The 144,179-nt window shown below is 40.9% G+C and overlaps 1 protein-coding gene across 1 annotated transcript; it reads left to right on the forward strand.

Annotated features, from left to right (window-relative positions):
* The first annotated feature begins 3,704 nt into the window (after positions 1–3,704).
* LOC137291447 (maltase-glucoamylase-like) lies at positions 3,705–76,917 on the forward strand. The gene is made up of 111 exons (XM_067822795.1): positions 3,705–4,170; positions 11,712–11,860; positions 12,355–12,526; positions 13,060–13,159; positions 13,431–13,543; positions 13,985–14,110; positions 14,986–15,117; positions 15,813–15,950; positions 16,285–16,401; positions 17,138–17,264; positions 17,686–17,836; positions 18,248–18,381; positions 18,780–18,814; positions 19,410–19,526; positions 19,794–19,942; positions 20,407–20,491; positions 20,700–20,756; positions 21,299–21,429; positions 21,806–21,894; positions 22,268–22,317; positions 23,149–23,307; positions 23,609–23,664; positions 24,159–24,465; positions 24,878–25,026; positions 25,581–25,761; positions 26,579–26,675; positions 27,121–27,233; positions 27,712–27,837; positions 28,127–28,258; positions 28,635–28,775; positions 29,300–29,416; positions 29,711–29,837; positions 30,396–30,546; positions 31,025–31,158; positions 31,460–31,494; positions 31,684–31,800; positions 32,081–32,229; positions 32,561–32,645; positions 32,876–32,936; positions 33,417–33,543; positions 33,964–34,052; positions 34,724–34,773; positions 35,089–35,247; positions 35,645–35,700; positions 36,200–36,506; positions 36,926–37,074; positions 37,530–37,710; positions 38,509–38,605; positions 39,179–39,291; positions 39,731–39,856; positions 40,246–40,377; positions 40,767–40,907; positions 41,156–41,272; positions 41,618–41,744; positions 42,163–42,313; positions 42,775–42,908; positions 43,209–43,243; positions 43,424–43,540; positions 43,801–43,949; positions 44,316–44,400; positions 44,630–44,686; positions 45,161–45,291; positions 45,712–45,800; positions 46,472–46,521; positions 46,837–46,995; positions 47,393–47,448; positions 47,948–48,254; positions 48,521–48,669; positions 49,125–49,305; positions 50,104–50,200; positions 50,784–50,896; positions 51,358–51,483; positions 51,872–52,003; positions 52,391–52,531; positions 52,779–52,895; positions 53,204–53,330; positions 53,749–53,899; positions 54,369–54,502; positions 54,864–54,898; positions 55,099–55,215; positions 55,489–55,637; positions 55,997–56,081; positions 56,296–56,352; positions 57,070–57,200; positions 57,895–57,983; positions 58,459–58,508; positions 58,711–58,869; positions 59,184–59,239; positions 59,845–60,157; positions 60,595–60,743; positions 61,818–61,992; positions 62,788–62,884; positions 63,589–63,701; positions 64,226–64,351; positions 65,357–65,488; positions 66,628–66,765; positions 67,505–67,621; positions 67,782–67,908; positions 68,479–68,629; positions 69,449–69,582; positions 70,040–70,074; positions 70,874–70,990; positions 71,415–71,563; positions 72,131–72,215; positions 72,604–72,660; positions 72,995–73,125; positions 73,546–73,646; positions 74,388–74,437; positions 74,742–74,882; positions 75,006–75,068; positions 76,042–76,917. Exons 1-110 carry the CDS (start codon positions 3,739–3,741, stop codon positions 75,066–75,068), a joined length of 13,629 nt encoding a protein of 4,542 aa, XP_067678896.1. The 5' UTR covers positions 3,705–3,738; the 3' UTR covers positions 76,042–76,917.
* The last annotated feature ends 67,262 nt before the right edge of the window (positions 76,918–144,179 follow it).

Genomic DNA, 144,179 nt, shown 5'->3' on the forward strand with positions numbered 1-144,179 from the left:
AACCATACAACCCAGTGATCAACAGCATGAACATCGATCTACGCAAATGGGACATGATGACGTGTGTCAACCAACTGCGAGAGCCTGAACCCTCTGACCTCGTTAGTCGCCTCTACGACAAGCAACCTATTCTAACACGGATATTCACGGGTTGCCTTTCTCATTTAAGTTGATCGGTTTCAAAACAAATCAATACAGACTCAGTGGATGTCAGAGAAACAACAGATTAGCGTCAGTACAAGCTCTGGGATGTGTCTTCACATGGTGACTCCTCCCAGAGAGGGTCAACATAGGGTTATGTTGCAAGAATGGACCAAACTGAACTTGCGTGGTGCCGATGGCGCTGGATTGTGCTCTTATGAACAACAACTGAATTGTGTGGTAAAGACTGCATGTTGACCGCTGTGATATTGTGACTTTAGTTGACTACAACGGTAATCAGAATATATTTGCCACATCTTTGTCAGTGTTTCCCATCTTTGTTTTTCGGAATTTTCTATCCAAGATAAACAAGAAATGTGTTCATTATCTATTTCCCCTGTGGATTTGGATGCCGCGGTGTGTTAATACTCGTAACCCCGCACACTCATAAAATGTCATGCCATCGAATTCCAACTGCGAAGACCGATGCTCAAAATGTTCATCACTGGTGTGTCTGGTCCAGACTTGCCTTTTGACAGACCGCCGTTATACTTTTAGGGCGTCTTTTAGTGCGGCATTAAACAACAAACAAGTCATAAAGGAGCTTTATATGTGGAGACCCAGATTAGAAATATTCTTCAGGAAAACCTACGTGTCGTAAGAGGCGAATAAGGTGATCGGAGGGTCAGTCTCGCTGACTTGGTTGAGACGTGACCGTATCCCAGTTCCGTTGATTAGTGCCTCTGCTGTTGATCACTGGATTGTCAAGTCCAGTAGTCCTTATTTTCATGCCTCAGCTATATAGCTGGAGTATTGCTGAGTGCAGGATAAAACTAACCTCACTCACTCAAACACCTTGTTTCCGAATCAAAGCTACTGGATCAACATCATGGATATATTTAAAGTCAATTACTATATGGTCTAAATTTTAAGATTTCACATAGGTTACACAATCATTAATTGAAATCATTTAACTTTATCATTACTTTATTATTATGCTCCCTTGAACCCGCTGGCTGTTTAAGGTTTGAGATGGCAAGCACGTTTAAAATACAGTAGGCTTTATTCGCCAGAAATGCATTCATGTGAATCGTCACGCACCGTCTTTCTGAACACGGAAACACAGAACAAGCCCCACAGCCATGCAAGGTGTGTAAATCACTACAATGCTGGCAAACCTGATCGGTTACAACTGCATCGCTATGCCACACGTAGCTACAGGTTTGTCAGTACACGAATGGCAACATGACCTGCGTCGACATGCAGGCACTCCCGCGATCCCTGTCGGAGTGTATGTATTCTGTTCACAATACGTGACCTTTTAGTTAATCTTTAATGTGAATTATACTTAGGCGTAATAACAATAAAAGGATATTGAACTTGCTTACCACAAAGATGACTTGTAGACGTGGCCATGTTACGCTGGCGTTAAAGGCCACATATACGTCACATGAACTGTACATGTATTAGTTACCCGTGACAATCCGGGTTCGTATACATCTTCAGCAACCCATGCTTGTCGTAAAGGGCGACTCTGCAAATGTCATTGTACCCGATTGCGTTGATCAATGCTGATGTTGATACTCATGAAGATCCAGGGTAGAATAGGTCTCAGCAACCCATGCTTGCCACAAAAGGCGACTCTGCTTGTCGTAAGAGGTGATCGGGTGGTCAGGCTGTCTGACTTGGTTGACACATGTCATCGGTTCCCAATTGCACAGATCGATGCTCATGCTGTTGATCACTGTATTGTCTGGTCCAGACACGATTGCATAGCTGGAATATTGCTGAGTGCGGCGTAAAACTAAACTAACTCACTCATAGAGAGTTCGTCAACACAACACCCATCGTGTGTGTGTGTGTGCGCGCGCGCACGCACGCACGCCCGGATCACTCTGTGTGTGAGGATAGTTTCCTCCAAACTTAAATTTGTGGCATCAAATTTATTTTTCTGTTCGTTGTGCCATCGCCAAAGCGTCTTGTTAAGACATGCAACGAGTAAAGATGAAAATACATGTTGATTGTTTTATTCTTAGGATAGCTTTGCTTTTCAAAATGGTACTCCAACTATACTCCAGCTACACTAAACAGCGAAAGAAACGTAGGTTTCGAAAGAAATTATATCTCATAAAAGTAAGCGTTTATTTTTGTCTTCTATTTTAAAACTGGACCGAAAACAGTTACGTTTCTTTTGCTTTTAGTATATATGACGACGGTTTGTAAATGAATGAGCTTCGACCCGATGAACCAGGGACTGAACCAAGGAGCGAGTTAGTCTGCTGAGTGAGTGAGTTCAGTTTACACGGCTTTAAAAGATCTAGCAATATCGCGGCTGTAACACCAGCTATTTGCACAGTCTAGCCATGTGGGGAATCGAACCCAGGTCTTCGCCGTGACGAGGTGCGGTGGAATAGCCAAGTGGTTAACGCGTTCGCTCGTCAATCCAAAAACCCGGGTTCGATTCCCCATATTGGCAGAATGTATGAAGGCCCTGCCTGGTGTCCTCCGCCGTGGTATTGCTGTAACATTGCTAAAAGTGGCCTAAACTAAACTCACTCACCCACTTCGGCGTGATGAGCGAACGCATTAACTACTAAACTACTACGTTGCCCCAGAATCATCTGTCCCTGACCCTGACACTGACCCTTCCAACCATCACTTACGGCGTCTATTACAACTTTGATTCTTCACGATGCTATTGTCTGGCAGTTTACGACAGATGTTTAGGTGTGTTAACATCAACTGAGACGGACACGCGACAGATCCTGTTTATGATGCTTCTACAAACATCCGCCACTACTGTCTAATGCGTGGTTATTCTGGGAAGCCTTACGACAGCCCCCAATACGAGTACAGAGAGTACACCGCTCCGTTACCATGTGTCAAAAATATGTCAAGGTGAAGCGACATGGAGATATACAGTGGGTCTAGAGCAGCGTACACACTGTTTCGTTTCTTGTAATATTTATCACAAGGCAAACAACGACCGTAATGTGAGGGGACACATAAATATTTGTCTTATATCCGTTTACCCAGTCTACAGGAGTCAGCTGAGCCAACGCTTCTGTCCTTCAATTCAACCAAGTGTCTGGTTTCAACGGGGCCAATACCTGTTCTGTATTTTCACCTCAACGACCTTTAAGTGTTACCTTTGTGCAAAAAATGATTACAAAAAATACATAAGTTCTCTTAAGGAGATAAATCCGTGAACAAAGTTCGACTTTTTGGGGCGACCTTGTTTCAACAGAGACAGCTTGCACCGACGAGGGCACTACGCTTGAGCACCCCGGAAGGCACTCACAAGAGCAAGGCACATCTCTGGAACACCCGCAAGACCACAACGCCGGAGCACCCGTCAGAGCACCACACGGGCCGACCGATAAAGTACTACACTGTAGCACCTGCTGGGGGCGTCGCTTCACCGCTGGGACACTTCGTGTGATAAATCGGTTAGACACCCCTCTACCTCAGGACACCGAGAGATGGTCAGCGTTGTTCGGACATGGTAGCAAACATGTGACAGAATCGGATTTATTGTGAACGTGTATTCCTCTTGATTGAAAGTGACTTCACAAAAACATCATCCTTTAAGAAACCATGGCAAACCTCAGCAAAAAGCGTATTGTCATCATCCTATCTGTAATAGTGGTAGCTGTTGCAATTATAGCCCCCACGGCTTACTATCTCACCCGTCCATCGGACCCAGAGGATGAGGTTGTGACATTGGGGCCCCCAACAAATCCCGAGGCCCAGCGACTAGACTGTTACCCTGAGGCGGAAAGTGGCCTTGAGCAGGTTACGAAGGAGAGCTGTGAGGCTAGAAACTGTATTTTCGCCGGGTCGGGCCAGGTGGGACCCGAATGCTACTTCCCGATGAGTGGGTACGGGTATTCTGTGACGGGCACAGAGAACACTCCCTTAGGGTTCAAGGTGTTTCTGAAACAGAACGGGAAAGCCCCTTTCGGGGGTGACATTAATTCGGTTGTATTTGAAGTACAAATGAGAGATGACGATATTCTCAGGTTTACGGTAAGTAGCAAATTGGTGTTGAATGTATATGTGATTATACCGGTACATTATCATCATTTGTGACAAGTTATGAAATATATCCGATGTAAGAATTGGATATGAAAAAGCTGATTAAGTGCCGTTGTGCTTTAACTACATGTCTAGTCACGGTATGACTACGGGTGCAGTGGTGAAAGGGTTCGCTCGCCTGGCAGAAACCCGAGTTCGAGTCCCCAAAAGGGTACAATATGTTACACCAATTTTTGCCGTCCCCCGGTTTAATATAACTGGAATATTGCTAAAGTGTGCTAAAAGAATTTCATTCATAATATGTCTGAAAGAAAGCAGTCGCGACTTAATATTTAAAGTTTTGCTCCCAACTCTCGTGGACAGTTAACTATGCCAGGGCAACATCCACAAGCGACCCATGCATTCCAGGTCACCATACTAGCTAGGACTGTGGGTTCACTGTGTCGCCGAACACTTGCTTCCTTCGGATAACATTGCATACAATTTATCGTTGCGGGCACGGGGTCAGAAAAATCGATGCTCCAGAAAATACAAAAACATTAAAGGTTAAAATTGAAGAAATAAAATGAATGTCCTAAAGAAAACCAATCTCTAAAATGCTGCACATGAAACCTTATGATCCTACGTGTCATCCCTTTTAGTTTTATTACATGTCAATGTCATACGGTGCTCAGGGGATTCACAAAGAGCGACATCTTGAGGGACGTTAAAAACACACTCAAATTTCAATGTACTTCCATTTTCAAGATGACAGCGACGGCTATGAAGGTTAACCTCGGTTTCTGTCACACTTGTCAACCGCTGTTATATTGCTGAGTGCGGCATTAAACAACAAACAAACACGCCCAGGTGTGCGCTTTAGCTCCTCGTTGACTCTGTGCCAGATCATTTTATACATGACTGGGTTGAGGAGGGTACCTCCCACATGTGCCTGACACACCAATGAACTATCTGTACCCCTGCTTTAGGCATGCTTGCACATTTACATACCGCCACACTTAACACGGGCTGTTCTGGGTGTTCGAACCCCTGAACCCCTCCCTTGCCTTCGCCAACGTAAACAAAATCGTTAATCGTATTTAACAGGATATTGGAGAATCCATGCTTAGCTATGAGAACGCAGCGTCTCCTAAATGAGAAGCAAGTGATATATGTATCATGTGCATTATTGCACGCGCGCCTCGCTGTCATGAATGCGTGACGCATGGAAAGTATGCAGTCTGCAACCGACTTGCTACATCGTGCTGACGATTGCACGAGATGTTCATGGTGAAGAAGCGCTGGTTGATACTGAATAGAGTGGCGTTTCTCCAAATAGAAGCCGCTGAAAAGAAGAGGGTTTTCAAAGCAGACAAATATGTTACACAGCTCATCATACAAATAGTTGCGACGGGTCGATTTCAGCCAGACTGTTATTTACAACAAACAGCTCAGAGTACCGCAGTCTTGCTGGGACCCCAAATCACAGGCAGCGCTGTCACATTATGTTCGACTTTGATCTTTCAACGAGGTATAAAGGTATTTTCACCAAGGTACTCACAGTCACGTTCAGGGAGGAAGTCAATAGTGTTTTGAAATAACACTTTTGATCTGCTTTTGGATTCAGTTGAATAACAGGTTACATTTTGTCACATATAATCCAACCCTTGCGTAAAGAGGGCAATTCGTAACCTGAAAATCGCAGGTTACGAAAAGGGCCGAGTGGTGCCGACTCTGAGTGCTATGTTCTACCGTAAAAGGCAGAGTAGAACCAGAAGATCCATACTTGTTCAATTCTTCAAGAATACTTTTTGTTTTTTTTCTTTGTTTCTTTTTTCGTTTGCTTGTATGCTCTTTAAACTCCGCACTCAGCAGTATTCGAGTTACACGGCGGCGTTCTGTGAATAAAGGAATATGAACCAGACAATCCAGTGATCAACATGTAGTTGGGGTTTTTTTCCACTTAGAATATATTATTTACTCAAGAAAATGTTTACGCATTTGCGAAATTAAACTGGCTCTGGATAGACGACTTTGGCGTTAAAATGTGTAAATGGCTTTTAAAATACAAAATTACAGGCTTACTCGTAAAAATCAGCAGTCTGTTTATTATGACAAAATGTCATAGGCATCATCACCTGAACATAACGTTAGTTAAAAAATAAAAAAAATAAAGGCATTAAGAGAATGCTTTTTCATTCGTAACGCCTCGGAGCAAACCGAATGACGGTTACGGAAAGGCCGAGAGAAGATGAATACGCGTGCCACGAACTCCACTGACGATGTGACGTCACTGTCGTCTGCTTCCCAAAAGCAGTTTTTGTTTGTGAACAAAGACGAACGTTGTTGGAATTTGCTGATAACATTTAATTAGAAGCTGAATTGGTGTAAATATTTTTAAAATCATATCACTGTGTAGATCTTGAAGATGCTTGACTTTAGAAAAAAGAAACTATTTCAGTAGTAGCAACGTGTTATGAGAATATTGGTCCAGGACTATCATGGCCACAGTTGAGCACCATGGGAAGTTGCTAACATCCGATGAAGGTATGGATGTGTATGTTTAGTTTCAGATTGTTAGTTTCAGACACATTCTATTCGACATCATTGTGACTTTAAATGAAGGTACAAGTAATAACTGGGGCGGTGGGGTAACCTAGTGGTTAAAGCATTCGCTCATCGCGTTGACGATACGGGTTCGATTCCCCACATGGGTACCACGCTTGAAGACTATGTCTGGTGTCCTTCGCCGTGATATTGCTGGAATATCATCAAACTCACAAACTAAACTCACAATGTTTTGCACAGCGCCTAGTGCACTTAGACAACCTTATTACGATGTTACTTGTGGAGATTGCAGAATAATATATTGTGGTTGAAGTACATTTGGACAGCTTTCGTAATGGCTGTTTAGTAGTTTCGTAATTTCGTCAATATAACATTTTATAGCTTATCGATACAAGGCTAAAGGCTTCTGGCAATATGTCAGACCCACAGAGCTCCAGGTTCAAACTGATCTTCAACCCATGTTTGTTGAACAGTACGACTAACAGGATCAGGTGGTCAGGCGCTCTGACTTGGTTGATGCACGTCATGGTGTCCGCATTGTGTACATCGATGTTCATGAGATTAATAGGTGGATTATCTGATCGGATTTACCACCCGACCTCATATAGCTGGAATATTGCTGAGTGCGGCGTTAAAAGCAAACAGTCTGAGTATTTGATGCCTGCGACATTTCGCCAGACCGCCCATCCTCTTCTCGCACCTTGAACCATCCTGATGTATGACTAACTCGCATAGGCTTGACACAAGTGGTCGACATTAAACATTCAAAATACAGCATTGTATGGGAATCCATGGGTTGTTTTCTATTGGCCTACATTTCTATTCGCCTACATACTTCATGGTCTTTTGACCTCAGATTACACAATGACAAACAGATCTCACCCCTATGATCTGAAACAGGACTCTTCAATTTTAAAAAAGAAAGAGAGATATGCAGAGGTATAAAATGACTTTACTTACGGATATTAAAAGAGGTTTATGTCCTAATGGGAAGAAACATTTGAAAGACGATTTCCACAGAATGATTGGGATGTATGTATATATATGTGTGTGTGTGTGTGTGTAAAATGTCCAGTAGATGTACACAGAGTGTAAGTTTGAAGTATTTCCAGTAAAAGATTACTTACAATGCTTTAACAACTAATGCTTATTTACACAAGACTGGAATTAGAGGATCACCATTATGCACATTCACTACTAAAAGAAGAACGTTCATTCGCTAATGTTTCACATCTAAATAAATAATGAAATTTATATTGGATATACTTATCTTCCTACTCCACTAAATATTCTTATGACAACAGTCAGTCACGATCGCTATAGCCCTGGTCAGCTGGTTTCATTATACAGTAGAGGTGCGTTTTGTATCTGAACATAGTCAGCTTTGTTTTTGTAGGCGATTGGAGACGTAAGCGAATAGAGATATAAGCGATTAGAGTCTAAATGATGCAGCAGACCCGAGTATAAAGGAGATCTCCCACCTAATTTGGCGAGGGGTAGCCTAATGGTTGTAGCAGAAGACCGAGGTTCGATTCCTCACATAGGTTCAATGTGTGAAATCCATGCAGGTGTCCCCCACCGCAGAAATATTGCTAAAAGCGGCGTAAAACTGCCCTCAATCCAGCAAAGATCTTAGTCAGTCTTTTCAAATACTCCGTAAAAACGGCATTGTTTTCTTCAAGGTGATTAATCAAATAATCAGACAGGCGTGTTGCAATTTCAAGATTTATTAGCCTCAGTGCCTCCTGCAATGACGCATGTTAAAGCGAGTCTCGTGTTGAGATAGTAGAGGTGCAACATCGCTTTCAAGATTATTTCGCAACTGTAACGACGTGCATATATACCCGTACTTGAACCTACGTACCAGGATGAGGTTGGCCCATATATTTTAGGGTCAGATGATTAATGGTGAAAGTAACAGTCTGTCCACGCGTGATAGTTTGTCCTTAGTAACGCAGGATCGTTTTGAGTCTGGACCGCCCTACCCCGCAACATCGTCAAGAAACTAGTATACCATAGTTTTTTCCTGTCATCTGAAGAAACGTCACACCATAACAACCTATTAAGCTGAACCACAGTTTATATTTACTGCTGAATACGTATTTAAGAAACGCAATATAGTGTCTTCATCATTGATTGGTCATAACTGGCCAAGTCGTGAGGAGCCGCAATTCTTTATGCAGAGTTACTCCCCTTTAGCGTACCAGGACTCTATGATGGCAGCGCGGATCCAAAATGTTTCTAAAGTGATACCCGTACTCATCTCCTGTACCTCCAAAGCTATGAACCTGAAACGCCTCACAAAGTCAGTTGTACGTTGCTGCCGTTACATCCTGGAATACTGAATGGCGTCCATAAGCCAAACCAACTCATAGATGATGGTGTTTTGTATAAGATAAAATTGCTTAATAGCAAATATGTAGGGAACGTGAAAATGTACGTTATGACAGGTTCGGATCCGACAATCATCGTCATCTTCACTCCAGGGTGAGTGAGTGATTTTAGTTTTACGCCGCTTTCAGCAATACTCCAGTAATGTCAGGGCTGTGGACACCAGCAACGGACTTGATACATTGTACCTGTGAGGGGAATCGAGCCCGGGTCTTCGGCGTGACGAGCGAGTGGTCAGTAACTCCCAGGTTACCCCACAACTAGGATAACTATCACTCACGTACGAAACGCACAGCGTCAAAGAGAATCAAGCTGAAGTAATGTTATGATGGCAGCTGTTTTTTGGGGTTGTTTTGTTTGTAAATTCGGATTTCGTTCATCATGTTGTTGATAAAACGCCTGTCTGTAAAGCACGCTCTTGCGCAACTCGATCTGAAAGTCGAGTTATACGATACCAGCTTAAAAGACAGTACCGGTTTATACCCCGCCCGTCACGGGACATCTAGGGGATAAAACAGTTTCCGGAACCAGTATACTCTGTCTCACTATAGGGCAACCGTCTTAGCCTGGGACATGATCCAGTATACTCTGTCTCACTATAGGGCAACCGTCTTAGCCTAGGACATGATCCAGTATGCTCTGTCTCACTATAGGGCAACCGTGTTAGCCTAGGACATGATCCAGTATGCTCTGTCTCACGAGGGCAACTGTGTTAGCCTTGGACATGGTCTAGTATACTCTGTCTCACTATAGGGCAACCGTCTTAGCCTAGGACATGATCCAGTATAGTCTGCCTCACTATAGGGCAACCGTGTTAGCCTGGGGCATGATCCAGTATACAATGCCTCACTAGGGCAACCGTGTTAACTTGGGACATGATTCAGATATGTACAAGCGATCTATGGAATTTGAATATGATGATATGTGTATACCAAGTCAGCGAATCTAGCCATCTAGTCCCGTTAGTCGTCCTTAACGACAAGCATGGGTCGCTGGAGACCAGTTCTAACCTGGATCTTCACGGGTTGTATGCATGTGATCCAAATCGGCAAAAGAATCCTCCCGTTGTTTACTCGATATAACAGACGGTGGCCCTGTTGTCATTCATGCTATGTGATATTATTTATACAATTCCTAGTGTCCACAAAGGAGACGGGCTGTGATCTGAAACTCCCCCGACATGTGTACGTGCGCATACATTGCCTCGTTTATGGTGGAAGCCTATCGCGGGTGACATGTATCTCCTGGGTAGACAACACCTGGAAGACCGTTTCTGAATTTACGGTGAATGGATGTAACAGGAATACCACAATATCACCCTCAGTAGATATACGTATTGACCAAACTGCTGCTTCCTCGATGAGGTAGAAATTAACTATAAAAAAATTCAAATTAAAAGTAAACAGAAGAAATGAATCTTGACACTTGACACTTGATGATATACATACCCCGCATGTTGTCGTTGCCCAAAGTAACTGCTCACGAAAGACATCAGGGCATCCTTGCCCCAGTGTCTCAGTTTAAGCATACTGAACAACAAAAGAAACGCAACTCTATTTTTTTGTCAAGTTTTTAAACCGAACACATGAAAATGAGCGCTTACTTTAATGGAATTCTGTTCAGAATGCTGCACATCCTGCACTTGATTAGCGTCCTGTTTTCTCACAAGATCAAATTATCAAAACTACGGTAATGTAAAATGCATTGTAAAATATTCACCATGTACACAGAATATTAACTACCAATTATTGCAAGATGGTGGGGCGTCTCTATTTTCTGTCATGAGTTTGAGCGTTGTCTTGACACGTGTGGTACTCTGAGGCGATTTGGTGTCTTGACATGTGAGATTTTGTATTCAATCTGAGCAAGTGACTTTTACAGTGATAGATATTGGTATTTAGGGGAAACCATTAGTACGGATATCTTTAAGGAGCACAGACCATCCTGTCGTGTTGTGTAATGCAGTTCGCTGAGCAGAGTTATGTCCCTTACGTGTGCCAGTAATTTTTTATGATTAGTTCGACTCCCTTGTTCGCTGGATCATGTTTCCTGTATTGCCATTGCATTACCTGTTCTTTTGAGATCTCCTGAATGTTAAACGTCCAGGACCAGCCCCCTTTCATCCCGCATAGCGCTACATGCTCGAAATCCGCGGTGATTAAATCGGGCTGTCAGTTTCAGAGACTTTGCTTGGCTACAAGGGGTGGTGGGATGGCCTAGGTATTAAAGCGTTCCCTCGTCACGCCGAAGACCCGCCGTGATATGACCGGGATATTGCTAAATGCTTGGTGACTCCGTGTCAATTTGTCCCGATCCATCCTCAGTTACCCAGGATAATATTATTATGTTTGTTATCATATACTCTCTATACATATTCGCCACAACACTTCGAAATATACCACCGCGAATCCTGGAACATTACTTTTTGCGGCTTTCAGTAGCAAATACACAAAAGATCAAAATATCAAAACAAAGTGGAAACAGGAGCCCATCATTTCAATGGCATTCATTTCGTACCCAGTCATTATTATAGTCTGATATGACAAGATTTCATTGCCTACGGGTTATGTGTACGTGTATTTGGTATTTTTCAGATCGATGACCCGAATTCCTCCCGCTACAAGGTGCCCGTGGATCTCAACCTGCCGTCAACCAAGGCGGCAGACGCCAAGTACAACGTCGTCTTCACCAACCAGGACGCCTTCGCCTTTCAAGTCACCAGGAAGGCAACAGGCAAAGTCATGTGAGTCGGTGACCTTGGCATTGCCTCTCGACCAACGGCAATGATCTCATCGATTGCTTATCATTGTTGGGATGATTGCATGGTTTGGGGTTGACGCCAGCAAAATTCCACGTTTAGGTAACGAGGTTACCTCACCGACACAGCTTTTTGAAGAAGAAATGAATACATTCAGTGCAGTCAAATTTTGGAGTATCATCTTTATTAAAAATCGATTCTGTCAGATATACACTTAAAGAACATCTATCTCCTGTTCAGTTGGCTTCAATGGTTAAAGCGTTCGCTCGTCACACCGAAGACCCGGTTCCATTCTCCCATATGAGTACAATGTGTGAAACCCGTTTCTGGTTTCCCCCGCCGTTATACTGATATAACGACGTAAAACCATATTCACACACACACTTCTACAACGTTAGATCTGCAGCCTGACACTTTCTTTTTCCAAGAGCTTTGCTGTTATCATTGCCTGTATCTCTGTTGTATCTATTTTTATTCAGCTGGGACACAGGGGTTGGGGGACTGACGTTCTCGGACCAGTTTCTACAGATTGCCACTCGCCTCCCTTCGGACAAAGTGTATGGACTTGGCGAGAACCATCACAAGTCCTTCAAACATGACCTCACCAAAACATGGCCGATGTGGTCACGTGATCAGCCCCCTTGGCAGACGGTGAGTTTCTTCAAAAGGAACCATTTAGTCAGTGAAATTTTCACTCATAAGTCGCCTTCCATAATATTGTTTTCATTTTTTCTTAAATCCCGACAGATTTGTCTATTTCAGAGTACGTATATTTTCTTTTTTTATTGCATTTTATTGTTTGTAATGTTTGTATTCTATTGTATCTAGGTTTTTCATTGTTTTTATTTATTGTTCTTCATTAATAATGTTCTTTATTCTTTTGAGGTTGGGGTGGTGGTCTGGTCGCGTAGTTTATGTGTTGTCTGACTGTATGTTGTGTGCTGCCCTTCACCCTGCACTGTATCATACGTATTCCGGGTCTGTTAAGTATCGCGTGATCCCCATGGGGATGAGGCATCCGTTGATCAGAGGAACTCTCCAGCCCTTTATCATGTACAACTTGGGCGCATGTGTGCTCCATATAGCTGTCCTATAGATGATAATAATACTCATGTTATGTATCCATAACCAATGGTTTGTCGTATCTAATCCAAATGTACACTATCCGATTTCTCCACGTTTAGCCCCAGTCCAACCTGTACGGCGTCCACCCCTTCTACATATGCGTAGAAGACGACGACGGTAACTCCCATGGTGTCCTCTTACTCAACAGCAACGCTCAAGGTACGTCAACTGTGGAACACGTTTGTCTCGAGTCTTTCAACTCGAGTTTTTTCTCACGATATGCTAGATGCCCAGAAATAAATGTTTTGTTAAGAAGTACGTGGCATCTCTTTCAAGAGATAAAATGTTCTTCCTGAAGTTATGACCGATAAGGACTAATTGTAAAATTTGTCTGTACCTGTCTTTGAGACGCTTACCCTATGTAACAGCTCCTGGTATTCTAAAATGTACTTCAAATTCTATGATTAATATGGAAGCTTTATCTTCACAGATTATTCTTTCACTGACAAACCCAGCCTGATATATCGAACGACTGGCGGTATCCTTGACTTCTATGTATTCATGGGGAGTACGGCCAACAACGCTGTTCAGCAGTACACTCAGGTAAGGCTAAAGTGGGCAAATTGCTGACATTGTGTTAATGGCCTTAAGGCCCTGTGTGTTGAGTTACGTCCTTAGTAATGGCGAGTGAGTCTGATTTTACACGATAAATGCCAAATTTACAGCAGTATCACTACATACATAATAACCATGTCAGGTATCGAACCCAGGTCTTCGTCGTAAATCTTTAACCACTAAACTACCCCTACATTCCCTCCTTAATATGGAATTCTTTAATCTCCATGCACAAACCCCAACTAAGGTTCCAGAGAATATTTTGAAGCTAGGAAGCTGGTGTTACTTAAACCCATTTCGTAAAGCATTTTATCTCTATGTCAGTCTTCTTAATGGATGTGGTACATCTACATTTTGTGTGGTATTCAGTATATCTATACCTTATATTTGATAAATAGGAATATTCCAAACAGATTATTCTGTTTACAGGTGATCGGACGCCCCTTCATGCCCCCGTACTGGGCTCTGGGGTTCCAGCTGTCACGATATGGGTACAATAACATCGATAATCTCAGAAGGGCCGTGGAGAATACCAGGCGCTACGACATACCTCATGTAAGGTGCCACTTAATATCACCTGTGAATACCAGAAAATCTTGTATAGCTCTGCACTGGACATGAGATACCGTTACGTAAAGAGCTAAATAATGCCAAAAGGCCTTGGTATGGTATTACCTCACGCAAGTAATAGGCATAGGGATGTGTGAATGCCATATTTTTTTCAGCATATCCGAAATCGATAATACAAAAGTACTACGCATATATGTCGCAATGTTCTGCAACCATCTATTGCGCATCATTAATGCAATGAGACTTTGGATCAGCAAGTTAAGTAGAAGTCACAAAGGCGAGGAGCTTGACTTACTCCATCACATATACTATAGATCACCTATACTCATGCTAATGAAATGTGGTCCCACATGGTGTAAGATGGTTGAGTGTGTAAGCAGAAGAGTTATTATCAGTATTTAACGACTTGTCATTCGTTCAGGTGACCTCGTGTTTCATTATTTGATGACACTTGGGTACATTTGTTCACGCTTGGTTACGTGTGGTTACATTTGGTTACATTTGGTCACGCATGGTTACGTGGTTACATGTGGTCGGGTATGGTTACATGGTTACATTTGGTTACATATGGCTGCATTTGGTCACGTATGGTTACGTGGTTACATGTGGTCGCGTATGGTTACATGGTTACATTTGGTTACATATGGCTGCATTTGGTCACGCATGGTTACATGTGATTACATTTGGTCACGCATGGTTAATTGGTTACATTTGGTTACATGTGGTTGCATTTGATCACACATGGATACGTGTGGCTATATGTGGTCGAGTATGGTTACATGGTTACATTTGGTTACATGTGGTTGCGTGTGATCACGCATGGATACGTGTGGCTATATGTGGTCGAGTATGTTTTGTAGGACGTGCAGTACGTCGACATCGACCACATGGACGAGCAGAAAGACTTCACAGTCGACGACGTCAACTTCCCCGGTCTCAACGACTACTTCAACGAGCTTAGAAAGGAGGGCATGAAAACTATCATTATCTTGGTATGTGGTGTAGCGCCATGACTTACAATTACACAAAGCACGACGTCTGTAACGCACCATTTTTGTCCTGAGAATACCCCGCCAGTCATCATGGCTTGTCGTAACATTGATCAGATGGGTGTGCTAGGCGATCTAGGCCCACTTGCACAAAGCGATCTTAGTGCTACAATGATTGTAACTCCCATTCTCCAACATAGGCTTAAGATAGTCATAGTGCTAAAATCGCTTTGTGCAAGTGGACCCTGGTTGTCTGAGAACCAATGTTTTACCCCCACATTCCATTAGATTCTGGTCATTTTGATGAAGCTCCAATATTACTTGGAACTGGCAAGGTATTGCGGTAAGAACCTTTTGATATGGTGTCATCATACCAGTTAAAGTTTCATTTGAATGGTAAACCAGGGGTGTCTTAAGAATAGGCGTTTAATTTGGATGAACTGTATCAGTTAATGTGGTTTCTCCCAAAGTACCCCTGCTATGTTCCAGATGTGTTGATCCAGACACAGATGGGTAATAGTGCCGACCACGTTGAAAGAATTCCCTCATTACGATGTCGATAGTGCTAAAGAGACGTAAAACCATTCCCTTAATGCCCTTAATATTATTCAGTTCACTGATCTCAGCGCTGTGCAGGTTGATCCACGTTTGGTATCAACTATATACGTATATTTTGCTTCTCTGTCGCCCTTTGACAGGATCCCTGTTTAATCAGCAACGAGACCAACTATGAACCGTACGAGAGGATGAAGGCAGCCCGGGCTAACATCAAGTGGCCTTCGGATTACACAGCCCCGGATGACATGAAGGATGAAACTAACGCCGTGCTTGGATATGTATGTTGTTGTTGCTGCTGCTGATGATGATGATGATGATGACGACGACGATGATAATGATGATAAATGATGTTTAAAGATTACAAGAATATAATTTATAAGGATTATGATTATGAAACGGATATTGACAATATTACCGTAATGCATTATAGCAATGAAAATGTTCATATCAGTAACTAGTTTTCTGAAATATTTTGGAGTAAGAATTTCAGTTTTCGCTATACAAAGTTGTAAATGTAGCTATTATTTGTTAGAAACTTGCCTGACTGACACATTATTCATCATGCAGCGTACCCGTGTTAGCTTAGACACAAACATGCTGTAACATTTTCAGGTATGGCCAAAAGGCAAGGTTGTGTTTCCGGATTTCTTCAAGAATTTCACAAGAGAAATTTGGTCAGACCTTATTGTTACCCATCGTAGAAGACTCGTCTTTGATGGCCTCTGGATTGTAAGTCCATTAAACATCCATACACGTATGAATGTACTTGCCTGCGTACGTGTGAATATGTTGTGTATGTAGATGTGTGTCTCTGTGTATGTGTGTCTGTGTGTGTGTGTCTGTCGCTCTGTCTGTGTCAATGTGTGTGTGTGTCTGTCGCTCTGTGTCTCTGTGTGTGTCTGTCGCTCTGTCTGTGTCAATGTGTGTGTGTCTGTCGCTCTGTCTGTGTCAGTGTGTGTGTGTCTGTGTCTGTGTGTCGTTCTGTCTGTGTCAGTGTGTGTGTGTGTGTTTGTCTGTCGCTGTGTCTGTGTCAGTGTGTCTGTGTCTGTGTGTGTCTGTCGCTCTGTCTGTGTCAGTGTGTGTGTCTGTGTGTGTGTTCTTATGTGTTTGAAAACGAACACTGTTAGCTTAACATAGTTTGAACCGTACATCATAATCAAAAATATTGTCGACAAGGTTGTATTACTGCTGCTGTGAAAGAATTTGAATGGTTCATTATCCAGGAAACAAAATGGTCTGTCGTATTTGAGGTAGAATGTACCCCTCCTCGTTAACTGGTTTGTTACTTATATATTATCTTACACAGATCCGAAAAGGACTAAACAGACGCATCATGGTAAAGACCTTTGAACTGGCCTGCGAAATGAACTGATAACAAATTGAATATTAGACTTCTTGTTGATTATTTCCCTAATCCTTTATTGTCATATAGGCTTCAACTGAACTATCTTTGTATACTTTTCAGGATATGAACGAACCGGCCAACTTTGGGACGAACGAAGAGCGTCCTTTCAACTGGCCGGAAGACGCAAGACCCTACTGGAGCTTGAAATGTCCCCAAAACAAATATGAGGACCCACCATACAGAACACGTGAGATCATTTATAAATACGATTTGTCAAACATATGTAAAGTGATGGAGCTCACATGGAAATTCATTATTAAAGAGAAAATATCGGTGACGTTAAGAACGACTTCTACGTTCACGTGGCACGGGGCAGATCTGACTGACCCACATGACACCTTGCATCAGATAACGTAGTATTGCCTCCTGGAAATTCTCAACCAAAATGCAACCATTTTATTCAGAGGCTGTAAATCCGACACCCAGATGTAAAAACCTTTAATATAAACGTAGTAAAATGACATACAATTTTGCAATTGTTATGGACACCGATTTTGAGTGTAATGCTGTGGGAACACCCGGTGTTGAATCGAGGGGCGGGTGTCCGGGCAATGTTGCCAGCGATGGTGTACATCTGTCCGTCACATCATGTAACTGTCTCCACACAGGTGCTGCCTATGGCCATGACGGCAGCGGAAAGAAGGCCCGCTTATCTGACAAGACCACGTGCCTGTCTACTGTACAAGGAGAGTCGGACCAGTACAGGCACTACGATGTACACAGTCTGTATGGGTGGAGCCAGACCCAGCCTACTCTCAGGTAGGGGAAATAACTATATTCCTTCCAGGAACTTTATAACTTGAGCAATTAGAAGGCTTGTATCTGTCACAGTCGCAAATGAGAATACGATGCCATGTCCCAAACAAGCGAATCTGACCAACCGATTCCGTTAGTCGCCTCTTAAAACAATCATGAGCTGCTAAGATGAATCCTAACCAGGATCACCGTCTGAAGGACTGGTTTAATAACACTATCCTTGATGTCTTCAATGTATCGCAACACTCTCAAGCTAAAACCATTGAAGAAGGAACTTCAGACACTGAACCAATATGGGAAAATTGAACCCATATTTTCGAAATTGTGTACAAAGACTTTCACTGTTTGTTTAGCCACGTCGTTCCTATTTAACCGATAAAACACCACGTGGCTCAGTGTGAATGTTATGTCCAGGGCTCTACAGAAAGCTACAGGAAAGCGTGGAATCGTCATCTCCCGGTCAACCTTCCCGGGCAGCGGCAAAGACGCTGGACACTGGCTTGGGGATAACAAGAGCGATTGGGAAGACATGAGATTATCCATCATAGGTCGGTAAAATATATATATTCCTCAAAACACATTTTCCTGACAGCCAACAGCCATTAATGATTCTGATATTATAACGTTATGTAACAGCAGGGTGGCAGATAAATCCTGGGTTGACAAGGGTTAGTCTGAATCCAAAGCATTTAACATCGTTGAAATCAGTACGTGCGGATATGTCCAGCATCGATTGGGATACGATAACATGATTTAACAAATTGAGCGTGCTTGTATGTGTGGAACTTCTAACGCAGTTGTTATTACAACAATTTCATATCTACGACTGTGCAGTATTCTTTTCATCTCTGTGTGAAAAATGCAATGTTGACATATTTGACTCAAGAGGAAACATGTAGGTTACATTATCATTTATGCATACTAAAATATCCAATTCATTTTTCAGGTATTCTGGAGTTTAATTTGTTTGGAATACCCTACGTAAGTAAAATGTTTATATATTCAATACACACACATAAAAGTAAGCTTTACATTGAAATACAGCCAAATCTTTCCAATAAGTGAAATAAAGGCTATTTTCAAACTGATAAATAGAAATATTGCCGTCTAGATCTTAGTGGCATGAAATGTATTAAAACTTAAAATGCCATGTAATCTTCGATGAATTGTAGAGTGTGTGTCCCAGTGAATCAATTTTGTGTGTCCTAATACTTAATTCCGAGTTCCAAGATGGTTATTCTTATAAGAAGATATAAAGTAAACGGCACTGGGTTTCTTGATACAAAATAAGAGTTCAGCAACACTGTTTTTGAAACAGAAACTACATGAATTGTTATAGTTTTCATAAACAATGCATGAGACCGTCTTTTATTAGTTGTGACAATGCGCTTATTTGCTCCTAAGTCTCCATGGTACTCTTAGCGCTCAACTAATACACTTGTACATTGAGAATGAACTGATCGGTCACATAAAGTATAATGCTTTATGACAGCAACAGAACGTACTTCTAGTCCCAGATATATTGAAGTTACACACCGTTTCTCACTCAGTTCATTCACAAATACTATACTTACAGATCGGAGCTGATATCTGTGGCTTCTTTGACAACACTACGGCAGAGCTGTGTGGTCGTTGGATGCAGCTTGGGGCTTTCTATACATTCAGTCGCAACCACAATGGTCTTGGCTATATCGTAGGTGTCACATGGATACATACAACAATCGTAAATACATCAAAAAGTCTAGGGTGAACCTTTGCATAAATAGTAATGTACCTGGAGAGAACCTGCAGATAAATCGAGTATGGCGTTTCAAAAATGGTATTCCATACATTTACTGCAGCAACTAAGCTCTTTTTTATATGCCCATTTATTACAGTTCTCATCACTACACATTGTTGACTACGTTCACTTGTTTTGTCATGTGTTGAGGTTCTGTCAGTAATTGTATCTTTGTTTCAGGATCAAGATCCTGGTGCACTAGGAGATGAGGTTGCCCGTATATCTCGAGAAGCGATGAGAACACGCTACAGCCTGTTGCCCTACCTGTATCACCTGTTCCATCTTGCCCACACTATCGGGGAGCCGGTCATTAGGTCGCTGGCTTTGGAGTAAGTTGTATCCGTGCATCTGAAACTATCGAACGATGTTGAGTATATACTGATATGTCGCGTTTTATAATGTGGCCCTTGAAAACGTAGTTGTTGATATTTTAAACAGCTGCAACCAATAAATGTCTCCTTTGAAGATCAGATATACAATAAAAAAGTCATGTATTAGAATATGACTGTCGATGTTTATGGTGTGGAAATCATAAGTTCCTTTACATTCTGCTTTTCATTTTTAAGAAAGTATTGTGGAAAATATTCTTGAATCGACTGAGTGGGCGAGTGAGAAAGGTTTTACGTCGCTTTTTCGTCAGTATTTCAGCAATACCACGAGGGGAAACCAGAAATGAGCTTTGAAACTACTCCATAGGTCCATATATTTCCCGACTTTCATAGGATTTGTCTGTTGTTTTAGGGTTACTTTAAACAAACGTTTATGTTAATGTTTGCTTTGTTTGCTTTGTAAGGTTCCCCTATGAAAAGAATGTGTCCACCAACTTTGAACAGTTCCTATGGGGCGGTGGGCTACTTATATCGCCTATATTGTACGAGGTAATCTATTCCTTCTTAGTATGTAATGACTGCTGCTATGCATATGTAACCCCTGCACTACCACCCTAAAGGCACCTGCCATGTTCAGAAATGAGGTATCTGTCATGACTTATAAGTTGGGGTTTTCAAAAGAAATCTTTTATTCGGAACGATATCGATTTATAATAGTAATCATTGCTAAGAAAATACTCTCTTTTCTTTTTGACAGAATCAAACTGCACTGAAGATGTACTTCCCAGGGGGAAGATGGTACAACTTTTACACGGTCAGTATCTGTCTGAGGGAGATTACTGAGTCTTAAGCATCAAGAAGATATTATTCATCTACTATTATTCATCTATTATTCTACCAATAGATGATGTTATTAGAGGGGAAATATTACAGTTATTACACGGTTAATATCTGTTAGCCACAGAAGGAAGACGTTTCTGTTATTGTTATTTATATCTAGAATGGGATGAATGAAGACGCTGAAGGTTTTACTCTGTTTTCATCTGTAAATAGCAAAGGGGTGGTGTTGATGTTAATATTGGGCAAGAACCTATAAGCAGTACACGGAAGTGGTTTTCTCATAACTCGGTAATTACCTGAAAATGGAACCCGGAAATACTTTCCTTATTTTATATCTTTCAAGAGAGGACGTGCCACAGTTATTACTTTAGTAGTATCTTCAAACACCCGCAAGTCGATAACACAGTCGTGTGTAAGTTCAAGTTGTAAAACCATTACTTGTGTTGCACTCGGGAACACCAATAATTCTCTGCTGATAGTCATGTGCTGGTAAGGACTAGTACACGTTTGATTCAGTTGGAAGAGACAACTGGTACTGGACAGGAGCACGTGGAGATTGCGGTCAAGCCGGACACTCCGATACAGCTCCACATCCGTGGTGGCTATATCGTTATTACACAGGAACCTGGGAACAATACACAAAGCAGGTACAGATTCTATACAAAAACTAGCGTAACAATAGAGTGCCGTCAATACACGAGGAGTAACCATCATATTCATAGAATTCGGTCATGCTAATGCCATGCTATACGAAGTATAATCCTGTATCTCCAGAAAAAATGGAGAATCTGTGCATTGTAAGAGCGAAGAGAAGAACAAGTAATTCCACTCTCTTTTAAAAACCGTTTCCTGACGGTGTGGTGTCAAGGCGACTCACTAGTCAAGAGTAAGATAAATATTATTGTCACATTAGCATATTTCAGTCATATAGCCTTGTTAAGACAATGACCTTGTCAACACAGACGTTATATATTTAGTATGGAAGTCTGTGTTAATTGTGTTGTGACTTTCTCTACACCCAAGTCGCAAGAATCCGCTAACTCTGAAGATCGCACTCAGCCCAGTTTACACAGCGAAGGGATGGTTGTTCTGGGATGACGGTGAATCGATCGGTGAGTACCCGCAAACAGTCAGGTATAACACAGTGGTCACACTACATACGACCTGTCAGATATACGCTAGGGCACAATCATATGCATGAAACAACGGCAACATATGTGCCCAATATTCATATTCTATTCTACGAAAAAAAAAAACGAAAAAGGCGGTACCTTAGTACGGCATACAACAGATTCTTCAGAAACAAAATTAATGCTGCCGTGGATGACTCCATATATACAAGTACTTGCGATATTTCTTTTCTTGGACACAACAAGTTGACAGTAACTAATATTTCTTATATCTTTGCCTAAGATATCATTGTCCTAAAACACTGAACATCAGCTTGATTTGTATTAAGACAACCCGGTTCCACTCCTATTGCAGATACCTATGAGAATGGAAATTATTACAGTTCAACCTTTAACGCGGAAAATGTAAGTACGAAAAAAAAATGGACAACACAAAGTATGTATGTATGTTTCAGGTCCTGTGTAGTCTTTATTCCATTTATTTCTTTACCGTCTTTTCTTGTATTTCTCATCTTTATGTTGTACCTCCCTTCCTGTTTTGTTTTCTCTACTTCATGTCACAGTGAAACGAATTCAGTCGTATCGAAATCTTTGTAGGACAACATGGTCTACGTAATCATTGCTTAATGTGGCATAAGAGAATTATCGAATAATGCCTCCTGTAAGTCTGTTACCTGAGTACGACATATGCATTAACCATGTATCAGTGATACCAAATGTTGACTGTGCAGTGACACGATCATTCCTCTTCTATTCTGAATTAAGCGCCCATAAGAATGCACACATTGGCTGTGAATGTTTCCCATTTGGTTCATATATTACAACTAAAGAACATGATGATCATTTGTTGATCCATGTACAGTATGGTATTCAAAGTGATGATCATATATACGGTTCTATAGATAAATGCACAGTACATTGTATTTCGAGAGGCAGATTCGAGGTGAAAGACCAATACAGTTAGTACACTGTGTCGGTCATATATACCTCGGAGATCATAACAAACGTAACTTCAATGCTTTAACACAAAACATTGTTTCGTGTTTCCTAAACTCACAATCTCGGCTGTGTTACCTGCTTCCAGACATCAATAAAGTCAACGAAAGCATCGCTTAATGTAGTGTGAGAGACATATGGAATAATGGGAACCTGCTAACTGAGTGGGACATCCTAAACTCACAATCTAGGTTCAGTTGCCTGCTTCCAGACATCAATATTGACCTTTGATGTTAACAGAACGTACTGGACCTGACTATTGAACACAATTCGGACTCGGAGGTCAATGACCTCTACATAGACGACATCTTTGTCCTTGGTGTGAATATCGACGTCAACCACGTGAGACTAATATCAGAGAGCAGAGACCTCAACTTTACATTTGATGCAGTTAAAAAGGTAATAAAATAAAGGAATCAGGATTTGATGATACATGTTAAGGACATAAATACATACTAGGTTAAGTGAAGTAAAAGTGACGTTGGTACAGATGTGAGGTAAGGACGACTTCAGCTTTGCCCATCAAACTGTAATGGCGTAATACACCTTAAAAGTGAGACCTCAGCTTCACAGACACAACTTTGAGGGATACTGACATCTAATTCACATTTGGTGCAGATACAAATGGGTCACTCAAAGTTGTCCTCAAACAGGCTTGTACATTCATCGATTAATGCGTCATGACACTGCTATGTTTCAGATTCTCAGGATCTCGGATCACCTACCAGTGAATAAACCGTTCCAGATCACCTGGACGTGAGTATAAATTAACTGTCTAATGTTTTAAGGGTCATTAATTTCTTTCTTCAAGTAAAGAAAACAAAGTGGCAACGTTTCAGTTGCGTATAGAATCGTAATGTTGTTGTTGACCGCCAAACCCAGCAATATTTCAGGTATTTGGCGGTGGTATGTCTATAGCTGAGTCTGGACCCAGTAGTACTGTCATGTGATCAACAGCATCACCACCAATATACGCATCTGGGAAACGATGCGATGTGTCATACAATGACCGAGACAGGCTATCTCATGGGGGAGAAAGTGTAAAAGAAAAGAAGTGTCGGATGTTGACGTGCTTTGAACTTTCGAAAAATATGTTAATCTCAGTACAGTCGCTGGGGCGGGGTTTTAAAGTTAAATTCTCCATACCGTTTTTATGTCACATTTAGGTTTCTTCCAGTCTTGTTATGTGTTTTCGAAACCATCAGACCAAACTACAAACTTGTTAAAGTTGGCCTGTTCTTTACCCACAGTCAAGAAACAAGTGATCATTTCACCCGAATCGATTGCTATCCCGAGGCCTTGAGTTGGAAAATCAGCGTCACTAAAGAAGAATGCGAGAAACGAAACTGTGTCTTTGACAATTCTACAAATGCTCCTTTCCCAGCATGCTATTTCCGGCAAGAGAATTATGGGTATTCGGTCTCTGGACCAGTTGAGCAGACGACACTGGGTTTCCGGGTTCCTCTCACCAGACTGGGAGCCGGACCGTTTGGTAATGATGTCCAGAATATTACGTTCAATGTGGAAATGAGAGGAAATGATGTCCTTAGATTCACGGTAGGTCATGTGTTTCTATTTAAAGCTTATCTTTAGAAAGAGAGGTCTCTTTATATAGACTATTATTTTTTAAAAACTATCTAGGGTTAAGAACAGTTAACTCTTGCACGTTGTACAATATCTTTTGGGGTTGGGAAAAGTTAAACTTTAGTTTGTAAAAGCAACAATGTGATCGGACATGGTGGATAAACGATATCCCCCTTTCACATTTAAACAGTTCTTTTCAGCAATACCCCAGAACATGTCAGTATTTCGCCTCAAGAGCCATCCCACCTTACTCCCATCCCACCTTACTCCCACCCTGTAAAGTCTACAGTATACCACTCACCCACTCTCATCTCAGCGCCGTGTATATTCATACACATGAGATAAGGCATTGTCGGCATATATGTAACTTGTTGTCTTCTTTCAGTTCAATGATCCAGTCGAACAGCGTTTCACGGTTCCTCTCAACATGACCCTGTCTGACACCAAGGGAGATAACCCAACCTACGATTTGATCATAACCAATAACCACACATTCAGTTTCCAGATTGTGAGGAAAAGTACAGGCATGGTTATGTAAGTGTCGCCTAAAGGTGGGCGTGTGTCTGTGGGTCACTGGTATACTTTCTCATCCGGAATTTGCTTTAAGTAGACACCTTTTTAACTCAAATTATTCTATCGTTTTGATTGTTTGCTACGTGGCCTTTGGAAACGTGACATCAACACCTGTCACAGAGGTGATATAGTCTGTTCCTTAACTCAAAATATTCGGTCATTTTGATTGTTTTCTACGTAGCCCTTGGAGACGTTACATCAACACCTTGTCACAGAGGGCGTAAACCAGTGTCCCGTGTCACCTCTTTCATTCGGGAAACTCACGTGTACTTAATGTTTGTAAAATAAGTCTGTGAGAGAGAAACATTTGAAATGAAAGGAGTATGGGTAAACTATTGATGGTCTTCTTCCGTGAACTGACATTTCTTCCAGAAATGATAACAAACCAAAATATTATGCCCAGATGAGTCTTAATTCTTCTCACCAACGTGGTCAGCACTCAAATGGTAAACCTCAGAGACGCAGATGTGAAACAAGAATCGAATGTACAGTGTAGTTTATGTCTACATCAACAGTTGGGACACTGGTGTTGGAGGTTTGACGTTTGACGACCAGTTCCTCCAGATCTCCACCCGCCTCCCTTCTCCAAACGTGTACGGCTTAGGGGAGAACCTGCATGCATCCTTCAGACACAACAGCTGGTACAAGACTTGGCCCATGTTCTCCAGGGACCAGCCTACCGTGAACGCCTGGGGGGTAGGGACTCAATGCAACACTTCTAATTCATAGGTTCTTGTGACACTTATCTAGCTGTCTTGTCGTTCTTTTCAATTTTGTCTTACGACTACTGTCAAAGTTGAGTGTAGGGCAGACCCAATACTACACTTATTTATTTATATCTTAAAAGCGTCACTGTTTGGACCAGTTATAAAGCAAGAACGCGGTACTTGTTTTCTCTGTTTCTGTGTTAATTTTCTTCTGAAAGGTTGAAGGGACATGGCAACGAAACAACATTATTAAATGTGGCTGGGTCTTTTTCTGACCATAAGGAAACTTTGGAAACAGGCTTTACATCAATCACAGCTTGTTCTGTTGACATGTTAGAAACCAGGTTGAACAGTTTGTACTGTGAACACTGGAATGCAAGATAGTGGGACAACGCAGCTGAATGTTTTGACTTACATCTTCTTGCTATGGAGTAGGAAGCACATGAGGTGATAAATTCTTTAACATAAAAAAGTCTTTCTTGAAATAAGTAAGTAACAAAATGAACTCATTTATCAGAAGTGTTCAAAGACGTGATATTCATCCACGTTAATCAGATGTTTTTTTAGTCGTACTCAATAGCATCGCACTGATGTCAAGAAATTTAGTATTACAAGCTTATCGTATTGGTGTAGCGCATCCATGATGGTGTCAACTACATTGTAGCCTATTTCTTGTAATATTTTACAAATGTTTAGAAAATGAATTATGTTATATGTTGCTGTTCTGTGACGTTCGTTTGATTTGATTAAATGTATGGGTGATCTTGCCAGCTATTGCTGATGACATCACACTACTTTTGATCCAGACTTACAACAACCACTACGGCGTCCACCCCTACTACATGTGTGTGGAAGAAGACGGTAACTCTCATGGTGTTCTCCTCCTCAACAGCAATGCACAAGGTATGTCGATAATTACAGAAAGCCACCATATTGCTGAGTGCGTTAAACTAAACTCACTCCTCACTAAACGATGATGACGAGGTATGTACACTCACGAAGTCTTCATTTCCGGTAGCCCTGATCGCAGCTCGACCTTATTTGTTCATAATATGTGTTCTTGCCTATATCGCTTGTATTGTTGATGCCATATTCGTGAATGTCACCATGAGGGCATGTCCATCCGTTCTCACCCGGGTGATCCTCTATTCCTCGCGGGGTGATACAATATCTGCTTGGACTATACCAGTGTGTCTGACTCCAAAGATGTCAAACTCCGGCAAATCTAATAAGTTCTCTTCATGTAGAATCTGTTATAACCTTCCGAAAAAATATTTACAACAAATGGACCAGTGGACAAGACTGGAAAACTGATGATGGCCATCAATAATGAATGTTGTTGTTCCAGACTACACCTTCTCCCCCATGCCAATGTTGACCTACCGTACGACTGGCGGAATCCTGGACTTCTATGTGTTCCTTGGGCCCACCCCAGACCTGGTCACCAGTCAATATACAACGGTATACTCATCAAAACAATAACTTTTAGAGAGATATCCGAACTCTCTTTAGTCTTGTTCAAGTCTATCAATGAATCAATGCCATGCGTCATATTTTGTCAAAAAAGAAAAACAGGCAAGAGGAAGTTAATTGTGTGGGATCTGATACAGCTAATACTTTGAAAATCTGACTCAAAACTGACATACAGCTAATTTTAAGCCTGTCAAGCCTAAATATTTAAACGACAAATGCCTGACTCTCAGTACTGACCTTATTTTTTCACAAAGACATATAAATGATATTTGACAGGAACAATCTTAGACACGTAATAGTTTGCCACATTCAGTTCATTTTTATTTTTGATCATGGACCATGTAGTGCCAACAATCAGATGTAAAAAAATATTCGTTTTATTTTTGTAAATTATTTTAAGCATTATTTTTAAGAGAAAGAAACAAAACCATACCTTGTGTTCATTCACCTTCCTGTTACTGTATAGGCTATAGGACGGCCCTTCATTCCTCCGTACTGGGCGCTAGGGTTCCAACTTTCTCGCTACGGATACAACCACATTCAGAGCATGAAGGATGCTGTCCAACGAACTAGGGATGCTGGCATTCCACATGTAAGTGTTACTAGCAATGGATCTGAAAAGAAGCCGAATTTCAAAATCTTGTTAAATTGTCATTTGATGTTAAGTAAAGATATCGTGTTATTACCACAGGTAATGAATGGTTCAGGGCTGCTTTCATTTAACTGATTTAATTATACTTGCAGATCTTTCAGATATGATGACCTAATATGATGACGTATATGTGGCAAGGCAAGGCTCATCGTGAGTGGAGAATGAATGATCACATTCACCCATCTATTACTTTCTATACCCGTGTGAATGTGTGTTTTGTGTTTGCCAGGATGTGCAGTATGCTGACATTGACCACATGGACGAGAGGAAGGATTTCACTGTCGACAACGTCAACTTCCCCGGTCTCGGTGTATATTTCCAGGAACTGCAGAGAGATGGCATGAAGGCCATCATAATTCTGGTGAGGCATTCTCAGATAAAATACATAATATTTCCTTAATGAGAACTTGATGGTATGCTTTGAAGTTGTTAACGGACTATTATTGCCTATAGTTTCGTGATTAAAGTGTCACATGTTATTTCAAGTCGATCAGCATATTAAAAGCGTTTGATGTCATTAACAACGTGGGACGTCATCTTCACTTTTTACTACGCCATGTTGTGGTGAACGTCTCTAGAAAGTAGCAAAACAGAGGAACAATTGACCTGAACTATCACACCAGTATTCAGATACATGAGTTATGATGTGATAACAACCAAACATGTTGATACCCTTATATTTACTATTTTGGATAATAATAATGAAAATTAGCTAATCAGAAAATAAATTGTTCCAGGACCCTGCTTTGATTTCCAACGTGACTGGCTACGAACCTTACGAGCGCATGAAGGCAATCCGGGGCAATATCATGTGGCCTAACTCCTCGAGCTCCATCCCAACGGGGAGTCAGGATACTGATGGAGCGGTACTTGGATACGTGAGTCCTTCACTGTTTGTCCTAGAGTCACTGTCTAGATTGAAAACTAATAAACATAGCATATTCAATGATCATACTCAGAACATCTTACCAACTCTGTGAGGTATTGGCAGAATATCCTTCCTGTGTTTAGCACAGGTTAATGAACATATATCTTTCTCGGCATTTGTGCACGTGCTTCTCGAACACCTGGCTGTGCCTTTCTCTGAACTCCTCCCTCGTAATAGACACTGAACTGTGTCAATATTTTAATGATAGTTTGTTAAAGAACTTTTTTTATTATTAGGAAAAAATTCTGCAAACACCTCACAGAACTGGTATGATGTTTTCATTGTGATCAGCGTTTCATTGAGTATGTTATGCTTATTCGTTTTCGAGTTACATTGCAATTCATTGGTCCGCTTTTGAGCCAAACGGACTATATAAGGTTCCTATTTTGAAGTAAACAGTCCATCTGTTCGTCAGTTTGCTTCTCCTATTTCAAGTCCTTCTGTAGACGCCCGCTTAACTGTATTCATTCACAGGTGTGGCCGCAGGGCAAGACCGTGTTTCCAGACTTCTTCAAGTCACAGACTAACCGAGTGTGGAGAGAGCTGATAGTAAAGCACTACAACGAGGTGCCATTTGATGGACTGTGGATAGTAAGTAGAAGCACTGGTCGGCTTGGCGTCAGTATAATCTGTCTGAGTGTTTTTATAGTAGCAAACAAGCCCATAGAAATTAAAAAGTAGCCTCAGGGAGACCTGAGGAAACCTAGACTTGTTTAATTTAAGGTTTTAGCATTGCAGAGAGGGCTTGGTAGAGGGAAAATAATGTGATTCAGACTCTGTGAGGCAATATGAAGTTTGCAGTGAAACTTAACCAACTCGGTATTGCTTTAGTGTACACACTTTCATGTTACCGGTTACAACCCATTCTGCCCTCTTTGGTGACAGGACATGAACGAACCCGCTAACTTTGGCACAAACGAGGAGAAGCCCTTCAACTGGCCGGAGAAGGATCAACCGTATTGGAGTCTGAAGTGTACCAACAACAAATATGACGACCCTCCTTATGTTACACGTGAGATTCTGTTGGGTATTCGGTGGCATCAAGTTGTATCCACACACGTGTGAAAGTATCATGCTAAAGATACGTAAGGTTGTGTCAAGGCTGTGTCTTCAGCGGTGTTTCATTTCTATAGCATACAAAACATGTAATATTAAGCTGAAATAATGAGTGTGTGAGTTTAGTTTTACGCCGCTTTTAGCAATAGTCCAGCAATATAACGGTGGGGGACACCAGAAATGGGCTTCACACATTGTATCCATGTGAGCAATCGAACCCGGGTCTTCGGCGTGACGAGCAACGCTTTAACCACCAAGCTACCCACTGCCCATTATGCCGAAATGAAGTAAACTTGGTGCATATCTATGTTTCACTTCACGTTGCCCTTTTTTCCTTGTGATTATGTAACAGTTGATAAGAGTCCCCACCAGCCATGTAATTTATTTTGAAATAAAGTAAAACAGCTGAAACGATTTGCACAAAAAATTCAACCACCTTTGAATGGTACATCGTCACACGTGATATATAGCCTGGATATTGTGTTTCATTACGCCTACTTTGTACCTGTGTCAGGAGCTGCCTATAACTATGACAACGATAAGGCAGACGGGCGCATCTCGGACAAGACTTTATGTATGGTGGCCCGACAGGGAGAAAATGACGAATACAGACACTACGACGTCCATAGTCTGTACGGCTGGAGCCAAACTATGTCCACCTTACAGTAAGTCCACCGTAATCAATGGATATTTAGGAAGCTCTCCTTAGTTCCAAAACGTTTATGATTTTCTTACTGAATCGTTCGGGGCTACCGTCCCACATTCACAAACAATCAAACAAACTGGACCATCTGATAACCGGGTTGTAGGCTGAATGACCATAGGTTCCATAACAGTTCACTGAATGAGGAGGATGGCACTGGAACGTAGGTGTGACGAAGAGTTGTGTTCCCCTTCCATTAAATAATAGAATGTACAGCATGTAATAATGTCTCAAAGAATAAGAGTCAGAGAATGACTGTAGTCGAAAGCCGTATCAGCAATCTTGCTGTCATCCCTGTAACCCTGCTGCAAGATCTCCAAAACACATCGAGACAAGCACTTGATTGTTGAAATGGTAGCCTCCATAGAAAACCAGAACGTTAAACTCAGATAAAAGCACTAGGACGCCTTATCTATATGGTCAAACTTATCAATGTCCAGGGGTCTACAGGAAGCTACAGGAAAACGTGGAATCGTCATCTCCCGGTCAACCTTCCCGGGCAGTGGCAAGCAAGCTGGACACTGGCTCGGGGATAACAGGAGTGATTGGGATGACATGAGACTGTCCATCATCGGTCAGTTGTGTTATTAATGTTCTCTGGTGATTAATAACTGATTTGTAGATATATTTACATTAAGCTTCCAAAGTGAATTCTGCATCCAAAGGGTCTGCAACTAACACTAAATGTATTCCATGTGAATGGATGTGTAGTCTGAAGCTGATCCATGAATTGGAGCTGTGGCTGTGGCTTTTATAAAAGGCTTTCCTTGTCTTCTGTTAATTTACAACTACTTACAAAAATAAATGACACTTTCGACAAAAAGTAAGAAATACAAATAGCTCTATTTACCTTTTTAAACACACTGTCTTTTCAGGTATTCTGGAGTTTAATTTGTTTGGAATACCCTACGTAAGTAATACAGATATGCACTTCTCCGATTTATCAATACATTAAACAATATTCACATAACTGACTAACGATACTAACGTCAGTTTAGAACTGGTTCGTACACATACCCAAAGAGATATAACAAGAAGAACGAGTTTACACTGACATCACACAATACATACACACTGATGGGTTTTTTTTTATTTTTAGATCGGAGCTGATATCTGTGGCTTCTTTGACAACACTACGGCAGAGCTGTGTGGTCGTTGGATGCAGCTTGGGGCGTTCTATACATTCAGTCGCAACCACAATGGTCTTGGCTATATCGTAGGTTGCACAGATGTTTACTTGTAATACGTTTTTGTACGTAGGTAGCGTCATAAATGCAATAAATCCAAAACTCTTTTCTGTCAGTTTGAAGATCATTTGTCCCCAATGAAACCTTTCTTTTCATGTGTCATTATTTTCCAGTAAGCTTGTAAAATTAATCATTTTCAGACATACCAACGACACGACATTAAAACTACTTTAATATCTACGAGAACTTTGTTAACTTTTTACGATGATGAGTGTTGTCATTTTTGTCAGTGTTATATGTTTGCTTAAGAATCAAGATCCGGGTGCATTTGACGATGACATTGTCCGTATGTCGAGGGAAGCAATGAACACCCGCTACAGACTCTTGCCATACCTGTACTCGTTATTCTACTTCGCCCACACTAAAGGAGAGACAGTCATCAGGGCGCTGGTCCACGTGTAAGTTGATCCGAGTATTCAGCTATACGCACTCTCTAATGTTCATGTTTACAAACGTAGATCCGACAGCTATAATATCAGATGTCATAGTAACTATAGTTTATGGTTAAAGTTCCTATTTACTGGCGTATTTAAGGCAAGCTCGACTTGTAACCTGAAACGATCCTCTTCTATGATAAACATGATCATGATTTGTGGATAAATGCGCACGCACACACCCCACCACCATCACAGATGAGAATATTGTGCTGAAATAAAGCTGAAATAGGAAATGAGACGAATTGCAACTTTTTGTTGGGAACTACATGTCCATGGCGACGTCTTGTTTCAGATTTCCAAAGGACAAGAATACTTACAACAACCATGAACAGTTTTTGTGGGGCGGCGGGCTTCTCATATCGCCCATTCTGTACGAGGTAAGTAATTCCGTCATAGTTTACAATGACTGCAGTTCTATACAGAAGCGTTTGTCGTCCACGCCATGACCAGAAACGCGGTACTGGTGACCAATTCCTTTACATGACTTACCAAATGACTTGCCGTGCTATAACGGTCATGCCATGTCTCATACGCTTTGTTCCAAGAAACTATTGACGATAACATGAATATGAAACTTGATTCAGTGGGGCTTTTTTGTATAATTCAGAAACAAAAGCTTCTGAGAATGTATATCCCCGACGGAAGATGGTACAATTATTACACGGTGAGTATCTGCATCTGCCAAAGGAAACTCCATTGAAATTTTATAGACGTACATATATTTATTGTTAGTGCCTATGATGAACATATAGCATGGTAAATCTCTATTTCTGACAAAGGGTCATAATTTTATTCTTAGGTAAATTTGGCTATGTTCATCTCTGTGTGTGAAAATATACATAACTTTCACGAAGTGCTCAGCGCTAAGTTCACTCTCTTCAGCCACAATCTACTCACCAGCTTTTGTCACGAAAAGTCAAATCTATTTATTGTGTATGTGTTAAATGTGGTAATTTATATATAGTAGTGAGGAGCACAGAATAAGAACCCTGCTATTTCATACTCGCTCTCTCGCATTCATTTTTTTTCCGTATCTATCTTTATCATGGCAAGCAACAGACACGTGTTAGACTCTGTACAGATCACTGACCATTTTGACTGTCTATTTACTGAGCGTTGACCAGTGGTTATGTGTTTTTCTCAGAAAGAAGAGGTAACTAAGACTGGACAGGTGTACCTGGACGTCCCGGTCAAGCTGGACACACCAGCACAGCTTCATCTTCGGGGCGGACATATAATTGTTACTCAGGAAGCAGCCAACAATACACACTTCAGGTGAAATGAGATAACTGATAACATTATCTCATAGCAGTTTCAATAATTTCAGTTCTTTATTCTACATATGCTTACATACGACTGGCCGTTGTGCTTGCTTAGCTGCATGTAAACACAATGACTATCTGGATTAGGAAAACTGTCTCCTTTGCTTTTGATCTAAGAATGACTGCCACGTACTTCTGTGATAGACCGATGCCTGTAGCCGATGACATGTTGTATGTCTTTGTGTGTTGTAACTGGCCACAGAGCGGTATTCCTGTAATATGCTGGACGAAATACTCCTCAGGCAAAATTGGTACGATGACATGAGTTCAACAATGTAATTCTTCAACCTAAATTAGATTCTTTGGGATCTATATACTTCACAGTGGGAATAATATGTGTTTACATTTCTACTGTGTTTTCTCCACATTCAAGTCGCAAGAATCCATTCACGGTGCTGGTTCCTCTATCTCCTGTTAATACAGCTAAAGGTTGGCTGTACTGGGATGACGGAGAATCTATCGGTACGTACCCATAATCTATAAAGACACGATAATACGTCAAGACATCATAATACATGAGAATACTGTTATGTTTGGGATGTACTGAAATTGTGTTATACTTTCGTATATAGCTTATGATATCAAGTATCTTTATACATGTATATTACACAGTTATCGACTTAACTTTGATGTTAAATGACCCATAAGACCAGCTATTAGTTTCACGTGAAGTTTGAGAGAAATATTGCAATAGCTTATTTACTTACAATACAATATGGCAAAGTTACTGAAAGTTACTCAGTCATCAAGACAACAATAAAGCTGTATTTATCGTTTACAAATTGACGGAAAACTTGTTTTTACATTATTGCGTTAGGTGTTTACTTACTGCGTTAGTTTTTCCATATTGTATTCATTTTACATATTGGGATTGTGCAATTCCCGTCTCAGATATACGTGGTAGCGAAGCTAAGGCATGATTATGTACATGGAACAACGTCAATGCTAGAACGTCATATGTCTCGAATATACATATTCTATTCGACGTAAAAGCGAAAATAGAGGAAACTTGAAACGCATATGGTATGACATAAAACAGATTCTTCGGAAAAAGCGCTGTCGTTTATGACTCCATATTGCTATGTTTCTTTTCCTGGATTTATATTAACAACCTGATTCCACTCCTGTTGCAGACACCTATGAGAATGGAAATTATTACAGTTCAACCTTTACCACCGAAAATGTAAGTACGAGAGACATGGACAGCATGTGTGTTTCAGATCCTGTGTAGTGCTTATTCCATTTATTTCTACGGCACCCTTTCCTTGCATTTCTCCTCTTTATGTTGTATCTCCCATCCTGTTTTGTTTTCTCTACTTCATTTCACAGTGAAACGAAATATTTGTAAGACGACTTGGTCTACAAAAGTATCACTTAATGTAGTGTGAGAGACGTATTGAATAATGCCAGCCTGCTAACTGAGTGGGACATCTTAAACTCACAATCTAGGTTCTGTTACCTGCTTCCAGACATCAATAATGACTTTTGATGTTAACAGAACGTACTGGACCTGACTATTGAACACAATTCGGCCTCGGAGGTCAATGACCTCTACATAGACGACATCTTTGTCCTTGGTGTGAATATCGACGTCAACCACGTGAGACTAATATCAGAGAGCAGAGACCTCAACTTTACATTTGATGCAGTTAAAAAGGTAATAAAATAAAGGAATCAGGCTTTGATGATACATGTTAAGGACATAAATACATTACTAGGTTAAGTGAAGTAAAAGTGACGTTGGTACAGATGTGAGGTAAGGACGATGCAGTTAAAAAGGTAGTTATATAAAGGCATCGGGATTTGATTGTACACATTTAGGACATAAGTATATAGGTTACGTGAAGTAAAAATGTGCCTGTCATTCAGGTACAAACGGTTTAATACTATCTTAAAGTGGGACCTCAGCTTCACAGACATAGCTTTGAGGGATACTGTCATCAACTTCACATTTGGTGCCGATACAGGTGTTCTTCAAATGGGTAACGCAAAGTTGTCCTCAAACATACTTGTACACGCATCGATTAATGTCCCATGACACTGGTTTGTTTCAGATTCTCAGGATCTCGGATCACTTACCAGTGAATAAACCGTTCCAGATCGCCTGGACGTGAGTATAAATTAAGCTGCACTATTTTAAGGATAATTGATCTCTTTCTCTGAGTCAAAAAGAACAGAGTGGGAACGCGTAGTAGCGTATAGAATCATAATGCTGCCATGTAACACCGCACGCAGGAATATTTCAGGTATATACATATAGTTGAGTCTGGACCAGATAGTCCTGTGATCAACAACATGAGCATCGAGGTACGCAGCTTGGAGACGATGTCATGTGTCACACAATGGCCAGTAGCCTATTTCTTGGGAGAGAAAATGTAGGGACGATTCGTGAAAATAAAGGAAGTGTATCAGTCATATGTTGACGTGCCTTAAAGTTTCGTAAAACTATGATAATTTCACTACAGTCGCTGGGGGTGGGTTTTGAAATTAATTTCTTCATACCGTTTTTCATGCCACATTTAGGTATTTTCCAGCTTCCGTGTGTGTTTTCGAAACCATCAAACAAAACTCTGCAAATTTCATAAAGTTGGTTTGTCCTTTACCCACAGTCAAGAAACAAGTGATCATTTCACACGAATCGATTGCTATCCCGAGGCCTTGAGTTGGAAAATCAGCGTCACTAAAGAAGAATGCGAGAAACGAAACTGTGTCTTTGACAATTCTACAAATGCTCCTATCCCAGCATGCTATTTCCGGCAAGAGAATTATGGGTATTCGGTCTCTGGACCAGTTGAGCAGACGACACTGGGTTTCCGGGTTCCTCTCACCAGACTGGGAGCCGGACCGTTTGGTAATGATGTCCAGAATATTACGTTCAATGTGGAAATGAGAGGAAATGATGTCCTTAGATTCACGGTAGGTCACGTGTTTCTATTTCACGCTTATCTTCAGAAAGAGAGGTCTCTTTATATAGACTATTGTTTTTGAAAAACTATCTCGGGTTAAGAATAGTTTAACTCTTGCACGTTGTACAATATCTTTTGGGGTTGATTTTAGAAAAAGTTAAACTTTAGTTTGTAAAAGCTACGATGTGATTGGACATGGTAGATAAACGATATCCCCCTTTCACATTTAAACAGTTCTTTTCAGCAATACCCCAGACCATGTCATTATTTCACCTCAGGAACCACCCCACCTTACTCCCACCCCACCTTACTCCCACCCCGTAAAGTCTACAGTATACCACTCACCCACTCTCATCTCAGCGCCGTGTATATTCATACACATGAGATAAGGCATTGTCGGCATATATGTAACTTGTTGTCTTCTTTCAGTTCAATGATCCAGTCGAACAGCGTTTCACGGTTCCTCTCAACATGACCCTGTCTGACACCAAGGGCGATAACCCAACCTACGATATGATTATAACCAATAACCACACATTCAGTTTCCAGATTGTGAGGAAAAGTACTGGCATGGTTATGTAAGTAGAGTATCGCCTAAAGGTGGGCGTGTGTCTGTGGGTCACTGGTACACTTTCTCATCTGGAATTTGCTTGATATAGTCTGTTCCTTAACTATTTTGATTGTTTTGATTGTTCTCTACGTAACCCTCTACATCAACACCTTGTCACAGAGGGCGTAAACCAGTGTCCCGTGGCACCTCTTTCATTCGGGAAACTCACGTGTACTTAATGTTTGTAAAATAAGCCTTTGAGAGATAAACATTTGAAATGAAAGGAGTGTGGATAAACTATTTATAGCCTTCTTCTGTGAACTGACATTTCTTCCAAAAATCATGACAAAGCAAAATATCACACCCAGATGAGTCTTAATTCTTCTCATCAACGTGGTCAGCACTCAAATAGTAATAAACCTCAAAGACGCGGATGTGAAACAAAAATCAAATGTACAGTGTAGTTTATGTCTGCATCAACAGTTGGGACACTGGTGTTGGAGGTTTGACGTTTGACGACCAGTTCCTCCAGATCTCCACCCGCCTCCCTTCTCCAAACGCGTACGGCTTTGGGGAGAACCTGCATGCTTCCTTCAGACACAACAGTTGGTACAAGACTTGGCCCATGTTCTCCAGGGACCAGCCCACCGTGAACGCCTGGGGGGTAGGGACTCATTGTAACACTTCCACTTCATGCGTTCTTGTTACGCTTATCTAGTTGTCTTGTCGTTCTTTTCAATCTTGTCTTACGGCCACTGTCAAAGCTGAGTGTAGGACAAACCCAATATTACACTTCTTTCTTTATAACTTAACACTGTCACTGTTTGGACCAGTTATAAAGCACGAACATGCTACTTTTTTCTTTGTTTTTTCGATTATTGGTTCAGTCTTGATTTTGGTCTGAAAGGTTGAAGGGACATGGCCACCAAATGACATGTTAGATGTGTGTTTTTCTGACCATAAGGCAACTTTGGAAACAGGCTTTACATCAATCACAGATTGTTCAGCTGACATGTTAGAAACCAGATTAGACACTTTATAGTATGAATACTGGAATGCATGATAGTGGGACAACTCAGTTTAATGTTTTGGCTTATATTTTCTTGCTATGGAGAAGGAACGACATGAGGTGATAACTTCTTTAACGTGAAAAAGCCTTTCTTGAAATAAGTAAGTAATAAAACGAACCAATTTATCAGAAGGGCTGAAAGAAGTGCTTTCAACCAGATAGAACTGCATCGGATTGATGTCAAGATATTTATTATTATAAGCTTCTCGCATCGGTGTATCGCATCCATGATGGTGTCAACTACGTTGTAGCCTATTTCTTGTAATATTTTACAAATGTTTAGAAAATGAATTATGTTATATGTTGCCGTTCTGTGACGTTCGTTTAAGTTGAATAAATGTATGGGTGATCTTGCCAGCTATCACTGATGACATCACACTACTTTTGATCCAGACTTACAACAACCACTACGGCGTCCACCCCTACTACATGTGTGTGGAGGACGACGGTAACGCCCATGGCGTTCTCCTCCTCAACAGCAATGCACAAGGTATGTAGATATATAGCACATCTAGATCCCTGGACCAGTTGCACAATTTGTTGTACATTACTGTCAGTCCCGGTCAGACACAATGCAATGTTGAAAGGAAATTGTTGAATAAGCAATGTAAAAGTAGGCCAATGATTATCAAACGTCAGTGTACACACCAGTATATAGAAGGTTGATTGCTGTTGATTGACTAGGATGACGAGGCATTTGCCATCACGAAGTGTGTACGCATGTTGTCAAATGCTAATTCTGCCATAGCCCTGATGGCTGTTCGCAGTTATTTGCGCATAATATATTTTCTTGACCTCATCGCTTGTATTGTTGATGCCATATTCGAGAGTGGCAGCATGAGAGCGCGTCCGCTCTCGCCTGGTGATCGCCATGGGAGGGCACACTATCCACTTGGACTATACCAGTGTGTCTGACTCACTAGATGTGGCACTCATGAGAAGTACGTACAGTCAGTTGTCTTCAGATTGAAACTGTTATCATCTTCCTTTACAACAAATGGCTTCGTGGTCTAAGATGGAAACCGTATAATGATGATGGCCATAATGAATGTTGTTGTTCCAGACTACACCTTTTCCCCCATGCCAATGTTGACCTACCGCACGACTGGCGGAATCCTGGACTTCTATGTGTTCCTTGGGCCCACCCCAGACCTGGTCACCAGTCAATATACAACGGTAAACTGTTCAGAAAAATACATTTTAGAGAGATGTCCGAACTGACTTTTGTCTGCTTATCAATGAATCAATACCATGCGTAAAAACACTTAAACCAGGCACGAGTACGTTAATTGTATAGGATGTGGTGCAACTTATACTTTGAAAGCCAATTTACAGCCAGTCAAAAGCATTTAAATGGCAAATACCTGGTTAAAAGTGCTAGTCTCCTTTGTTGCAAAAACCACATGAATTAAATTTAACAAAAACACTTTTAGGCAAATAACATTTTGCCAAAGTCAATTAATTTTACATTTGTGATCAGGGATCATGCAGTACCAACAATTACATGAAAACAAAATATTTCATTTTTTTAAAATTATTCCCAGTATTATTTTTAAGGGAAAAAACAATACCAAAGATTGCTTGAGTCCATTCGCCTTCCTGTGTTACTGTATAGGCTATAGGACGACCCTTCATTCCTCCGTACTGGGCGCTAGGATTCCAACTTTCTCGCTACGGATACAACCATATTCAGAGCATGAAGGATGCTGTCCAACGAACTAGGGATGCTGGTATTCCACACGTAAGTGTAAATGTTACACAGAGATGATATACAGGAAAAACGTGACCTTGTGCTCATTTACTGGGTGCTGTTGCTTTCATAAATGTACCAGCAATGGCTTTGAAAAGAAGCAGAATTTCATAATTCTGACCTGTCTTAAATGTCACTGTGTCTTCTGATGTTAAGAGCGGATGTCATGTATACTGCCATAGAGAAGTAGTAATGAATGGTTTATGGCTGATTTCATTTAATTGATTTAATGTTTTGTGCAGATTCTTCACAGGTCTACCTAATATGATGACGTATATCTGGCAAGGCAAGGCCCATCTTGAGTAGACAATGAGTGGTCACTCTGGTACCCATCTATACCTTTCTATGCCCGTGTGAATGTGTCTTTTTGTGTTTGCCAGGATGTGCAGTATGCTGACATTGACCACATGGACGAGAGGAAGGATTTCACTGTCGACAACGTCAGCTTCCCCGGTCTCGGTGAATATTTCCAGGAACTGCAGAGAGATGGCATGAAGGCCATCATAATTCTGGTGGGGCATTCTCAGATAAAATACAAAAATATTTCCTTAATGAGAATTTGATTGTATGCTTTGAAATTATTAACGGACTATTATTGCCGATAGTTTCGTGATTAAAGTGTCACATGTTATTTCAAGTCGATCACCATATAAAAACCGTTTCATGTCATTAACAATGTGGGACGTCATCTACACATTTTCACCACTCGACGTTGCCGTGAACTTCTATACGAACAAGCAAAACAGTGGAACAACTGACCTAAACTATCACATCGGTATTCAGATACATGAGTTATGCTCCCTGGTAACAACCAAACGCAGTGACGCCATTATATTTACTATTTTGGATAATGATACCAATGAAAATTATCTAAGCGAATCAGAAAATAAAATTGTTCCAGGACCCTGCTTTGATCTCCAACGTGACTGGCTACGAACCTTACGAGCGCATGAAGACAGTCCGGGGCAATATCATGTGGCCTAACTCCTCGAGCTCCATCCCAGCGGGGAGCCAGGATACAGATGGAGCAGTACTTGGATATGTAAGTCCTTCATTAAGACCGGTCTTAACGAATGATAGTTCTATTTCCAACAGATTCATTAATGGGCCTGATCTTTGTACTTGTTCCTACTAGACAGTATTGACAAATCTTGGGTGACACCGATATGATTACATGCGTCTATATGGTTCCTATTTTGAAGTACACTGTCTATCTTATTGATTCGTCAGTTTGGTGCTCGTGTTACAAGTCTCTGTGTATAAGTACGCTCAAATGAAATTTATCTACAGGTGTGGCCAAAGGGCAAGACCGTGTTTCCAGACTTCTTCAAGTCAGAGACTAACCGTGTGTGGCAAGAGCTAATAGTAAAACACTACAACGAGGTGCCTTTTGATGGACTGTGGATAGTAAGTACAAGAACTAGTCGGCTCGGAGTCAATGGAATGTATCTGGGGTATCATAGCGGGTTAGCATTCAGCGGAGGTCTGGTCTGGAACATGGACGCAAACTCGTGGGGTTCCGGGAAAACTATAGGTCCTCATCAAGCTATGCTGTTGACTTTTGGCGACTTAGCAAATGGTCAGGGGTTTTGTCACATTTATTACGAAAACTATGGATATTTCGTAGCTTAGAAGCGCTAGTGTTGAGTTTTCACATAAGGCTTGTGTTGACATCTCGCAACCAGGAATTACTTTAGTGTACTACTCTACTCACTTTCACGTTACACCCTATTCTATCCTTATCTATAACAGGACATGAACGAACCCGCTAACTTTGGCACAAACGAAGAGAAGCCCTTCAACTGGCCGGATAAGGACCAGCCATACTGGAGTCTAAAGTGTACCAACAACAAATATGACGACCCTCCTTATGTTACACGTGAGGTTCTAGTGAGAGTTCGGTAGCATCGAGTTGTACCCACAGTTGTGTGAAAATATCGTGCTAAAGAGAAGTACGCGGAAGAATGTGTCAAGTCTGTGTCTTTAGTAGCGCCACATGTCGATGAAATACAAACGTGTAATATCAAACTGAAATGATGTAAACGTATGTCTTGTTTTTATTGTTTGTTACAAATCGATGTTTCACCACACGTTTTCCGTTTTTTCCTTGTGATTGTAAAACATTTCTAAACAGTGTCCTTCCAGCCATACAATTTAGTTCGATAAAAGAGATATGCATTGGACACGAGTTGCAAAATACAATTTTCATTATCAACCACCTTTGAATGGTACATCGTTACACGTGATATATAACCTGAATATTGTGTTTCATTACGCCTTCTTTGTACCTGTGTCAGGAGCTGCCTATAACTATGACAACGATAAGGCAGACGGGCGCATCTCGGACAAGACGTTATGTATGGTGACCCGGCAGGGAGAAAATGACGAATACAGACACTACGACGTCCATAGTCTGTACGGTTGGAGCCAAACTATGTCCACCTTACAGTAAGTCCACCTTAATCACTGGATGTCTAGGAAGCTGTCCTCAGTTCCAAAACGGTTGTGATTTTCAAACTGGGTTACCCACATTCACAAACAATAAACCAAAGTGGACCATTAACTCCGACAATCTGGTGAGGGGGTAGGAGGTTGCAACTGGTTCACCCTAGGTTCTTTAACAGTTCATTTAATGATATGGATGACATGGGGACGTAGTTATGACGAAACGAGTTCTGTTCCCCTTCCATTAAATAATAGAATATACAAGTTGTAGTAATGTCTTAAAGAATATAGTGATTGAATAATTTTAGTCGAAAGCAATCAGCAGTCTTTTTGTCATCCCTGTAACCCCACTGCAAGGTCTCCAAAACACATAGAGACAAGCATTTGACTGTAGAAATCCATAGAATACCAGAACGTCAGCACCAGGAGGCGTTATCTATATGATCAAACTTGTCAATGTCCAGGGGTCTACAGGAAGCTACAGGAAAACGTGGAATCGTCATCTCCCGGTCAACCTTCCCGGGCAGTGGCAAGCAAGCTGGACACTGGCTTGGGGATAACAGAAGTGATTGGGATGACATGAGACTGTCCATCATCGGTCAGTTGTGTTATTAATGTTCTCTGGTGATTAATAACTGATTTGTAGATATATTTACATTAAGCTTCCAAAGTGAATTCTGCATCCAAAGGGTCTGCAACTAACACTAAATGTATTCCATGTGAATGAATGTGTAGTCTGAAGCTGATCCATGAATTGGAGCTGTGGCTGTGGCTTTTATAAAAGGCTTTCCTTGTCTTCTGTTAATTTACAACTACTTACAAAAATAACGACACTTTCAACAAAAAGTAAGAAATACAAATAGCTCTATTTACCTGTTTAAATATACTGTCTTTTCAGGTATTCTGGAGTTTAATTTGTTTGGAATACCCTACGTAAGTAATACAGATATGCACTTCTCCGATTTATCAATACATTAAACAATATTCACATAACTGACTAACGATACTAACGTCAGTTTAGAACTGGTTCATGCACATACCCAACAAGAAGAACGAGTTTACACTGACATCACACAATATATACACACTGATGGGTTTTTTTTATATTTTTAGATCGGAGCTGATATCTGTGGCTTCTTTGACAACACTACGGCAGAGCTGTGTGGTCGTTGGATGCAGCTTGGGGCGTTCTATACATTCAGTCGCAACCACAATGGTCTTGGCTATATCGTAAGTGGCACAGATTTTTACGTGTAATACGTTTTTGTACGGAGGTAGTGTCATAAATGCAATAAATCCAAAACTCTTTTCTGTCAGTTTGAAGATCATTTTGTCCAAGATGAAACCTTTCTTTTCATGTTTCACTATTTTCTAGTAAGCTTGTAAAATTAATCATTACTACTACTACTTTAGATATCTACGAGAACTTTGTTAACTTTTTACGATGGTGAGTGTTGTCATTTTTGTCAGGCGTTATATGTTTGTTTAAGAATCAAGATCCGGGTGCATTTGGCGATGACATTGTCCGTATGTCGAGGGAAGCAATGAACACCCGCTACAGACTCTTGCCATACCTGTACTCGTTATTCTACTTCGCCCACACTAAAGGAGAGACAGTCATCAGGGCGCTGGTCCACGTGTAAGTTGATCAGATTATTCAGATATACGCATTTTGTAATGTTCAGGTTTTCGAACGTAGATCCGACACCTATAATATCATATGTCGCAGTTAACTATAGTTTATAGTTGAAGTTCCCGTTTATTGACGTATTTAAGACAAGCTCGACTTGTAACCTGAAACAATCCTCTTCTATGATAAAGATGATATGTGGATATATACGCACGCACGCACGCACGCACGCACGCACGCACGCACGCACGCACGCACGCACGCACGCACCATCAGAGATGAGAATATTTTGCTGAAATAAAACTGGAACAGGAATTGAGACGAATTGCAACTTTTTGTTGGGAACTACATGTCCATTTCGACGTCTTCTTTCAGATTTCCAAAGGACAAGAATACTTACAACAACCATGAACAGTTTTTGTGGGGCGGTGGGCTTCTCATATCGCCCATTCTGTACGAGGTAAGTAATTCCGTCATAGTTTACAATGACTGCAGTTCTATACAGAAGCGTTTGCGGTCCACGCCATGACCAGAAACGCGGTTCTGGTGACCAATAACTTTACGTGACTTACGAAATGATTTGTCGTGCTATGACGGTCACGTCATGTCTCATACGCTTTGTTCCAAGAAACTATTGACGATACATGAATGTGAAACTTGATTCAGTGGGGTTTTCTTGTATAATTCAGAAACAAAAGCTTCTGAGAATGTATATCCCCGACGGAAGATGGTACAATTATTACACGGTGAGTATCTGCATCTGCCAAATGAAACTCCATTGAAATTTTGTATACGTACATATATTTATTGTTAGTACCTATGATGAACATATAGCATGGTAAATCTCTATTTTTGACAAAGGGTCATAATTTTATTCTTAGGTAAATTTGGCTATGTTCATCTCTGTGTGTGAAAATATACATATCTTTCACGGCGTGCTCAGCCACGATTCAAAAGTTCACTTTCTTCAGGCCACAATCTACTCACCAGCTTTTGACAAGAAAAGTCAAATCTATTTATTGTGTATGTGTTAAAAGTGGTACTTTGTATATAGTAGAGGAGCACAGGATGAGAACCCTGCTATTTCACACTCACTCTCTCCCATTCATTTTCTTCCGTATCTATCTCTAACAACAGACACCTGTTAGACTGTACAGATCACTGACCATTTTGACTGTCTATTTACTTAGCGTTGACCAATGGTTATGGGTTTTTCTCAGATGGAAGAGGTAACTAAGACTGGACAGGTGTACCTGGACGTCCCGGTCAAGCTGGACACACCAGCACAGCTTCATCTTCGGGGCGGACATATAATTGTTACTCAGGAAGCAGCCAACAATACACACTTCAGGTGAAATGAGATAACTGATAACATTATCTCATAGCAGTTTCAATAATTTCAGTTCTTTATTCTACATATGCTTACATACGACTGGCCGTTGTGCTTGCTTAGCTGCATGTAAACACAATGACTATCTGGATTAGGAAAACTGTCTCCTTTGCTTTTGATCTAAGAATGACTGCCACGTACTTCTGTGATAGACCGATGCCTGTAGCCGATGACATGTTGTATGTCTTTGTGTGTTGTAACTGGCCACAGAGCGGTATTCCTGTAATATGCTGGACGAAATACTCCTCAGGCAAAATTGGTACGATGACATGAGTTCAACAATGTAATTCTTCAACCTAAATTAGATTCTTTGGGATCTATATACTTCACAGTGGGAATAATATGTGTTTACATTTCTACTGTGTTTTCTCCACATTCAAGTCGCAAGAATCCATTCACGGTGCTGGTTCCTCTATCTCCTGTTAATACAGCTAAAGGTTGGCTGTACTGGGATGACGGAGAATCTATCGGTACGTACCCATAATCTATAAAGACACGATAATACGTCAAGACATCATAATACATGAGAATACTGTTATGTTTGGGATGTACTGAAATTGTGTTATACTTTCGTATATAGCTTATGATATCAAGTATCTTTATACATGTATATTACACAGTTATCGACTTAACTTTGATGTTAAATGACCCATAAGACCAGCTATTAGTTTCACGTGAAGTTTGAGAGAAATATTGCAATAGCTTATTTACTTACAATACAATATGGCAAAGTTACTGAAAGTTACTCAGTCATCAAGACAACAATAAAGCTGTATTTATCGTTTACAAATTGACGGAAAACTTGTTTTTACATTATTGCGTTAGGTGTTTACTTACTGCGTTAGTTTTTCCATATTGTATTCATTTTACATATTGGGATTGTGCAGTTCCCGTCTCAGATATACGTGGTAGCGAAGCTAAGGCATGATTATGTACATGGAACAACGTCAATGCTAGAACGTCATATGTCTCGAATATACATATTCTATTCGACGTAAAAGCGAAAATAGAGGAAACTTGAAACGCATATGGTATGACATAAAACAGATTCTTCGGAAAAAGCGCTGTCGTTTATGACTCCATATTGCTATGTTTCTTTTCCTGGATTTATATTAACAACCTGATTCCACTCCTGTTGCAGACACCTATGAGAATGGAAATTATTACAGTTCAACCTTTAACACCGAAAATGTAAGTACGAGAGACATGGACAGCATGTGTGTTTCAGATCCTGTGTAGTGTTTATTCCATTTATTTCTACGGCACCCTTTCCTTGCATTTCTCCTCTTTATGTTGTGTCTCCCATCCTGTTTTGTTTTCTCTACTTCATTTCACAGTGAAACGAAATATTTGTAAGACGACTTGGTCTACAAAAGCATCACTTAATGTAGTGTGAGAGACGTATTGAATAATGCCAGCCTGCTAACTGAGTGGGACATCCTAAACTCACAATCTAGGTTCTGTTACCTGCTTCCAGACATCAATAATGACTTTTGATGTTAACAGAACGTACTGGACCTGACTATTGAACACAATTCGGCCTCGGAGGTCAATGACCTCTACATAGACGACATCTTTGTCCTTGGTGTGAATATCGACGTCAACCACGTGAGACTAATATCAGAGAGCAGAGACCTCAACTTTACATTTGATGCAGTTAAAAAGGTAATAAAATAAAGGAATCAGGCTTTGATGATACATGTTAAGGACATAAATACATTACTAGGTTAAGTGAAGTAAAAGTGACGTTGGTACAGATGTGAGGTAAGGACGATGCAGTTAAAAAGGTAGTTATATAAAGGCATCGGGATTTGATTGTACACATTTAGGACATAAGTATATAGGTTACGTGAAGTAAAAATGTGCCTGTCATTCAGGTACAAACGGTTTAATACTATCTTAAAGTGGGACCTCAGCTTCACAGACATAGCTTTGAGGGATAGTGTCATCAACTTCACATTTGGTGCCGATACAGGTGTTCTTCAAATGGGTAACGCAAAGTTGTCCTCAAACATACTTGTACACGCATCGATTAATGTCCCATGACACTGGTTTGTTTCAGATTCTCAGGATCTCGGATCACTTACCAGTGAATAAACCGTTCCAGATCGCCTGGACGTGAGTATAAATTAAGCTGCACTATTTTAAGGATAATTGATCTCTTTCTCTGAGTCAAAAAGAACAGAGTGGGAACGCGTAGTAGCGTATAGAATCATAATGCTGCCATGTAACACCGCACGCAGGAATAATTCAGGTATATACATATAGTTGAGTCTGGACCAGATAGTCCTGTGATCAACAACATGAGCATCGAGGTACGCAGCTTGGAGACGATGTCATGTGTCACACAATGGCCAGTAGCCTATTTCTTGGGAGAGAAAATGTAGGGACGATTCGTGAAAATAAAGGAAGTGTATCAGTCATATGTTGACGTGCCTTAAAGTTTCGTAAAACTATGATAATTTCACTACAGTCGCTGGGGGTGGGTTTTGAAATTAATTTCTTCATACCGTTTTTCATGCCACATTTAGGTATTTTCCAGCCTCCGTGTGTGTTTTCGAAACCATCAAACAAAACTCTGCAAATTTCATAAAGTTGGTTTGTCCTTTACCCACAGTCAAGAAACAAGTGATCATTTCACACGAATCGATTGCTATCCCGAGGCCTTGAGTTGGAAAATCAGCGTCACTAAAGAAGAATGCGAGAAACGAAACTGTGTCTTTGACAATTCTACAAATGCTCCTATCCCAGCATGCTATTTCCGGCAAGAGAATTATGGGTATTCGGTCTCTGGACCAGTTGAGCAGACGACACTGGGTTTCCGGGTTCCTCTCACCAGACTGGGAGCCGGACCGTTTGGTAATGATGTCCAGAATATTACGTTCAATGTGGAAATGAGAGGAAATGATGTCCTTAGATTCACGGTAGGTCACGTGTTTCTATTTCACGCTTATCTTCAGAAAGAGAGGTCTCTTTATATAGACTATTGTTTTTGAAAAACTATCTAGGGTTAAGAATAGTTTAACTCTTGCACGTTGTACAATATCTTTTGGGGTTGATTTTACACCTTACTCCCACCCCGTAAAGTCTACAGTATACCACTCACCCACTCTCATCTCAGCGCCGTGTATATTCATACACATGAGATAAGGCATTGTCGGCATATATGTAACTTGTTGTCTTCTTTCAGTTCAATGATCCAGTCGAACAGCGTTTCACGGTTCCTCTCAACATGACCCTGTCTGACACCAAGGGCGATAACCCAACCTACGATATGATTATAACCAATAACCACACATTCAGTTTCCAGATTGTGAGGAAAAGTACTGGCATGGTTATGTAAGTAGAGTATCGCCTAAAGGTGGGCGTGTGTCTGTGGGTCACTGGTACACTTTCTCATCTGGAATTTGCTTGATATAGTCTGTTCCTTAACTATTTTGATTGTTTTGATTGTTCTCTACGTAACCCTCTACATCAACACCTTGTCACAGAGGGCGTAAACCAGTGTCCCGTGGCACCTCTTTCATTCGGGAAACTCACGTGTACTTAATGTTTGTAAAATAAGCCTTTGAGAGATAAACATTTGAAATGAAAGGAGTGTGGATAAACTATTTATAGCCTTCTTCTGTGAACTGACATTTCTTCCAAAAATCATGACAAAGCAAAATATCACACCCAGATGAGTCTTAATTCTTCTCATCAACGTGGTCAGCACTCAAATAGTAATAAACCTCAAAGACGCGGATGTGAAACAAAAATCAAATGTACAGTGTAGTTTATGTCTGCATCAACAGTTGGGACACTGGTGTTGGAGGTTTGACGTTTGACGACCAGTTCCTCCAGATCTCCACCCGCCTCCCTTCTCCAAACGCGTACGGCTTTGGGGAGAACCTGCATGCTTCCTTCAGACACAACAGTTGGTACAAGACTTGGCCCATGTTCTCCAGGGACCAGCCCACCGTGAACGCCTGGGGGGTAGGGACTCATTGTAACACTTCCACTTCATGCGTTCTTGTTACGCTTATCTAGTTGTCTTGTCGTTCTTTTCAATCTTGTCTTACGGCCACTGTCAAAGCTGAGTGTAGGACAAACCCAATATTACACTTCTTTCTTTATAACTTAAAACTGTCACTGTTTGGACCAGTTATAAAGCACGAACATGCTACTTTTTTCTTTGTTTTTTCGATTATTGGTTCAGTCTTGATTTTGGTCTGAAAGGTTGAAGGGACATGGCCACCAAATGACATGTTAGATGTGTGTTTTTCTGACCATAAGGCAACTTTGGAAACAGGCTTTACATCAATCACAGATTGTTCAGCTGACATGTTAGAAACCAGATTAGACACTTTATAGTATGAATACTGGAATGCATGATAGTGGGACAACTCAGTTTAATGTTTTGGCTTATATTTTCTTGCTATGGAGAAGGAACCACATGAGGTGATAACTTCTATAACGTGAAAAAGCCTTTCTTGAAATAAGTAAGTAATAAAACGAACCAATTTATCAGAAGGGCTGAAAGAAGTGCTTTCAACCAGATAGAACTGCATCGGATTGATGTCAAGATATTTATTATTATAAGCTTCTCGCATCGGTGTATCGCATCCATGATGGTGTCAACTACGTTGTAGCCTATTTCTTGTAATATTTTACAAATGTTTAGAAAATGAATTATGTTATATGTTGCCGTTCTGTGACGTTCGTTTAAGTTGAATAAATGTATGGGTGATCTTGCCAGCTATCACTGATGACATCACACTACTTTTGATCCAGACTTACAACAACCACTACGGCGTCCACCCCTACTACATGTGTGTGGAGGACGACGGTAACGCCCATGGCGTTCTCCTCCTCAACAGCAATGCACAAGGTATGTAGATATATAGCACATCTAGATCCCTGGACCAGTTGCACAATTTGTTCTACATTACTGTCAGTCCCGGTCAGACACAATGCACTGTTGAAAGGAAATTGTTGAATAAGCAATGTAAAAGTAGGCCAATGATTATCAAACGTCAGTCTACACACCAGTATATAGAAGGTTGATTGCTGTTGATTGACTAGGATGACGAGGCATTTGCCATCACGAAGTGTGTACGCATGTTGTCAAATGCTAATTCTGCCATAGCCCTGATGGCTGTTCGCAGTTATTTGCGCATAATATATTTTCTTGACCTCATCGCTTGTATTGTTGATGCCATATTCGAGAGTGGCAGCATGAGAGTGCGTCCGCTCTCGCCTGGTGATCGCCATGGGAGGGCACACTATCCACTTGGACTATACCAGTGTGTCTGACTCACTAGATGTGGCACTCATGAGAAGTACGTACAGTCAGTTGTCTTCAGATTGAAACTGTTATCATCTTCCTTTACAACAAATGGACCAGTGGACAAGACTAAGATGGAGAACCGTATAATGATGATGGCCATCAATAATGAATGTTGTTGTTCCAGACTACACCTTCTCCCCCATGCCAATGTTGACCTACCGTACGACTGGCGGAATCCTGGACTTCTATGTGTTCCTTGGGCCCACCCCAGACCTGGTCACCAGTCAATATACAACGGTAAACTGTTCAGAAAAATACATTTTAGAGATATGTCCGAACTGACTTTTGTCTGCTTATCAATGAATCAATACCATGCGTAAAAACACTTAAACCAGGCACGAGTACGTTAATTGTATAGGATGTGCTGCAACTTATACTTTGAAAATCTGACTGATAATTGGCAGAAAGCCAATTTAAAGCCAGTCAAAAGTATTTAAATGGCAAATACCTGGTTAAAAGTGCTAGTCTCCTTTGTTGCCAAATTTAACAAATTCAATTTAACAAAAACACTTTTAGGCAAATAACATTTTGCCAAAGTCAATTAATTTTACATTTGTGATCAGGGACCATGCAGTACCAACAATTACATGAAAACAAAATATTTCACTTTTTTAAAAGTATTCCCAGTATTATTTTTAAGGGAAATCACAATACCAAAGATTGCTTGAGTCCATTCGCGTTCCTGTGTTACTGTATAGGCTATAGGACGACCCTTCATTCCTCCGTACTGGGCGCTAGGATTCCAACTTTCTCGCTACGGATACAACCATATTCAGAGCATGAAGGATGCTGTCCAACGAACTAGGGATGCTGGTATTCCACACGTAAGTGTAAATGTTACACACAGATAATATACAGGAAAAGCGTGACCTTGTGTTCATTTACTAGGTGCTGTTGCTTTCATAAATGTACCAGCAATGGATTTGAAAAGAAGCAGAATTTCATAATTCTGACCTGTCTTAAATGTCACTGGATCTTCTGATGTTAAGAGCGAATGTCATGTATACTGCCATAGAGAAGTAGTAATGAATGGTTTATGGCTGATTTCATTTAATTGATTTAATGTTTTGTGCAGATTCTTCACAGGTCTACCTAATATGATGACGTATATCTGGCAAGGCAAGGCCCATCTTGAGTAGACAATGAGTGGTCACTCTGGTACCCATCTATATCTTTCTATGCCCGTGTGAATGTGTGTTTTGTGTTTGCCAGGATGTGCAGTATGCTGACATTGACCACATGGACGAGAGGAAGGATTTCACTGTCGACAACGTCAGCTTCCCCGGTCTCGGTGAATATTTCCAGGAACTGCAGAGAGATGGCATGAAGGCCATCATAATTCTGGTGAGGCATTCTCAGATAAAATACATAATATTTCCTTAATGAGAATTTGATTGTATGCTTTGAAATTATTAACGGACTATTATTGCCGATAGTTTCGTGATTAAAGTGTTACATGTTATTTCAATTCGATAAACATATAAAAACCATTTGATGTCATCAACAATGTGGGACGTCATCTACACATTTTCACCACTCGACGTTGCCGTGAACTTCTATACGAACAAGCAAAAGAGTGGAACAACTGACCTAAACTATCACACCGGTATTCAGATACGTGAGTTATGCTCCCTGGTAACAACCAAACACAAGGACACCCTTGTATTTACTATTTTGGATAATAATACCAATGAAAATTATCTAAGCGAATCAGAAAATAAATTGTTCCAGGACCCTGCTTTGATCTCCAACGTGACTGGCTACGAACCTTACGAGCGCATGAAGACAGTCCGGGGTAATATCATGTGGCCTAACTCCTCGAGCTCCATCCCAGCGGGGAGCCAGGATACAGATGGAGCAGTACTTGGATATGTAAGTCCTTCATTAAGACCGGTCTTAACGAATGATAGTTCTATTTCCAACAGATTCATTAATGGGCCTGATCTTTGTACTTCTTTCTACTAGTCAGTATTGACAAATCTTGGGTGACACCGGTATGATTACATGCGTCTATATGGTTCCATTTTTGAAGTACACTGTCTATCTTATTGATTCGTCAGTTTGGTGCTCGTGTTACAAGTCTCTGTGTATGAGTACGCTCAAATGTATTTATCTACAGGTGTGGCCAAAGGGCAAGACCGTGTTTCCAGACTTCTTCAAGCCAGAGACTAACCGTGTGTGGCGAGAGCTAATAGTAAAACACTACAACAAGGTGCCTTTTGATGGGCTGTGGATAGTAAGTACAAGAACTAGTCGGCTCGGAGTCAATGGAATGTATCTGGGGTATCATAGCGGGTTAGCATTCAGCGGAGGTCTGGTCCGGAACATGAACGCAAACCCAGTGGGGTTCCGGTATAACTATAGGTCCTCATCGAGCTATGCTGTTGACATTATTACGAAAACTATGGATATTTCGTAGCTTAGAAGCGCTAGTGTTGAGTTTTCACATAAGGCTTGTGTTGACATCTCGCAACCAGGAATTACTTTAGTGTACTACTCTACTCACTTTCACGTTACACCCTATTCTATCCTTATCTATAACAGGACATGAACGAACCCGCTAACTTTGGCACAAACGAAGAGAAGCCCTTCAACTGGCCGGATAAGGACCAGCCATACTGGAGTCTAAAGTGTACCAACAACAAATATGACGACCCTCCTTATGTTACACGTGAGGTTCTAGTGAGAGTTCGGTAGCATCGAGTTGTACCCACAGTTGTGTGAAAATATCGTGCTAAAGAGAAGTACGCGGAAGAATGTGTCAAGTCTGTGTCTTTAGTAGCGCCACATGTCGATGAAATACAAACGTGTAATATCAAACTGAAATGATGTAAACGTATGTCTTGTTTTTATTGTTTGTTACAAATCGATGTTTCACCACACGTTTTACGTTTTTTCCTTGTGATTGTAAAACATTTCTAAACAGTGTCCTTCCAGCCATACAATTTAGTTCGATAAAAGAGATATGCATTGGACACGAGTTGCAAAATACAATTTTCATTATCAACCACCTTTGAATGGTACATCGTTACACGTGATATATAACCTGAATATTGTGTTTCATTACGCCTACTTTGTACCTGTGTCAGGAGCTGCCTATAACTATGACAACGATAAGGCAGACGGGCGCATCTCGGACAAGACGTTATGTATGGTGACCCGGCAGGGAGAAAATGACGAATACAGACACTACGACGTCCATAGTCTGTACGGCTGGAGCCAAACTATGTCCACCTTACAGTAAGTCCACCTTAATCACTGGATGTCTAGGAAGCTGTCCTCAGTTCCAAAACGGTTGTGATTTTCAAACTGGGTTACCCACATTCACAAACAATAAACCAAAGTGGACCATTAACTCCGACAATCTGGTGAGGGGGTAGGAGGTTGCAACTGGTTCACCCTAGGTTCTTTAACAGTTCATTTAATGATATGGATGACATGGGGACGTAGTTATGACGAAACGAGTTCTGTTCCCCTTCCATTAAATAATAGAATATACAAGTTGTAGTAATGTCTTAAAGAATATAGTGATTGAATAATTTTAGTCGAAAGCAATCAGCAGTCTTTGTGCCATCGCTGTAACCCTACTGCAAGATCTCCAAAATACATAGAGACAAGCATTTGACTGTAGAAATTGTAGCCTCCATAGAATACCAGAACGTCAGCACCAGGACGCCTTATCTATATGGTCAAACTTGTCAATGTCCAGGGGTCTGCAGGAAGCTACAGGAAAGCGTGGCATCGTCATCTCCCGGTCAACCTTCCCGGGCAGTGGCAAGCAAGCTGGACACTGGCTTGGGGATAACAGAAGTGATTGGGACGATATGAGATTGTCCATCATCGGTCAGCAAAGTTATATTATCAAAAATGTTGTCGTGCATTAATACCTATTTTGAAAATATGTTTACGTGTTATTGTCAATGTAAATTCTTCATCCAAAGAGCATCGTCTGCAACGAACACTAAAGGTAACCTATGTGAATGGATGTGTAGTCTGATCCATGAATAGCATATTAAAATGACATATTCTCTCTGTTATGGCTTTTATAAAAGGCCTGTGCGCTATTTTTGTCTTGTGCTTCCAATTAACAACCATTGACAAAAGTAAAACATGCACACCATCAGTCATTTTCGACAAAATATAACAGATATAAGTAGCTTCATTTATCCTTTCAAAAACCGGTAATTTACTGATGTCTTTTCAGGTATTCTGGAGTTTAATTTGTTCGGAATACCCTACGTAAGTAACACAGATATACACTTCTCGCACGTACAGAATATCAATACATTAAAAAATACCCGTACTACTGACTAATGACATTACTCCCAATTCAGAACTGATACACGTATGTGTACTGACCCAGAAGGATTCAACAAGAAAAATAAGGTTTATACTTACATAACTCAGTTTATGCAAACTGATATATTATATATTTTTAGATCGGAGCTGATATCTGTGGCTTCTTTGACAACACTACGGCAGAGCTGTGTGGTCGTTGGATGCAGCTTGGGGCTTTCTATACATTCAGTCGCAACCACAATGGTCTTGGCTACATCGTAGGTTGCACAGGATTTTGCTTTTAGTACATTTTTGTACGCAGGTAGCGTCATAAATGCAATAAACTTTTGTGTCATATGAAGATCATCTTGCCGCCACTGTAACCTTTCTTTTCAGTGATAAAAGGTGTCATTATTTTGAAGTAAGCTTGTAAAAATGAGACATACCAATAGCACATGACATTAATACTACTTTGGATATGTACGAGAACTTTGTTAACCTCTTCGATTGCGAGTGTTGTCATTTTTATCAGTGTTATATGTTTGTTTAAGAATCAAGATCCGGGTGCATTTGACGATGACATTGTCCGTATGTCGAGGGAAGCAATGAACACCCGCTACAGACTCTTGCCATACCTGTACTCGTTATTCTACTTCGCCCACACTAAAGGAGAGACAGTCATCAGGGCGCTGGTCCACGTGTAGGTTGATCAGACTATTTAGATATACGCACTCTTTTATGTTCAGTTTTCGAACGTAGATCCGACACCTATAAGTTCGGCTTTCATGGTAACTATAGTTTATGGTTAAAGTTCCCATTTATTGACATTTTGTAGTCACGTTCGACTTGTAACCTGTAAATAGTCAACTGTAATCAACATAAGAAAAATTAATACAGAGCCCCACCACCCCACCACCTCTATAATATATTGCAGAAATAAAGCTGAAGCAGGAACTGAGACGATGAGAATATTTTGCTGAAATAAAACTGGAATAGGAATTGAGACGAATTGCAACTTTTTGTCGGGAACTACATTTTTATGGCGACGTCTTGTTTCAGATTTCCAAAGGACAAGAATACTTACAACAACCATGAACAGTTCTTGTGGGGCGGCGGGCTTCTCATATCGCCCATACTGTACGAGGTAAGTCATTCCGTCATAGTTTACAATGACTGCAGTTTTGTAGAACCTCTTGCTGTTCAGGGTCAACACCAAGATGTTGTCTTTTTAGTGAACAATAACTTTGTATAAAACAGATGAGTTGCTATAACTACTATTTAATGTCTCATACACTTGTCTCCGAACTATTGACGCTAACATGAAACTTGATTCAGTGCTTTTGTTCCCGTCAATTCAGAAACAAAAGCTTCTGAGAATGTACATCCCCAACGGAAGATGGTACAATTTTTACACGGTGAGTATGTATACCAGAGGAAACTCCTTCTGTTTTAATTATTAAATAGTTTGTACCGACTACTAACGTCAGTGTGGTATACATAGTTCATTGTTAGTACATATCAGTTAAGTAAGTTCTTTACAACTTGGTATATATCAACAGGGTTATGTTCATCTCAGCCACGACTCAAAAGTTCAGTTTTTTTCACGCCACGAGATACTAGTATTCACCAGCGTTTGACAAGAAAAATCGAATCTACTTATTGTGTTAACTTGTACACACTAGTGAGTAGCGCAGGAAGAAAGCCCAACTATTTCACATTCACTCACTCACTCGCATTCATTTGCTCCCATGTCTATCTTTAACATCGCAAACAGCGGAAACATGTTAGGTAATGACCTGTGAATATCCAGTTTAGAGTAACTGTTCAGTTACCCATGCTTGTAGTACTAGTCGACTGATGGGATCGGGTGGTCAGGCTCTCTGACTAGGTGGACACATGCCATCGTATCCCAACTGCATAGATTGATGCTCATATTGTTGATCACTGGATTGTCTGGTCCAGACTCGATTTTTTTACACACTGCTGACATATTGCTGGAATACTGCTGAGTGTGGCGTAAAACTAAACTCACTCTCTCATTGTTATACATTAATATTAACTCTGTGCAGATCACTGACCATTTTGACTGTCTATTTACTTAGCGTTGACCACTGGTTATGTGTTTTTCTCAGATGGAAGAGGTAACTAAGACTGGACAGGTGTACCTGGACGTCCCGGTCAAGCTGGACACACCAGCACAGCTTCATCTTCGGGGCGGACATATCATTGTTACACAGGAACCAGCCAACAATACACACTTCAGGTGAAATGAGATAACTGATAACAAACATACAGTCTGACGCATTTTCTCTTAACAGGTTCAATAATTTCAGCTCTTCACTCGACTAACGCTTTCATGCGATTGAAGAACAAATTTATCAATGGCCGTTGTGTTTGCTTAGGTGTATGTAAACATATTGCATACAAGGGCCCGATTTCGCGAAACAAACTTGTCTGAGTTTTACTTAAGTTAGGGTTTTCACTCAGATTTTAGAAAACGCAGGGAAATGCATTTCTCAGAATCAATTGAAACCGATATTAAACTCAAACGTAGGAGACAGTTTGAATTTGGTGGATGGATTACTTAAGATAATTGACCTTTTTCAATTAAATAAGTGCAGTTGGGTTTAAAATAATCAGCTGTGTCAGTTTGTCATACTTAGTTTGAAATTTGAGTGAAAGCGTACGTTTTTTTCGAGACATCGGGGTCAGAACTAGGAAAACTGGCTTCTTCACTTTCTTCACATGTCCTTAAACTGAGAATGACTGCCACTTACTTCTATGATAGAACCATGCTCGTAACCGAGCGGTATTCCGGTAATATCTGGGCGGTTGATAAATACCCGACGAAATATTCCACATGCAAATGGGAACGATGACAAGATTTCATCAAAGTAATCCTTCAAAATCAATTGGCGGGAATGTCATATATTCACTGTGTTTTCTCCACATTCAAGTCGCAAGAATCCATTCACGGTGCTGGTTCCTCTGTCTTCTGTCAATACTGCTAAAGGTTGGCTGTACTGGGATGACGGAGAATCTATCGGTAAGTACCCACATGCTCTAAAGACTCGACGTATTATAATATGTAAAAAGAATGGGATGTTCGGGGCGTTGTGACATTGTGTTTTTTCCTATGGTTATTGTATGTGAATAATTCTGCTTGACAAGTCTCTTGAATATATTCTTAGGGTAAAATTAAAAGGTTACGTTCACGTGCTTTCTAATGATTAAACATTCTTCAGAAGTATACATTTCGAAGTTACAAAATTGCGTAATTTTCTAAGAATTCCACAAAAAGCGTCATATTGCTGATTTGTATTTAAACACGCCTCCAAACTTGGTTTGTCGTTGTCGTTTAACGCCACAGGCAGCAACATTCCAGCTATGTGGTGGCGGTCTGAACATAATCCAGTCTGGACCAGATAATCCTGTGATCAACAGCGTGAACATCGATCTATGCAGTTTGGACACGATGACATGTGTCTTCCTTGAAGTAATTCCACACAATTCTGTTTCAGATACTTATGAAAGGGGAAATTATTACATGTCAACCTTCAATGCCCATGACGTGAGTACAAATCTCACAATGACCTCCCATATCTGTCACTTTCTTTGGGTACAACTTGTTTCCACATACTTAGCAGGCGCTGCCTATTTATCTAATATGAGACATACATTGCAAAATCGCTTTGTTAAAGAACGCATTTGTTGTATCTAAATACAGTAAAGTATATTTTCTGATATGAAAAAATGAATTTCAATGTTAACAGGGTATATTAGACCTGACTATTGACCACAACACGTTGTCTGAGGTCGACGACCTCTACATAGACAGCGTCGTTGTCCTCGGCGTGGAGGTGCAGGTTAACCTGGTAAGACTGGTGACCGACAACAGAGACCTCAACTTCACATATGATGGCGACAAAAAGGCAAGTAAATGTTACCTCTACGTAATAGACGATGCCAATACAATGATAGAGTAGTCATGGCATAGCCGAGGATTAAATAGTGAGTTTAGAGTTATGCCGATTTCAGCAATGTTACAGTGGGGAATGCCACAAATGGCCTTCACACATTGGACCCGTGTGGGAATCGAACTCGGATCTTCGACTTGACGAGCTCATCCACCGGCCCCAATGTTTAAATACGACATGGAGGTACTTAATATCAAACTGCTTCATGATGTTCAGCTAAGGTCACTCACAATCATTATTATTTTAGAGCTGTTTGTAATTTATTTCAGGTTCTGAAAATCACCGATGACCTCCCCGTTAATCAGCCTTTCCAACTCCGGTGGACGTGAGTATAATGCAATATTCCTTCCACACAATCCCATGACTCCTGCGTATTGTTTAAACTGACTGACATGTTTAATACGACTACTTTATCATTTTACCGATAATTAGAACATCTTCAGCGGAAGCCAGCGGTTGGTATAAATTTCCCATTGTGAAAGTTGAAGCCTGACTGATTAAATTGCCAATTTGGTATACCTACATTACAATGATGATAGTAAATCGGAGTATTGTAACTCCCATTCATGGACGCCATTAGCTTCTTGAGAACAGTTGCCAAACATGCCAGATCAGGGATTCCTTTCAAGATGAATCATTCACTAAGGTTAGCCTTAAGTTCCATTGTTTAACATTCCACTAAGCTTACCTTAGTGACTTACGTTCATATAAGGGCTTTGTGAAAGGAGGCCCTGATCAAAAGCCCACAGCCATGTATACTCATACGCTATAGCAAATGAACAAATGCAGGTATTGAACAGGTATTGAACAACCGTTTTAATATATTTACAATGAGACCAGGTGTTCTTTGAACGCATAAGCATGTACGAGACAACTACAGTGGTGCTCGATCACAGAATGGTTTAGTTGTATGAACTCTGTATCCTCTAGGTCAGCATCAGCCGATGACTACGAGAAGATTGACTGCTACCCAGAAGTCCAAGGTAATGTGGTCACGGTCAACGAGACTTCCTGTATGCAAAGATACTGTATCTACGCAGACGCCGAAGATACTTCAGTCCCGGATTGCTACTTCCGCCAGAGCAACTACGGCTACAGTGTTTCAGGGGATGTGGAGCAGACTCCCTTGGGATTCCGGATACCACTGACCAGGATTGAAAGTTCCCCTGGTCCCTTCGGAAATGACATTAATAATCTGACTTTTGAAGTGGAAGAACTTGACAATAACCTGCTCAGATTTAAGGTGAGACATGCAGTTGGCCATTTGTACCAAAAATTCAGTATACGGTTTGTCTGGTTCTACAGAACTGTGACACAACATTCATATAAGTCACTGGTGCCAAATAGACACACGGTGATGTACTACGTCAAAACGTCAATGTCAGTGACTTGTCATTCTTTCTCCGCTGGTGAGATTTTTCATGACACTCTAGTTTGTCATCACAGCATAGAAATGAAAGCATGGAAGAGCATAGCGCGTCTCCGTTCAAACCATTTTTGTGCCATTCCCGTTACCAATCAGCAACAGTTTACCAGGTTACGTCAGTGGATGAAAATGGCATTAACACTTTGCTCTGTAAATCAGATCCTCATTTCATGCGTGGTAGTTTTAGTAAATGAATGCACTTTCTGAATGTGAATGCTTGCTTCAAATAAACTGCGGCTGTTCCTTCCGTCCAGTTCTACGACCCGTCGTCATCCCGGTATGAAGTTCCCGTTCCTCTGGAGCTGCCGAAGACAAGAGCTGTGATGCCTCGTTATCGCCTGGATATCACCAATAACGAAACGTTCTCTTTCCGGATTACAAGGCTGAGTTCTGGAGCAGTCATGTAAGTAGTAAACGAAGTAACACTTTGAGTGAATGAGTGTGGTGTGACACCGCCTGAAAGCTATACCAGCAACATCATGCGGGGATGCAAGAAATGCGCTTTACTTATATGTATACACACACAAGGGCCTCGAGCTCTGATGAGGAAACACAGCCGCAAATGAAATGGACGAATTATTGCATGTAGTAACAGCAGCAGCAGATACTTCATGGAGTCTAATTACCACGTTGTTACGACGCAAATTGTAATAACGCGATAAAATGTAATAAACTGCCGCGCAGTGATCATGACCAGGCTGTTCATTTTAGGCACCACAGATTACAAACATCGATTACTCAGGACCACGTCAAGGGTCCAAATCTCCAGGCGGTAAATGCTAACTTCGGTCAATACCCGCCTCTTATGACCTGTAAAATCCGGTTCCGAGACAATGTCTTATGATCAGACCCCATTAAAATGACACTAACTGTATAGCTAGAAATTTGTCCGTATTATATATGTAAAAGTTTACACCCACAAGTGTAAATAAAGCCACTTACTCCTGGCAACGGTTCTAATCTAAACTTGCGAAACATTCCATAATGTTTAAAATTACCTTCTTCACATGAACGTATGAATTTCGTAATGCTGAAAATATTATTGTTCGGTAAATGATAAATATCAGTGAAAATTGGCGAATTCTTAACAAAACTGTACACCAAAGCGCAGCTGTTCACATACACGATATTTACGCATGCTTTTCAGAAATTTGATGCATGATCCTCGCGCAGTTCATGTGCATAAGGTTTGCACTTGGTTCCCCCAAGTTGGTGGAGGACTCAATCTTCAATGTAAACATACACTGAGTCTTTTGTGAGGAAGTATACAACCCCTTATCCATATTGCAAGTACACGGTCCTCCATACTGCAGTTTGTGTTTTCTCAAAGCCCAATACGTAAGAGTTCCAGATAAACGTGCTGTGGCGATATTTCTACTCCTTAATACCGAAATGGCACGTCCCAAAATGAGGTAAACACGATAGCTGTATCTCCCACATGTTCCTGTGTAACTGGGCAATACTATCCTCTCTTCAGCTGGGACACGGGGGTCGGCGGGTTCACATTCGACGACCAGTTCCTGCAGATCGCCACCAGACTTCCTTCCACCAACATCTACGGCTTCGGCGAGAACACCCACGACAAGTTCCGACATAATCTATGGTTCAAGACATGGCCTATGTGGTCACGTGACCAATGGACGATGTACAGTGTGAGTTTCTACATCTGCATCTGTTTTGTCCACTTTTTATTATCATAGCATCCACTGTTGCCATACTTGTATTGATAGTCAGTTATGTTGATCTTAAACGTGGACCAGTACTGACAGTCTACACAAAAATGTCTTCGTGGCCAATGGTCTACTTCGAGATTAATGTCCCCTAGTCTTATCAGGATTTGAGGATCGTGAATTCCACTCCTTGAAGCGCCATGATTGTGAACTGTCCGTGTCCAAATGGTTACAGTGCCCGACCCGTGTCACCTTCCTCCCTTCATGATATGGTGCATCGTCTAAATATATATGATATAACTCAAAACAAAAAAAATATCTTACTCACAAATATACACGGTTGGTTAACTAACCGGAAGACTGAATGCTGCGAGTGGTAACTTACCAACCAGCATTTGTTTCAAAACCTCAATAAATTCCATGTCATGTGTGCAATATCCAAACGAGACGGGACATATGTGTCTAGACGATGAAACCCCCATGACAACCGACATATTGCGAGTGAATATTCAACGTTTCATCGCCCATAATTCAACCATACAGTCGTATTTGTAATTGTCATCAGAGAATAGGAACACTTCGGCGAAGGACCTAGTCAAATGCGAGATTTTCGAACTTACACACGATGTAGCACTTACACCACAACAAATTACGTACAACAGTCGGTAATCTATGTACAATCCCGGCTAATGTACAGCCATATGTTTGTTTGGAAATGAGATATCTTTCTGCTTGCCGGTAGTAACGCGGTAAATCAACTGCCGTTGTGTGTTGCAGACATACGAGAATCACTATGGCGTCCATCCCTTCTATATGGCCATGGAAGACGATGGCCAATCCCATGGCGTCCTGCTGCTCAACAGTAACGCACAGGGTATGTCTAACCAGTATTGAAGAGTCGGGGCAACTTCATTTGTGGATATATAGATCTGTACACCCACATGTCATTTACTGTTGCAGTCAGGAGGATGGGTGAAGGTTTCAGCTAATCTCACTACGCCTTGTGATGTTTCCCTGCACGTATCCCTTTTCGTTTGCTATGCCAATGTTGCGTCATATAATTCATTGAAAATAGAATCATGTATCATTATGAATTCACATACGACGTGACGTCATTCACATATTAGACAGAGCTTGTGGTTTCATATGAAATCAGGAAACTTTTTTTTCGATATTATCTCTGGGAAAAAGAGGAAACTCAATAACCTGTTAACGAAACAAAATCTGAATTACGAATTGTGTTTGTATAGTGTGTTAGTTCCATGATCAGGTTTTGAAGTACATGCAGGTGGGGTTTTCTTCTAACACGACACTACCACTGTGAATGCACAAGTATCGTGCCAGCTCTGTGAAATGTAAGAGGCGACTAACAGGATTGGGTGGTCTGATTCGCTTACTTTGTTGACACGTCATCGGTTCCCAGTTACGCAGATCAATGCTGATGCTATTGATCACTGGGTTGCCTGGTCCAGACTCGATTTCTAGTATTTACAAACCGCAGCCATATAGGTTGAATATTACTGAGTGCGGCATAAAACTAAACTCACTCCCTGATGCTGTGTTGTATTTTCCATTCAGATTATTCCTTCACACCGCTGCCAATGTTGATCTACCGAACTATCGGCGGCATCCTGGACTTCTACCTGTTCATGGGGCCGGAACCAGAGTCTGTTGTCCAGCAGTACACGCAGGTAGTCTTCATCATATGTAGTATGATCTGGCTTTTCATAACGTCAGTTTTGTTAGGAACTGAACGTCGACTGGTGAGGCTTATTTATTATAATTTATTTAATGACACAACATGAATACTTGGACATAAATCACGTTGTTACCCCAAATATTGTTTTAATCATGAATCCTCTATTCTGTAAGTTAAGAGTTTCCCAATTGAAGCTATAATTTACCCTATAATAGATATATAATGATAATAATAATTTTGATATTTAATGTGTTTATTTTAATCTTTAGTGTATATTGCTGACAACTGCATGTTGAATTTTCTCAAGCCCATTGTCAGAAAGTGGATCCAGTGAGGAGAGAGTGTGGACCTTAGGCTTTCCAGTATTAAACTGTCACGTGTTATTTCTACATTCATTCACCATTGCCTGAACACTATGTATAAACAAACGTACAGTAATGTAAGGGACGACACAGAGGTTCGTAGCTGTAGCTACATTTATTGCAAAAGGTCATGGCTAACGATGATGTTGTTCAGGTGATCGGTCGTCCATATATGCCGCCCTACTGGTCACTGGGCTTCCAACTGTGCAGGTATGGCTACAACAATCTGTCATCAATACAGGAGGCGGTCAACGCTACTAAGAATGCAGGGATACCCCATGTAAGTACAAAACACTTCGGACGCAGTTTTCGGTAGTAATTTGTTGATCATCATTCTTTTCATTAAATTATGAAGGCCAGCACACGGGAATTCAAGCCCAAAGACTCGGGCAACTTTAGTGATAGGAGCTTGCTAGCCCTACTAGGACTCCTTCTTCAAATAAACGGGCAGCAATACTTGGATGCATAATTTCACTGTAAACACTCGCCGTATGATCTATATTTAGTTTCAATAATTTTGTTTTTAAAACCACGAGTACTATTGAGATTCCATTTTGAATATGTAATAGAAATTAGGAATACAATTTGATATCGAGCACCATTCACATGATAGTCAAGAATTGTACAAATTGTCTCGAGTAGAAAACGTCCTGGGTGAATCGAGGTCTAAACTTAAAGGGGGTGTCATAGCAACGCAAGTCACTCGCTGTCCACGTTATCCGTCCTTCACTCAGATTGTCGACGTGATAGTGGGCATAAGTCATTAACTAGATTCTCAGACCTCACAGAATAAATAAAAAACGATTCCACCACGCGGTTTCGCAAGTCGGCTCCAGGGAGCCTCCTTCCAGGGCCTCCTTTCACAAAGCTCCACGGTGATCGTGAGTCACTATGGTAACCGTAGTGCAAAGAATGGGAGTTAAGGTTAACATTAGTAAAGGTAGGTTCGTGAAATGAGCCCAGATACTAGATTTTCTAAGCTCACTTAGCGCTATGATAGACGTAAGTAAATGTTACTGTGTGGGACTTACGACTATCTTATCGCGAAGAGAGCTTCGAAAAGCTATGCCCAGGACTCCATTTTCTTACGCTCTCTCCATGTAAAGAGGATAGCTATATTCATAGGACTAAATCTTAGTCCAGACCAATCGCCCTTCAAATCTGAGACCCATTCTGAAAAGCGAATATTATATGAAACCCTAGACTTTTGAAGAAAATATACAAAATCGGAAGTTACCGAAGTTTTGTATAAGATTTGGTTTCATGTGGTCACTGTGTATTGTAGGACGTGCAGTATGTTGACATCGATCACATGGACGAGCGGAAAGACTTCACAGTCGACGACGTCAACTTCCCCGGTCTCAACGACTACTTCAACGACCTCCGTGCTGGAGGCATGAGAAACATCATAATACTGGTAGGGATAATCAGATTATATCGCAATGTCAGACCTAGAATACTAACAGGCCGCTTATATGGCGCTCATATCCACACAGGGCTCTAGGTACTTTACTATCCCAGTCATAAGACACTATCGAATTTTCCAATACTTTTTCAACTCCCTCGGGATCATACAGCCATGCTGCCTATCTAAAGATGCAATGAACTAAATACTCACATTGCCAGCACTTCCTCACAGGTACCCATTTTACAGCAGGGTGAACTGACGAAAATGTTGTCCAAGGATACTAAGCAAATGTGCATACCTCAGTACCGGAACCTAAGTTCCTCCACCAAGGACCTTACAGCTACATTATCACACCCAACTGTACCTGTCAAGCGTTGATAGGGTTGCAGTGTTCAGAGGACAATGAATTATGATATGGATAGTTAAAAAGTGGTATTATCAGTGAGAAAAGGGTCGATGACCTGCCACAAAGTCTCTGATGTTATGTTTACTTTGAAGCTTAATGTTTATATGACAAAGAGCACCGAGGCCCGAGTTGAACCAGATCTGTAAATGTCGTTTGCATCTTAATCGTCACGTTATCGTTGTCACAGAGCTCAAAGTCCAGTATTTGCTATATATAACGTATACAACATTTGCCGTAGAGCTCCAACTGTTGTAATTGGCAAAGAGCTCTAAATGGCTTACTTTCATTGACCTGTAAATGGTTTAATTTTTCTAAAGTGTTCTAAATGTGTTAATTAGCATGCACATCTATAAAGTGCTATATTTGTCTTGCAACTCGAGATGTTCTATTTGCCAGAGACCTCATAAAGCTAAAATTGTCTTACATTTGTAAGTGTGCCTTTATCATTGACCTGTATATGGTGGTTTGGCAAATGCTGTAAACGTCTTGTTTGTTATTGAGCTCTGAATGACGTTCCTGAAGTTCTGCGTTGTAGCGGGACGGTGGTTAAAGCGTTTGCTCGTCACGTCGAAGACCTGGGTTCGTTTCCTCACAAGGGAACAATGTCCGAAGCCCATTTCTGGTGTCTTCTGCCGTGATGTTAGAGGGATATTGCTAAAATCAGCATGAAACAAAATTCATTCTCTCACTGTATGCTAGCAACTATTCAGTAATGTCGACGACTGTGTCCCTGTTATCCCAGGATCCAGCCCTCGTCTCCAACAACACCGGTTACGTGCCCTACGAAGCAATGAAGGCGGTAAACGGTAACATCATGTGGCCTAGTGACGTCGATATCCCTGAAGGCAGCAACGACACCGACAACGCCTTACTTGGATATGTAAGTAAGGCCCAGGAATAGTTACTTACATTAGTACCACTAAACGTATTTTCTGCTCATGATCGGAAGTTTAAGCGTAGGGTTAGGGTCAGGAAGAGACTCCTATATACAACAACCATAGCTAAAACAATGGTGCCGGTATAAGGATCAAAACTACTGCAGTCAGTGGGTCTTTTTACGGTATCATTGCCAGTGATGTATCCAAATCTCACCTGCATTTGTTCACCCTGGTTCCCAGCTGTCTATTGGTCTTCCAGAAATTGTATCAATAGGGTTCGAAAACTCAAATTGGCACTGATTTAATGTTGTTTTCGGGGTTTTTTTATCATCACTTTACCCTTTCCTGTAACGCTTGGGTCAGTGAGTGAGTGACTGAGTTTAGTTTTACACCGCACTCAGCAGTATTCCAGCTAAATGGCGGCGGTCTGTAAATAATCGAGTCTGGACCAGACAATCCAGTGACCAACAACATAAGCATCGATCTGCACAACTGGGAACCGATGACATATGTCAACCGAGTCAGCGAGCCTGACCACCAAATCCCGTTTGTCACCTCTTACGACAGTGTAAGGCTTGGCTGTCAAATAGCTGTTATATGTCTTTTCTCCATTGGTATGTGGAAAATATGTGATTTTTATGAAATACTCGACTGAGTTTAAACCATTCACATTACTGGACTTACTTTGCATAAACTATTTTTTTCTTAGAATCTCAAAATAGCTAGGATTCATTTCGCCAGGTATGGCCAATGGGCAAGACTGTATTCCCTGACTTCTTCAAGAACGCCACCCGACGGGTTTGGGGCGAGCTGATCAACAACCATTCCCGCACTCTCTTCTTTGATGGGCTTTGGATTGTAAGTTGAACTAGATTTCTCAAGTTAGTTAGACTAGATAGTTGTGCCCGCTAGTCTTTACAATGAGAAGGCACATTTCATGGATTTCTTATTTGTTTGGTTTATCCCCCGTATCAATGCCCCGTATAAGGTATGCATTAACACTGACACTTTCAATCAGGACATGAATGAACCTGCCAATTTCGGCACCAATGAGGAAAAACCGTTCAACTGGCCTGACAGTGCCCGACCGTACTGGAGCTTGAAGTGTCCTACCGGCAGCTTGGAGGATCCTCCATACAGGACTCGTGAGTGTCTTACTCACAGTACATATGCTTGTTTTAGAGCAAAGACGATTTACAATTGTGAACTGTTCATACAATTAATTTTACGTAACAAATTACAAATGTAAGGCAGTGCAGAAGTGAGGTGTGTGCAAAATGCTCAATATTTCGGAAAGAGCACATACAATCTCAAAATCGTCACGACCACCATCATAAGTGACTTCAGTTTTACTCCAATTTAGCAAAATTCCAGCAATATGGCGGACATTATAAGTGAGTCAAACCAGTCCAGACTATTATATACACCAGTATTTCGGGGTACAGCCGTTTCGTTGACCCTCCAGTTCACCAACTTGCCAGTGGTCCCTTAGTTGTGTCAATCTCTGTCAATCAAGTAATCGAAATCTGTTGACTGTGTATGCTTGGTACTGTAGTTCGTGTGCTGGTGGGTGTCACGAAATTGTGTTTTAAAGTCTTCAGTTTGATCCATTCTCCAGCATCAAGTTTGCGTGATTATGTCTCTGACACCTGTCACCAAAACTGTCACCAGCATACAAGATATTACCTGCTTTAACATGTTCTAACATTATTCAGGGGCCTCCTTCCACTACGACAAGGATAACAGATTGGCCCGTATCTCTGACAAGACGATCTGTATGACGGCTGTACAGGGAGAGCGTGGAGAGTATCAGCATTACAATGTCCACAGTCTCTATGGCTGGAGCCAGACTCAACCTACTCTCAGGTGAGACGGAACGAGTGTCCTGAAAGTGAGTTTCGATTACCCCTCTACCATACAGTTACACTGACCCTTCTTAAGTGTGAGGTGTAATGACCCTCTCAAATGTGACTTAAAGTGACCACCATAAACACACCTCTCTCTCAAACGTGAGTTACAATGATGCCTCTGAAATCAAATGTTAGGTTCAATGGCCCCTCTTAAACGCGCACATGTGTGCATCCATGCGCCACTGCCCCGGTGGCCACCAAGATTTAGTCGCCCGTTGGATTTTATAAAATAATACCTGCAATTTTGCCGGTGTACATGCATGCGTCAGCTGTCATTTTCCTAGACTATTTGTGATTACAGTTTTAAATATCAACCAAGTCTGTAACTCATTAAAGAAGAAAAAAGAGTTTTTCAAGTAAATTATAAGTTGTAATGGGCAATGCTTGCACTTCATTTTTATCACTCAATACATTATCCCCCGCAACGCGTTTTGCGGGGGGTATTAAAATGCACCCCGCCTGTCCGCCCGTCTGTCCGTGCACATTTATCTTTTCCGAAGAAGAACTTTAGAACCATTTAATATTTCTTCGCCAACCTTGGCACATACATAGATCTGTGGTGTACTAGTGCCGTTTGGTAGTTTGTGTATCCTTAATAAAATATTTTTCGCGTTTCCAACAAGTGTGACTTAGACTGAAATTGGAGGTAATGCAGGGGATATTGATGACTGTGTCTTCTTGTTTTCTTCATACACTTGTCTTCACAGTTTGAGTATGAAATGCAATAAAATATCCAGCCACCAAAACATGCAGTAACACTCAGTATCTGCCACAGGGCATTGCAACACGTGACGGGCAAACGTGGCATTGTGGTGACCAGATCCACTTTTCCGGGCAGCGGTAAACACTCCGGCCACTGGCTGGGGGACAACGCCAGCAAATGGAGGGACATGGTGGTTTCAGTCACAGGTGGGAGGCGCTGTCGATTTTTTGTAGTTTTGTAGTTTTGTAGTTGTAATACCAACGTATCAAAACTCAGGTCAGCGTAGCTTTCTACAACCGTAGCAATCATGTTGAAATATCTCAATGGGAGATGAAACGGCATTTTAAAGAAATACCAGAATCAGTATTTAAAGTGTTTAAAATATATCTAATTATTTTTCATGATACTGGGTTAAAGTCAAGACTAAGTGTTTCTGATACAGGATGACTGAACAGGTGGGATCCCCGTGTTGTGCTTGACTATATATTGCCGTGTTTAAAGGACGTGGGGCCACGTACATTATGTCAATCAACTGACAGTATGGCCAAGACTAGATTATTTGCAGTCCACCATCAAACATTTTGAAAGTGGAGCTCGATCGTAGCGGAGGTTTTCTAATTCACAAATTAATAACATGGTTTATGTTTGGGTTTTTTTTCACAGGCATCCTTGAGTTCAATCTCTTTGGTATCCCGTATGTAAGTATACAGCTTGTGAAACTATAGGTTTGTAAGAGGAAGCAGAGACATGTGTATATTACGCAGGCCCATATGAAAGTGTATGTTTTGTTTAACACCAGAATGGATTTCTCTTCATTATATCATAATGAATAAACAACGCAAAACTGCCAAGCAAATTTAATGAGTGTATTCCGTCTCAGTGACCCTGTTCATTGACGAAATATGAATCAGGTCCATCTAAATGACCAGGTAACCATGATGACGGGGTCTTACATTGTCTGATCGCTAGGTTTAGCTCAATAACGAAGAATGACCCTGCTTAATGACAGGGTGTGGTTCTTCTCAATGATGAAACATGGCCATTAAAGACGATCGGTCGTTTCCAATAACGATATATGATATGCTTGAAGACTAGGTGCGACCCCTTTCAGTGGTGGAATGTGGCCATTCTAAATAACGAGGGCTCATCTAGGCGAAATGCTATCATGCTTGATAATGAACTGACGTCTCTAATTAATAAATAAATTAAAATCTAAAAATTGCACAAACCTTGTATATGTTTTGTTTTTAATTGAAGCCATGGCTACTTCTGGATCGATCATGGCGTAAATGTTTGATTTGAAAGCCATGGAACATAATATCATTGACCGATATTGTTTTTCAATTGCTCCTAATTACGAATTCCTAAGATCGAATAATGTGGAATTCTTCATATTAGTGAACAAAACTATTTAACTTCCCTATTGTTGAAGACGTTTTAGTGCGTACATTGGATAAATGAAATTATTTCATTGTGTGACTATTGGTGTATATCCAGATCGGTGCGGATATTTGCGGGTTTTTCGAGGAGACCACCCCAGAGCTGTGTAAACGCTGGATGCAACTTGGGGCGTTCTATACATACTCCAGGAACCACAACGGCATCGACAATAAGGTACTTAGTACGCAGAAGTGTTGGGATATGCTAAAATTCTTTCATAAACTGAAAGAAGTGCCCTGTAGTTCATGGCCCTTGTACGAAATGCATGTCGTAGGTGCCGACTAAAATGGCTGCCGGGTGTTCCAGTTGCATTTTTTGGCTGTTTCTGTCACTTCGTACCTTTACAGTGAACTATTATGTTCATTATATCAACCTCTGCTTTGTCAGGCCCAAAGGATTCAGGTGTATCCAGGAGTGATAATTTAAACTTGTTTAATAATGTGATAAATCTGGATTGTCTGTTTATTATATGACAATTTAAGAGTGCTTAATGCATGCGTATGTGTTCATTTAAAATTGCATGTAGAATATTAGTCACTGGAGAATGTATGATTGTATGTCAAAAGGCACCACTGATAGACTATATTCTTACCAAAAGCGGCAAGACCCAGGGTCCCTCGGCGAAGATGTTGCTCGTGCATCACGTGAAGCCATGGAGACGCGGTATCGCCTGCTGCCATATCTGTACACGTTGTTCCATCGCGCCCACAGCAACGGTAACACCGTCATCAGACCGCTACATCACGAGTAAGTGGCGACAAATTCATTTCGTATACATTCCTGGTCAGAATGGGTAACAAAGGTTATATGACTGCATACCACTGGGTGGTCACTGTCTGGCTCCATTGTGTCATCCAACCAAACCCTCGAGGCAGATCATCTTAATATCAATAATCTGATCTCGGAACGTCATTTAGATTCAAACCTTGTATGCTCTGAGTGAGGCATTTAACAACAAAACAAATCTGTAATTCCAGAATTCTTTAAGAATTAATTTAATATATATTTGATGTCATATGCGGTTTGTTCCCGTCCGTTGTGTAAGCCGTATTTAAGTATTTTGTCTGTCCCGTCGTGATATTGCTGAAATATTGCTATAAGGGGCACTCCTGGAAAAATATAACATATCCGTAACGATGATTAAATGTGTATACAATTAGCATCAATGTTATATCTCATATTTTCGTCAGTGTATAAGATTTGGTGATTCCACTGAAAGGGGAAATTCTGAAACGCATAAAATTGCCCCTGTGAATAAGAATCGGATTAACATGACTTATATCTTGACTTAAACTCCATAGTCTGTGTTTGTAGGTATCCAAGAGACGAGACCGCCTACAGGATTGACCGGCAGTTCCTGTGGGGGGCGGCACTCATGATCTCGCCCATACTGCACGAGGTATGATGTCTCTGCTGACGGTCAATATATGGGAGGTGCAGGTTGTGAGACAGGCCCGTCCAAGACTTGCAATTCTTAGTGACAGAACAATCCAAATAGAACCAATTTAATAGGTTTTGCTGGCGTGGGCGTGTTTACGCAGTATATTGTTGATCTCCCTCTCGAGGGATTCAAGGGGAGTATATGAAACCTAAGCGTATATGCAAGGTATTTTGGTATGTGTATTGCCCGAGTCAATTTTACCTAAATTTCAAAGATAACTGTGCTTGTACCAACACCATAAAATGGACGATGTAAAGTTATGTGAGGTTCAAAGTCATAAATGTGAAAAACGATATCCACATGTATGTTCGGAGATGCGGCCCAGTATACTTGACCTCTGTTTTAGGGTCAGACATCGCTCAGCATCTATGTACCCCAGGGTCGTTGGTATGACTGGTACACGGTGAGTTTCATGTTGCAGTTTAATAGTTCTACCTTCAAACTGATAAATACTGTTGAAGGTATAAACATCAGTTCTTTGGTAATTTGATTGCATAATATCCGAACAATGTTGTTTGACCATCCCGCGGTTTGTTCGGACTGCCAAAGAAAAAGTTGCTGTTCAGTGTTTTTAAGCATTGTTCACATGCTGTTATGTATATTCGATTTGAGGCAATGAGTTTAAAACGTAATGTTTGGCATGTATTAAACATTTACGTCATATCTTACTTCCGAATCTCCTCGTCTCTGACTTAAGAAGCAATGCATGTGAATGTTATGACTTTTCATCTGTGTAGGGCGACGTAGCATCGGAGGAGGGGGGATCTTACCTCCATATTCCCATCAATCCCGAATCCCAAATTCCGCTGCACGTGCGAGGAGGTCATATTCTGCCTCTCCAAGATTCTGCCAACAACACACATTTCAGGTACCACAAATTACTCATAATTAAATTAAGCTAGAATTGACTATGTCCTCAGAAGATCATTTGGATGCACATATCAAGGCTGCGCACTCTTATCAACGTATGATACCGTTATGTATATTCGGAACGATTCAAGCAATTTCTAGTGAGTAGCCCTGTTTCAGCGTGCTTTTTACATATACATAAGTTAAATATACGATTACTGTTAACAATTATAAGCAGCTGTTGAAGATAATTGTATAAATGTTTGTGGAACAGATTTGTTTTAAAAACTCAATATTTTACACAGCCACGTGTTTGTTTGCAAGAAACTTGTATCAAGATGCTGTGTGGCGGACATATTGGTAAAGATATGAATGGAACGAAACTGAGCCACGTGTTTCTCCCAATATCTTATTATGAATTGATGACTATCTTCAACAGTCGCCAGACCCCGTTCACCCTGATTGTGGCCCTGGAAGACTTGAAGGACCAAGGGTTGCAGGCCCGAGGGGAGCTGTTCTGGGATGACGGGGAGGGCATAGGTAGGTGTGGCTGTAGTGGACATGATGTTTGTGGGATATATACTCTTCAAAAATTGAAGGGGAACCTGAACATTGGTAGAAAGAAAACCCATTGAGGAACGTTTCAATGACATTCACCTTGTGTATGCAGCATCATTTCATGTTATCACCACACGCAAACACAATGCATGAGATTTACGTGCATAACGTGGGAGCCTCATACACGTGCATTGTGTGTGATTAGAAGTCATGACATTTTTCAGGCAGGTCGATAAATCACTGTTAACAATTTCTTCCGATAATTTTCTTGTATCAGTGCATGGTCAAGGTTTTGAGGGTCACATCACACACTACTCACTGAAAATTGTAACCCTGAAATCTTCATGTCATACTCCAGTCACCTAACAAGGGGGATAACTGAACGAACATCTCTGCTTTGAATGAAATCCATGTGGTGATGCATTCTCAAAACATCCATTATCATTGTATCGACATTGATTCAATCCCATATATCTCCCAATTTCGACAATCGTACATTGAAAGTAGAAATACCCTACTTTTTGGAAGAGTATAGATGACCAGTGGTGGTTAGGTCTGACATGTCCTTGTCTTTGCACTGGCAGTCTCACTGGAATGGCATATATGCTCACATTCATATTTAGATATGGCCGTATTTAGATATGGTCACACTTGTGTGTAACCTCTATGGGACGAGAATACTGATCTGCAAAACTCCCCATAACCTTGTGTGTTCTGTTTCAGATACCTATGAGAATGGCAACTACTATTACGCCATGTTTGACTGTAAGGAGGTAGGTACCCCCTTTAAATAACCTGTCACTGACTTCGTTCTAATGCCGTTTGATGAGTTTTCTAGTTACAACACCAGGTGCCTGTTTGATGTGGGTGGAAATCCCGTTATGACCCGTGGCTGACGTTTCAGTTTGATGCTCGAGGACAAATCCCTAAATTTAATATCGGAGTAACTGTTTATTTGTCTCTTTGATGTACCACTCTTAGTTAATGTTATATCTCAACAATGTATCTGTGATTTTTCAATGTCATGAGTTTTACCATATTCCTAAATGGCTCTCACTGTGTTGTCCTGACTACCAGAACAAACTGACAATGAACGTGACTCAAGCTATGACGGGAATGGATACACTGAGGCTGCAGACTGTGGAAGTGTGGGGGTTGACAGGGACGATACAGAATGTCACCGTCAACGACTCACCTTACGGCTTTGTCCAGAATAAGGTACAGCACAGTAGTTACCTAACGTTGAAATAGGAATTTCTGAAAAATACAGTATGTTTTATTAGTTGCGTGTTTTGATAGCTATCTCTCCATGACCACGTGTGTGTTTGTTTCTGCTTCCAGACGCTGACCATCCGCTCCCTTGACCACCCCATGTCGGGCAATCTCCAGATATCCTGGACATAAGTACGTATCCTCTGGACGATGGGGTGGCCTAGTGGTTAAGGTGGTGATACTGAATTCGGAGTTCATATCCTGATCAGTGAAACCAGTTCTGTCACCCGTAATGTTGTCGCCGACATTTCATGGCCTATCACCCATATTATAAAACCTGAGATCACAAGTGGTGGATTTTGTCGTGATTACGAATAGCCCAGTAATGCCACTCAACAAACATTTCTTGGACGTGGGTCTAATTCCATATTCGCCCCAGTTACAGTGTAATGTTACAATGCAATGCTGCAGTGCCATGTTACAGTGCAATGTTACAATGTTTGTGGAATTTACCAAAGAGAAAAACCCAGCAAAATATGGCTTTCTCTGGACAAGACGGACGAGGTTGACTGAAACATTGTTCAAAGTTCGTATAAACTAACTTATGAACGGATTAGTGTTGTGCTTTATAAACCGAATAATATGAATTATATTTATGATGTGGAATGTTATATAACGACACAGGTGATGGAATCTAACCTAAGGCAACATAACAGTGAATGAGCCTGGCTAGAGCACTGTCACTAACATGATTCATAGCAATTGGTGTTTCTAGCAAATTATGTTGGTCTTTGGACTCTTGGGCCTTGAAGATCCGGGTTACAGTTGGCGTTCAGTGACCCATGCTTGCCGTAAGAGGCGACCAATGGGTTAAGGTTATCGGGTGCACGGACTTAGTTGACGCGTGTTTTCATATCCAAGCATCACAGATGGATGCTGACTGTTATAGTCACTGAATTGTCTGGTCCAGACTCCATTGTTCAAAGACCTCTTTCATGTAGCTGGAATTTTCCTGAGTGCAATGAACCACAACATTAATGTTTAATGTCTACTTACCTTAAACATATTACGTTTACAAGGCTACGAGTAAATGAGATACGGTATTCTGATGATATTATTTCAACTGAACATTTTTCGTTAAGCTTCATTCTGTTTTGTTTTTCAGAGAATGATACACAGCTGAATCACGGAATGAATGAGCCTTTCACAATCACCTTGTTTTGTCACATTTCTGACTACTAATTTTAACCTTACCGAAACTTTTATCATATTAATATTTTACATACAGAGCGAATGTATGTATTTTGCATTGACTATTCACCAGGCTATATTTTCATACTCCATTTCATAATTCATGTATTTTGAGTGTATATGTGTTAATTCATACCCTATTTCATATTTTAGTAGGTCACCTTGTGTGGTAGACATATAACTTTGCCGTGGTATAAGTGTTGAAGATGACGTAAACAAAATGTTATATTAATCTTTTCTAACTGGCAATTCTACACTTTCCTTCCTTCTCTGTACCTTTCATGCCTGTATTTGCACTTTTCGCATAATCAGAATTTGCGTGTTTTTCGGAAGGGCGTGGTTTTAATGAAATGTCATCAATCATTTATACTTAATTTCCAATTTTCATAAAACGCATATAATTATGGAAATGACTGCGGAGACATCATTTCATTATTTGACAGTAAAGAATATATACTGAGATGTTTCAAAGAATGTTCATAGTTACATTCATTTCGTCCACATTTAAAGGTTAACGATTGTTGAAGCTTCACAGGGTAGAAAAGATAGCGAAATGGGACAATGCAATTTATTGACGGTAAATGTTTATATTATACCCAGAATATCTACGTATTTACAATGGAATATGTATATTCACACCATACATTTACTGAAGTCTTACGAAATGGGACATCTCTATTGTTTTGGACTATGTCTTTATTACAAGGTTGTTTTTGTGTGTGTGGACATGGAATTGTAATCCTTATTACTTATGGAGACTGAAATTTGAAATATATATTTACATTTTGTACTTCTTGTTTGTTATGGATGTTGATTTGGTCTTATTATATGTGTACAATTCTGAGGAAACAAGTGGTATGTCTAGAACAACTTCCTTTGTTGTTTTGGAAGCATTCCCTCATGTTTGGTGTTAGAGTGATGAAATCAGTAGGAGTGGCACTATTCTATTGCGATAGTATATTGCCAGACACTATTGCGATAGTCCATTGCAACACACTGTTGCGATAGTCCATTGCAACACACTATTGCGATAGCGATCGTCTGTTGCGACCAACTATTGCAAAACTGGATTTTTTCTCTTTGAATTGTAAGACACTATTGCGATAGCGATTGTCTGTTGCGACCAACTATTGCAAAACTGGACTTTTTCTCTTTGAATTGTGTCATTTGAAGTCATTTCCTAGGCGAATGTATGGTTTACATCAAATGAAAACAGACTGAAGTAATATCAGTCTCTTCATAACTGACAAGAAACTTGAAACCAACCAAGATTAAGTTTGTTTATTTTTATTTCAGTTATTTAATCTGGTACTTTCTGTATTTTACACCGTGCATTTGTCAACAGAGGTCAATTACTTAACTATCATAGTCACACATACTATCGATTAATCGATAGGTTTTGGTTTCTACAATCGATTAATTCCTATCAGAGACTCAATAATTGCAATCCATATCTAGTTCGATGGAGCAGGAAATATAACCAAACTGCCTCGTTGTTTTATATTCGAAATACGATTATACCCCCCAAGTGCGGTTTTCCATGACTTTCATCAATTTTCATCAATGTTTTCAAAATGCACTGCCTTCGTCGCGTTTACCTACCAAAGGACAATGCCGTGAAACCCCATTTATCTCGACAGTTATGTTACAACAAAAATCGTCCTAATTCCAAATGTTTGATTAATAAGTCACGGATGTGTGTGGCAACGTTCTCGCCCAAAGTAATCCCCCGGATAATTGTCTTTAAGCCAGGCAGTTATTGCATAGGAGTAAAGGGTGTTTAGGAGACTGATGCAAAGACAGTCACGGACTTGAACTCGGTACGACTAATGGTCACTAATCTATACAGGGATATTCGCCACTTTTGTGCCTCTTAGAGGATGAGTATATTTGTGATGTATTTATACTCTGAATTTGAATGGAACTAGAAACCTGATGTTGGATTTCTATCAGAGTCTGGTTCTTGCGTTGCCGTATCTATTGGTGACACAGCAGTTACTGTATCTATGAATGACACAGTACAGATCAAAGTCCGGTTGAGACATTCATTGAGAACTTTGAATGCTAATTTCTTTGATTGAAAACTACCTGGAATGTTTTAATTGATTTAAGATTTTTAACCATAAGTTAAGTTGGATCTGGCGCCGTATTGGTTAAAGAGGATTTACAAATTACACCACACGCGGAGAAATATTTGGATTGGATTGTTTGGGTAGATGAGAGAGGGTTTGGGTTGTAGTGACTGCCTGAGCTGTTGGGATGGTGATTGAGTGACGACTGGCACTCTGTCTATTCTCAAAGAAAGTGTGTCCACATTATACAAGACTTGTAGACGTTCAGTCAGAATCGAACAATCGAGGTTTTGTAGCATTTATTGGACAATAATATTTGATGATATTTCAAGATTCAGATGGTGTAACACATTCAAACATTGCAACCAACGATATTGAATCAGAAATGTGAATGTTTTCTATCATGGTAAACGACCTAAGATAGTGCACGAGTCTTATCAGGACTCCTGGCTCGCGAACTGGAAGGTTCAAAGACATTGCGGACAATGTTAACGTGAAGACAATGCATCAAACAACAATAACTCTCACGTGTCAAAATGTCTGGAAACCTAGCAGTATAGAACGGCCAGGGCAAATGAGGCAACATTATTTAATTTGCAATTGCTTTTTGATATGTTCTTGCTGGTATCATGGTCTGATGACTGTAAACATGTACGTATGTCTCCACATAGGAAACGGTGATGGTCGGGAGGGAAGGTAATGGTACAGTGAAGCGAATGATGGCAATCACTTATGAGAGTCAAGATAAGAAATCTGTGTTGGTTCTCCCTGTCCTTTAGAACAGCCACCGATAACACAATCTGCCATACAGACTGGATTTTATCCACAATCAGTCTGGGTACTCAACGGTCAGTTCAAAGCAGTTTGATGGCAACACATGGGCAATAACATCGACTGCTACGACCATGTTGGGTTAACAACTGTTTCGTCGTTGCCGACGAAGTTCCATACATCCGACATCGAGATACCCGGATAAACCATACTTGAATGAACGATGTAGTTGTCTCTTCAAGGACCTGTGAATTCCTTTATGCTTTAGTTTCAAAACACATCCGACGACCAAATATAAATTCCACTATTATCTCACAGGCGCTGGGCTGGGTTTTTTCAGTTTAATTGTGTCAACGCCAAACCGAATACCCGAGTTGATTCTCAGCATGGCTACGATGAGTTAAGATAGATGAATTCTGGCCCCTAATGTGATATTGATGGAATACTACTTAAAAAGTGCGTGGTTACATCCTTACTTTTTAAAATAGCGCCTTGAAAACCAGTGTGAGAAATAGCCACTGGCCCGTGGATAGCAAAAATTCAGTCGGGCAATTAAATCTCCACAGTCATTAGACCGACTGGCAGTCGAACTAATAACTTGTCATTTCGTGAATATATCACTCAATCCGGATTGTTAAGTTGTAATACATTGTTAAGACCTACAAGACTATGGCCTGATAAAAAATGTTCATCATATACTGAACAGCAAAAGAAACGCAACTCTATTTAGATGGATGACAAACTTGAACGCTTACGAAACTTGCGTTTCTTTTGCTGTTCATTATATTGGCAGTTCAATGTCTTCATTTAACTTTCAGGCTATGAAATTATTCTGTGGGCTAGTAACTTTGAGGCACAGCTAGCCTCACTGTCTAGCAAAATTTGGAAACCATTTCGCACACTGTTCACACAGCCGAAGCATGATAGAAATACACGTACGACGTCTACGTTGGTAAGGGCGTTTGGGTAATCTAGTACTTCAAGTGTTCGCCAATCTCGCAAAAGACCCGTGTTCGATTTCCTCACATGGTCTTATTTCTGGAACATTGCTGAATCTAAAAATCTAAAGTAAATTCACTTACTCAGTTGTCAGGGTAACGACGGCGACAACTTAAGTCTTAATATCGAACTATTGCGTCCTGAACTCTCGTCCTCTGTGTTGGTGGCCGCTGAGGTTGAAATGGTTCACTGTCTCCACGACTCGCTCCACGGCTCTGAATTTCTCCAGACGGGGAGAGCGTTCTTTCCCTACCACCATAGCATTAACGTAACTTTGAATGGTGTCCGGGTCTGTACGGACGTATTCCACATGGGGTCTGTAGGAGGCACAGAGCTGGGGCTGCCATACATTGAACAACTGAACCAGGGCTTCCTTCGATGAAGCAGCTTTCTCTTCGCATGACTCTGCTTCCAATGTCTCTGGTGTCCTTTCGCCATTCCTCGAGTTGATACTTCTGTTTGGTTGGACTCTGTCTGGGGACACTGACCTCGACGTTGTTGCACCATTGGGACGTGAAATCGTCGGCGAAGGAGATTTAATAGATCGGTGTGTGTCTTTAAGAATCATTCTGTTCACCTTAATCTGTCACCTCTGCTGCAGTCAAAGCGAACCAAATCAGTTCCTGTCGTCTGCTCACTTTGTCCTCGAATGTAAGCTCCAAATGTAACCTTACATGGACTCTCGTCACTTCTTCAACAAACCTTAATATATGTGGCCTTATCCCACACAACCGATCCTATTAAGTCTTAAATCCAGACTGACAATGTCTCATAATGGTAAGCTTAAACGGTTTCGGTAATCTCCGTTTCACTGCCTACAGAGTATGTATTCACGTCATTAAGATTGTTAACTTCAGTCATCAGTCCTGTACGGTAGCCTAGTGGTTAACGTGTTTGCTTCCCGAGTTCGATTCCCATCATGGGCACTATGTGGTGTCTCCCGCCTTGATATATACGCCCGTACATGAACATAATTTGAAAATAAAATATGATCCTACAGAAAAGGGTATACCCATCATTTTATTCCATTTATAGTTAAAGAAGCTTTATCCATTGACAGTTTTACAAATATAATAACCTTTTCCATTCTTCATAAAAGAATATGTTGATAACAATGTAATGGGAATACATTTTTACCCAAAACAACTATCCTGCTGAAACCACTCAATGAAATCGCTTTTTTACAACAAATAACAATTCTGGTGTATAACAAGACGGTACTTACACATAAAGAAAGATTGAATTATCAAAATTGACAAAAACTGAAAAGGACCATATTAATGACATCTTGAAATAAATCTTTTATGGTGTTGAGGTTTTTTTATTGAATAAACACTTCTTCTTGCCGGGAGAAGTAAACTCGCTCATTCATCCGTCCTGTACTTGAACCCGGGTACATAAAGGCATCCATTGATATATTTCTGTAGTTCAACCGACATACTTTGTTCGGGTCATGTTATCGATGATGTGTGTCTTTAATTATGATTATAATGAAAGACGACTGTGAAATGAATTCCTGTCCGGCAACACTCGGGACAGAGCATAAGGAGTTGACCAGTCAGATATGTTGTATATCTTCTGGAGAGCTGTCTGTCACTACCATCGACATATAACACTGCTTCATGATAGTAATCGATGATCACCCGTTTGACACACAAAACCCCAGGTGTTACCGCCAAACACCTTATTCGATTACCTGCTATAAGTCACATTACAATCGGCAGTAATTACAGAAGTAATTACAGTGGTATTCAGCTATCATCCTTTTTAATCCTCATTAATCTGTTTCAATTCCTTCCACAAAGGCCACTGTTAATCTTGGTTACCCCTTGGTTGCAGCAACAAGTGTGTGTGTGTGTGTGTGTGTGTGTGTGTGTGTGTGTGTGTGTGTGTGTGTGTGTGTGTGTGTGTGTGTGTGTGTGTGTGTGTGTGTGTGTGTGTGTGTGTGTGTGTGTGTGTGTGTGTGTGTGTGTGTGTGTGTGTGTGTGTGTGTGTGTGTGTGTGTGTGTGTGTGTGTGTGTGTGTGTGTGTGTGTGTGTGTGTGTGTGTGTGTGTGTGTGTGTGTGTGTGTGTGTGTGTGTGTGTGTGTGTGTGCCAGTAACTTTGTGAACACCCCAGATTCACAGCATACAAATCAATCAGTTTATTTCGTCAAAACGCCGTAGGGCCACGTACAAAAATATGCTAACAATGTTTCAATATACTACATATGTCGTGAAAGTACTTCAATCCTTTATACTATTGGAAGCAAGCAAACGATCATTACAAACAAATGTCTTAATGAAATAATGGCTTTTAATGTACACTAGGAAACCTTGAAAATATTTATGACGAAGATCTTGATATATTGGGCACTCAACCATAAAGTAAAATACATTTTCAATATTAATTCTATTGCAAGATGTACAAAGTCTTTGCTGCCGGGGTAATCGATCGTGTTTGGTGGGGGGTGGGGGTTGTTTTTTGTTTGTTTGGAGTTTTTTTGTTTGTTTGTTTGGTTGGGTTTTTTTTAAATGAATGGAAGTGCACCTATTCTTAGTAAAGTACGCCTTGCATCACGGCAGATGGTCAGAAAACATGACCAGTATTACAGAACGTTGACTGTCAACATCACTGTCTTTATTGCTAATGGTCACTAAAATATTGCTATTGTTTTTTGCACTGTCGTATTTGTGCAGAAATTTTCTTTTCTTTACTAATTTAAGCTCATTGTAAATTATACAAAATATTTCTTTTGCTATCATTTTTTCAACAACAAATCTTAACAGATTGGAAAAAAATATTAGTGATCTGATCATATGAGCTTGTTTCTCCCAACCAGATACTCCAAGTCTGAAGCGACAATACACAAATCATATCTCATATGTTATTACAGAACTATTACCAGTGTCTGTTCAGCACTCAAGACATAAACCGAGTATTCTGAGAGACTGTGCTGTAATGAGAGGTAGGAGACGGTATCGACCAGGCGGTGTGAGGAGCCCAGGCACAACCATAGGTCAGAACCTTCTGACCGCATCGCCATTGCTTAACACAAGTGCCCTATTCACCACACGGTGGCGCGGAACCCTGAAGTCTTTATTTTCTGATCATTACAGTGATATGTGAGACTAAATAACTAAAATGGCATATACCAGTAGAATGATCTAGTGGTTATAGCAGGGTATGAAAGAAACCCCAAACCCACCCAGACATCAGGGCTGGTAACTTCGAAATGTTACCAGCTCCAAATGTTACCAGCTCCAAATGGATTTAACCAGACCAGACACCAGGATGTGGGGAATTTACTCAGATGTATTGAACATCTATTTTTTTACCAGACAAACTGGCTGACAAGCTGTAAATCTATGTTGTCCGTCAGAAATGTTGCCTGTGTCCGGCAGTCGGGCGGGCCTGATATCATACAATGATTACAGACTTCACTTGTTAACCAAATATCTGGGGTTTGATCCTCATAAAGGTGCAGGCAGTCTTTGTAGTCCTGTTGTGATACAGCTGGAGTAATGTTACAACTTGTTGTCAACTGGATACAAGATCCGGGTTAGAACTGGTCTACAGTAACCCAAGCTTGTCGTAAGAGGCTACATTTGATCGGGTGTTCAGGCTCTTCGACATGTCATTGTATCCCAGATCGATGTTTATCATATCAATCACTGGATTGCCTTGTTCCAGTTATTTACAGACCGCCACCTTAAGCTGGAGTGCTGCCGAGTGTCACGTTAAACAACAAACACAATCTTATGATGACAAGAATATTCATCATTTGACCTTCAAATCTGATACAACGAGACGGTCCCTACACACGTCTCTAAAAGGACACTCAGAGAAGGTATTCAGACGGACACCACGGTGTGGTCCCTAGAAAGACAACCTGAGACGGTCTGTAGAATAACACCCTGAGATGATTTCTGGAAGGACGACCTGAATGGGTTTCTAAAAGGACACCCTGAGATCTTCCCTATAGCGGCACCCTGAGGTGATCCCTAGGTGGACATCCTGAGATGGTCTCTAAAAGGACACTCTGAGATGTTCCCAAGAAAGACACAGCTAGAAGGGCACCCTGAAAGTCTCCCTAGAAAGACACCCTAAGATGCTCCCTAGGACTCCCTGACATTCTCTCTAAGGTGGTCCCAATAAGGACACCCAGAGATGGTCTGAGATGGTCCCTAGAAGGACAAATACCGACACATGTTAACAACGTCGAATAACAACTCGCGTTCTGTCTACCTTGATAGAGCGGCTGTTCTCACGCCGTTGTTCGTCATGGGCTGTGCTTCCTTTAAAATACAAAAGCCTATAAAACTGCTGATCTCTAAACCCTACACCCATATCTATCGATTAACGAAGTTTGCTGAAGTGTATACCGCTGATAGTCTATGTCTGTTATTCACCATCGTTCCAGCCTTTGATCCCATTACTGTCACGGGTTCTACTAATTATCTTTATGCCGAACAATACCCACAACTGTAATCCCAAGCAGTGACAAACTCATTCTAGGACAATGGTTTTGGACGCTTTACAAACACATGATTGGATATATTGATATTTGATATTTAACCGACAAGCACCTTAACTCAATCGGCATATGCCGATGTGATTTCTGATAGCACGGCTTTGTAGCTTCGGGTGTGGGGAACAATGGCCTCTCGTTTACAGTTGACAATCTACGCGTCATGCATATGCTTGTTTGGGGCATGTTTCTTGGATATTAATAAAATGAAAAAAGCGATTATATTGTTAAAATATGTTTCTTAAATATACACAGTCAACAAGTGTTCATAACATTTATCACAAAAGACAAACCTGAAACTAAATCGTCACTCTGCATTATGAAAAAACATCAAACACTGCTAAAACCATCACACACGACTACATGCTCAGATTATATTTTCCATCAATATACATACCTGTCATGACCATTATTTTATACAAGCACATATAGTACCATATACCATTAATTATTTTGAAACCTTGTGAAAGGGAACGGTTTACATTTCCTTGTGAACTTGTCTGAATGAACACATATCAAAATGAACACATCACTGGTGTTTGCTGTGTCCTATTATTATGTAGACGTTCGTTATACACAGTTTCCGGAATGAAGGGGTTTCATTGCACATAGATCACAATCACTCCTTCAGTTTAAACTGCCCATGTGACATGCTCTTCTGTAGCTGTTGATGACGTCCCAGCAGCTGGCTGAAGTTGATGTTTCCGAGACTACTGCTATGGAGACCTTTCCGATGGCTGCTGCCGAGGTATTGACCCAACTGGTTGGTGTTGATGCTGTTGCTGCGCTGTTGACCCATCACATGGATGTTGTTGTGCGGACCAAGGGGGAGGCTGTTGCTGAAACTGGTCCCATCTTCGTGAATCTTCTGCAGCTGTTTCCTGTGGTCTGTATCACCCAACGACTTATCCCGAGGGTCGTCGTTTGACTGTTTGAAGCTTTTGAGAGAGTCAGTGTCCACACCGTCGTTGATTTGATTATGCTGACTGAAACGCGCAATGCCTTCTGCAACTCTCCCAACAGCCCGGAACCTGCTCCAATGATGAGAACGCTTTTTGTCCAACAACATCGCATCAACAAAAAATCTCATCTGTCTCGGAGTCGTCGGAACATATTTCACACCTGTCCTATAAGATGAACAAAGTTGAGGCTGCCAAATATTAAACAGATGAACTAAAATATCATTCGAGGTGTAGGTCCGGCTTGGGACAGAGCTTCGAGATGAGATTTCACCACCCCTGTTACTTTCGTTTTCTGGGTTCGCGCTTCCGGTTCTCAACGTACTTGACCTTGGTGTGAATGATGTGGCAGTCTGTGGACGAGGATGCGATGGAGACGTTTTCCGCCTTCCACTTCCTGACATAGGTCTTGAAGCACGTGGGGCGCGTGGACGTGACGTGTCTCTTATAACGTCAACACGTTTCGAGACCGATGATTTTAGCGTTGACGCTGTGCTGGGTCGTGACAATGACGTGGTGCTGGGGCGTGACAATGACGACGTGCTGGGACGTGACACTGACCGAAAAGGTATTACCCTCCTCGTTCCATCCTTTGCGTTGTAAGAATGTCCACCACTTCCACTAGAACGATCACTTCTCACTGAGCGAACAATCGAAGGGCAGGACGATGCCATCGACATCGCTGTGCTCGACCGCGACAGCGTCAAAGGCATTGACTCTGTTCTGATGATCACCGTATTCACTTGCAACGTCCCCCGACCTCCAGCCAGTTAGGGCCGATCTCCAGTCTGCCTTCCCACAAATCACTTCCACAACTGACAGTTGCATGTAGCCTTACCGTCAGTGGGTATTTTGTTTCCAATTTCGTAACCTGAATGATTGTATTTGTCGCCGTCTTGAACAAGTAATCCTTCTAAGAACGCTTCTCATTACGCTCCGCTTGACATCAGCTCGTGTGAAATATCATGGCATTGTCCAGGAAAACAACACCTTGAGGTCATGTCATGTCACCGTGACCATCACGGGGGTGGTTTCAAAAGCATATCTGTGTAATACAAAAATAGTGTCAAATAGTTAAAAATATCCTCATTTCTTTACTTACATCCTATCCTTTAGTAACAGACCGACTGAGAGACGATAACATTGTCGGATTTTTAATCATACAAATAATTATAAAGTCCGAACATTGCACAAATCGTAACAAGTAGGCAAGGAAATGATGACATACACGTTGAAGCTTACCTTATTAAATCTTCATAAACAATATTAAGAAGCATGTCGAAGACTGTTATCCGGCAGTTAACGCCATGTCTAGAGGATTTAATACAGACATGTCAAGAGACCAGACGCCATACGTCAATCCAATGCAGCCAAACATCCGTGACAAATCTGCCTTTAATCCCGTTAAACCATAGTACCTGAAGCTGATGGAGTCACGTGACCAATGAGTCGGGTGGAAAGGTAAGACACGCAATACAACTCGACTGTGACCAGATTCTTCATGCCCTTGTATGTTGAAAACTCCACGGCAACTCAAGTCGCCCACGGCGTGTTGGGGTAGGGTGGAGGTCATTCGTGGAAAGTCCCTGCCTTGCTCCACTGATCTTCTATCCAACCTGCCAGCAATCAGATTGTGCCTTGTCTTACGGGTGGAGGCCTGGACGATATAACACAGATATTGTCATAACGCTGATCTTTCCGTTGAACCAGACGACGTGATTACACCATGTTCAACATGCAGAATTTACTCGGTCGACTGCAGAGCATTCGTGGTATTCCGGGATCCACCAGTTGTCTCAACCGTACCTCCATGCAGATATCTTTCATCAATGGTGATCACATTACCAACAGTCGAGTTGTTCAATTATGCATTTGAAACATTTTTGTGACGTACTGTTACCCGCATTGTTCAGCTTCCGATTCTGCAGCCATTGTAGTCAAACACCAGCTGCAGGCGACTGCCGATTTCTTTTCATTTCGTACTGATGGCAATGGGGGATGGCGGAGTGTTCAATTACAGACACGTTGAAAGGAAACATGTTTCTTAACTGATGGAGTACGCTATCGCATGTCCGTTGATTTATTGTGTAACATAATCGATTATTGAAAAGTGTAATATCACGGGGCTGTGAACATAACAAACACCCACCTACAGGCTTCGGAGTTGTTTTGAAATGGGATTTAGCGTTTTGTTGAAGATAGTTACCGGCGTTACCATATATAAAGTTGAGGTCTTATTGATTTACGAGGACTGAACCAAAAGTGGTCGGCCTGACTCTGTTCTCGATATCCAATCTTAGTAAAGCTTCCATTTAAATTTGAAGGAATTATTAGCAAAGGTATATCCCGACTTTCACATATGTGGTTAATGTAGTTAACGAGATATTTGTCATCACAACACATTGGGGTGTAATATTTCTTTAAACATTTCAGAAAGTAAAAAACAATCTGTCATTTGGTACCTCTTGGATGATGGCCTGCGCTGAGATAATATGACACGAAACATGTTCAGTTTAGTATGGATGACTTCACGTCATAATCACTATTCAAAGATTTGGATTGCTCAATTTATATTTAGACGAGGCTGTTTTTAAAGGACACCCCATTTTAATCTTTCAAAAACATTTTGTCCAGAGAGTCAAGATGGCACTTGGTGGGGAGAGGAAGTCACTTTAGCAAGCGACTGTAGTTTCAAATTGCATATTCATGCACTTTAATATGATTTGAGAGGACTTCTGCTTATCGCGAACACACAATCTGATTCTTTCATATTTTGTTTCCTGAAGTTAGTAATGCTTTCATTGCCGATTTTGCGGTTTTTTGGGGTTTTTGTTTGTTTGTTTTTTGGGTTTTGTTTTTTTGTTTTTGATTTTTTTGTTTTTTTTTTGGGGGGGGGGGGGGGGGGGAGATCGTGGAATATGGCAAAACCAATTTGCATGAGCTTGACAGATAATTTGTAGAAAAATAAAACATGAAATCAGTTGCATTTTTACTATTGTCCAAATGAGACCGACCACTTTGGGGACACCAGTGGTACCTTTATACCGGTACCATATATAAAGATGATGTCTTATTGATTTACTTCATGCTTGCACCATTTATTTAGATGAGGTCTCATTGATTTACCTCCATACCTGCACCATATACAAATTTGAGGTCACAAACAGTTGTTTGTTTCAGCCCCAGATGGAAAATTGTCAAATGCCATTACTTTGTATTTGAAACGTATATTCCGCTGAGATGTCAAATACCACTGATGTTATGGTTCATAGTTAGGCAAGTTCATCGTGTGAGTGAGTTTAGTATTATGCCGCGCTCAGCAATATTCCAGCTATATGGCGACGGTCTATAAATAATCGAGTCTAGACCAGACAATCCAGCGACCAACGACATGAGGATCAATCTACGTAGTTGGGATAATTGATACGTGTCACCCAAGTCAGCGAGCCTGACCACCCGATCCCGTTAGCCGCCTCTGACGACAAGCATACTCGCCCTTTATGGTAAGCACGGGTTACTGAAGTACCCCTGGACCTTCGCGGGTATAATGTTGAGTAGAAGCTTTTTATATTGGTTCTCTTAAGTTTCAGTAAAGGGAAGTGGCGACACATGCTTGCCTGCATCTTGTTCGGTTTGGTATGCTTTTTAACAATTATTACACATGGACCAAGAATTGGTTACTGAAGCCACGGGTCAGCTCTACGTGTACACGTTGGCGGTCAACTGTCATACAGAGCCACAGGTCACTTCCATATTCGTCAGATATCTTATACCATATCTCTGCATGAACAAACAGTGTGCTGTGATGATATGAGGTATTTGTGTATTTGTCATCAGTCCAGTTTGTCAGTAATACACGCAAAGGCAAGTAAATTCTCCAGCTAATATATACAGGGAGACAGATAGTATAAGCAAAAATGGGAAATTGCACCAGCTAGCCTGTAGTCGTTTGGAATTGTATGAAGTATAATTTGTTTCCTATTGTCTTTTATCAACGGTTGTATGCAAATGGAACGGACATTATGCTTTCTATAATTACAATATATCACAAACAAAAACAAGGTCTGCATGTAATAGTTCGCACTTTCACACCATTTACGAGACAACGTAGAACCTTAGGCAGATGAAGAAGACCACGTTATACGTAGTGAGAGGAGTAAGATGAAAAGCATGAAAGACAACACCCCAGTATTATTGCTTCTTTTAGGGTTTGAACCCTCGGAACCGTGGCGACGGACACAGCGACGTCATCCACATGGAAACACAACATCATCATCAACACATCTCGTTAGTCAGCAGGAAGTAAAGCAAGGCGATATGGAGATAAAGGTTACCCCAGGCAACAAAGTGACCGCGCCGTAGAACTCTAAAATTGTAAAACTAACACATGCCCACAAATTATCACGCAATCATAGATCTGACCACGGCTTTTGGATAGTAAGAGAAGCGTTCGTAAAATATGTAGGTTTGTTATGTAGGTTTGTCAGTTTATTTCTTAACTCCATTGACGACGTCTGTTGCGACCAGAATTGGGACCAGAACTGATCGCTACAGACGTCAAACAATGGTTATAACACAACAACAATTTTTAAACACAAATAACACAAAGTAATGATCAGGTCACTATATGGATTGGATGGTTAGATCTGATGTTATGTCCAATCGTATCCCGGCGGCGCTGGACATAATGTTGATCACATTATGACGTGATGTGATACAATCAACTCAAGTATAGCTACCCTTCCGTTATCTCTTTGTAACACAGGTTAAACACCAAGGTGCTCAATCGCAGACATTTTACAGGTGTCCTCATTCACCACCATCGGTGTTCAGATCAATCATTGGTCTGATGAAAGTCGCTACATTCAGAATCTATATCTGACTGACCGACGTAAGAAATTCAACAACCAAAGACGTCAAAATATTTCTTACTGATGATTCTGTCATTGTCTTTAACGTTCCAAGACACCGGGTGTCATAAGAGTTGGATGAACCCTACATGAACTATGTGCGGTCTGTTTGGGTTCAAATGAGAACGACGAATAATTAAATACCTCGAAATAGGGAAAAGTACAAAAAACGTAAATAAGGCATATGGTCTTGAAACCTCTGTATTCAGCTGGGTCTTAAATATGAGGCTGTGTGATCGGAACAGTTGTTTAAGAAACCATTTGCAACATTGTTTTATTTTCACGCTTCACACCGCGGGGTGACAAACGACTGGTGGAACAGCACCGTCACCCACTTCCGGTGCAGCTCAGCCCAGGTCTCTACTTAAGAATACGGTCGGTGTGAGGAGTGAAAATAGAATAAAGTTACATGTTTGTTTCTTAAACAACTTTTGTGATCGATCAGAAAACGTCAAATTTCAGATCCTGTTGGGTACAGAGGTTTCAGGACCACATGTCTGATTTATGTTTTGTGCACTTATCCCCTACTTTGAGTTATTAAACCATTCATCGTTTCGCGGAACCCATGGATCTTGTTCCACTGGCGTCGGAAAATTGAAACTTTAGCTTGGCCAGCAAGAACCTCCACATCTCAATCCAGATGAGGACTTCCAGGATCAATCTGGACTACGTGCGAGCGCACTGACCGCCTAAACCCATGAATGTCTTCATGCCAGCAGGACCATTACTGTCAGTTGTAAACAGCTCGTCCCCAGGTCAAGGTCAAGTCTGAATCTCAGGTCCGAACTGTCAAGTATCTACTCAGCGTTGTCACTGCTGTTTCGGAACATGCTGCACCTTGTCGGTGATTTGTCATTAACTGTTGATGCTAACGCTGTGTTCGTGTGAGTGCGTGGATTTAGTTTTTCGCCGCTTTAGCAATAGTCCAGCAAATATCACGACGGGGACACCAGAAATGGGCTTCACACATTTTACCAATGTAGGGGTCGAACCCAAGTCATCGGCGTGACGAGTGAACGCTTTTACCACGAGGCTACCCCACCGCCCCATGCCATATGGATGTACTAGTATATGACAGGAAGTCACGTATGACCTCATGCATGTCATAAAAGGCGTCTAACGGTATTGGGTGATCAGGCTCCCTGACAATGTACACGTGGCACCGTACCCCAAACGTGAAGATAGATTCTCATCATGTTAATCACTAGACTTCCTAGTCCGGGCTTAATCAATTAATTACAGGAAAAAGTCATGTTGCTCTGAACATACTAAATGTGAAACAAATAGAAACACCACAATGTCACAGCTTATTCATAATTATTCAATTATTCTCTAAATGTAAAATTTGGGTAATTACTTTTCGCAGTATTGATAATCCTCCTAACCGAACATTGTTGTAAATGACAGACAGTCACTTTTCTTTATTTAGACGTAGTGGAATGGCTTAGTTTTGTACAGGGGTGGTACCTGCGGGTGGTGGGTATGAGGCAAGAAAAACGTGCAGTATGGCGCGGGAGACAAATGTGTGCATCACTGTAGAAGAGAAGATGACGTACGATTGGTTGGGGTGCATTGATTCTGCCACGAACTTTGTAAGTATTATATTGCACATGCATGCGGGGTATACGTACTTATGAAATATAATTTATAAAAGTACACTTAATAGCCAAAATATTGATAGTTAACGCCATTGTCCTGTGACACGCGCATGTTATTACCGCATTTTAAATATCAAGTAACATTAAGGTAATAACTTAGTAAGGTAAAAAAGCATTATTTTAGACAAGGATATCAAAAAAAAGCTTCTGTTTGAAATTGTTTCAGCTTGAACCTGCTTCATGTGATATATTGTTCAACGCAACGCTACTAATGTGCACTACAAAACTGTCACAAAATACAGCAATGTTTATATGCTTGGCAAGATCGGATATTGTTGACATTTGAAACTGACAATGGATATACGTAGTGCTTTTAGCTGTTTAGACGACAGGGTCGGGTTTATTGACGTTACGAGCTCCACGTAGCGTCTCGTCGATACCATGTGATATCTCCCATTACCACACAATGTATCAGGGTATGTTACTGGAATAGAACGTCTGTTCAAAGTAGGTGATGGGTATATTTCTGTAATACCATTTTGTTTGGAAAGCGGAACTGGTGTCTTATTCTTTTCTGCTCTTGGGGAAATGATAAAATTTCCAGTAATGCATCAGGGGAGTAGAAACTGCAGCTTGGAATACGCCCCAAACATATATGTTTGGCGCAAGAGAAAACTGACGTTTTGTTTGTTTGTTTGTTGTTATCGCATTCAGCAATATGTCAGCAATATGTCAGCTATATGTCAGCTATATGTCAGCTATATGTCAGCAATATGTCAGCTATATGTCAGCAATATGTCAGCTATATGGTGGCAGTTTGTGAATAATCGTGTCTGTACCAGAAAATCCGGTGATCAACAGCATGTACGCCCATCTACTGAATACGATGACGTCAGCCAGTCATGATCCTGATAGCGGACTCTTTCAACAAGCATGGTTTTCTGAAGACCAAATCTAGCCCACAGGAGGTATCAGGAGCTTTGATTTCATGGTATCCTAACTGCGTGGTCCAACACTCAAAGTCGCACTTGACATGATACAATCCTGTGATATTTAAATACGTACGTACGTTGTCATTAGGTTATAATTTCTTTCATTACCTTTACACTAGGGGTGGGAATGAGGACTGCTCTGTTCGTTTGTATTTGCTGCTGTAGGTTCCCAGTTCCTACACATGCCATCAGTTCCCAGTTGCGTAGATCGATGCTCATGCTGTTGATCACTGGATTGTGTGGTCCACACTCGAATCAGTTCAAACCGCCGCCATGTAGCAGAAAAACTGCTGAGTGTGGCAAACTTTCACTCATCCCTACAACACCCACCCCGACCCACCCTTGCACCAACCCCCCCGCCCCCACCCCCTTTACACTCCAGCTTCAGTCACTCGCTCACCCATTCACGCATGTAGAGAAACGCCCACGCCGACAGTTTGCTGCGGTTTCTAATCAACTTAACATTTCCCTTGTTGTTCCAGATCAAGATTGTGTGTACAAGGTCTACTTATTGACCCGTAGCTGTCGTACTACAGTGAGGCTAGCACGTCCAATACTGGCCATGTCGATTAGACCTTCATGAAACATGCATCTGACTGTGAGGGCCTGTACCCGAAATAACGCGGCCTCTTTAAATAATGTAGTTGTGGGCTTGATGTGACTTCGGCATCTCTGTAGGTAATTTCCCATGAATTTTTGGGAACTGAAAACATCATTTCCGCGTTGTTGATTGCGCTCCTAATATCATACATATCCTCGTTAACACTCTACACCTCTCTCACCATACACCCCTCTCGCCCTACACCCCTGTCACCCTACACCCCTCACACCCTACCCCCAAGTTTGCCATAAAAGGCGACTATGCTTGTAGAGCTTCACCCTACTAGCCCGTCACCCTCAACCATGCACACCCTGTCCGACCCTCCCACCTTCAGACCGTTCACTCTCAACCTCACTGTCAGCCTTACCAAGTTACTGTAGTTAGCTTTACACTCCATATTGTGCCGAAAACCTGCATCAAGTCATGAATTATAGGTAACACCTAGGTTTCTGGGATCAAATGGATAATCGATGATTAACATTACAAAACGTCGTCATGCGCCATTGATCTCTTGTGCAGGGGGATTAACAGTATGTGACCGGACTGGTCACTCACATCAACAGACTTTGTCCTGGGTGTCTGCGGACGGTCATATATATCACAGGCTTCTGTTATTACACTAATATACTAAATTAATGTTAACACTATAGATAACGCCAGTGACAGGAGGGACAGGGGGGAAGTCTAGTAGCGGTTGAAGGGTTTGCTCGTCACGACATTCCTCACATTAGTACAATAAGTGAAACCCATTTCTGGTGCCTCCAGCTGTGATATTGCTGAAATATTGCTAAAAGCAGCATAAAACTAAAACTCACTCATTAACTTATTGAAATAATATATCGGTTATCAAATGTGACTATGCATATAACAGAGCAAGCAACATGTGTGGAGCTCGGTTCTAGAATTTCATTCTAAATGTTGCCCGTGAAGATCCGGTATTGAACAGGTCTTCAGCAACCCATGCTTGCCACAAAAGGCCACTATGCTTGTCGGACTAACGAGATCGGGTGGTCAGTCTCGCTTTTTGGCACATGTCATCGGTTCCCAATTGCACAGATCGATGCTCATGTTGTTGATCACTAGATTGATTGATCCAGTGTCGATTATTTATAGACCGACGCAATATAGCTGCAATAGTGTTGAATGCGGCGGTAAAATGAATTCACTCACTTAGTCTCGCATTCCAACTGTCTGCCCTATCTGTGTTTGCCTGGCACCAATGTAACTATGGTGATCAAGGCAGTTAGGCTGTATGGGCACATGTTTCTGAAAGCGGACTTTCTTTGACCAATCCTGACAAATAAAAACATACCATAAAACGTCAATACCGAAATGTGTTCTACAAATAAATGTGGAGTTTACAGCCCTTCGTGCCAATAGCTGGTTCCTAGAAGGGCGGAGGAACCGTTTTCTCCATGCTGATTCTGTTACGCTATAATTGTGTTGATTTGTCGACCACAATATCCGCGAAGGAAGATTTTTACGACTTCTGGAGTCAGTGCTATGCAGTGATTGTCAACATCTGGCAGTTCCTGATGTTTGTGTCAAGGCGAGTGGACTTGTGATCAGTAATGAACAAATAAAATACCCCTAGAAATGGATGAAAAACAAACAGCGTTGAAGTTTGGCATCCGGCACTCGATGTAGAGTATCGATTGTGTTTCTGTATAGCCAATGAGCCGGAATGGGTTACTAGAGCCTGCCTAACTCGGCCGTGTTATGGCGAGGGATTGATGGCCAACGGAGACTAACAATCGTACCGATTGTACTTACTTCGTCAGCTGTGAACCGAGCTTCACCGAAAGTTGCCGAGCGGTGGAAAAAATCTTTCGATTGTGCGGTAAGGTCAGACACGATTTAAGGTTCCACAAACCGGTTAGACTAAGCGGATTAGTTGTGGGAGAGAAGGTCACATATAATACATGTATTACAGACTTTACCATAAGTTGCTGTAAGGTTACAGGTAGCAGGTGTCACACGAGGACAAAGCGAGCAGACAGCACGAAGTGATTTGGTTTCCTTTGACTGCAGCAGACGTGACAAATTCAGGTGAACGGAATGATTCTCAAAGACACACACCGATCTATTAAATCTCCTTCGACGACTTCTCGTCCACATACTGCAATAACGTCGAGGTCAGTGTCCAAAGTAAGAGTCCAAACAAGCAAAAGCGCCAACTGGAGGAACGGTGAAAGGACAGCAGCGCCCGTGAAGGCAGAATCATGCGAGAAGAAGGATGCTTCATCGAAGGAAGCCCTGGTTCAGTTGTTCAATGTGTGGCAGCCCCAGCTCTGTGCCTCCTACAGACCCCATGTGGAATACTCCCCAACAGACCCGGACACCATCCAAGCTTACGTTAATGCTATGGTGGTAGGGAAACACCACTCTCCCCGTCTGGAGAAATTCAGAGCCGTGGAGCGAGTCGTGGAGACAGTGAACCACCTCAATCACAGCGGCCACCAACACAGAGGACGGGATTCCAGGATGTCGCAGGGTCACATCAAGACATAATGTGTCACAGTGGACGTGGTTTCTGCCGGAAAAGATTCGAAAACTTTCGTAAGTGTACTTTATGTGAGCTCAAGAGAACGATTATGATGACTGGATGACATTTCGACATTTATTCACGGAACTGTTTCCATAATGCAAGCCACGGTGATATGCTGGCTGGAGTTCAGTTTCAACTAGAATGAAGGGGTATATTTTTTCTTAGTATTCCAACAATATCACAACAGGGACGCCATAAATGGACGCCATAAATGGACGCCACGCATTATGCCAATGTCGGGAGTCAACCCCGGGTCTTCAGCTGTACCAGCAAACGCCTGAACCACAAGACCAACGGAACGCTTATAAAAGACTTCCAACAGTAATTCGTGTTGATGTGGTGTCTTCTTAAGGAAAACATGAAAGACTGCATTTGATCAATCAAATCAACCACAGTATGATTTATCCGGATATCTCGAAGTCTGGTATATCGGAGTATTGGCAACGGTTAAACATTCCTCATACCAAGCTGTTCTCGTTGATGGTATTGATCATCCCTGGACGTCACACTGACCACGAGGTTTAGTGAAGTAACCGTGGACATTGTGTGACACTGTGACACTGTCACAACGTTGGACTTGTAGACGGTCGTGTGTTCAGGTGATATGCATATCACCCCCAGTTTTCTCAAGGTGTCCACTCAGACACTATGACTACGTTGGACTTGAAGACTCTCATGTCTTCTCGTGTCTTCTCATGATATAAATATCCTGATGCTGTCCACTCTAAACCATCAATACAGTCATGTGTCTCGACTGTGACATCCGTAAGTGCCTATTATTATCATAGCAGCATATCAAAGCGTGTCATAATGATACCACATTTGCTACGGCCATCTTACACTGTCTGGGCTTTCAGACAATTTGACACCTGAGTGCTACTGTGGGGCTGGATGGTCGTCAGTTTACCATTATCCCTAATATCTTTGAGCGTTCCAACTTGTCAGTCAAGAAGCATTGTGGTGAAGCTTAGTCTTCGGTCATTTACCATTATTTGCACCTTCCGTGGGAGATGTCCTTTACAACTAATGCCTGTTTCATCCTTTGTAATGTTGTACGCCTTTAAATATGCAATTTTACATTGAACTGAAGGTTACAGCGTTAAAGTCTGTGTATCATATACACCCTTTCTTGTGTGTTCGTTAGCACTGATAATGAAAATAAATGGCGTCAAACGCAAAGTGCTTAATGTATCTTAAGGTTTGTGTTTGTGTAAGGTTTGTGTTCAAACGTTTTGCCTTCGTAGCTACCATTATCTTGAAATTACGATATGTTTCAAAGCAAGTCGGGAAGTCATCATCACTAACTCGAAATCCACGACAGTTGAAAATGTGTCTGGTTATCCTAGCTTCGAGACAAGCGAGGTGGTTCTAACAATGGTTCTGAAACAAAGTGTGCCAACACAGGATCTATCGTGTTGACATTTATGTATTTTATATGCATTTAAGGAGAAGTATGTTATAGAAAATTGCCCAGCAAAAATCGTACAGAGAGAATTTGAATTTGCCCATCGTTACAAACGTGATCAGGCCCCGATTTCTCGAAACAAACTTAAGTCTGAGTTTTGACTTAAGTTCAAGTTTTTGCTCAAATTTTGAGAAAATGCAGGAACATGCATTTTTTAGAATGAAAGGAAATTGGTATCCAGCTCAAACATAGTAGACAATCTGAATTTGGTGGACAGATTTCTTTAGTTGTTTGGACTATTTTAGCCTAAAAATGCAGTTGAGATAAAAATTCAGCTGTTTCAAATTGTCAAACTCAGTTTGAGATTTGAGTTAAAACTTAGGTTTGTTTCGAGAAATCGGGCCCAGAACGATACAAAATGGAAAACAGTCGCGTGAACACTACAGCTGTAGGGTCCAAATGACACAGCAATGATACATATTTCAGCGACATCACTCCCCAGTAACCTATTCCAGTCTGAAATGGCTAACTATTCTCGAAGCGTTCGTAATCGTACGAACTCCTTTAGCCTATTCTTAACACATTGGCTACGATCAAAGTTAAGAATTCGTACATTTAGGACTACGAACGTTTCCAGAATTACGGTCAAGGTCTCCAGCATTCCATGAGGGATCGACCCGTGAAGGTCCCGGGGTAGAATAGGCCCTCAGCAACCCATGCCTGCCACAAAAGGTGATTGTGCTTGTCGTAAGAGACGACTAACGGGATCGGGTGGTCAGGCTCGCTGACTTGGTTGACACATGTCATCGGTTCCCAATTGTGCAGATCGATGCTCATGTTGTTGATCAATGGATTGTCTGGTCCAGACTTGATTATTTACAGGCCGCTGCCATATAGCTGTAATATTGCTGAGTGCGGCGTAAAACTAAACTAACTCACTCACGCTATGCGGGATACCTGGTCAAGTTCGCTGATATGGTTGACATAAGGCATCGTAGGTCGATGCATTGCGTAGGTCATTTTGTGCGTCTGTGCGTGTGTGTACAGTTCTGCTGCAGTTCTCTACTGTCGGTTTGCTCAGACATCCACAGGTGAGGTCTAATGATAATATTTCTTTTTATTGAACATTTCAAAATTTCAAGGTAGTTTCAAATCAAAGAAACGATCATTCTGTCAGTATTATTCGACAAATGTCATAACTGGGATCCATAAGAACTGTGCTGTGTACGGCACTTTGATATGGCAACGCGGGAATGAGACACACATCAGTGTTCGATATCAGCTTTCCACATCGATACAGATAAAGCAGTTGAGTACACAACACATTTCGTCACTCGTCAGAAGGGGCACGGTAACATGCCGCCAGGTGTTGTCTCCCTTAGATGCCCTGAAACTGAGGACTGTAGGTTCGAATCCCAGCCTACCAGGTTAACGCTTAGGTTCGCCATATACATATCGATCTCTGTTGGTACACTCCAGTTGAACCAGTTTGGTGTTTTATTGCATGTAGTGCCACGTGTCTTTTTGCAAGTCATGGTGTCGCGTGATATAGTTTAAATACTACTGAAAGCACTTATATCGCATCATCTCGAAGAGGCGTTATATTTTCTGTGGTGTGTGAGCATACAGATGAAGACAAGAATCGCGAAGAACCGATTTAGATATGGTCTTCAGGACCCCTCTCTTGTCAGAAACAACTAACGGAATCGGGTGATCAGACTGACTGTGGATGCGTTGACTGATGATCATTGTATCAATCACTCGATTACTGACCGCCATTTCTTATACGGCATTAAACACCACAAACATACCGTTAAAGTGAGTTAGTTATGTGTAGTAGAGATTCCTGCTATAGCATGACAGGAGGGGTAGTGGAGTAGTCTAGTGGTTAAAGCGTTCGCTCATCACGCCGAAGACCGGGGTTCAAAGTGTGCAACCCATTTCTGGCCTCCCTCGGCGTGATATTGCTGGAATATTGCAAAACGCGGTGTAAAACTAAACTCACTCACTCACTCATGACTGAACACCATATAAACTGACACACTCAAAAAGTACACATTTTCTCCTCTGGGGTCATTTTCACAATTGTTTTTCAACAACATTTGTGCGACACGCAGTTACAAACATTGTGTACATGTTGCCACAAAACCGCAGATAAACCCAAGCAACATGTGTGTACTTTCTTTTGAACTTCAGTTTATACTGATTTATATTTGTGTGTGTAGTACATTGTTGCTATATAGAGAATCGAACAAGGACCTTTCTTCATTAGGAGGAAACGCGTCAACCACATGGCTACCACACTACCACTGATAAAGAGAACGGATCACCAATCTAGAGACAACATCATATAGTAATAATATTTGAATAGGGAAACACATTTTCCTAATATGAATCATAATTTATAACCACCAAATATAGCGATATATAAGCAATCTTGATCACCAAACACACGCTACTGTGGGTTCTCATACTGAAAAGGGAAGGAAATGTCGAATATTGCCGTGGTTAGTGCTTTTTGACCAGCTGAATGCCTCTGCAAAGATTGTATCAAGGTACTTCAAACGGACATAAAGATCATTAAATATCTGATCGAGCCTTTAACATGACATGTATCACATAAACAAATATTGTTCATAGTTGATAGCGTATTGACGAAATACCAGCGCCATTATATAAACATAGCGATATTACATGCGGGTTATTCACGCAGTAGGACTTAAATAATGTCATGTGGCCCAAACCACGTGCGATATCTCGTGACAACTCGAGACTTTCCGAGACAAATTGAAACAGATCGATGCGTTCATCAGATCATTCCGGAAATAGTCACAAGAAGGTACGTAAATACACGAATGATGACGAACATTTTTTATCCTGTGAAACCAAAAATCCGAAATCTGATTAATAGCGACTAGTACTCTAGTGTCGGTGTTATCAGGGGCCGGTTCAAGGCACATTAGTGACACATAATGTGTCATTCCTCCCACAACCGTCATCGGTCATAACCATGGCAGTTCCTGTGAAGGTAGAAGCTAAAAGCAGTGTGGTGTTGTATATCAAACTATTGATGTCCATGACTTCTTTATTTATCGGCTACATTGATTATTTCATAGTCTAACACCAGGGATTATACTGAAACACAGGGTGATGGACTGCAATAAAATATTAGAGGTTGCTAAGCACTGATTAGTCGTTAATGTGGAACTGCGGTGAACCCTCGTTAAATGGACATGGAATTCGTCAGTCGAATTTCAGAAGGCAGTATTCACCCGCCTAGCTAATGTAAAGGATGGTTGGTGGTTATGTACAGTGAATTAATTAGTGTGGCAGAACATGTTTCAGGACGGTCTTTGGTAACTTTACTTTAAAACTATAAGTGCTATCCGTTTCCAATTTGGTATGAGGCTTTATAATTCTTCTACCATTGAGGATTTTAATTGTCATAATTTATCACTCGATAATAAGAAAGTTGTCTATAAGAGCTGTCATTATTTCAAGTTACAACAACACCTCACGTGTCAAGGGTGTTGAGCTACTTACCGGAACAGCGACCCGGTCATGCAAACTGGCAGGTCACATGTCAAATCGTTACATTATGCTCGGCAGATCATGTCACGATATTGCTTTTTGATTATAACATATCTTGGTTAAATCTATTTATAAAGCTTAGAGATAAAGCTAACTAGTCACTGCTTATTGTCTTGTTGGTCGGTATGTGACATTACATTATTGTCACCAGAAATGGTGCCATGCAATCACCTCCCTAATTCTGAAAGAATTATGTTCATGCACAACGTAATATATGGAGACATGATCACGTGTCTTTTTCTGAAGGAAAACATACCTGAGGGGTGTAATAGAAATATTTTGCACGTGTATAAACTACATCAAGCTATTAACATTTGAAGATTAAGGTTATGATACCCACACGCATATAAACGACAGTTTTCCTCTTAATCAAACAACGGAAACAACTCAATTATACTATTTATTGTAACGCATTATATAACGTATAGTCCTTAGATGAAATACCATAGCAAGTCTGAGCGAGTAAGTTTTTACGCCGCTTCAGCAGTATTCCGGCAATATAAAGATCGGAGACACCAGAAATAGGCTTCACACAGCGGACACGTGTGTGAATCGAACCCGGGTCTCAGGTGTGACCATCGGACGCTTTAACCACCTCACCGCTCCATATCACGTCTGGGGGTGGGGTAGGGCTGGACTTAGAGTGTTCGACACCACACGGACACGTGACGATGGTTGCTTCACCCTGTGCTAGTTCTTCAATGTAAATACTAAATAGAACAGGAGATAAGAGACAGCCCTGTCGTACATCTGATATCCATTATGGAAATTCAATGCTTATCACGTAATTTTAATTTATATGATTTGGAATCAGTTGAAAAAATAAAAGACAATTAAACCTGCCCTTATCCATGCAGCCAGGTTTATTTTTTTTAAAAAAGAAAAGAAATCTAAAGTATAGAAAGAGTAATCTTTAAAGGTCACATGCAACGTAAAACACAACTTTGCAGATGACGATGGTTGCCTCATTCAATGCTGAACCATAAAAAACCGACGTCTGTTACAATAGAGCAAGGCAGCTATTGTAAACACCGCATCATAAACGTGAAGTCTGATAATGGCAAAATTGAACGCGATAATGTATAACATACGTAGTTTGAGAATGCCATTAACAATACATACAGAATATATTACGTATGAATGTAAAATGACACTGGAAGAGTTTCATGCAAGTAGCGTCTGGAGACTTCTGGTAACGTAAGTAAGACTCTTTAATGAATGTCCATCCATTTATCAAACTATGAAGCATGATGAAATATGATTGGTAATCAATACCTATGATAATGAATGATAGATGAGTAAGTGAGTTTTTTCGCCGCAGTATTCCAGCTATATGGCGGCGATATGTAAATATTTAAGTCTGGATCAGACAATCCAGTGAGCAAGACCATCTTTTACTGATTATAACGTAATTTACCAAATTACTCCACTGGGATCAAACCACATCTTTTTCCACCCATTATCACAGGCGTGACTACCCAGTCTTTACACTGCAGAGAATTATGAGAATATACAACATGCATTCATATTCCATTCACATAGTACTCAAACACAGTTCTCAGTTCGAGAAAAAATCTCGGTCGCACACACTGGACAAACAAAAACTGGTAAGCTTCTGGTGACCGGATTTGATTTCAGATATTGAGTTGTACTTGGCAGACCAGATCTACAAGGGGTGTTTGGGTCAATCTTAAAGATCACATGCAACCCCAACATCAAACATGATAGAAAGACAATTATCACTTATTTGTGACATATATACATTGCTGCTTGTAAAAAAACAAATAAACAAAATTATAAACGTACAATCGCGATTCAAAAGTGCAATATTTATGACTATGATATGACTATATTCTTGGGCTTAATTCCCTCGAAACGAAGCCCTCGAGAGACCGAACACAATCATAGCGGGCGTGTGTGCACTCAAGTCTAACGACGGCTTCCGATTGGCTGGTTCATTTGCTGATGCGCTGAGGGCTCACTGTGTGTACAGAAAGATGATCTGTTTGAAGGGCATTTTAGAAGTATGGCGAATCACAAGAAAGTAAGATTCTTTATGGATAACAACTTCTTTTATTGTACTTGATGTGTCATTTCAGTATGGATTTGTATACCATTGTCAAACAAAATCATTTACTCCAGAAGAAGTTGTTATTCATAAAGAATGTATATAGAGATGTTGGGCTTTGTAAATACATGTTCTCCGAATCTGCGTTAGATCCAATCAAAAATCATCTCAGTACAGATGGTGAACTACTGGAAACTGTACGTCATTCGTCGAAGTACAAAGCAGGATTTGAAACTGACAAGAGTTTCCGTCAGATCCAGTCATCCGAGAGAAATGGATGTACTTTGGTTGCAACCCACAGACATAAAAACATGTCATGTGTTACAAGAATCCCACTTATTTACATAATGTGGCAGAGACAGGACTCGGATGCACGAGTCATAAATTAATTTGTCAGGCGTGTAGCCTGATAGGTGTTAAGTTCAACTTGCATGTGGTCAATGAGTGAAGTTGTGTATTGCATATTGTCTTTAGCAGACAGGCAGGCAGATGTCATTAAAACAGACATTGAACTTTCTCTTTGACAGAGGCTGCTTACCAAAATCAACAAGTTTTATATGTAAAGAGTAGATTATTTACTTGTTTGTGTACACAATCAAGATTAGACTACTGCTCACGACCTCATCCTGTGGGCATGCATACTGTTTCAAGCTGCGCGAACCTATTCACTGCGTATGCGTTATGAGCGCAGCGCAGCACAGCTAACTATTTTTACCTCAGCGCTGGGGGAATCAGCAAAGTTGTGTTTTACGTTGCATGTGACCTTTAAAGATAATCTTTCTATACGTTAATTCTCTTTTTTATAAACCTGGCTGCATGACTAAGGACAAGTTTAGTTGTCTTTTATTTCTTCAATTGATTCCAACTCGTATAAATCAAAATTAAGTAGGAAGCATCGTTATGCGATTATACTATCGGAAAATGTCCCTGAACGTAAACGTGGAAACACGGTATTTAAGACAGGATAATGAATAAATAATAGAGGTACTGCTTTAATTGTGTTAACGTGGTGTCGTCGTGAATGACGAGTTAAAAAAATATAGAAATCGCAACATAAATACCTCTTTGCTGAAACAGTAAAAGCGGTAACGAAAGATACAATTTTACATCGGCGAACTTCGACCTCTACTACGCATGCGCAGTACGATCCGCTCTTCTGTCAAATTTCCGACCAAACGTGCTTTGCCTCGCGTTGAAAATGTTTTGAATGTGTCGAAATAATTATCATCAATCACTTCATACGAATGGAAAGTGAGCTTAACAAGTGTGCACACAAGCATGATGAGGATATCTACCTAATAACACAACAGAAATACTTTGAAAAGGGAGTGTAACTTTTGTTCAAACTGAAAATGGAAACATGCAGTCGAAAGGTCCTGTTCCATGCGCGCATGCGCAAATTCAAAGTTGCAGGCTTTTCTCCTTTTTTTTGCTGCAGTTTAAGCGATTTAAAGTTTCAGTTTTTACTGTTTCTATAGCGGGTATCATGTTCATGTTGCTATTTGCACGCTTAATGTGGGCTCTCCTGCGTTTGTCTTCACAATGAGATCGTTTCTTTGCCACTCTTGCAGGTTAAGACCGGCCCAGTAGAGACCGGCCCAGTAAAGGCCGCGCCATACTGTACGAGGCTGACAGCGACGTGACAGACAGAAAGTCGTCTTCACGGATGAAGTCTGCTGTTCTGTATGTTCATAGATGACAAAGGACGTGTTCACCGCCAAAGGGGAGAACGAACGGTATGTTGTATTCAGGAGGTTTTGCCGTGTGGCGGAGAGGTGCATGGTGTGCGGAGGTAGTTGTTGGCAGAAAAGAACAACACTGGCGACCGTGATTGATACATGAAGAGCCATGTCCGTCCAAATTACCCACCGTCTCCACCACAAACTGCTCCGCGGTGTCCTCTGCAAGGCAAAGCCAGACACCAACACAGCCCGAATTGTTCAGGACTTTCAGCCAACGACGCGTTGCAGGTTCACCAGTTCTCTATGAAAACCCCTGCGATGTCATGGATCTTTGTGATCGATAGCGACTACATGCTTCAGCCAACCGCTTCACCTCTTCAGCTATTGAAAGTGTGAGTGTGTCCTAAACAATCAGCTACTCACCAAAATGGGCTTCACTCGTTGCACACATACGAGGAAACGAACCCGAGTCTTCGGCATGATGAGCGAACCCTTTAACCACCGGCCTACCCCACGGCCCCTCATCATAATTAAGTCACATCTTACTTAAGTACATTGTTTTGTGATGTGCCAGTGCTAGATAAGCACAATAAATTTATACCCATGAGCTTTGTCCGCCGAAATGTTGATATGACATTGGCATCGTCGTGCTAGTCTGGTTCCGGCCGTAAATTGCCATGCCTGGGATATCGCTAGAATGTTGCTTTAAAACACCCACTTTACCAAAAAAGAAGATATGATCATGTAGGTATAAATATAGCGATGATTTGTAAACGGGAGATACGCTATTACTTAAAATGTTTCTTTTCTCAGTAAATCACTACACGCGTGCATAATTTATGAATTTTTGACGTTTCGAGTCAAATGCTAATCATATAGTTTTCAGTGTTGTGATTAATCGAAGCAGCATAATAACGTACACTGAAGGAAGTTCTAGTTAATGTTCTTTATCTGAATCAAACTTTTATTACAACACATTTATACTGGCGTGAGTTGACACCAAGCAAATACAGTTGGTGTCGCACTGCGTGAAGTAGGCGAGGAACCAGACATCATCATCCAGCAGTGTCCCCACCCCCCTTACCTGATGTCATGGAGGCTGTTATAACTGTGTGGCTTTTTTCTCTGGGTGTCTTGCAGACTGCAAGGGCGGCACTGTCCCCCTACGTCCATATGTGCACAGACACCTGCGTGAAGACAGGGATGTGCGAGGGGCCAACACTGCCCGACATGATTGCTTGTTACATCAACACTGGACACAGGAAGGACAAAGGGTTTGAGAAGCAAAATGTCGAGGTTAGTTTCTGTCTGTATGTTGTTAGTTGTCAATGTCGTGTGATATTTTTGAGCTGAGTATGTTTTATCAAAAATTATAAACTTAACCATTAATCAGGATCATTACAGTTGTCAGAGAACTGACACCATGTAGGGGAACTGTGTTCCTGAAACTTAGGTGTTCTTGAGACTAAGGTGTTCTTGCGACTACGATTTTCCTGAGACGAAGGTGTTCCCTAGTTTACAGTTTTACTGACGTTAATGTGATGCTGAGACTGATTTGTTCATGACATTAAGGTGTCAAATAGAATGAGACTAATGAGTTACCGATATTAATATTTTCTGAGACTAAAGTGTTCTGGAGACTAAGACTTTCGCCAGACTAAAGTGTTCCTGTGACTAACGTATTCATGGACTAATATGTTCTTGGGACTAAGGTGGGACAAATAAGGACAACAGGGATTCAAACACACATTCTGAGTCAGGCATTCACTCGTCGGCGAGTTGGTATGTCAGGTCATGAATTTAGGTACCCCTATTTGAAGATAGTAAAATGGCACAGCTCTCAAGTCGAAATCTATGACAACACAATGCCATTTTGAAAGTGGACGGATCCAACAGATGCGGCAAGTCCAGGATAGACAGCATGGAAAACTCTAGCAAGATCCTTATGTACTAAGAGAACAATGGGATTAAGTTATGTAAAATGTATCAAACGTTACTTTCGGTTTACACTTTCTCAGCTAAGCATCAAATCTAGTAGACGAAACGCTTTAACCACTTGGCTACCTCACCGTCCCCCAAAATAGGTAACTATTGGTTAAGTAAAGACATAGTATATAGTGCATATAGTAGGTTATAGGATGATAATCATATTAAACGTGGCGTGTTCAACTTCTGATATCATTGTGTCCAACCTGCAGAGATCTACAACTTCAAATACGGAAACTAATTTTGTCCTCATTAAACTGTTTCTCTATTTATATCTTCATTGTTTCCTAAACGTTTTAAGAGTCCTAATTTTTCATCCTTGACTTTTAAAACCGGTGATGAGTATCCCACAGTTTGTCCAAATCCCCAATGGTTTCTTGATATTCGATCGGGGATAGACAAACACTGACATGTTATACTTGTATATTCGCCCGATCGGTGAAGATTCGGGTTAGAATGGCTGACGCGTGTCACAATTGCTGGGATCTGTGCTCATGCTGTTTATCACTGTGTTGTCTGGTCCAGACTCGATTATTTACAGGCACCGCTGACCTTGTATTGCCAACCAGTCAACCAAATCCAACATCGATGGGTGGTGCTAATATATACACTTTTATTCCTCCATCAGAGAGTACATGGAACTGTGATAATTGGAAAAAATAGTGTTAGAGTTCATTGGAATTGATAACCAGAGTAAAGTGTAAAATGTAAAAAGCGCTAGTAAAATGTAACCAAACAGCTCAAACGAACGTGTTTTCAATCTCTTGTAATGACTTAGTAATGAATTATTATCTGCTAAGAGCGCCCGCTAACGGTGTGATAATCCTGAAAGTGGGTGATAACCACAAGTTTAATGATATCATAAATTGCATTAAAGTGTGACAGATTACTGCATTCAGTGTGAGCCCATTTCACCGGCCATCTCACCCCATTTGCCTAGATCGGTGTTCGTGCTGTTGATCACTGGATTGTCTGGTCCAGAGTCGATTATTTACAGACCGCTGATATAGCTGATAGAGCGGACTACTGCTGTGTGCGGCGTTAATCAAGAATCAATAGAACCCTGCCTAAACAGACCTTTCTCTTTGACTTCATCCTACCGGAACACCAATATGTAAGGGGATAAATATCCATATTTTTTTATTTATTAAAGGGCGTTCCTAAATGTCCCACTCATACAATGATATTTCCGATAAAGACATGTACGTGAATCTATATAGCACATTCTTCTTTTCTTGAATGTTTATATTCATGTCATCAAGTATCTTGATTATTTTTGAGTGGTGTATCTCTCCAACTGTTTCCAATGTCCCTTTGCGTTCGTCATACCTGAAGAACGTAGACGAATATATGAAACTTTTGTCTGCAGACATTTATAATCTTATCTTGAAGATGTCTTAGGACAAAGCAGAAGAGTGGAATAATGGAGTAATATTTTGGCTGGGACAGGAAGTCTAACCATAGACCTACAAGAAGACACGACTCCTATGGTACCCCATTACGGCCAAGAATCCATTCGTAACTACTCGTGCCATTCCGGCAATGGCGTCTCGTACCCCTCTCCTGGCCATGTATGTAACAGGAAGTGATGTCAATTGAGACATGACAGATTTTATTGTTGTCAGGTGAAGGTGTTTTATGAAATTATGAAATCATGCAAATAAAAAGTATAAACTGCTAAATTCCAAAAATATTTTTAAGAGATTCTTTGGTGAAGGGTTATTCAATAAACATTGTGGGGTTTTTTTTTAAATTTGGGTACAATCTATTTTTTGGGATATTAATACACTGAGTGTCCAAGCACACATGGCACTTAGTATCCAGCAACAGAACAGCACAGAAACAACAGTGTTACTTGCCACAGGTTAGTTTAATTTGATATTCTTTTATTCAAATACACTTAAGATAAAATGTTATCATTTACACTGTTTAAATATAATTTAAGAAACATTACAAATAAATATTTTCGACATAACAAGTACTTCAAGTTTATACTGATATCATCACATGTTGCAGGATGGTTTTTTGTCGTTGTTGGTGGAATCCATGTGGATTCGGAACTGAGTAATAAAACGTCCTCACCCCTACCAGTGTTGGTTGTCATATAAAGAACTGGTCACATTTGGAGTCCCCAGTGAGGAAGCCCAATCTCCAGGAGTTGTCCACAGTGGGATTTGGGAAGTTGGCTATGTGGTAGGACTGTGCTACATATTGTGTCATTCAGACGCTGACTGTTCTCTACGTTTAATTGGACCTTGCTGATTCGCTACTAAGCAGTGAGAGACTGGATGCTAAGGTTTTAATTTGAAAACTTGATTGTGATTCTGCTTGTGATTTTGATACTGTTATCATATTGTGATAACAGAACGTACATTGAATATTGTGTCATGAATCCAATCTGATTTTTATCTTTATGAATTTTGAGATGTGATATTGTTATCTGTTATTAGGGTGAGGACATAGGTTGCAACATATTTTAATTCTTTTGTTGTGTGGATATAGTGGAGTGATTTGTTTGTGGCTGTGTGTCGGGTGGTTGTTAGTGTCAGTGATTTTCTTGGGTACCTTAGGAACTGAATATAATAAAGCTCAGCGGAACTATATTAAAATTTATATCTATAAAAATCAACTAGTTTAGATTTTTTTAACAATCCACACTGTACAACTCATACCACTCTTGTTTTTGTGATGGTTCGTTTTTAACATTTGGGGGGTCCCAATTTGTATTTTTTTCCCGTGGCAGAATGGTAACCGACCTTCCTTGTTAGTCAAATGGGTTTCTAGGTCGCATCGGATTCTGATTTTGAATTGCATTCTTTGAGCAAGATGTCCGTTAATGAACTAGATCCAGAGGAGGGAGGGAGACCCTGATGTTAGTGTGGGTAATACTCTGAAGCAGCTAGGCATATTTCCACAATCTATAGAGAAGCCTGGTGACATAAGTACATGGATGGTGAACAGCCTGAAGGCTGAGGGTAAGTGGCCGGAAGAACTTGAATATGTCAAGAATAATCAAGCACCAGGTAAGCAAACCACTACTGTCAGTTAGATTCCCAGATTGTCCATTTTCTACGGAGAACCAGGTAAGGGGGAAGCAAGTTATGATCTCTGGCGGTATGAAACAGATTGTTTGATGAAGGAAAATGCTTACCCACTCCATGTAATCTCCCAGGCCATTAGACGTTCACTCAAAGGCGAAGCAGGTCGTGTGGCTATGAGGTTAGGTCCTGAAGCTGACATTCAATCCATCTTGCACAAATTACAGAGTGTATATGGCATTTGTGAGGAACGCGAGTCTCTGATATATTGTTTTTACAGTGCTAAACAGGAAATTACTGAAACAGTGACCGCATAGGGATGTAGATTGGAAGACCTTTATGCTAAAGCTACCCGTCATTCTCAAACTTCACCTGTTGACACTAATAATGCCCTTAGAAGTGTTTTCTGGCAAGGCTTGATACCTGTACTGAAGGATTTGTCCGCTCACAAATACGATTCCATAAAGGATTTTGATGAGTTGAGGGTTGCTGTTCGGAGAATTGAGTTTGACTTAGATCACAGAAAGGTTAGATCAGAGGTCAGTAAGAAGCCAGCTCCTGTTAAGGTAGCGCAGATTAATGATTCTTCAGAGATTCAGGAACTTAAAATCATGGTACAACACTTGTCAACTGAATTTGGATCATTAAAGCAGCAGGTTACCAAGCATCGTGAACCCTTCCACCCACATGGTAGTAAGGCATCAACAGAATCTACCAGTACTTTTAAGGGAAATCTTGAGGTGGATAGTTCTAAATATCGCAGTTCCTCCAGTCAAGCCAAGGAACCAGTATTTTGGAGATGTGGTTATCCAGGCCATTTGCAAATAGGATGTAGAGTTATTTAGATCACTGCCGGTCTTTAAACAGAGGCGGCCCTGGGCGGAGGTGGGAAGCAGGGGCCCCTTCAGTACCAGCCTCCCGAAATCATCCACTTCACCACCAGAAGTTGGTGAAGCAAATGAAGTAGATGGCATACTTGCAGGGTTATCTTGTAAGGCATTGTTAGACACTGGATCCACTGTTTCAACAATTCGTGAACAATTTTACAGAAAGAATTAAGAATATCTTCCTATTCATCAACTTGACCAAGTACTGAATATAGAACGTGCTGATGGGAATCCACTTCCATATCTAGGACTTATAATAGCAGACCTTGAGGCTAAGGGTTTGGTAAGAGGTGATAAGTTACCATGTATGTTGTTGGTGGTTCCATCCAGTAGATATAATCACTCAGTGCCAGTTTTGTTTGGGACAAATGTGTTGTCAACTCTGTTTGATAGTTGTCGGGACATACATGGACCAAGATTTTTACAAAAAGCAAATTTGCATACACCTTGGTATTTGTCCTTCCATACTATGGTGTTGGCCGAGAAGCAACTGGCTAGGCATAGTTATCGCTCAGGACTTGTGAAGAATGGTGAGTCTCGCAACATAATTGTACCAGCCAATTCTCAGGTAGTGATACAGGGTTATGTTGATAAGGGGTTGTGTTATCCTGAGGTGACAGCCATGACACATCCATGTGAGAATTCAGCTGTGCCAAATGACTTATCAGATGTATCACCAACATTAAGCATCTATCGTTATATGAATCCACGTCTAGTTCAGGTACACATTGCCAATGTTACAACTCGTACTGTGGTTATACCGCCAAGAGCAGTTGTTTGTGAATTACAGCCAGTAACTATTGAGGATGTGCCTAAGGTAGATGGTAGTTTGGGTGTTGATTCATTGTTAGAGAAGGTTGAAACAGACCCAAGTGACTTGACTAATGAAGAATTGACAAGAGGTAGAGACGTCATTTCTGAATTTAAAGATGTCTTTTCCCAAGGCGATTTGGATTTAGGACATTCTTCAGCAGTTCAGCATAGAATAGATCTAACAGATAATATTCCATTCAAACAACGGCATCGCCGTATACCACCTATGTTTGAAGAGGTCAGGGACCATCTTAAGCAATTACTTGCTTGTGGAGTTATTAGACCCTCACATAGTCCGTGGGCATCCAATGTTGTTCTTTGTCATCGCAAGAATGGAAAGCTAAGGATGTGTACAGATTTTAGAGAGTTGAACTCAAAGACAGTGAAAGATTCATATGCTTTACCTAGGATAGAGGAAATTCTTGATCAATTGGCAGGCTAGAAATTCTACTCAAAGTTGGATCTTAAGTCAGGCTATTACCAAGTGGAAGTGCTCGAGGAACATAAAGAGCGTACGGCATTTACTGTAGGGCCTTTAGGGTTTTATGAGTATAATCGCTTACCCTTTGGCTTGTGTAATAGTCCCGCTACCTTTCAACGATTGATGGAAAAATGCCTTGGTGATCTCCATCGGACCATATGTGTGGTATACATAGATGACCTTATCATTTGCTACGCCAGTGTAATTTGAAGTTATCTCCAGAAAAATGTAGTTTTTTCAAAAGAAAGGTGTCATATGTGGGCCATATCATTTCGGAAGATGGAAGTGAACCTGATCCTGAAAAATTAGAAGCAGTTCAGAAATGGCCAAGACCAACAAACCCCTCAGAGGTTAGGCAATTTCTTGGGTTTACAGGTTACTATAGGCGTTTTGTAAAGAACTTTGCACAGATTACTAAACCTCTGTCTCAGCTAATGTCATCACCGTTGGATAGTAAGAAAGGAAGTAAGAAAATACCCGAGGATTGGTTTTGGGGTGAAGAGCAGGAAGATGCATTTGTGACCCTGAAGAACCAATTGTCTTCTCCGCCAGTACTTGGTTTTTGTGATTACTCCCTTCCTTTTGAACTCCATTTGAATGCCAGTCAAGCAGGGTTAGGAGCTGTCCTTTATCAGCGTCAGGATGGTAAGCTCAAGGTCATTGCATATGCAAGTCGAGGTTTGACAAAGTCAGAAAGAAATTACACCGCCCATAAATTGGAATTCTTAGCTCTGAAGTGGTCAGTAACAGAAAAATTCCATGACTATTTGTATGGTCATGATTTTACTGTGTTTACTGTGTTTAATAATCCACTGACGTATGTTCTGACGACTGCAAAACTAGATGCGACTGGTCACAAGTGGTTAGCCAGTCTCTCTTCTTACAATTTTGATGTCAAATACCGAGCAGGAATGTCCAACAAGGATGCAGATATCCTATCACGACTTCCAGGTTTGAGTGCTGCAGACAGATCAGAGGAGCAGATTCATAGAGATTCGGTGAAGGCAATTTGCAAATGCATTACAACACCAACCTACATTGAATGTTTGGGTGTGATCAGTGACGTGTCGGATGATCTGACTACAGGTAGAGATTTGACTGCAATGATTGGAGAGAAGTGCAGGCCAAGGATCCTGTTATCTCGGCCATGATTGGTTATATTAGGTCAGGAGTTAAACCTAGGAGAGATCAGTTAGCAAATAATGACTTTACTACATTACAGAAAAGTTTTCATCATCTGAAACTCAAACAAGGTGTGATGTACCGTGTAATCTCCCTTGAGAATGTCACTACAGAGCAGTTGATTCTTCCAGTTCATGTTCGTCAGAAAGCTTCAGAGTTTCTCCATAATGATATAGGACACATGGGTCGAGACAGGACTTTGTCGTTGCTTCGGGAAAGCTTTTACTGGCCTGGAATGGCAAGGGATACAGAGAATTGGATCAGAAATTGTGAACGGTGTTTACGGAGAAAATCTCAGACAAATACAAGAGCTCCACTCGTAAGTATCAAAACAATGTACCCACTGGAGTTGATTGCCATGGATTTTCTAACACTAGAACCGTCAAAAGGTAAGTATCAACATATCTTGGTTATTACAGACCATTTCACTAAGTATTCCCAAGCAATTCCCACAAAGAATATGTCGGCTCGTACTACAGCAGAAGTTTTTTTCAACAATTTTGTTGTTCATTATGGGTTACCATCCAGGATACATTCTGGTCAGGGAGCAAACTTTGAGTCTCGTCTCATTCAAGAGTTATGTACCATCACAGGAATCAAGAAGTCTAGGACCACACCATATCACCCTATGGGTAATGGTCAGTGTGAACGTTTCAATAGGACTTTACTTGATATGTTAGGTACCTTGCACCCGGATCAGAAAGTAGATTGGAAATCACATGTAGCCACTTTAGTCCATGCGTACAATTGTACAAAACATGAAAGTACAGGATATTCACCTCATTTTCTCATGTTTGGTCGGCACCCCCGCCTTCCTGTGGATCTTGCCTTTGGTGTAAACCAGGAGAATAGTGAGAAATCTCTACAGTCTTACACACGAAATCTGAAAGACCGTCTACAGCATTCATATGAGCTTGCTTCAACAGCTATGAAAAAGGCGCAAGGTAAGCAGAAACGGGGATATGATTACAAGACAAGGGGATCAAGCTTAGAGGTAGGTGACAGAGTGTTAGTTCGCATTCTGGCGCATGAGGGAAAGCACAAAATAGCTGATCGCTGGGAAAAGGAAATCTATAAAGTTATAGATCAACCCAATTTGGAACTTCCAGTATTTGTGGTGAGACCAGAATCAGGGATTGGACGAACTAGAACATTGCACAGAAATCATCTTTTGCCAGTTAGACTTTTCAGGTTTGCTGGATATATTACTAAGGATTATCCAATTCCAAAACCTACTAAACTGATGGAAATGAAGTCATCACCTGAACAAAATCAGGATGATAGTGATTCTGAACCCATTGTGTCGGTTTCTGAAACCCCTGCTATGGATGACGATCTTTTAGCAAATGGCACCGAATCCAATGCCAAAGATGATGCTGAAGAAGTGAGTGATGCTTCCCAGCAAGACAGTGATGGCTGTCAGGGAGCTGGGGAAGTTTTAGCAGGGGGCAGGGAGCTGATGAGGTAGGTGTAAAGTCATGTGAGAGCGATTCCAAACCAGAATCAGGTGGCTCCAGTGATTTACATGAAGATATTTCCACAGTAAGTATAGGTCAAGAATCGGTTGAAGAATCTGATACACAGGATACAAATGTTCGACGTTCAAGTCGCCACAGAAGAAAACCACAATGGATGAGAGATGGTGAGTTTGTGTTAACTCACCCTACACCAGTTCCAGAGTGGTTGGAGAGAGCACAGTTTCTTCATTCTATAGCAATGTCTGGTGCTTTCTGTGAATTACCTGCAGAGGTAAGGAAGGCTATTTTAGGGTTGGTTGCAGGTTCTTAATGTTTGAAGAGGACGTCAGTTTTTCAGTGGGGGGAAGTATGCAACAGGAAGTGATGTCAACTGAGACATGACAGATTTTATTGTTGTCAGGTGAAGGTGTTTTATGTAATTATGAAATCATGCAAATAAAAAGTATAAACTGCTAAATTCCAAAAATATGTTTAAAAGTTTCTTTGGTGAAGGGTTTTTCAATAAACATTGTGGTTTTTTTTTTTTAAATTTGATGTTCAAAACTCATAAGAGGTTTTGTTGAGGGTGTGGTAGAAAATTCTTTGTGGTTGAGGTGCATCTAAATTATGCCCCTTTGTGGAACATTTATATCACTAAGGAAGTGAGGTGGTTCATTCTGGCCTCAGTTTCATATTGTGTGTAATGTGACCAGAGATTAAGTCTCTGATTGGGTACAATCTATTTTTTGGGATATTAATACACTGAGTGTCCAAGCACATGGCACTTAGTATCCAGCAACAGAACAGCACAGAAACAACAGTGTTACTTGCCACAGGTTAGTTTAATTTGATATTCTTTTATTCAAATACACTTAAGATAAAATGTTATCATTTACACTGTTTAAATATAATTTAAGAAACATTACAAATAAATATTTTCGACATAACAAGTACTTAAAGTATTTCAATTATTGTATGCCTTGCAGTGGTATGAATTTGGCAAATGTTATTTGCAGGTGCCAAACAGGGTAAATTAAATTGCCATCCTTTCCACAGATGGGTAAGGTTTATTTTCTTAAATATACAATTTATTTTTCTCACTGTATTGTGTGAATGTTGTAACCCAGTGTATTGCAATACATGATTATTTTAATTCAATTTATGCAACCTGAATGTTAATCCATGTCATACAACATTTTCAAGAATACTTTGATGTTTATACTGATATCATCACATGTTGCAGGATGGTTTTTTGTCGTTGTTGGTGGAGCCCATGTGGATTCGGAACTGAGTAATAAAACGTCCTCACCCCTACCAGCGTTGGTTGTCATATAAAGAGCTGGTCACATGTTTACGACTGCGTCCTGTCTAAGCGCAAACGGGCATGAAAACAGCCCAGTACTATTGTCAAGGAAAGATAACTCTGAATGTCCAAACATGGCTCTAAGAATATCCTACTTCCCCTGGGCAAAACAGCAATACGGTCATTCCTTTTGCAAATATGTTTCAGTGTTGAAAGTTGTTCATCCTTTAGCTCAAGTGGCTGCAATACGGTCATTCCTTTTGCAAATATGTTTCAGTGTTGAAAGTTGTTCATCCTTTAGCTCAAAGGTTATGTTTAAATTGTGTTTTTTATAGTGTAGCAAGTTTCATAGTTCAACGGTTCCGCCATTTTCATGTTTTGACATGTGTTTTAAAACGCGCGATTTGATTGGTTTGCCACGGTTTTTGGCAAGAGAAGGGTACGAGTCTTCATGTAGATCACGGAAAGAGACGAGTAGTTACGAATGCCAAGAATCGTGGCCAGCCAATCAAATCACGCGAAGTAAAACGCACTTTGAAGCGTGAAAGAGACGGCCCCTTTAAACTTTGAACCATTTCTAAACTATGCAAAGCACAATGTAAACATAAACTTTGAACTAAAGGATCACAAATTTTAAACACTGAAACATATTTATAAAAAGAATGACTGCATTGCTCTTTTGCCGACGGGATATAGGATATTCTATGAGTCATGCTTGAAATTCAGAGTTATCGTTCCTTGTTAAAAGTGCTAGACTATTTCCGATTTCGCTTAGACAGCCCCCAGTCGATTAACATGACTACAAGAAAGGTACGAGACGCCATCCGGCATGCTGGAATTACACGAGTAGTTACTCATGAACAAAAGGGGACTATAGTCTGTACGTGAAAACGCACTAATGAACTTCACTCTAAACACAAAAGTTAATCGAATAAAGTGAAATTTATATTGCGAATCATCATAATTTTACCTCGCTAACTGAACATTTAAATCTCAGAATTTGTTTCTCAAGGTTGTTTAAGAAACGATCATAGATTCAAATCGCTATTCTTGGTTTGTATTTCAAGGGGATAAACTCAGTAGTTAGAACAGTGAAAAACATGCACAAGCGGTACTTGATGAGTGACTGTTAACTTAGACCAACTTTACATGTTCTCGGTGTTTCATTTATTGTGCATACCCCCTTGTAGACAACTTTTACCCCAAGTTGATTAACATTCTGTGATGAAAATGATCAACTGGCAAGGTACAATTATTACAATTACAATCTTAATTTCACGTCATTGGATTTCATTTTTGTTTAAAGTGAAATTCATAGGTTCGTTTTCACTGCAAACAGTGCACGTTTCTGTCGATTTGCCCGCATTTTGGCACTGGTGTTTGGAAAGAATATGTAACATCACCTGGCAACAGATATTTCTTTTAAAACTTTCAGGTTTTTAATCAAGCTGTGATACAAAGGTCTTGGCGAGGTAAGACAGGTTGCGTCACAATGAAATCTTGATTCATCATGACTGGGTGCCTTTTTGTTTGACCAGAGACATGATACATGATACATGGTCTCTGGTTTGACTCATCTGGAAGTGGTATGTCAAGTCGGACCTGACTAGTCAAATGAGGGCGACGTAGAAGGGACTTAACTCGTAACAGTCACACGACTTTCCGATGAGTTAACTCCCATGCCTCAGAAGGAGGGACTAACAGGTTAATTGTTTTCTGTACACAGGAGAATGGCGCCCAAGCTGAGGTGACAGAGTTCGTCTGTTTGAGGGAAGCGAGCAGCCGAGGATCCCCCGGCCGTCTTTATGGTTTGTGAAACAGTATTTTTTATGTGGGATGGCATATCCCACATGACTTTTGGGTGAACGTTGATTTGTGTATATTATATATTATTCACTGGTCACGAGGGGTATATGGGCTGATGTACCCTCGAGGTTTGTTTGTGTTCCCCGAGCCACAGGGCGAGGGGAACATAAACAAACCTCGAGGGTACATGTGCCCATGGACCCCGAGGGACCAGTCAACAACGTGTTTATCTTACCGAACACCTGAGTTTTAATTTTGAACTGTTTGAAGCACTTCTGTTGAATGCGATGCGAATCGCCATTTTGCACACGACACAAAAGAAACAGATTTAGAGTTATCTCCCTTCCATCGCAGAACATCGGTAATTTCCGTGCTTGGTGCGTGATTCAATGTTATTCGAGCATTCGTAACTACTTGTCTCTTCTCTAAAAGAAGACTCGTACCCCTCTCGTACGCCATCATTGCCAAGAATCGTGGAAAACCAATCAAATCGCGCGTAGTAAAACGCATTTCAAAACATGAAATTGGCGGAACCGTTGAACTTTGAAACTTCGCTACACTATACAATGCACAATTTAAACATAAACTTTGAGCTAAAAGATGAACAACTTTCAACTCTGAAACATATTTGCAAAGAGAATGGCCACGAGAGGGGTACGAGACGCCATCCGGCTTGGCGGAATGACACGAGTAGTAACGATTGTCTTGTACCCCTCTCGTGGCCATGTTTACGACTGGGTCCTGTCTTAGCGCAAACGGGCATGAAGATGAAAATAGTCTTGTACTATTATCAACGAAAGCTAACTTTGAATTTCCAAACATGGCTCTTATAATATCTACATCCCGTGGGCAAAATAGCAGTACGGACATTCCCTTTGCAAATATCTTTTTAGAATCAAAGTTTATGTTTAAATTGTGCTTTGTATAGTGTAGCATCCCCTTCGAGCTTCTCCTACCAAACTCAATATATGTTTGATCTGCACGAATGGAGGTGTTTCCGCCTCCAAGATAACAAGCCAGACCATGTGAGATCAAATCTACTGTGACAGTAAACTAATGTGGAAGCAATAGGGACACACAGTCAACGCGAACAAACGAACACACAAAGCTGGGAAAGCGAGTTGATGTGTAAGGGCGATAACTCTAGAGTTACTGTGGCAGTAACTGCCACTGGGGCTGTCATTGTGTCATTGAGTTTATTTATTTTAACGCTCAGACGTATGTAACTTTACAGACAGATGTACAGTCTACGTGGGACCAAAGCTGGCATCTCACTGTCGACCTCCACAATGGGAGCTGCGAGATGTGGACGATAAGATTTACAACTGTACAAGGAGAGATACTCACGAACCCATGAGTATCCCAGGGACGGCACGAGAAACTCACAGACGTGTACCCGACGGTAAATGTAAAGGATTAGCATTGACACGGGTTCTGTCATCAATTAACGTTTTGCTGATTTGTCACCATACTAACTACCAACGTGTGATTTTATCAAGTTACAAATGCGACCTTTATTTAGTTTTTAATAATATCTGTTTATGGACCAGTTTATTTACGAGTTATCTTCCCTTCTGTAAATTTTGTGCATTATGTAAATACAGGAAGCAACAACAGCCTAATGGAGACAGGTTGAATTTAAACGGTTGCCAAGTAACAAATGACCCAGAAACCAACCTGGCATAGGTGACATATGTTATTGTGAGTGAGTGAGTTTAGTTTTTACGCCGCACTCAGCAATATTCCAGCCATATGGCGGCGGTCTGTAAATAATCGAGTCTGGACCAGACAATCCAGTGATCAACAACATGAGCATCGATCTGCGCACCCGATCCGTTAGTCGCCTCTTACGACAAGCATAGTCGCCTTTTATGGCAAGCATGGATTGCTGAAGGCCTATTCTACCCCGGGACCTTCACGGGTCCTGGTTATTGTGGAACTATTTGAGATGAGTTCTAATGAGTGACGTTTTATGACAAGGCTATGAGAAGTACAAAGCTGGGGACGAGACGATCTTTGTCAAGGAGTATACTACAAAGAAGACTTGGGATGAAGCTGTTCTACAGTGTCGCTCAGATGGGGCGAGGCTTATTAAACTGGACACAAAGGAGAAAAACGGAGCCATTAAACACTATATAAGTAAGTGTCCCTGCAGAAAATGCACCATTTGTCGGTGTTATCATAGAGTCCATCAAGGAATATTCTAATGAGAAGTTTTTAAATCTTGTCGTTTAAGGTCCAGTGGCCGAACATCTCAAAGGCGTCATTGTACCAATGGACTTTTAACTTTCTAGAATTAGTCCAAGGGGCTTGTATCGCTTAGAAACGGCGTTCGAAAGACATATAGGTGTATAGACCCTACCTACAGGCAAACTGTAGCGCAAGTGGGTTGCGCAGCATGGAGAAAATTACCAGTCTCCTTACATATGAGCGAAGCGAGCAAAAGTTGGAAACGTACATTCCTCGCTTCGGTTCGAAGAATTTTTTCATGTCCAAAGAAAATATCGCCACCATCAAAGGTATACACCGATTTCTTCACTTGATTGTGCTCTCACATTTCCAACCTCATGTTGAACAATTACTCACGTGAAATATTCTTTATTCAACATTTTAAGCGCACCTCTTGGCATATCAGACCGTTCTTCGCCTCTATTACCCCTGATATGAAAAATAATTGTTGATTCGAAGCGAGGGAAGTACGTTGCCAACCTTTGCTCGCTTCGCTCGCATATAAGAAGACTTGTCATATTCTGCATTCTGCGCAACCCCATTTGCTGTGCCCTACCCTAGCTAGTACTATATAAAAGGAAAGGGATGTAACGGAGAAACCACCCCCTCCTCGATCAAAGTTACATGTCGGAAAATATTTTTAAAGCACAGATGATTTCCCTACAAAATGACTTATAAATGGTTACAATCGGATCATTATTTCAAAAGTTATACGCCAGGAATCATCGAAAACAACTACCTCCGCAATTTCACGCCAAAACCATGGATCACCCAACACCACGAAAACTCACCTTTAAATTCGTTTATTAATTGCAGTCACGTTGACAGTACCATCGTTGGGGTGGATTCGATCGGCTGCGGCCTTTCGCGGGTCGGATGATTTATTACAACATCTACATGCTATTTTCTCGACAGTAAGCAAGCATTTTCACCAAAATCGCCGGCAATTTCTGTTTGCTCATGAGCGCGAAATATGTGTTTTATGACTGTATGTAATGTGAAAAGACATGACACAGAAATAAACTATTCTTCAATATGAACGTGGCAATATTTCTTACAGTTTGAATAATGCTCGCAACAGTAAATTGGTAAGAATATTTTTAGAGGTGAAATATTTGTTAACATAATTTCCCACTGTATATTTTATTAAAGTCGCGTGTTATGTTTGGGATTGCATTCACTTAGTAAAATACCAGTTATTCTAGAATGTTTTGGTTCAAGGTTATCACATGTAATTTAGACATGTCAGAGCTGTATACAAACTATACCCTTAAAGAAAACAAACGCACATGCGTTTTCAGTAGCTCATTTCAGTATGTTTTGACAACAATCGTCTTCAGACTATTCCTGTGTTTGAAATCCCGTTATTCATGCCGTGGTTGCGTGCATGCAGAAAAGGATATAGACATGGGATGTGTCGGAAACGTGAATAGAGACATCGACCATAAAGCGTCAAACAAAATTCATCATTTCATTACGAAATTTACGACGAAAACGAAGATCATATATGCCAAGATTGAATACTGACCGAAAATACAATTTTGCCATTAGACGCGTGGAAGCAGGGGAACCTCAACCTGTCGTTGACACTTCAACGTCTACCACAACGCCATATCTCGATTATGGCATCGATATAACGCAAATCGAAACCCGATCGAACCCAAATCGTCCCAGAAGTGGAAGACCAACAGTGACTATTCCTACTCGGGACGATTCATCCGGGTGTTTCCCCTACGTCAACGATTTGCTGCAACAACGGACAGGCCAACTGGTCTTCGAAGAAGTTCCGACCAAACCATCAGTAGTCGTCTGAGATAAGCGGGAATTCGAGCATGTCGACTAAAATGTGGGCCTGTCCTGACGCGAACAGGTCCTACCATGATCTCCTTCATGGGTAGATCGCAGCTAGTAGTGGTTAAAGGATGTCTTACAGCAAATCGCTACTTCGACCAAATCCTGTGTCCTCACCTCATCCCACTTTATGACCACCAGAGAGTGATGTTTCAACTCGACAATGCTCGACGTCGTCTGTAAACGTCACCATCGTCCTCAGGAACTTGCAGAACTTGCAGGGAGGAATATTTGCCAAGAATTCCCCAGGCAAAAATCCATTGATCTGTGTCAAGCAATGACGTCCGCAGGGGTGGTGATATCTGAACGCCCTTTAGTGTCCACACTGCATGTGTAGGGAATGAACTGAATTAATGCTGTCAATACATATTTATGTTTATCCATGTGTCGGATTTCCTTCATCCATTCCTTCATTAATCGACTTATGTACACTTACATAATTATATTTGACGACCATTAGTCGCCTCCTACGACAAGTATGGTTTGTTGAAGATCAACTCTAACCCGTATTTACGGCCGAACTGACTAAACTGCTGGTCATTACTCATTCACGAGTTTCTCTCACTGACCGACTGACTCATTCACTCAGTGAATGATTCATTTTCTCAACACCTCATTCAATCACGCTCACACGACTCACTTTCTCACGAAGTAGCTCTGCAGTTGATGGCGCCCGCCCACACACTCACTCACTTACCCACTCACACACACACACTCACACACTCACGCACCCATCTGTTTCAGCTGAACACTGGATCGGGATGAGGGACATGCATGACAACGACACCTTCTTCTGGACTGATGGTTCCCCTCTGGCATTCAAGGCCTGGTTCTTCAGGGAACCATCTCACATTTCTCCAGAGCACACAAAGGAAGACTGCACGGAGATATCTCTACGAATGTTTATGATGGTTTGGAATGACCGCAATTGTCTCCAGTACAGGCCATTCCTTTGTGAAAAACTGTTTTGACCACAAAGAAATTTGATATTTTGATACATTTCTTAGTTGGGGTTTTAACAAAACGATATATTAACATGGTGGAAGTGCACAATATTTCATAACGATTCTATGACAGAATATTTTATTGAAATATGGAAATGTTACACGTTCCACATCTTCAATCTGCCAAGGGTCACACTGATAACGAAGGTCCAGGACCAATATCTTGTAAGTGTCAACAGATAGAGATAGGCTAATCCAATTCATCGTGTACTTCATTCATGGTCACACTGATAACAAATGTCCAAGACCAATATCTTGTATATGTCAGCAGATGCATCATGTCTTTCCCTTGTCAACGCCGCTGTCGTCAAATACGTTATGAAATTCTTTTGTAATTCTGACAGATAGAGTAATTTAACTTTGCAGTAGGCACGTTATCGGTAATCGAATTAGGCAATAGGATTTAGATACAACAACCTATCAGCAATATTATCAGTAAACCCGATTAGCTATGACAACTGGGAACGGGTATAAAACAGGGATGACTATAGTCACAAATCAGCCTGTGACTGTGGCGTAATAAACTCCTTGTTTATTCACTCAGGTAAGACCCTTTACTTTCTTCTACCTTGGCAAATCGTTACCATTACTATTCAATGTTTTCTGCAATACATTTTTGCTATCATGGCCACATGTTAAGATCCTTGGCAAGGTCGTTATGTTTATGTGGAACGTGGATCGTTAATATATTTTAGACTGTATTACTCTCTATTGCTCTGTTCAGGAGCGGCGAGGTACCCTAGTGGTTAGAGCGTTTGCTCGTCACGCTGAAGGCCCGGGTTCGATTCCCCACGTGGGCACAATGTGTTAAACCATCTCTGGTGTCCCAAGCTATTGCTGAAATATTGTTAAATGCGCTGTAAAACCCAACTCGCTCCCTGTATTGCTGTTCATGTTTTGTCTGTTTGATAATAGTGGTTTTGTAGCTGTCGTGGAGTGTGTCGTGTATTGTTTCAATTAATGTATTATGAGTGAATATCTTCCCGTGTTTAATGATACTGGTATAATGTATAGAGTGTGTTCGATGCTGTGTATTTCATTATGTATTGCGTAATGTTGTTTTGGGTATATTATAAGATGTATGGACGGAAACTGGGTTGATGTTATGTGTAAGAAAACGTATCTTGATTTATGTAGTATGTGTCGTGCACACCGACGTATGATGATTATGTACTTTGTATATCGGCCTATAATGATAATGTATTTTGGCAACAGATTACCGCGTCAATAATTATTTGTACCCTATACTATTGTGACGAATTATTTAACAAATCATCCTGTGACTGGCGTAATAAACTCATTGTTTATTCACTCAGGTTCTCGTGTTGCGTGTGGGTTGGTATAGTTACACCTCCTAGCTGCCAAGCGAGCTGATTCCCCAAACTCGCGAGTTAACAGATATATAACAGTCTCGTCACATCGAGGAATTACATTTCCACTTTAAATGTTTCTTAAATGTACTTTGTTTTTAAAGTGGGATTTGAATTTAACGAAGCAGAAAGGCAGAAGAACACAAACTCAGTATGTATAAAATAATCCAGTGTCAAAAGTGGAGTGAATCATTTTACTGGCTGTGATAACATTTCATTGTGACCATGGGCGTACTTCCTTTTTCTTTGCGGAAAGTACGCAGTTTTGTCCATCTATATTTTTTCACGATGATTTACCAAAAATACACACTTTTTGTTACAATTTCAACCCCGATACGCGAAAACTGCTTTTCACAAGGCCACTGAGAGTGTCACATACTCCACGAAAATCGAATGACATCTTTTGGCTTTGCTTCATACTCACAGTGACTTCGAATTTGACATTGATAGCGTTATCGGTGAATTTACTGGTCAGTCTGACAGACGACTAGAGTTAGTTTTGCCTCACTACGCCATGACTGTCTTCTCAAGTCACCACCATGTTAGAAGTGTGAACTTTCAAGTGTGTCAACATGTATTAGATGACTTTCAGTTTACAAACTGTATCAGTTTTCAGTTCAAGGATGATTCACACTTTCATATCATTTCAGTCTCTGCGCTTATTGGTGTTGTTTTCGAATTTCTACTAAAAGCTTATCACCAATCAATTTGTCTTTATGGATGAATATTCAGATAAATCAGGATATACCATGTCTTAGTGTCGCACTGACCGAGAGCTAAAGGCAAGGATTGTGCCGGAACTCACCGACACAGACAGGCTGAGGTGGACAGGGATCCGTCAAATAAAATGTCAGGAAAAACACCCAGAGTATCTTAAAGTATCTACAGATATACCCTTAAGTATTTCCCCCCCCCAAAAAAAAAATCGTATTAGATTATGCTAATTTGCTCTTGAAAATATTGCACATTCACTTCGGGGGCATGCCCCCGTATCCCCTACCCCCGTACCCTCGTTGCTTTCGGTCTTCACTGTTGCTATTTGCATACAATTTCGTTTTCCTCAGTTACGCCCATGTGACGTCAGGCACTCTCACGTGGCTGATGCATAAGGCAAACCAACTAAAATGTTGTCAGTTTTTCATTACTTTTTTTACATTTGACATAAGGATGTACTCTGGTACTGGCGGTGCAGCATCACACAAAACACATTTACACAGGCAATAGATGCTACAAAAACGTACCCAATCACATTTTGGATGTTTGTATTGGAATTGTTTCGTTCACAGTGGACAAGCCATTTAAGATTAGTGTGTGTTCCAAACAAATACACCAATTCTGTTCAACAGGTGCCGGCCTAATCAGGTACCATGGCACAGGTCAACAGGAAACCCTTCTCAATATTTTGACGAGAGCTGGAGCTAACCCCTTAATGGACCCTCATCTTTTGAAGTGCGTGGTCCTTCAGCCTTCTGGTCTGACGCCCTGTCCACAGGACCACGGGGGCCGTCTGGGAAATTGTGGAATGTATTCTCATACATTGATCACCGAATTGTTGATCACCGAATTCTCATCCGTTTTTTTACAGACCGCTGCCATATAGGTGGACTATTGCTGAGTGTGGTATAAAACTAAACTCACTCATTCACTGAATACATGAAGAGGGGCAGTCGTGGTGTGAAATATATTCAAGAGAATATAAATATTCCATTCAGACTATTAAAGATTTTATTTGTTTAGACGTGAACATCACAAGTAGTCGGGAAGACAAGAACAAGTGTATCCCAAGGTGGCGTCTGGAAAACAGACTCCTCCGTTCTGGCACGGCCTGTGCCTGCAGATGTGGTTGTCTTTAGCTGCAGTAAACACATGGTAAATATATGACATGGATAAGCACATAGGAATGTTATGGAGCAGATAAACACTGGAATGTTACGACATGGATAAACACGGAATGTTATGGAGCAGATAAACACTGGAATGTTACGACATGGATAAACACGAAGGAATGTTATGGAGCAGATAAACACTGGAATGTTACGACATGGATAAACACGAAGGAATGTTATGGAGCGGATAAACACTGGAATCTTACGAGTAGGTCTTGTTCAGTTAGGACTCGTTCGTTGGTATTCCCGAGCTTTGGATGTCTTTCACGATCCTTCACAGGTGTAAGGCGACCAATAATCATTTAACTAAGGGGAGCAATAATCATTTAATTACGTTTGCACCGTCACTGCAATAGTACAAACCTGGTTAATGCAAGCCAGTAACTTGTCATGTATTTTTTAAACTGACTGATTTTACACATTGACTGTAACATACGCCCTGACCGAGAGCTAAAGGCAAGGATTGTGCCGGAACTCACCAACACAGACAGGCTGAGGTGAACAGGGATCAGTCTTGCAGTACACAGCCGGATGAATACACATCTTCCCGGTGACACAGGACAGGTCCTAGAGCAATAACAGGGAGTGAGTGAGTATGGTTTTCCGCCCCCTGGAGGAATAGCGGGAACACATTGTCATGTAACAGCAGATATGCTGGTGTTACGGTACGCGTCTTGCGTGTCGTTTGACGCCAGCTATATGATAGCAGTCTGTAAATAATCGAGTGTGGATCAAACAATCCTGTGATTAATGGACCATGGACCAAATGAAACACGATAACATGCAAGTCTGACAACCTGACCCCGATAGTAGCAACTTATAAAAATGTGAGTTGAATAAGACCGATAACCCGGATTTTCACTTGAAGTACTTAGTCGTCTTGTGTTCAACTTACAAATTACTCTTCCCGCCTTCAACTTATAATTTACGTCTTAAGGCTAAATATGACTTCAAGGCTCCATTGTGGCTTTTTGAGACAAGAATATTGTTTTGTACACTCTTTGTCCTAATTTTGATGCTGAGAATTTATTCCATTCATAAATCTTCCAGCCTTTCAGAACAACCCGATGACTATCTTTAATTGCATCGGTGGCCTTGGTACATGATCAGCATCAACATACTGCACAGTCCGTGGCCCTCTTCACACCGAGGCGCGTCTCTTCTGCAACACAACCACATCTCTGGGAATATGGGAGCTGAGAATATGGTTTTACGCTGCTTTTATCAATACACCAGAAATGGGACCCATGTGGAATCGCCATCAGTTTCCCCATGGCATAGACTGATGCTCGTGCTTTTGATCACTGGATTGTCTGGTCCCCAGGCTTGATTATTTACAGACCACAACCATAGAGCTGGGATATTGCTGAGTGTGACATAAAATTCACTCACTCTCGAATGTATGAGAATGCGATTAGCTCCTCTTGCTCAGACCTGTCTTTCTTAACAAAGAAAAAACGTACAAAGAAACTGACAATCATCTCATTAAATTTCCAATATATCAAATAAGTTCAACACTTTCATTCTCTCATCATGAACACTGATGAGCTTGAGAGTTAAAAGTAGAAGAGAAGCATTAATAATCCATTGACACATGTGAATGAGTTGTCTACGCATCATTACAACTGATTGACTTGACACACATGAGGAGTACCTTAAAGTAACTCATGTTTCTTTATATTTTTTTTTCTTTCAGCCTAAATATCAGCTCTGCTATTCTGGCTTCAGTAAAATAATTATTACGAAGATAATGTCTTCATAGCGATCAACGTCTGGAATCTCAAGTCCAGCGCAGGATAACCGCTCTCTTGCTCTTGCAATGATTAAATGCTGTGCCACATCTGTCAATGCCTCTTCGAAATACGACGTACATGTCTGTTCTTTCCTCAGCACACATCATTAAACACTGATGTTGAACTTGTGATGGGTGATCGACTTCGCACCCATAACAAACTGCGTTACATAACTGGTTCACTTTGATTTCCAGTTCATCCAGATACTTGGATTCCAATACGCAGTTAAACAATAATATTCTCTCATATGCACTGTCGTGATGAGGTGGCGGTGGTGGTGGTGGTGGTCCTGGTGGTGTTGACGGTCTAATGGTCACTTGTTGGATGTTAATTTCGAATGGATCCTGGTACGCCTCTGCTGATGATGTAGCCTGCTGACGTCTAAGGATTACACCCCACTCCCCCACCCCCCCGAGATCTAACTGCTGCTACACTAGTAGCATGGCGACTTGATCGTAGTCTACTTCCCTGGCTCATCAATCTTCCATCTCTTCCAGTAACCCTGTATCGGTATCTCGTAAGATTTCTATTCATTCTACAAAAGTAAGAGAGTGAAAAAACGATTAATACACTGGAGAAACAAATTTTCTTTACAAATATTTTTTTTTGTTACAACGTTTTCACTTTCATGATTTGAGTTGTAACGAACAAGTTTTTGAATTCTGATATGCAAGCTCTGAAGTATGTTACACAACTTTTGAATTATAATGTACAGATGTTTAATTCTTTTGCACAAGTTTTGAAATCAGATATACAGCTTCTGAATTATGTTATACAAGCTGTACAAGTTTTTTTAAATATTCTATTGTACAAGTTTTGAAGTTTATTATCAGCTTTTGAAATATGTTTTACAACTTGAGTTTGTATTTAACATATTATAGTTCTAGCAGAGATGATGTCGATGAAAAAAAATCTGTTGTGTACATTTTGGTTAGAAGGTTTTCCGTACCTTGTGGTGTGGACTTTTTGCACAAGACACAGGAATAATTCAAGTGGCAGGGAGCTTCCTTCATGATGTTGTTTCCATTATTGTTTGCTAGACGCTCTTCTCATTTTGTTTTCTTAATGGGATTAAATCCATAAGGCCGAGACTCTATATCATCTGCCAAAATGTACCGTTTGTCATCTTGCGGCGTCAGTGCTATTTTTGTCACTTTGTCCATGTAGAGAATGTCATGCATTGACCGAATCAGATAAAAAGACGTATTTTCTGTGGTTTGTGTTCGAAAAGACAGTCTTTAAACATTTGATGACGTAAATGTTTTGGGGTTTTTTAAGAACAGTGAGGTTTTCCACCGTTTCACCAGGAGTTTTGTCAAATATGAAGCTAAAGTTTTTAGCCCTAAGCCCAACAAACTGTCTTATAGTTTTCCCACCCACTTCGTCTTTCATTAATTCAATGACTTTGTGTCGTGACATCGGATGTAGTTGATGTTCTTTGGGATAATTGGACGTGTCGAAGAGGTGCATGTTTGCTAACATAAAGTCATGAGGATCACGGAGAGGCACACCCGGTGGAAACCAGACTTGATAAAACAAACTGTCAGCGTCTGTCATTAAAACTCGAAGTTGATCGCTACCGTACTCCTTTAATATTACGTTATAATGAAAGTCATACAAAACCGCTTTGCATGTTCCAAAATGGTGACGCCGACAGACGCCGGCTGATTCAAGGTCACAGACACTTTTTCCATACTCACCACAACCAAGTTTTCAGAAAAAAATATTCAGACTTCTAAAATTCGGCTTTCCCGCAAACCGCTTCAGCCTCTCTTCAGTAGAGATCAATTCAGTTTGCTTGTAATTTCTCATGTTTTGTAACTATTTTCCATACACTGCATTAGAGTGCAGTTTAAACAAATCCTCGGAAAAATCATCTGTGGCTTCTTTTCGTCTTTGGGTGTTAAAATCAATGTAGGGCTTCATCCATTTGGACTGAGTAAATTGTAAAACTTTGTGTACCTTTTTCAGTTTCAAACCCAACTGCAAATTGGATGTGGATGGCCTCTTATTATTCTTCTTTCCCAACATACCCAACTCTTTGAGCAAGTCTTTTTGATACGGCTACAAGTCTTCGAAGGGAATGTTTTCTTTGGTAGAGGCAAGGGGCAAAGTTTGGTGGATAGAGTGAAGATGACGTGGGTATTCCAAATCACACTCTACAATGTAACCCATATCACCTCCAACCAGTCAGTGGCGTCTATTTCTGAATCATCTACCCATTCGAACTGACCTTGAGGTAACGGGCAGCTCATCGCCGCCCCATATAAATTGTTTACATCGTCGTAATATATTAGGTGATATTCCGGGTTTGGACGGGTCAAATCCGCCGGACATGTGTTTATTATTGCCTTCTGCATATTGGTGATTGATACTGGCCACACCCCCTCGTATCGCATTTGAGACAAAGTTGTACATGTCAGGGTCAGTCATGAGGTCTAGTTTCACCCTTGTCATCAAGTGACAAGCATCCATGGTCATTTCCGGGAGAGTAAAATAGTGACAAGGGTGAAGCTTGTAGTAACTGAGACACATGCTATGGAAAGCTTCAAACACATCAGTCAAAATCAGTGTGTCGGTTGAGACATACAGTTCCATGAACTCTGTAATGGTCTTGACTTCGAAAGTCGACCAAATGTGATGAGCAATTCATATTCTGCTTCTGGAATGGTATCTTCAGACAGACAAGAATTGGAATCTTCACGGGTTGGAAATTCTGTTTTGTTCAATTTTTCAAAAGTGTCCACATATTCATAAAAATAGAGCAATTTCCTAGTGAGCAGATCCACACGTTCCGGATAGTTCTTTCTAAAGTAAGCAAATTCTTCCTGAACTTTGCTTCTTAAATTGTCAGCCAATGTTTGCAAGTTGGTGTTTAACACCTTGTAGCTATCTAGAAATCTAAATTGGTAAATTAGAAACATGATGATATGTTCTGAATTTTGACCTATGCACGTCAGTTTGCGATCGGCAAACAGTTCTACTGCTTTCAGAATCAAATGGTTATCGTATCGTGAAGCCTTGTGACAAATGACATCAACAAATTTCGATTCCTTGTAATTGACATTACAATAATTGTGGCACAGACCCCAGATGCGTCCCGTCAAGTGATCATGATCGATGTGTCTCTCTTTGTGCTGAACTTCCTCTCCACAAAGAGAGCAATGGGTTTCCGAATCTAGAGCTAACTTTTCCTCGGGTGTCAATTTCATGGGAACGGGCTGATTCAAAATGTCATTAATTTGATCGTAATCTTCCAAAAGTTGTGTCATGAAATGCTCAGAAGCTCCTCAGAAGAAAAAGGTACAAATCGGATTCCCTGCATACAATCTGGTAACTGTAACCACAGGGAATGTGTTCTTGGACATGCTGACTTCCCCTCAATGTCTCATTAGGTTCTACATGAGCCAAGACCGACTCGAAATCTGCGTAAATGACAAAGGGAACTTTCACTGTTTTAGCGTAGTGACCTAAGCCAAATGCTCTAAAAGCTGTGTCCCCTTCTGGCATTTTGAAGTTCTGAGCCTTGTGATAACAGTAAGGGGTGTGTTTTTGCAATCTCTCTTCAGATGTAAAAGACCACAAGCATTTCCGACAAATGAATTCACTTTTGTCATCATGTTTTTGCCAACGCCGACAAGCTGGTGATGAGAACATAATGAGAGATGGGGGGTTCACTTTCCTCCTCTACCTCTTGAGCAGATCAATGTGACGATCTTTGGGCACTTCAGAGATTCTGAACTGATTCGTAAAGGGCAGAAAACATTCTTTTCATTTTCATGATCATTAATACTATAAACGTTAATACAGAGATTGTTTGTCTTTTCAAATTTTGAAATTTGCCTGAGACGCATGGGAAGTCTAAATTGTGTATCTTATCCAGGTAGTGAGACAGCGTTCAACAAACAGCGTTTCTTTTCCAGGGATGGGGGGAGGGGGGAATACGAACTACCATGGAAAGGTTGAAATTTGACCACAGTTAATTTGAGACTCAAAACACTTTCAAAGTTTAAGTTTTAACTGTCACCCTCATAATTATCCTTCAGTTTCATTATTGTATTTGCAGCTTCATTGCACAAGGCATCCGAATCGTCAGCTACTGTTGCAGGAGACATTTTTGATCTGAAGTAGGGATCAGTAAATGTAGTCTGGCCATCTGAGTTTGTCTTGCTGAATCTAAATTGAGTACAGACTCCCCACTTTATGGCACGTTTTGTTTCGATTACAGTTTTCAAATGTTCAGTGATTTCAGGTTGAACTTTCACTAGATAAAAATAGGGATCGTTACCCTCTTCGCCCCGGGGAATAAAATCAAATTCCCTTGCATTCCCATTCAAAGCTTGTCTGGAACATGATTGTTTCCCACTTGAATTTGGTTTCCTACGTTTACTTGGTCCTCCGCCCATTTGGTTTTGTTTAGCATTCCTTCGCCTAGCTGATCCCCACCCGTTTCGTCTTGCGAAGTACTTGGAATAGATAAGTGATGAACTCTGATGTGCTTGGTGAGACTTTTCACTGTGGAAAATTCTTTGAACAGGCATGACATGTCAATGTTTGAGGAAGACTGTTGTGTTGATCTCTTCTATTGGCTTGTAAATTGTTACTGCGTGTGAATGATTGAAAACAAATATCACAGTCAGTTGGGAAAATGGACCACAATTCTTCTGATGCCTAACAAGAGACTTTTTGCAACTAAAGCTATTTTGACAAAACTTACATGTGAACGAAAGTTTTGTTGATGAAGAAACCATGTTAAAGAAAGTTTAGCAAACAATGTTATGATGCATGCATTAAGAAATAAATGAAAAGAAATAATAGTAGAAATAGATTCAAAAGTAAAACAAAATCAAAACAATTCACAAGAACTTCAATGTCTTAGTGACTGTTTTGAAATGATTGACAGATTCTATCAGCTATCTCATAGTGGTTGGATCTCTTAAGCGCTTCTATCACTTGTTAGAAATTGGCCCGTCTCATTTGAAATAAGAACAGTTTACGATTTGCTTCCACTCTGTTGTTTTGTGTCAAAAGACATCTGAAGTCATCAAATGATGCAAGAGTTATCATTGCCTTTTCAAACAATACATCAAGAAAGATAGGGGTTTCCAAACTGTTTATGGTGTAAACCCAGTTGACCTGAATGCTGCTGTATTCTACTGAATTCATTTTCAACTGTCTAGCAAACAATGTGAGTGTGTAGAAGAATAGTCTGTAACAAACCCAAAGCAAAAAAAACATATTTGTGTGTACAATATATGATGAAAACCTGAGAATTTTTTAGGGGTCATTGAACATGAAAATGACAATTAAAGTAAAGGAAACAAACTGACCTTCGAACAAGGAACGTAAAACTTCAGAATAATCCAACACAAGAAGACAGGCGAGTGGTACAAATCTGATCAGTGCGTAAGGAGCCTGTTCGTGGCTTAGAACCGAGGAGCACCTGCGTTTACCAAGGTTTTTTCAACTTCTTTTATACTGCTTAACAGGGGTAGGGAGAACACAATTCAATGTGACAGTAACCCACTTGACAAATTGGGGAGTGTACTTGGGTGGTTGGGATAGCCGCATCTGGTGCACGGTCTGTGTGGGCGACCGTGAAGCCCAAAATAGAAAGTCATTGGATACACCGGTGTCGTTAATGAGGTGCATTACAGGATGGCGGATGGGAGTTGAAGAGAGAGCGTGTGGGCGACCATGAACTAAAATTAGATCCAAGGTCAGTTCGAAAGGTCAACGACTTCGGGAAGTGTGCGATGACGTCATTGTGGCGTTGCAGGTTGTGTAGGTCCTGCCAGGTTCTGCCAGGTGGGCTATGAGGTAAATATCTACCACTACAATTTCCGTTTAGTAGTTAAGCTGGACAGGCATAAGGACATCCGTTATGCTGACAGGATGTGTTCTTGTTGTCATAGCAATATGGCTTACATTTAGTCAAGGATGAATTCCAAGTTCTGTTAACACGTGAGAGATATGAAGATGTTACACTTTAATCATCAGCTGTTTCACGTCAGCATTCAACCTATCACGATTCATTTTTCATCAGGCATGTGTATCCCGTGCACGACGAGTGGCTGTTCCGTTTTACCCCGCCTCGACAGATAACAACTGTTGCGTGTTCAATGATGATGGTTTCTTAAACAACTTTTTGGTGGAGTCTGGAACATGTTCAAATATAAGAAAGTTGTTGGGTATTAGCAAATGATAAACGTGTACTATTTATATTTATGTGGCAGTTTTGTACAATGATAAAATTTGCAATGCACCGGTCCGTTTCTGACTCAAACGGACTGTAGACGCTACTGCCGTCCTTCAGGTACACTTCTTACACGTTTTAATGACCTCACTGGGCTAACTTCTTGCAACAACATCAACAGATTAGTCTGTCTTTGACGTCTTCCCTACAAAAACTAAGAAAGCAAATCTGCTATTACAAGGTTTTCATTTTATTCACAGTATTAATACTTATGAATGTACAATATGTTGTACCAATGTGCCTGCACGTTTTTATCTATGGGCCTCAGGTCTAGAATTATAGATATGAATCTGTCTGTCTATTGACGAAATGCAAACTCCATCATATAAACATGTTACATGAGGGTTTTTTTGCTGAAAGATCGGGATTTTATCATGTCACATAAACCACGTGTCATATTCCGCAAAACGGATAACCACCCCGACATTGCTATGACAACCACCCCTATCACGTATTCGTTATAATCTGCCAGCAATGCAGAAGTATTGAGCCGCGGGGGTTGTTGCTCACGATGCCAATCACTAGGTTGCTTCATGCAGACACTGTTATAAACAGACCGCCGCCATAGTGCTGGAATATGGCCGCATACACAAAACAAACTAACAAAACATAGCTCTGGAAATTCGTTAAAAAATCATAAAGACGTTCTTCAGCCATGCAGGTATCCAAAGTGAAAAATATATGGCGGCCGTAACGAAATCTTCACTGATTGTTCTTTCCAAGTTCGTTACTTAAACCCACTATGTACCCATATAGAATATATATTACCAAAGTACTCCCATGGGATGAAACCACCCCTTTTCCCACAGGCATGACTACCCAGTTCAGGTCTTGACACTACACAGACTTATGAGAACGTATAACATTCGTTCATTCATAATCCATTCACATAGCACTCCAACACAGTCCTCAGTTCGAGAAAAAATCTCGGTCGCACACACTGGACAAAGAAACGTTGGTAATCCTATCTGGGGACTGGATTTGATTTCAATTACTGAACTGTATTTGACAGACCAGGTCTATCGACAAGGGGTGTTTTGGTCAATCTTGAAAATTACTACTCTAACTAGACGTTAATTCTCTTTTTTGATAAACCTGACTGCATGGGTAAGGACAGTTTTAATTTTCTTTTATTTCTTCAATTGATTCCAAATCATCTTAATTATAATTGAGTGGGAAGCATTGAATTTCCATGACGGATGCTTTTTAAACGTTATTGGGTGTACGACAGGGCTATGTCTCATCTCCTGGTCTATTTATCATTTACATTGAAGAACTAGCATGGAGTGATAATAGAAGTGTATTTATGGATGTATCCTTAGGAACTCTCTTGTTTGCTGACGTTGAAGTATACACATATAGGAGACATACTGTATGAAATGGGTTTTTTTTCAATAATTTTTACGTTTGATAATATAAGTGTAATGGTATTCAAGAATGGAGGTAAAATAGCAAAATATTAAATGTGATCTACAGATAAAAAGTAACTGAAGAATACTTCATATTACAAATATCTGGCGTATTTTTCTGCTGAAATACAAGGAGCAACTCAAAGAGTACATGCGTTTTATTCACAGTTCGCAATTGACATATAAGACGATATGCATTACACAGCCATCCCACAAAGTAGTCTAACCTAGAGGCCACGCGATACATATACAAGTTTGTCAGTTCAAAGGGCAACTGTTATTTAATACAAAATATCAGATTCATCACCAATAACCCAAATCTCTTCTGTCGGAATTCATTATTCATGAGGGCGTGTAGAGAGATCGCATATGCGATTATACTTGTCAATGTCACTCTTAAAAATGTCCCTGAACGTAAAACTGGAAAACTGACTGTGGATGATGGTCAAGTAACACGGAATTTGAGGCTAGATAATGAATAAATAATACAGGCATTGCATTAAATGTGTTAACGTGGTGTACTCGCGAATGACGAGTTAAAAAATAAAAGAAAGTGACGGTTAAAATAGCCGTCAACTCTTTAGAAAATAAATGTCAAAAGTGTTGGATTTTGTAAAGTTCAAAATACATAGCCACATACGTGCAGGGGAGTATATAACTGATACGGACGGCATGTGGAACATTCACACTTGCGAAACATAAACACCATTGAAATGTCACGACTGACTCCCGAACAACGAGAGCAGGCCCTGGAGATAATACAGTTGCAAGCCGCCCATGCTTACAAAATTCGAATGTTTGTTGCTGTAGCTAACCCGATGCAGTGTTACAGAAAGGCGGACAAAAACCAGACAGCCCGAGGTTCAGAAAGTTTTCCCACTGTGCAGAAAAACGCAGAAAAGCCCAAAAGTAATCGTGGAAATAGCAACCTCGCTGCTTAAACAGTAAAAACGGTAACGAAAGACTGATACAAATTTGCATCAAAGAACTTTCACCCTTACTGCGCATGCGCATTACGATGTCAAATTTCTGAGCAAGCGTGCGTTGCCTCACGTTGAAAATGTTTTGAATGTGTCGAAATAATTATGCCAGTCACTTCATACGAATGGAAAGTGAGCTTAACAAGTGTGCACACAAGCATGATGAGGATATCTGCCTAGTAACACAACAGAAATACCTTGAAAGGGATATGTAACTCTTGTTCAAACTGAAAATGGAAACATGCAGTCGAAACGTCCTCTTCCATGCACGCCTGCGCAAATTCGAAGTTGTATGCTTTTCGGGGTTTTTTTGCTCCAGTTTTAGCCATTTAAAATTGCCGTTTTTACTGTTTCACTAGCGGGTATCATGTTTATGTTGCTATTTGCACGGGTAATGAGGACTGTCCTGCGTTTTTCTTCACAATGAGAACGTTTCTTTGGTAGGCTTGCAGGTTAACTACGCCCAGTAAAGACCGGCCCATTCTGTACGACATTGGTAGAAAGTCGTCTTCACGGATGAAGTCTGTTGTTCTGTCTGTACATAGATGATAAAGGACGTGTTCACTGCCGAAGGGGAAAACGAACAGCATGTTGTACTCAGGAGGTCTTGCCGTGTGGTGGAGAGAGAAGAAAAGAACACCACTGGTGATCATCAGTCGTATATGAAGAACCATGTCCATACGAACTATGTGAAGAACCATAAACCACAAACTGTCAAGTGGTGTCCTTTCTCACCAAGGCAAGGCCAGACCCCAACACTGCCCGAATTGTGCAGGACTTTCAGCCAACGAGATTGCCCAGTTCTCTATGAAAACCCCTGCGATGTCATGGATCATTATGATCGATATCGGCTACATGCTTCAGTCAGCAGCTTCTTCTCAACTATTGAATGTGTGAGTGTGTCCTAAACAATCATCTATTCACCAAAAAGGGATTCGCTCATTGCACACATACCGGAAAACGAACCCGAGTCTTCGGCGTGAGGAGCGAACGCTTTAACCACGGGGCTACCCCACTGCCCCTCATCATAATTAACTCACATCTTACGTAAGCGAACTGTGATGTTTTGTGATGTGCAAGTGCTAGATAAGCACAATAAATATATACCCATGAGCTTTGATCGCCAAAATATTGTCGCCAAAAGGGGCGTCGTCGTTGCAAAACATTAACATCGTGCTAGTTTGGTTCTGACCGTAATTTGCCATGCCTGGAATATCCATGGAAAGTTGCTTTAAAACACTCACTTTACCGAAAAAGAAGATATGATCATGTAAATGTTTAAATGTAGCGATGATGTAGCGGGAGATAAACAGAGCTATTGCTTTAAATGTCTTTTTCTCAGTAAATCACTACACGCGTGCATAATTTATGAATTTTTGACGTTTCGAGTCAAGTGCTAATCATATAGTTTTCAGTGTTGTGATTCATTGAAGCAACATAATAACGTACACTGAAGGAGGTTCTAGTTAATGTTCTTTATTTGCCTCAAACTTTTATTACAACACATTTATACTGCCGTGAGTTGGCACCAAGCAAATACAGTTGGTGTCGCACTGCGTGAAGTAGGCGAGGAACCAGACATCATCATCCAGCAGTGTCCCCACTCCCCTTACTTGACGTCATGGAGGCTGTTCTAACTGTGTGGCTTTTTTCTCTGGGTGTCTCGCAGACTGCAGGGGTGGCACTGTCCCCCTACGTCCATGTGTGCACAGACACCTGTGTGAAGACAGGGATGTGCGAGGGGCCAACACTGCCCGACATGATTGCTTGTTACATCAACACTGGACACAGGAAGGACAAAGGGTTTGAGAAACAAAATGCCCAGGTTAGTGTGTTTTTTTAGCTGAGTATGTTTTATAAAAAAAATATGAACTTAACCATTAATCAGGATCATTACAGTTGTCAGAGAACTGACACCATGTAGGGGACCTGTGTTCCTGAAACTAAGGTGTTCTTGAGACTAAGGTGTTCTTGTGACTACGGATTTCCTGAGACGAAGGTGTTCCTTAGTTTAAAGTGTTGCTAGGATTATGATGATGATGAAACTAATGTGTTCACGACATTAAGGTGTTCCTGATAATGTAAAGATCTTGGGACTAATGTCTCCCTGAGACTAATGAGTTACTGAGACCAAGATTTTCCTGAGACTAAAATGTTCTTGAGACTAAGTCGTTCACCAGACTAAAATATTCCTGCGAATAAGGTATTCGTTGAGAAATATGTTCTTGAGACTAAGGTGTTAATGAGACAGACAAAGACACCAGGAGTTCAAACACACATTCTGAGTCAGGCGCTCACTTGTCGACGGTCTAACCCACTCAGCCATCCTGTTTTCACCGAGATGGAAATCTGACAACTGGTATGTCAGGTCGTGAATTTAGTTACCCCCATTTAAAGATAGTCAAATGACACAGCTCCCACAGCCGAAATCTATGACACCACAATGCCATTTTGAAAGTGAACAGATCCAACAGGTGCGGCAATGGGCCCAGGATAGACGGCATGGAAAACTCTAGCAAGATCCTTATGTACTAAGAGAACGATGGGATTAAGTTATGTAAAATGTATCAAACGTTACTTTCGGTTTACACTTTCTCAGCTAAGCATCAAATCTAGTAGACGAAACGCTTCAAACATGCGGCTACAGCACCGTCCCCCAAAATAGGTAACTATTGGTTAAGTAAAATCATTGTGTATAGTACATATAGTAGTCTACAGGATGATAATCATCCTGAATGTGGCGTTTTCATCTTCTAATATCATTGTGTCCAACCTGCAGAGATCTACACTTCAAATATCAGCCCCACCCCCACCCCACCCCCCTTAGTAACTGAAGGATTTACAGAAAATTTGAAGGAATTGCATCTCAAATGTAAACAAGCGCAACCCACTCGCGAAACATTGCAGCGATATCGTTAGTTTAGCGTTAAGAACACAAACACAACGCCCCTATCGGAAGCAATGTCGGTAATACTTGAAACACGCTCGGCCATCTTCGGAGATTTCACGGCACCGTTCCGTGATTTGTCGGCCACGTCCTGAAACTCACACATCTAAGTATGGCGTCACTGGAAGGAGCATCCGTCTCCATGAGTTTTGTTTTTATAATTATCCACCTTTGACCACCCGTGTTGAATGCGTTTAGGTATAAGGTGTTGTCGGGGCTATAAATTGTTTTTGTTTTTTTCAAGAAAAGATCGTCACTGCAGAGGAACGTCATAAAGTGATGCCCTTGGAGGTTGTTTACGTCTGAACATCGGAATCCTCAAGGGGCCTGACTAATGACACTGTTCTGTAGATCGGTGCTCATGCTGTTGATCACTGTGTTGTCTGGTCCAGACTCGATTATTTTACAGGGCACCGCAATATAGCTGGAATATTGCTGAGCGTGTATTGCCCACCAGCCAACCAAATCTAACACCGACATATCGTCACTTATTTATGTACTTGTATTCCTCCATCGGAGAGTACATGGACTTGCGAGAATTGAACTGTTTTAGGGGCATTTTTAGAAGTTGCTGAGTTAATGGTGAAGGTACAAGTTTTATGGATGATCAACTTCTTTATTTTCACAATAGCGACGTTTCGGTATGGATTCTTAGACCGTCTTCAAGCATATGGGAGGACAAGGGGTAACAGTTAAAACAGAGGTACATGAGCTCGAGCTGAGGAGATTGACAATAACAACAACATAATTGAGGAGATGAGATAACAAAAACATCAAAGGATATAACTTGAGTTGTTGATATAACCAGTGATTAGTGTGAAGCCAGGGGTGGGGGTGGGGATGGGGGTGATTACAGCCTTGAGGGGACCAGTGTTAGTGACGGAAGCCAGAGATTAATATTTGTTGATTAAAGTGTCGAATTGGTTATGTAGAAATATACCCTGATCCCTGTTTATTGAAGGGTTGTGTCTGCGGATGTGAATAGGTTCTGCCAATTTTCTCTGCTTGTAATCATGTTTGTTGCTGGAAAGTGTTTTGATAGTCTTGTGTTCTTTGATGCGAATGTTTAGTGGTCTGGATGTTTCCCCAATGTAGTTGCTGCCACAGTTGCAGCTGATGTATACCACACCCTTACTGGTAAACACATATAAGATGATCCACGACCTGTCAAATGACCCCAATTTGCATACTTGGGAACGCCCCACAGAACGATCCACTTGAAACAAGAGGGAGACAGGTTGTCTTATAAATATCGAGAAGTTCATTTTCCCCGTGCGTTTCACACACTCGATTTGGGAACAGGTACAGTCCCAACGAATTGAATCAACACAATATACTGAACAAATATGTTTAGGACCACCGATCCATTTCACGGAGCAAATGACATTTTCCTGGGGTTTTTTTAAGAAAATTGTTGAATATCTAAAATGCTTGTCAATGCCCCAATCATCTATTTGTCTTCGTCCTAACTAAAGGTTAGCCTGGAATATCAGTATCTTATGCCTGAAATTGCAGTCTTATCATTCGAAGGAATATGCGTTGTTGTTTTAAAGGGTAAAGTTGACTTTTCGTCTGCTAAATATTAAATAGATAATAACTACATATAGTTAATTGTGTTTCATTTAACTTTTTAATAATTTAAAAGTTATCTGTTACTGAATGGTGGTGGCTAAATCAGAGTAGCGAGGGGGAAATATTTTTATCCCATTATTTTGTTCCTATTTCTCTGTACGCGCTGATTTTCGTCTATAATTCCGCTGGTGATCGACCGGGAATACATGTCTTGGAAATTATTGTAACCGGTTCCAGAGAAATGGTTAGTATTCAAACAATATTTCCAAATTTCTGTCATATTTGTATTATGGTCACCAAAATTGTGTACAGAAAACTGAAAATACCTTTTGACATTGATAAGTCAGTGAGAAATATCTTTGTACACAAATTTGTCGGTTTGGGGATTACTCAGTACCAGACTCAGTAGATTTATCAGTGACTAGAAAAGTATAAAATACAGACAACTCACCAAAGATTACTCTTTGTTATGATAAAGTATGGGAAGAGTAAAAACCTGATATAGTATGTGTCAATTATTATACAAGACACAACAATGCTGGAAAATTAGGCGGACTTACTGATTTATGTTTTAATTATCACTCTCTGAATCAGTCTCGGTGTCTGAATCACTTGCAAGTCCTAAGTCAATCACTAGTCTGTCAAAATCCCTTTCTACTGCGATTTCGCGTTGCCAGTAACCATCTTCAATTGTTTTAACATGTTTACAACTTTCCGACCATTCTTTTGCACCGATTGCAGACATCCTTTCATTTATGGCAACTAGTAAGGAACTTTTTGTGAACGGCAAGTTTTGTGAAGCGACATAAGTTTTCACATTTGCCCAAATTAACTCAATCGGGTTTAGTTCTGCGTGGTATGGAGGGAGACGTAGTACATCATGACCATGTTGCTTCAACATCGTGTTTACTCTGTAGACAAGGCCCGATTTGTTGGATTTTGCAAGAAACAATAGTTCGGCTTTAAGCATTTTCTCATCAAATGAGATATTGTGCCTTAGTAGCCACGTTTTTATGTCATCTTTTCTGTTGGCGGCTGTCGGACATTTGTCCACTTGCTTGCTATGATATGGTGCATTATCCATAACGATGGCAGAGTGCAGTGGAAGGTTTGGGATCAACTTTTCCTGGAGCCATTTGGAAAAATTATCAAAGTTCATCTCGTCATGGTAGTCTGCTGATTTGAGTTTGGAATCAGAAACAAGCAAAGCATTTGGAACAAAACCGTTTTCACCCCCTGCATGAACCACAATAAGCCGAGATCCTGTGCCAGACGGAGGTTGAACCCCATTTATTATGACTTCACCCTCAAGTTGCCAACACTTTGGGACAATGTGGTGTACATGCAACCATGTTTCATCGATAAAGATGAGTGTTCGATTTTCTTCTCTGTATTTCTTTATTGCACGCAAGTATTGCAAACGCTTGGAAACAATGTCTTTACGTTCCATTAATAGTTTACGATTTGACTGCATTTTTCGCCACCTAAACCCCATGTCTTTGAGATTTATTCGAAAACTTTCCTTAAAACCCTTGTAGTTCAACTGGCACTTTGCCATATCACACATCGTATCCAGAGTGGGTATGGTTTTTACGCCATATGAACTTTGTACAAATTGACGGACTGAACACCGGTCGAAATCATCAAGTTTGTAACTGCAAGTTTTGGGTTTGCGCAACTTGGTGGGACTGATAAATGTAGGTCCATTCGCACTCCTACCACCTTCTGCCTTATTGCGCTTTAAAGTTGCCGTTGAGAGTCCAGTAGCAAGGCTACTTTGTAAAAGAGAATCTGCTTTGGTTGCACAATTTTTGTCCATATACATGATAACATTGTATGCTATCTCCCTTGCCTGAGAATGAACTATTTGCCCATGTTTTCCTAACTTGGACATTTTCTACTACAACTGAAATCTGTTTAACAGTATTGAGACAAGTGTAAAACAGTAGCGTGACTGGTGTTACACAGTAGCGAGACAGGTGTTAATCAGTAGCGGTGTTGATTTCATGTCACGGTTAGTATGTATTGCACGTGCATAATCGTCAAGCTACCTGTAGCAGCCAAGTGTACTCGCCCAATTCGTTGTACCGCCTCTCTTGTCACAAATGCGTTTAGTGCGCAGGATCATCTAATGTGTGTCTAGCAGTAGGCTCTGGTTTTGTTGTGGAATGTTTCTTTATGATGGTTTGGATGGGTGTGACTGTGGTGAAGTATTTGTGGATATCTGCTTGTTGCTTGAGTAGAGGGCTAATGTGGTGTGATGTTTTGCCAATGTAGGGATGCGAGTGAGATGCGAACAGGAGCTGAGTTAGACTTGGTAGTTTGGGGTTGATGATGTGGTCAACAAGTTTAGTGGAGTAGTTGTTGAGTTGGGTAAAGACGTGTCTGAGGTGATTTAGTTCAAGTTCAGGTTTACGTGGAGTTCAGGACGTCAAGGAAGGGTAGTTGTGAGTTGTTTTCAGTTTCAACAGTACATTGGATGCTGGGGTGCTGATGGTTAAGATGTTGGAGAAGTTCAGAGGGGTCATTGTCGTGCGGGTGCGGTATAAGAATCCATAGCGAAACGTCGCCATTTTAAAAATAAAAAAGTTGATCATCCATAAAACCTGTTCCTTCACCAATACGAGAATTGGATAAATTAGTGTTTAGAGTCATTGGACTTGACAACCAGAGTAAAATGTAAAATGTAAAAAAGCGCTAGTAAAAGGTAACCAATCAGCTTGAACGAACGTGTTTTCAATGTCTTCTAAGACTTAGTAATGAATTATTATCTGCTAAGAGCACCCGCTAACGGTGTGATAATCCTGAAAGTGGGTGATAATCACAAAGGTAATGATATCATAAACTGCCCTAAAATGTGACAGATTACTGCATTGAACGTGAGCCCGTTTCACCGGTCATTTATCGCATCCCATCTGCCTAGATCTGTGTTCGTAGTGTTGATCACTGGATTGTCTGATCCTCACTCGATTATTTACAGACCGCTGATATATCTGATATAGTGAACTATTGCTGTGTTTCCTGATTATTTTTGAGTGAGGTATCTTTCCAACTGTTGGCAAAGTCCCTTGGTAGAAGTAGGTAGATGAATATATG

This window comes from Haliotis asinina, chromosome 7 (genome assembly GCF_037392515.1).
Source record: "Haliotis asinina isolate JCU_RB_2024 chromosome 7, JCU_Hal_asi_v2, whole genome shotgun sequence".
Taxonomy (NCBI): domain Eukaryota; kingdom Metazoa; phylum Mollusca; class Gastropoda; order Lepetellida; family Haliotidae; genus Haliotis; species Haliotis asinina.

Coding starts and splice junctions, on each gene's coding strand:
- LOC137291447 (XM_067822795.1), top strand. CDS start 3,739: ATGGCAAACCTCAGCAAAAAGCGTATTGTCATCATCCTATCTGTAATA. Junction 19,527..19,793: donor ACAATGGTCTTGGCTATATC/GTAGGTGTCACA, acceptor TCTTTGTTTCAG/GATCAAGATCCTGGTGCACT. Junction 27,838..28,126: donor GGGATGCTGGCATTCCACAT/GTAAGTGTTACT, acceptor TGTGTTTGCCAG/GATGTGCAGTATGCTGACAT.